This window comes from Bombina bombina, chromosome 3, assembly GCF_027579735.1.
Source record: "Bombina bombina isolate aBomBom1 chromosome 3, aBomBom1.pri, whole genome shotgun sequence".
NCBI classification, from domain to species: domain Eukaryota; kingdom Metazoa; phylum Chordata; class Amphibia; order Anura; family Bombinatoridae; genus Bombina; species Bombina bombina.
This window is the reverse complement of record NC_069501.1, coordinates 407,009,712-407,153,890: the sequence shown is the minus strand read 5'-3', so window position 1 is coordinate 407,153,890 and position 144,179 is coordinate 407,009,712. Positions and strand designations below refer to the sequence as shown.

The 144,179-nt window shown below is 37.9% G+C and overlaps 1 protein-coding gene across 1 annotated transcript; it reads right to left on the bottom strand.

The window, feature by feature from the left end:
- Positions 1 to 47,613: 47,613 nt before the first annotated feature.
- LOC128652366 (polymeric immunoglobulin receptor-like) lies at positions 47,614 to 137,772 on the bottom strand. Its single transcript, XM_053705304.1, has 11 exons — positions 137,757 to 137,772; positions 115,034 to 115,372; positions 113,176 to 113,508; positions 109,114 to 109,440; positions 97,306 to 97,317; positions 85,606 to 85,929; positions 75,707 to 75,920; positions 54,214 to 54,329; positions 53,018 to 53,143; positions 50,953 to 50,975; positions 47,614 to 48,576 (listed from the first exon to the last, which is right to left on the bottom strand). Exons 1-11 carry the CDS (start codon positions 137,770 to 137,772, stop codon positions 48,499 to 48,501), a joined length of 1,908 nt encoding a protein of 635 aa, XP_053561279.1. The 3' UTR covers positions 47,614 to 48,498.
- Positions 137,773 to 144,179: the final 6,407 nt, after the last annotated feature.

The window sequence follows — 144,179 nt, the reverse complement described above, 5'->3', positions numbered from 1 at the left end:
TCATCGTAAAGATCCAAAAGATCTCTCTTTTGGCTAGTAAAAGATCTCTGTCTCCCCCCCTAGGTGGTTTGAATACCTTTTCAATGCAGGTCCAGCGGAAGGTATCTGCACTTTTTCCATGGGTATTAGTGAAATGTTGGACCAAGGGAGTGCTTGCCTTCCCTATTCTAATACTGGATAGGTGCTCCCTAATGCGAGACCTGACCTCCCTTGTAGTGAGGCCTATGTATTGTATTCCACACGTTTCGCAATATGCAAGATAAATGGTGTGTGTTGTTCTACAATTTAGACACATATTTTTGGTAAATACCTCACCAGTGACAAATGAGGCAAATTGATTCCCTGTCTGTGCCTTCTCGCACGCGACACAGTCTCTTTTATGACACTTGAACATCCCCTTTTGAGTAAGCCAAGAGGACTCCAGTGTTTCATTTTTCTTGATTTTAGTCGGCGCTAGTTTATTACCTAGGGTTTTATTCCTTCTGTAGGAGAAGTGACACGACTTCAATGGCAGATCCGCCAAACCCTCATCTGCCTTAAGCAGTGGTAAGTGCTTTTTGATAACATCACAAATGAGAGTATACTGTTCTGAATAATCAGTGACGAAGTATAACTCATCCCTAGAGCTGCCCGCCTTTCTGGTATCTTTAGGCTTAGGGCACAGGAGATCTTTTCTATCCATACCCCTCACTTCCTTGAGGGTCCATTTCACCAAGGTTTCGTGGTAGCCCCTTTTCTGCAATCTCTTAGAGAGTAATGCAGCTTCCTCCTCAAAATCCAAATTTAACGAACAGTTACGTTTCAAACGAGTGAACTGTCCCTTGACAATACCCCTGAATACTCCTTTGGGGTGACTGCTTTTGGAGTGCAGCAATGTATTGCCTGATATTGGCTTTCTATATGCTGTGGTGCGAATTTTTTCACCAATCACTCCCCGCAGGGTGACATCTAGATAATTGATGTGAGTGGACCTGTATTCAAAGGTGAAACCCAAACCTAAATGGACTTGCATTGAAAAGGTATTCAAACCACCTAGGGGGGGAGACAGAGATCTTTTACTAGCCAAAAGACAGATCTTTTTGATCTTTACGATGAAAACAAGACACCCCCATGGTTTGAATTCAATATACGACTTGATTAATTATTGGGAGTGATTGGTGGTCTGATAGATCAGTGATGAGTTATATCTTAATGATATTCATTATTCACTAATACTTGGTATTTTACTAAGGTATTAATAGTAGCTAATAAGCTTTAATCTCCATCACGATGATGCCAGTGACACAAATTAGTTTTGATATAAACATGTGTTAAGTATCTACTATATTTATTGTTTGGATTTACTGATACGCGAATGTTTCAAAAATTGGGTCCTGAGAGATTAGCTATGACACCCCATATTTGTGTTGCTTTCTTTTGAACTGTCTATAATAATTACACTACTGAGGAACCATTAGGGCCTAATTTTAAAAGACTCCCTATGTGACTCACTATATGTGACCTTCGTGGCTATATGTAGTAGTGATTAGTACAATCAATTAGAGACAGCCACAGTCCCTATTTATATAGTTGTTCCAAACATTATAACTTTTATAGATACTATCAATAAGGGATACTTAGTCAGTAGTCACCAGTACACAGGTAGGTAGTTTTACACACATTTGAATTAAACCACTCTAATAAATATCCACCCATGTTAACTTACTATGACTATCATTAAATTTAAGCTCTAAACTTAAACCATTTTACTTGAGAGAGGTTCTAATTATGCTGATAGAAACAAGATTTATAGAGTAAGCTCAGCAAATATAAGTGTATTCTTGTGTTCCTTCTGTGGAAGTGGATCCACATTTAATTTCAATTATGTATAAACATATAACTTAAAATGGTTAATGTGCACAGAAATAGTTAATCAGTGCAATTTATTTTTGTCCAATAGGAGTCAGGTGTTATGTTTTTAAAGGTGGGTATATTCCCACACAGGTTAGCAGCTTTGAGAACGGCATCCAGCCGAAACATGTCAGCTGTGTGAGCTGATTCCTTTTGGACATTACTTCCTGTTACCCTTTTTATCCTTTTTGTTTTAAGGATTCTTCAATAAAGATATATATATATTTTAACTGCCAGTGCTCCTTCCAACTCTTTTTTTTTTCCTTCTATATACACATATAAACACATAAATATATATGTATATAAACATATACATATATATTTATTTTTTGCTGCGCGATTTGCTCCCTACGCTGTGCTAGGTGGTTTGCTGTGGTTGCGGCATTGGAGACTATGGAAGCACTCTCTTCTGAATGCTTGGCTTTTTTTTTTGTACTTATACGTGCACCTCTACACTTGTAATCTGGCCATATGGCCCAGGAATGAGAATTACCCCATCATGGCATACCATGTGCAACCCAGACAACCCAGGCTATTCCAAAAGGGGTATTTGAGTTGTTTTGTGTAGTTAATTTATCATGACCTTAGAGGGCTGGGCTTAATGTAAAAAGAAACAGGACAAGGTCAGGGATCCATGAAGTCAGGAATACAGAATAATAAAATAAAATAAATCTGGAGAACATGCAGGGGGATTTGAAACAAAACTTTAACTCTTTATGGTAGATTCTGATCAGTCTATGATACAGAGGCCGGGTAGAGATCGGCAAGAAGAGCAATAGTAACTATAGTCATTCCTAACTTCTTTTTTATAGCAGACTCTGCACTTTTTCTAGGGTGACTTTTTACAGGCTGTAGGGGGGGTCCTATAGGGAAAAGGCCTGCCGCAAAGTCTATGGACATTTTCTGACTTCTGTGTTATTCCGATACCATTATTAGGAAGTGTATTATATAGTTAAGTTGTAATTGACAGCTGATGTTGATTTTGCTTAGATAATATTTGCTCGTTGGTAGGCATTGACCTTAAGCACAGTGTTTGTTAATTGATTAATTGTTCCCCTAATTTGTGGTTGGTAGGAGACCGGACAGGATCCTAGAAATATAATATATTCGTGTTTTTTTTAAATATATTGGGATAAAAAAAACACATTCTCCATTACACATGGTGTTTCATAGAATCCAAAAACATGTTTTTGTACGCGTTTATTTAATGACACATATATTCACGTATCTTTTTTTTTTCATCCCTCCCCTTATTACAGTATTTTATTTGGCACCTTTACCTCATGGAAAGATACATAGCACAGAGTAAAGGTAATTCCCCAGCCATGCTGCTAAAACACAAAAGAAAAATAGCTAAGTTACAGATACCAATTCAGAGATTTCTCAAGATCAGGTAGAGCTTACATAACAGAGATAGCTTTATAGATAACCAAAATGATTTCTCCACAATTGGATCTACTCAAACATGAGATTAAACAAGAAATGAATTGTCTGACAAATGAAGTAAGACAATTTGCAGCAAGAATAAATGAAGTGGAAACTAGGGTTTCTGATCTGGAGGACAGGTTTTTTTCAATTAGAGCAAGTAAATTCTACACATTATAACAGTATAACTTCCCTACAGGCAAGATTAGAAGACCTAGAAGATCGCTCTAGGCGAAACAATATCAGGATTATTGGTCTACCTGAAAATATTGAGTTTCAAGATTTAATGCACTTTGCTATAGATATCCTACCCAAATTGTTAAATATGCCTTTAACTGGGGTGAAGCAAGCTCTGCATCTGAGCGGTCACCTCTCATCATAGCTCCGGACCATTTATGACCGCTCAGTGCAGCTCAATTTTCTTCTAAGTTGGGGAGTATGTCCTAGGGAGACAACACAAGCACCCTGCAATTTGACCACAGAAGACTACCATAAGTCACCACCACAACGGCAGTCGCAGCAACTATCAGGGATCAGCCATCTTGCTATCCACATGGCACCCTAGCTATACTTAGCAGCGAAACATGGAGGAACTCAATGCAGTTATATTATCTCATCTGGAAGCTTTTGGCGATGAGTCTCAGATTCACTGATCTAATAGGAGTGCTTAGGGACTGCACTACACTGCCAGCATCTTTACCGGAACCAAAGGCGGACCTAAAGTCTCCAACGACCCATCTCTTAATGCCACAGTGTATTGAGCCAGAAACCGCAAAGAACCTTCATGGGCAGAATAATCAACCTAATATAATAGAGATGGAATTGACAAGGAAGACCTTTCCAGACCTGCAGGATACAGCTGGTGTGATCTTACCCCCGACTGCTCTGGATGGGGATGCGGCCGGCCTCCCCGGTGGTGTCGGGGACTTCAATTCTCCACATGCTGAAGTAGATACTTGCCTGCAGGGTCACAAGAATAACAGCCATACCAAAGTCACATCCGCTTTACTCCATAGCACGGGGGAGCTATGGCTCAAGCTGCGAACGGAACGGCTAATTGTTATGCGGTCCATGGGAGAGCCCTCTCTGTGCACAGCATGCAGGTTCGCATTGCAAAGGGTTCGTACCTGACACCTCACCCTCTACACAGTCCTAATACAGGCACTCTATTACCCCCCACTGGGTTAGACTTGTGTCAGAAGTTATGGTACCGCTTTGGGGTAGGTTGAACCAAGGAAGGTGCCCATGGCAGTTGATGGAGTCACTCTCACTGAAAGGAACGTTATATGTTTTAATACACTGTAAGAATGATGTTACTATACTTTTCTTTTTGCAACTGAGGACTCCATGAGGGATTTCATATGGAAACTCGGTTATACTGCTACTTTTCCCATCCTTGACAACCTCACTTTGTAGACTGTGATAGTGTCTACTATATATTTCCTTAAACCATTATCAGCAATTCACAAACTTTCTTTGCCAAAGTTTTTCCTTTTGTTTTCTTTGCTGTTGGGATTACTTTCATATTGACTAAACATCTGTTCTGGTTTCTATTGTTTACTGTGCTTTGTATTTATCTTCTGTTTTACACATTGCACTGCGATATAAGTTTAAATTGAGTAGGAGGTGCACATCCTAAATACTACTCTATTGCACAGCCCAAAGCACCTGCACACAAATTTCATCCCTGAACGTTCATCCTTGAGATTATAGTAATATTTACTCCCTCAGCAATATTTGTTTTAACTTTATATCCTCTACTTTTTCAATCTCAGATTGGGCAGCAAACTGTAATCCTAATGCCTCTCTCATGACAACTCTACTATGGACTCGCATAACCTATAAACAGCTCCATAATCAGTTTGATAGGCCCGTTAAGCATGATAGGATTGATAAGCTTGATAGGCCTTATGGTTAGTTATCACAGGAGATAGGCTGATCACAATACTATCCGCATGTCTGACTCCCCACGTGGAGCAGAGACTATACACTTCCATACTATACCCAAAGAGTCAAATTTGTCTGATGACCCTGACCAACATACCGGATCACTTAGCCCTCAAAAAGTAGCTGCCATATGCTTAGCTGCGCTGCCATAAGACGTCTGGACTTTACTACTGACAAGTGACAACATGTGTCATTTGAGCCCTAACTATACCAGGGGACCCCTATGCCTGTGTGCACTTACTTTTATATACCCGCTGCGCTAAATCAGACAAATAAAGCATAGTTTCTCCAGGCTCTCTAGATTCCTTTTTATATGCCAGACAGAGGGGCTGTGACCTTACATGAGACCTATCCTATGCCAACAGCCATCTTGTTTAATGGCACAGATATAGCAGGTACTAGTTGTTCTTTTTATTAGAATATTGGCCCTATAATCACCTATAGCCTCAGTCCATTAAATCTTTTAGACTTAGTGAGCATTATGTTGTTATTATCACCCATACCCACATAGGCAACACAGTGTTACTGTTTTCACATAGAGTTTACCTGTTAATTTTTACACTATATTAATTGATACAATATTTGCCCGCTATCTCATACCACTATATCCGGACTCATAATATTCCTTCATCCCAAGCGCACTGATCCACACAACATATTGGTCATATGTTTCTGGTCTTTGGTTGATATTGCTAAGCAGTTCCCCTCAGTGGGCTATAACAGAGGCTCCAGAAGCTAGCTTATGGTAGGTCTATATACTTTATTTTAATTTTAGAAAGTTATTTATGTTTGGATCGAGGTCAGTTGTCATTTCTATCATTTTATGCTAATTTTAGATAGTGTGCATAATACTTATTCACCTATATCTCTGACATATTAGATAATAGCTTTAAAGGCAAGATGTGGTTAAAGAGATAACCACCAGGAAAGGGTACACTTATAGCACTCAAGAGCAATTTACAAGTAATTGTATATTTCAATGTGGTGCAGAATTTAAAGAGACAGCATTGATCTCCAAATATACTGAAACTAAACTAAATTAAAACTTAACGTTTATTAATTACACAGTGCTAAAAATTTGCGGAAAACAAGAAAGATTAAAAACACTAACCATGATGGTGCTATGATTGTAATAAAACGGGATAATGTATCAAGGCTAGTAGAATCGTTACAAGGGTCACTTGAGAGTATGTTCCTCCTTGGAGGTCTAAGAGTATAGATGTAATTGTCAAGGGATTAAATAGGCTCTAGGATTAGATAGGATACACAAGTAGTATAGTAAGGTGGTGTACTGCAAATGTCCAAGAATAATTCCTGCAGTATATAATACGTTTTAACAAGTTTAATATCTGAAGCTTGAAGTGTAGTAAATTGAGTATTTCATTTGGATTGTAGCCAAAGATGGTCAGTTATAAGTACAGTATATAGCAATGTATTGCGATCGTGGATTAACTCCGAATAATCAGAGCACACACGTGATATCAGTTTACTCTGTACCTACTGTGGTGGTATACATTATATTGGGGTATATCACAAAAATCATTTACTTTCACTGCTTCTGTGATAATAGTACGATAACTCTATTAGATTACACCACTTTGGTTACCATAATATGGTTAAATCACAATGAATTCAGAGTATATTTGTATATGACTGGAGATTCAGTTGTATGGTTTAACTGCCAGAAACACTTATATAGCTAGGGTTTCATTATGTGACACCACTCATTGGTTAAGAATATAAATGATTACACCACTTTGGTTACCATAATATGGTTACATCACAATGAATTCCATGTATGTTTGTGTATGACTGGTGATTCAGTTGTGTAATTTAACTGCCAGATACACTTATATAGTTAGGGTTTCATTGTGTGACCCAACCCATTGGTTATGAATATAAATATCCAAGTTCAGTTAATACAGTAATACTTGTTACAATTGTTTATTGGTTTCTAATTATTTCAACTGTGTTTGTGTGAACGTTAGTTGTGCTTGAAAGCATAACTCATTTATTAGCTGTGCAGCTTTATAATTTGGCTTTCAAAGAGCCAGATTTTGCATAGATGTTAAAGCTTTGTTTATATATCATCAATTAAAGTTAAACTGTTTGGTTTTTATTCGCCAACAGTTGCAAACATGTTGTCAATTTTAAGCTGTATGGCTGATTTTTCAAAAGAAAAACTGTTGAGAGAGTAAATGCACTCAGTGATGTGCTTTATGCTTGTTATTACTTAAATAGTTAAGTCTGTTATAACAAATAAGTATTTAGATGTCTTAACAAACCATCTTTTAGGTCAAAGCATATCAATTGTCAGTATATTTTGACATATGATTTGTTATCTAATTATTATTATATAATTATAAATATTAGATAATAGGTGTGGGTTTCATATTTCCATTATAACCCAAGGGCTGTTTGCGGTCAATTTGAGGAGTGTTAGCTCTTTTATTGTATAATTAATTGTTCTTAAGTTGAGCCTGACGGGGACCCGTTTACTAAAAAGGCTTGCTACTATAACATTATCAGATCAGCGAATTCCCTAGACATACCCCACCTCTTACTCCCCCCCTTCCCTCCCTCTTAATTTTAGAAGCAGCTTTTGCCTACTGACTAACCCCCCAACTTTGTATTTATTTACTACTACAAGCTATATATATGTTGCCCCTATTAAAAATGAGATATCATTATGCCTAGTTCATTCGCTTGCACAACGATGGAGACATCAGATACCTTACATATATGCATTCCGAAAGACATACAGTATGTATTTAGAGTAACTATTTGTGTTTTTCATTTCTGTCACTGGAAGCTTGCAAACATCATGTATCACTAACTACTTGTTATATCCACCTCTATGTATTATGTTTAATCTTTGCTGTTGTGAATGAATGAGAGCTATGTATTTTGTATTTACCATAAATCTCAATTAAAAGTGTACTTAAAAAAAAATAAAAAGAATATGCCTTTAACTAAACAACCTATCATTATTGAAAGAATACATAGGGTAGGTCCGTTACGTAAAAACCCTGATGGATCATGTAAAAACAGACCTGTTTTTTAAAATTACCAAGACAAAATGAACTATCTAAGGAACTATAGAAAGAACAGCCCATTAATGATAGATCAGAGTAAAGTCATGATATTTCAGGTCTTTTCAGCTGAAACCACAGCTTAAAGGAGAGAAATGTCACCCTTCTGTTCCAAGTTAATGAAAGCTAACTTTGATGTTAGATTAATATACCCGGCCAAACTAGTCCTAAATATTAATGGAGAAAATAAAATCATAAATAATGTGCAAGGCGCAAAAAATGTTTCCACAGATAATGATGTAGAATAGATGGTGTTTTATATGGGAAAATCTCCCAGAATAATGGAATGTTTAAGTTTCAGAATTACTGTTAATATACGCAGCTCTGGGTTAATACTAGGAAATACAGAGTATGTTTATTTAGCAGAATATATTTTGTTTTTAAAGAGGAGGTCTAGATGGGCTTTTGTCGTCCCCCCTATTATATATATATATATATATATATATCCTCCCTCTCTGTCTCTCCCCCTCCCTGCCGCTCTTCCCTCCACCTCTGCCCCCCCTTTTATATGGGACTGCTGGCTATGGATACCAGTTTTTATTGTATAAATGGTAAGAGATTCACTTAGATTACTTTCCTGGAATATTGGGGGGATTACCTCCCCAATTAAAATGAAGGCATTTATTAAACAATTCAATTGGGTAAATATAGGCCTGATATAGTATTACTTCAAGAAACGCACTTGAATGAGCCAGAAATTCTAAAATTAAAGATCAAATGGGTTGGGGAGGTCATACCAGCTCCAGGTAATGCTAGGAAGAAGGGTGTATCTATACTATTAAAGGGACACTGAACCCAATTTTTTTTCTTTCGTGATTTAGATAGAGCAGGCAATTTTAAGCAACTTTCTAATTTACTCCTATTATCAATTTTTCTTCGTTCTCTTGCAATCTTTATTTGAAAAAGAAGGCATCTAGACTTGTTTTGAGTTCAGAACTCTGGACAGCAGTTTTTGATTGGTGGATGAATTTATCCACCAATCTGCAAGGACAACCTAGGTTGTTCACCAAAAATGGGCCGGCATCTAAACTTACATTCTTGCATTTCAAATAAAGATACCAAGAGAATGAAGAAAAATTAATAATAGGAGTAAATTAGAAAGTTGCTTAAAATGTCATGCTCTATCTGAATCACAAAAGAAAAATTTGGGTACAGTGTCCCTTTAAGTAAATCCTTAACTTACAAAATAATAGATACAATAATAGATACAGAAGGCTAATCTTAACGATAGAAATAGATAAAACCATTTTTATTCCATGCAATGTGTACGGTCCTAATTAAATGGATTTAAATTTTTAGGATACTTTATCTTTAAAATTAATTGAATTCAGAGGGGAAAATCTTATAATAGGAGGAGACCTTAATTTAACACCAACTCTCAACCTGGACAGGTTGAAGAAGGCTTTTTTTTATGGTAGAGACAGGAAAACACGTATCTTTCATAGATTTTGTAATAATTTGGGGTCCGAGATATCTGGCATATTAAAAATCCAGACAAAAGCATTTGCATGCATGTCTAAAGGTCATCAGTCCCTTTCACGAATAGACATGTTTTTGGTGTTGGATGTATTGGGGGGGATTGGAGATAGAACCGGATATTAAAGATAGATTGCTGTCCGATCACACAATCATTTCATTAGAATCCATAACCAATAACTTCTATTTTCCCAAATATTTACTACACAATGTCAAATTTCAGAATTGGCTTAAAATTAAATGGCAGGAATTTGCAGAACTTAATCAGAACTACCGAGATAAGGTAGAAATATTTTGGAAAACTGGGAAAGTGGTTTTACGTGGTAGTATCAAAGCTCCCTTATGCGGGCTTAAAAATAAATATAAACAGCGTGAAGTTTAATTATCAAACAGCGTGAAAAATAGTTACAATATCTATCTTGCAAATCAGTCTAAAGATAATTGGGACAGATATGTTAATCTTAAAACACAAAGGGATCTTTTCCGTAAACAGAAAAGGATGCAAGAAGAAATTAGACAAAAAGCGCTATATGGGGGTTTTAAAGGGAGGGCAGCAAAATATCTAGCATGCCTAACAAGCCAAAAATCTAACAATCTCATTGTAGCAATCAAATCCGGACTAAACAGATACACTACTAAATGATAAATTAAGAGGATTTTCTTCGATTTCTTCCAGAAACTATATACAGCTGAGAAATGCAAAGTAGGTATAAAATACAATTTCTGGAAGGCGGTGAAGCTTCCTAAGCTTCCCCTAGATGTAGTTAAACAGCTGAATAGTCCAATAACAGTCCAAGAAATTACAGATGGAATCAAATTTGCAAAAATAAAGCACCTGGCCCTGATGCATTACTCGTGGAATTCTACAGAATATTATGGGAACAAGTTATGGTCATCTTACATAAGTTGTTTAATTCATACTATAACAAAGAAAAATCCTGTTTAGCATATTTTACTACATCAAATATTTCCTTGATAGTTAAAAAAGATAAAGACCCTGAAAATCCAACATCATATAGACCAATATCATTGCTTAAAGGGACACTGAACCCACATTTTTTTCTTTCGTAATTCAGATAGAGCATGGAACTTTAAGCAACTTTCTAATTTACTCCTATTATCAAATTTTCTTCATTTGAAAAGCAAGAATGTAAGTTTAGATGCCGGCCCATTTTGGTGAACAACCTGGGTTGTTCTTGCTGATTGGTGGATAAATTAACCCACCAATAAACAAGTGCTGTCCAGGGTTCTAAACCAAAAATTGGCTGGCTCCTTAGCTTAGATGCCTTCTTTTTCAAATAAAGATAGCAAGAGAATGAAGAAAAATTGATAACAGGAGTAAATTAGAAAGTTGCTTAAAATTGCATGCTCTATCTGAATCACGAAAGAAAAAATTTAGGTTCAGTGTTTCTTTAACTTTGATTATAAGTTATTAGCTTCAATAATTGCAAATTGATTAAAACCACATCTAAACAAAATAATACACAAAAATCAAGCAGGGTTTATCCCTGGACGGAATACGGCTAAAAACATACATAAAACTATGTTAATTCTAGAAACTTTTTGTAATGAATCTAAACATAATAGAGTGCAAAGATTATCAGATGTAGCAACATTAACAGTAGATGTGGAGAAAGCTTTTGATTACATAAACTGGGACCATTTATTTCATACATTAGACAAATTTGGCTTTTTCGGTAATTTCATTAATTCAATTAATTCAATTTATAATAACCCATCTTCGGCAATTATAATTAATGGATCACTTATAGAAAGATGCAAGTTAAGTAGAGGAACTAGGCAAGGCTGCCTCCTCTCTCCACTACTTTTTAACAAGTCATTAGAACCTTAAGCAGTTTTTTTGAGACATACGCCTAGATTTAGAGTTCTGCGTTAGCCGTCCTAACGCTTGTTTTTTACTGCCCGCTGGTATTTAGAGTCAGTCATAAAAGGGTCTAACGCTCACTTTCCAGCCAAGACTTTTCCATACCGCAGATCCCCCTACGCCAATTGCGTATCCTATCTTTTCAATGGGATCTTTCTAACGCTGGTATTTAGAGTCTTGGCTGAAGTGAGCGTTAGAAATCTAACGACAAGACTCCAGCCGCAGAGAAAAGCCAGGAGTTAAGAGCTTTCTGGGCTAACGCCGGTTCATAAAGCTCTTAACTAGTGTGCTCTAAAGTACACTAACACCCATAAACTACCTATGTACCCCTAAACCGAGGCCCCCCCACATCGCCGCCACTCTATTAAAAATTTTTAACCCCTAATCTGCCGACCGCACACCGCCGCCATCTACATTATCCCTATGTACCCCTAATCTGCTGCCCCTAACATCGCCGACCCCTACATAATATTTATTAACCCCTAATCTGCCCCCCCCAACGTCGCCGCTACCTACCTACAACTATTAACCCCTAATCTGCCGACCGGACCTCACCGCTACTATAATAAATGTATTAACCCCTAATCCGCCTCACTCCCGCCTCAAAAACCCTATAATAAATAGTATTAACCCCTAATCTGCCCTCCCTAACATCGCCGACACCTAACTTCAAGTATTAACCCCTAATCTGCCGACCGGACCTCGCCTCTGCTCTAATAAATGTATTAACCCCTAAAGCTAAGTCTAACCCTAACCCTAACACCCCCCTAAATTAAATATAATTTTAATCTAACGAAATAAAATAAATCTTATGAAATAAATTATTCCTATTTAAAGCTAAAAACTTACCTGTAAAATAAACCCTAATATAGCTACAATATAAATAATAATTATATTGTAGCTATTTTAGGATTAATATTTATTTTACAGGCAACTTTGTATTTATTTTAACCAGGTACAATAGCTATTAAATAGTTAATAACTATTTAATAGTTACCTAGTTAAAATAATTACAAAATTACCAGTAAAATAAATCCTAACCTAAGTTACAATTAAACCTAATACTACACTATCAATAAATAAATTAAATAAACTATCTACAATTATCTACAATTATATCAACTAAACTAAATTACAAAAACAAACAAACACTAAATTACAAAAACAAACAAACACTAAATTACAAAAAATAAAAAAAGATTACAAGAATTTTAAACTAATTACACCTACTCTAAGCCCCCTAAAAAAATAACAAAGCCCCCCAAAATAAAAAAATGCCCTACCCTATTCTAAAATAAAAATTGTAAAGCTCTTTTACCTTACCAGCCCTTAAAAGGGCCTTTTGCAGGGCATGCCCCAAAGTAAACAGCTCTTTTGCCTTTAAAAAAAACATACAATACCCCCCCCCAACATTACAACCCACCACCCACATACCCCTAATCTAACCCAAACCACCCTTAAATAAACCTAACACTAAGCCCCTGAAGATCTCCCTACCTTGTCTTCACCACGCCGGGTATCACCGATCCGTCCAGAAGAGGGTCCGAAGTCTTCCTCCTATCCGGGCAGAAGAGGACATCTGGACCGGCAGACATCTTCATCCAGGCGGCATCTTCTATCTTCTTCCATCCGGCGCGAAGCGGGACCATCTTCAAGCAGCCGACGCGGAGCCATCCTTCTTCACCGACGGACTCATGACGAATGAAGGTTCCTTTAAGGGACGTCATCCAAGATGGTGTCCCTCGAATTCCAATTGGCTGATAGGAATCGGATTGGCTTATTTTATTTTAGGGTGTTAGGGTTAGAGTTAGACTTAGCTTTAGGGGTTAATACATTTATTATAGTAGCAGTGAGGTCCGGTCGGCAGATTAGGGGTTAATAATTGTAGGTAGGTGGCGGCGACATTGGGGGCGGCAGATTAGGGGTTAATAAATATAATATAGGGGTCGGCGGTGTTAGGGGCAGCAGATTAGGGGTACATAGGGATAACGTAGGTTGCGGCGGTGTACACAGCGGCAGATTAGGGGTTAAAAATAATATGCAGGGGCCAGCGATAGCGGGGGCAGCAGATTAGGGGTTAATAAGTGTAAGGTTAGGGGTGTTTAGACTCGGGGTTCATGTTAGGGTGTTAGGTGCAGACTTAGGAAGTGTTTCCCCATAGGAAACAATGGGGCTGCGTTAGGAGCTGAACACTGCTTTTTTGCAGGTGTTAGGTTTTTTTTCAGCTCAAACTGCCCCATTGTTTCCTATGGGGAAATCGTGCACGAGCACGTTTTTGAAGCTGGCCGCGTCCGTAAGCACCGCTGGTATTTAGAGTTGAAGTGGCGGTAAATTATGCTCTACGCTCCCTTTTTGGAGCCTAACGCAGCCCTTCAGAGAACTCTAAATACCAGCGGTATTTAAAAGGTGCGGGGGAAAAAATACACGCGTAGCTAACACACCCCTTTGGCCGCAGAACTCTAAATCTAGCCTATAATTTGGAATAATTTGTCTGCCTCTATGCAGACAATTGCTTAGTGTATCTAAGTAACTTGAGAGAATCACTTCTCAAATTATTAAGTGATATTCAGCTATTCGTATCTATTTCAGGTTACCCAATCAATCTAGGGAAATCAGAATTATTATAGTTAAAAAAAATCTGGTAAATTAATTATAAAACATCCATTCCGAGAAGCTCACCAAATAAAATATTTAGGAGTAATATCCCCCCAGTGGGAACGCACCTAGTGGATGAACCTCTGTTATATTGTTTGATTAGACAATGTGTATATAGAATATTGCGTGTGGCCGAAGATATCATTGTGTTATGATGTTGTCTAGAATTCTTTTGAAGGTCTCTTCAAGGTCTCTGTCTATTTTTTTATGGTTGATTAGAATGTGTTAAAATTTCAAGCTTTAGAAAGAAAGACACAAATATGAAAACTAAAGATATTACGGGTTATTTGACCTGGAAAAGTGAGTATGCCATGCTATGTTATAATGGTTAGATTTATGTTCTAATTATGATATAAATATGTGTCGTAATGTAAGGAATGTCATTTTCAAAACTTGAATATTGAAAATTGTATTGCAATTTTGTATCTTTGAAAGATATGAATAATAAAGCTTGTTAAAAAAAAAGGAGTAATCCTAACTAGGATTTTGCAGGAATGGTATGGTTTAAATTTTTCTAAAAATTTTTTAGAATGTAGAAGGATGACCTTGGAATGGATGAACCTACCAAATTCTATTACGGCCCATGTCATGTTAATCAAAATTATCCTCTTTCCCTGGCAGAAGCTGTGGGGGAGCCGCCGGTGTAGATGGAGGATCTTTCTCCCCTTTTTTTCCCCCTCCTTTCTCCTCCCTTCTCTTTCCCTTCCCCTTTCCCTTGAACATCAACCAATTCCTCTGAGAAAATGAGTAAGATTCTTACCGTGCTCCCCTTAACCTGCTGAGAGCATTGACAACTATGATATTTCGGGTACAACACACTACTCTTTTCTCAACCTAGATGCAATTACTTGACTTTCAATACTGTATATTCAGATTATTGAACATACATAGCTTTGTTTTTTTTTTCTTCATTCTGTATACTATCAATTGCTGTATATGAGAACAAAGTTTTGTCTTTTCTATTTATGTTATTGTAACACTGAATGCTATTATTCTTTGTATAACATTTAAAACTTAATAAAAAAATATACATAAAAAAAAATAATTATCCTCTTTCCCAAACTATTATACCTATTATACCGCTTTGTTGCATAGAGGAGATATAATTAAATTTAATAAGATATGTACATCGTTCATCTGGAAAGGGAAAAGGCCACAGATTTCCATAAACAAATTGATGCATACTAAAGATGTTGCAGGATTAGCGTTCCCCAATAATTTAGCTGCTCTAGTTAAATTTACACTAGACTGGATCATGGAAAAGGAATATGTGACGTTTCGATTATGTGAAACTATGATGATAGTGCCATTCGATTGAAAAACTATTCTGCATTGTCCTAAATAAAAGCTTCCAAATGGAGGCCTAGATTACTAGTTGTGCGTTAGGGTTAAAAAGCAGCGTTAAGAGGTCCTAACGCTGCTGTTTAACGCCCGCTGGTATTACGAGTCTTGCAGGTACAGGTGTACCGCTCACTTTTTTGGCCAGACTCAGAAATACTGCAAATCCACTTACGTCAATTGCGTATCCTATATTTTCAATGGGACTTGCATAGCGCCGGTATTATGAGTCTGACCAAAAGTGAGCGGTAGACCCTCTCCTGTCAAGCCTGGTACCGCATTTTAAAGTCAGTAGTTAAGAGTTTTACACTACAGCGCCGTAGCATAAAACTCTTAACTAAAGTGCTAAAAAGTACACTAACACCCATAAACTACCTATTAACCCCTAAACTGAGGCCCCCACATCGTAAACACTAAAATAACAAAATTTATGCTTACCTGATAAATTTATTTCTCTTGTGGTGTATCCAGTCCACGGATCATCCAATACTTGTGGGATATTCTCCTTCCCAACAGGAAGCTGCAAGAGGATCACCCACAGCAGAGCTTTCTATATAGCTCCTCCCCTAACTGCCACCTACCAGTCATTCGACCGAAGACAAGCAAGAGAAAGGAGAAATTATAGGGTGCAGTGGTGACTGTAGTTTAAAAATAAAAACACCTGCCTTAAAATGACAGGGCGGGCCGTGGACTGGATACACCACAAGAGAAATAAATTTATCAGGTAAGCATAAATTTTGTTTTCTCTTGTAAGGTGTATCCAGTCCACGGATCATCCATTACTTGTGGGATACCAATACCAAAGCTATAGGACACGGATGAAGGGAGGGACAAGGCAGGCGCTTAAACGGAAGGCACCAAACACCAACAAACAATGCAGATGTTTGACGAAAATCTTTAGAAGCTTGTAAATAAAACTTTAAAGTGTGAACCACGTCAAGATTGTGTAATAGATGTTCCTTCTTTGAAGAAGGATTAGGACACAGTGACGGAACAATAATCTCCTGATTGATATTTTTATTAGATACCACCTTAGGCAGAAAACCAGGTTTGGTACGTAACACTACCTTATCTGCATGGAAAATGAGATAAGGGGAATCACATTGTAAAGCAGATAACTCCGAAACTCTTCAAGCCGAGGAGATAGCTACTAAAAACAGAACTTTCCAAGATAAGAGCTTAATATCTATGGAATGCAAAGGTTCAAACGGAACCCCTTGAAGAACCTTAAGAACTAAATTTAAACTCCATGGCGGAGCAACAGGTTTAAAAACAGGCTTGATTCTAACCAGAGCCTGACAAAACGCCTGAACATCTGGAACCTCAGCCAGACGTTTGTGCAAAAGAATAAATAGAGCAGAAATCTGTCCCTTTAAGGAACTAGCTGATAAACCCTTCTCCAATCCTTCTTGGAGAAAAGATAATATCCTAGGAATCCTGACTTTACTCCATGAGCAACCCTTGGATTCACACCAACGAAGATATTTACACCATATCTTATGATAGATTTTCCTGGTGACAGGCTTTCGCGCCTTTATTAAGGTATCAATGACCGACTCTGAGAAACCACGCTTTGATAAAATCAAGCGTTCAATCTCCAGGCAGTCAGACGCAGAAAAATTAGATTTGGATGGTTGAAAGGACCCTGAAGTAGAAGGTCCTGTCTCAGAGGCAGAGTCCATGGTGGAGAGGATGACATGTCCACCAGATCTGCATACCAAGTCCTGCGAGGCCACGCAGGTGCTATCAAAATCACCGAAGCTCTCTCCTGTTTGATCTTGGCAATCAGACGAGGGAGCAGAGGAAACAGTGGAAACACATAAGCCAGGTTGAAGGACCAAGGCACTGCTAGAGCATCTATCAGTGCTGCCTTGGGATCCCTGGACCTGGAACCGTAACAAGGAAGCTTGGCGTTCTGACGAGACACCATGAGATCCAGTTCTGGTTTGCCCCAAAGTTGAATCAACTGTGCAAATACCTCCGGATGGAGCTCCCACTCCCCCGGATGAAAAGTCTGTCGACTTAGAAAATCCGCCTCCCAGTTCTCTACTCCTTGGATATGGATAGCTGATAGATGGCAAGAGTGAATCTCTGTCCATCGATTATCTTTGAAACCTCCAACATTGCTAGGGAACTCCTTGTTCCCCCTTGATGGTTGATGTAAGCTACAGTCGTGATGTTGTCCGACTGAAATCTGATGAACCTGACCGCAGCTAGCTGAGGCCAAGCCTGAAGAGCATTGAATATCGCTCTTAGTTCCAGAATGTTTATCGGAAGGAGTGCTGCCTCCTGAGTCCACAATCCCTGAGCCTTCAGGGAGTTCCAGACTGCACCCCAGCCCAGAAGGCTGGCATCTGTTGTTACTATTGTCCAATCTGGCCTGCGGAAGGTCATACCTTTGGACAGATGGACCCGAGATAGCCACCAAAGAAGAGAATCCCTGGTCTCTTGATCCAGATTTAGTAGAGGGGACAAAGCCGTGTAATCCCCATTCCACTGACTGAGCATGCAGAGTTGCAGCGGTCTGAGATGTAGGCGCGCAAATGGCACTATGTCCATTGCCGCTACCATTAAGCCGATTACTTCCATACACTGAGCCACTGAAGGGCGAGAAGTAGAATAAAGAACACGGCAGGAATTTAGAAGTTTTGACAACCTGGCCTCTGTCAGGTAAATCTTCATTTCTACAGAATCTATCAGAGTTCCCAGAAAGGGGATAGAGAACTCTTCTTTTCGTTCACTTTTCACCCATGAGACCTCAGGAATGCCAGAACAATGTCCGTATGGGACTTGGCAATCTGGAAATTCGACGCCTGTATCAGAATGTCGTCTAAGTAAGGGGCTACTGCTATGCCCCACGGCCTTAGGACCGCCAGAAGTGACCCCAGAACCTTCATAAAGATTCTTGGTGCCGTAGCTAACCCAAAGGGAAGAGCCACAAACTGGTAATGCCTGTCTAGGAAGGCGAACCTGAGAAACCGATGATGATCTTTGTGTATCGGAATGTGAAGATAAGCATCCTTTAAGTCCACGGTAGTCATGTTTTGACCCTCCTGGATCATAGGTAGGATGGTTCAAATAGTCTCCATCTTGAAAGATGGGACCCTGAGAAATTTGTTTAGGATCTTGAGATCTAAGATTGGTCTGAAGGTTCCCTCTTTCTTGGGAACCACAAAGAGATTTGAATAGAAGCCTTGCCCCTGTTCCTCCTTTGGAACTGGGTGGATCACTCCCATAACTAGGAGGTCTTGAACACAATGTAAGAATGCCTCTCTCTTTATCTGGTCTGCAGATAATTGTGACAGGTGAAATCTTCCTTTTGGGGAAGCAGCTTTGAAGTCCAGAAGATATCCCTGGGACACAATTTCCAACACCCAGGGATCCTGGACATCTCTTGCCCAAGCCTGGGCGAAGAGAGAAAGTCTGCCCCCTACTAGATCCGTTACCAGTCGGGGGCTGATCTTTCATGCTGTCTTAGAGGCAGCAGCAGGCTTATTGGCCTGCTTACCTTTGTTCCAGGCCTGGTTAGGTCTCCAGAACGGACTGGGCAAAATTTCCCTCTTGTTTTGCATTTGAGGGAGTTGATGCCGCGCTCGTCTTAAAGTTTCGAAAGGCACGAAAATTAATTTGTTTGGTCCTTAATTTATTAGACCTATCCTGAGGAAGGGCATGACCTTTTCCTCCAGTAATATCAGAAATGATCTCCTTCAGTCCAGGCTCGAATAGGGTCTGCCCCTTGAAGGGAATGTTGAGAAGCTTAGACTTTGAAGTAACGTCAGCTGACCAGGATTTAAGCCATAGCGCCCTACGCGCCTGTATAGCAAAACCTGAGTTCTTAGCCGTTAGTTTGGTTAAATGAACAACGGCGTCAGAAACAAATGAATTGGCTAGCTTAAGCGCTTTAAGCTTGTCAAGTATATCATCCAACGGAGTTTCTACCTGTAAGGCCTCTTCCAGAGACTCAAACCAGAAGGCCGCAGCAGCAGTGACTGGGGCAATGCATGTAAGAGGCTGGAGAATAAAACCTTGTTGAATAAACATTTTCTTAAGGTAACCCTCTAACTTTTTATCCATTGGATCTAGGAAAGCACAACTGTCCTCGACGGGAATAGTTGTATGCTTAGCTAGGGTAGAAACTGCTCCCTCCACCTTAGGGACCGTTTGCCATAAGTCCCGTGTAGCGGCATCTATTGGAAACATTTTCTTAAAAATAGGAGGGGGAGAGAACGGTACACTTGGTCTATCCCATTCCTTAGTAATAATTTCTGAAAACCTTTTAGGTATTGGAAAAACATCAGTGTAAACAGGCACTGCATAGTATTTATCCAATCTACACAATTTCTCTGGCACTATAATGGTGTCACAGTCATCCAGAGTAGCTAAAACCTCCCTGAGCAACACGCGGAGGTGTTCAAGCTTAAATTTAAATGTAGACATATCAGAATCAGGTTGAAGCATCTTCCCTGAGTCAGAAAAATCACCCACAGAAAGAAGCTTTCCTGCCTCAGCTTCTGCATATTGTGAGGGGATATCAGACATAGCTACTAAAGCGTCAGAGAGCTCTGTATTTTTTCTAGTCCCAGAGCTGTCTCCCTTTCCTTGTAACCCTGGTAGTTTGGACAATACTGCTGTAAGGGTAGGATCCATAACTGCCGCCATGTCTTGTAAAGTAAACGCCATGGGCGCGCTAGATGTACTTGGCGCCACTTGAGCGGGAGTCAAAGGTTCTGACACGTGGGGCGAGTTAGTCGGCATAACTTCCCCCTTGTCAATTTCCTCTGGTGATAAATCTTTTAAAGACAGAATATGATCTTTATAACTTAAAGTAAAATCAGTACATTTGGTACACATTCTAAGAGGGGGTTCCACAATGGCTTCTAAACATAATGAACAAGGAGTTTCCTCTATGTCAGACATGTTTAAACAGACTATCAATGAGACCAGCAAGCTTGGAAAACACTTTGATAAATGTAAACAAGCAAAAAATAAAAACTGTACTGTGCCTTTAAGAGAAACAAATTTTGTCAGAAATTGAAAAACAGTGATAAAAAGCAGTAAATCTTATGAAATTTTTACAGTGTGTATAATAGACTAACAGAGCATTGCACCCACTTGCAAATGGATGATTCACACCTTAGTTTCAAAACCGGATCAAAAAAACGATATAAACGTTTTTTAACAGTCACAACAAACTGCCACAGCTCTGCTGTGACCCCATACCTCCCAACATTTCAAAATTCAAAAGAGGGACACCCCCCCCCCCCCGGCAAAAAAAATTGAAATGTAGTGGGCAGGGCTTAAAAATCATAAGACCAAAGTAATATAAATAAAATTCTAAATAAAGTCATATATTTTAATACACATAGACCTAGATTTAGGTTTTAGGCTACCGCCGGTATTTGGTTCAAAAATAGGGTCTAACGCTCACTTTTCAGCCGCGACTTTTCCATACCGCAGATCCCCTTACGTCAATTGCGTATCCTATCTTTTCAATGGGATTTTTCTAACTCCGGTATTTAGAGTCGTTTCTGAAGTGAGCGTTAGACATCTAACGACAAAACTCCAGCCGCAGGAAAAAAGTCAGTAGTTAAGAGCTTTCTGGGCTAACGCCGGTTTATAAAGCTCTTAACTACTGTACTCTAAAATACACTAACACCCATAAACTACCTATGTACCCCTAAACCGAGGTCCCCCCACATAGCCGACACTCGAATAATTTTTTTTAACCCCTAATCTGCCGACCGCCACCTACGTTATCCTTATGTACCCCTAATCTGCTCCCCCTAACACCGCCGACCCCTGTATTATATTTTTTAACCCCTAATCTGCCCCCCTCAACGTCGCCTCCATCTGCCTACACTTATTAACCCCTAATCTGCCGACCGCAAAGCGCCGCCACCTACGTTATCCTTATGTACCCCTAATCTGCTGCCCCTAACACCGCCGACCCCTATATTATATTTATTAACCCCTAATCTGCCCCCCTCAACGTCGCCTCCACCTGCCTACACTTTTAACCCCTAATCTGCCGAGCGGACCTGAGCGCTACTATAATAAAGTTATTAACCCCTAATCCGCATCACTAACCCTATAATAAATAGTATTAACCCCTAATCTGCCCTCCCTAACATCGCCGACACCTAACTTCAATTATTAACCCCTAATCTGCCGACTTGAGCTCACTGCTACTCTAATAAATGTATTAACCCCAAAAGCTAAGTCTAACCCTAACACTAACACCCCGCTAAGTTAAATATAATTTACATCTAAGGAAATTAATTAACTCTTATTAAATAAATTATTCCTATTTAAAGATAAATACTTACCTGTAAAATAAATCCTAATATAGCTACAATATAAATTATAATTATATTATAGCTATTTTAGGATTAATATTTATTTTACAGGTAACTTTGTATTTATTTTAACCAGGTACAATAGCTATTAAATAGTTAAGAACTATTTAATAGCTAAAATAGTTAAAATAATTACAAAATTACCTGTAAAATAAATACTAACCTAAGTTACAATTAAACCTAACACTACACTATCAATAAATTAATTAAATAAACTACCTACAATTACCTACAATTAACCTAACACTACACTATCAATAAATTAATTAAATACAATTCCTACAAATAAATACAATTAAATAAACTAGCTAAAGTACAAAAAATAAAAAAGAACTAAGTTACAAAAAATAAAAAAATATTTACAAACATAAGAAAAATATTTCAACAATTTTAAACTAATTACACCTACTCTAAGCCCCCTAATAAAACAACAAAGCCCCCCAAAATAAAAAAATGCCCTACCCTATTCTAAATTACTAAAGTTCAAAGCTCTTTTACCTTACCAGCTCTGAACAGGGCCCTTTGCGGGGCATGCCCCAAGAAGTTCAGCTCTTTTGCCTGTAAAAAAAAACATACAATAACCCCCCCCCAACATTACAACCCACCACCCACATACCCCTAATCTAACCCAAACCCCCCTTAAATAAACCTAACACTAAGCCCCTGAAGATCATCCTACCTTGTCTTCACCTCACCGGGTATCACCGATCCGTCCTGGCTCCGATATCTTCATCCAACCCAAGCGGGGGCTAGACATCCACTGAAGAAGTCCAGAAGAGGGTCCAAAGTCTTCATCCTATCCGGGAAGAAGAGGCGATCTGGACCGGCAACCATCTTGATCCAAGCGGCATCTTCTATCTTCATCCGATGACGACCGGCTCCATCCTGAAGACCTCCACCGCGGGCCCATCTTCTTCCGGCGACGTCCAACTGAAGAATGACGGTTCCTTTAAGGGACGTCATCCAAGATGGCGTCCCTCGAATTCCGATTGGCTGATAGGATTCTATCAACCAATTGGAATTAAGGTAGGAATATTCTGATTGGCTGATGGAATCAGCCAATCAGAATCAAGTTCAATCCGATTGGCTGATCCAATCAGCCAATCAGATTAAGCTCGCATTCTATTGGCTGATCGGAACAGATTGAGCTCGCATTCTATTGGCTGATCGGAACAGCCAATAGAATGCAAGCTCAATCTGATTGGCTGATTGGATCAGCCAATCGGATTGAACTTGATTCTGATTGGCTGATTCCATCAGCCAATCAGAATATTCCTACCTTAATTCCGATTGGCTGATAGAATCCTATCAGCCAATCGGAATTCGAGGGACGCCATCTTCAGGAACCGTCATTCTTCAGTTGGACGTCGCCGGAAGAAGATGGGTCCGCGGTGGAGGTCTTCAGGATGGAGCCGGTCGTCATCGGATGAAGATAGAAGATGCCGCTTGGATCAAGATGGTTGCCGGTCCGGATCGCCTCTTCTTCCCGGATAGGATGAAGACTTTGGAGCCTCTTCTGGACCTCTTCAGCCACCGGATGATGGATCGCCAACCCCCGCTTGGGTTGGATGAAGATTTTGGAGCCAGGAGGGATCGGTGATACCTGGTGAGGTGAAGACAAGGTAGGATGATCTTCAGGGGCTTAGTGTTAGGTTTATTTAAGGGGGGTTTGGGTTAGATTAGGGGTATGTGGGTGGTGGGTTGTAATGTTGGGGGGGGGTATTGTATGTTTTTTTTACAGGCAAAAGAGCTGAACTTCTTGGGGCATGCCCCGCAAAGGGCCCTGTTCAGGGCTGGTAAGGTAAAAGAGCTTTTAACTTTAGTAATTTAGAATAGGGTAGGGCATTTTTTATTTTGGGGGGCTTTGTTGTTTTATTAGGGGGCTTAGAGTAGGTGTAATTAGTTTAAAATTGTTGTAATATTTTTCTTATGTTTGTAGATATTTTTTTATTTTTTGTAACTTAGTTCTTTTTTATTTTTTGTACTTTAGTTAGTTTATTTCATTGCAGTTATTTGTAGATATTGTATTTAATTAATGTATTGATAGTGTAGTGTTAGGTTTAATTGTAGGTAATTGTAGGTATTTTATTTAATTAATTTAATGATAGTATAGTGTTAGGTTTAATTGTAACTTAGGTTAGGATTTATTTTACAGGTAATTTTGTAATTATTTTAACTAGGTAACTATTAAATAGTTCTTAACTATTTAATAGCTATTGTACCTGGTTAAAATAATTACAAAGTTGCCTGTAAAATAAATATTAATCCTAAAATAGCTACAATATAATTATAATTTATATTGTAGCTATATTAGGGTTTATTTTACAGGTAAGTATTTAGCTTTAAATAGGAATAATTTATTTAATAAGAGTTAATTAATTTCGTTAGATTAAAATTATATTTAATTTAGGGGGGTGTTAGTGTTAGGGTTAGACTTAGCTTTAGGGGTTAATCCATTTATTAGAATAGCAGTGAGCTCCGGTCGGCAGATTAGGGGTTAATAATTGAAGTTAGGTGTCGGCGATGTTAGGGAGGGCAGATTAGGGGTTAATACTATTTATTATAGGGTTAGTGAGGCGGATTAGGGGTTAATAACTTTATTATAATAGCGGTGCGGTCCGCTCGGCAGATTAGGGGTTAATAAGTGTAGGCAGGTGGAGGCGACGTTGAGGGGGTCAGATTAGGGATTAATAAATATAATATAGGGGTCGGCGGTGTTAGGGGCAGCAGATTAGGGGTACATAGGGATAATGTAGGTGGCGGGGGTGTACAGAGCGGCAGATTAGGGGTTAATAATAATATGCAGGGGTCAGCGATAGCGAGGCGGCAGATTAGGGGTTAGGGGTGTTTAGACTCGGGGTACATGTTAGAGTGTTATGTGCAGACGTAGGAAGTGTTTCCCCATAGCAAACAATGGGGCTGCGTTAAGAGCTGAACGCAGCTTTTTTGCCGATGTTAGGTTTTTTTTCAGCTCAAACAGCCCCATTGTTTCCTATGGGGGAATCGTGCACGAGCACGTTTTTGAGGCTGGCCGCGTCCGTAAGCAACTCTGGTATTGAGAGTTGAAGCTGCATTAAAAATGCTCTACGCTCCTTTTTTGGAGCCTAACGCAGCCTTTATGTGGACTCTCAATACCAGAGTTATTTTTATGGTGCGGCCAGAAAAAAGCCGGCGTTAGTTTTTCGGGTCGTTACCGACAAAACTCCAAATCTAGCCGATAGGCAGCAAATTAAACACAAGCTCAAACCACTGGTATGGCTATGTGAGCTATGTATTTAATTAGCCTTTGCAAAGACATTGCTAAATATTTTTATCTTAATTGCACATTTAATAATAAATTCTTTAAAACTACTCTCTGCATTCCCCATTAATATTCTAGATTCTGGCCTTTAAAGTCAGCAAAAATGCACAGTAGCACACTACATAGCATACACTTACACATGCAGATACACACACACTACATAGCATACACTTACACATGCAGATACACACACACTACATAGTATACACTTATACATGCAGATACACACACACACACACTACATAGCATACACTTACACATGCAGATACACACACACTACATAGCTTACACTTATACAGGTAGATACACAGACACTACATAGTATACACTTATACATGCAGCATACACTTATACATGCAGACACACACACACTACATAGCATACACTTATACATGCAGATACACACTTATACATGCAGATACAAATACACACACACACACTACATAGCTTACATTTATACATGCAGACACACAAACACTACATAGCATAAACTTATACATACAGACACACACAAACAGTTATGGAAACAGATAGACACACACACTACATCATATATGGGTATCTGTAATTCATTGCATGGGGTCCTGGGGTTGGCAAGCACATTAGCTGGCAGTCTGCGGCTGCCACTGTTCGTTACCCTGGTATTAGCACTGCTGTTGGGGGCTTCATAAGTATAATGTAGGTGTCGGAGGTGTCCGGAGCGGCAGATTAGGGGATAATAATATAATGCAGGTGTCGGCTATGTCGGGGGCGGCAGATTAGGGGTTAATAAGTGTAAGATTAGGGGTGTTTAGACTCAGGGTTCCTGTTAGGGTGTTAGGTGTAGGCATGAAATGTGTTTCCCCATACGAATCAATGGGGCTGCGTTAGGAGCTTTACGCTGCTTTTTTGCAGTTGCAAGGTTTTTTTTCAGCCGGCTCTCCCCCATTGATTCCTATGGGGAAATTGTGCACGAGCACTTTTTACCAGCTCACCGCTAATGTAAGCAGCGCTGGTATTGAGGTGAGATGTGGAGCTAAATTTTGCTCTACGCTCACTTTTTTGCGGCTAACGGCTAACTTTGTTAAAACCCGTAATACCAGCGCTGTCTGCAAGTGAGCGGTGAGCATAAACTGCTCATTAGCACCGCACAGCCTCTAACGCAAAACTCGTAATCTAGACGATAGTGATCACATGGCAAAGATATTGTCTTTAAAAAGATATAAGTCCATTTTGTACAGAGTTCCTAACGATTTTGGGGAACCCTGAATTTACCATAGGTTTCTCTTACACAGTGTTCAAACAATGAGAAAGTAAAGGTTTAACCCAAATTACACAATTATTAATGCCAGACTTATCAGTTAATACTTTTCAAAATATTTCTAACTTGGGATTCCCAAAAAGGATTTTTTTGCCTTTTTGAAGATTAGACATTATATTAACGGTTTACAAAAGACATATATTCCAGACTGGTCATTAGGCCCTTTAAGTAGTAGAATTAATATATAACAGGAGGGAACATATTCTATCTCGTTTATCTATAATTTAATCAATACACATACAAACCTTAAACAGATGGAAGGAATACAGTACAAATGGCAAAAAGATTTTCCAGACATTAGTGTTATAGATATACAGGACAGTCTTAAGGCAATAAATAAAACTTGGGTGCCAACGTCATGGCGAGAATCCTATTTGAAATTGATAAACCATGTATATATTACAGCACATAGTATAAATAAATGGTACAGGAATAGACAGATATGTCCAAAGTGCAGTTTAGAATCAGCAGATATTATACACTATTTTTGGTTGTGTCCCAAAATTTTACAATTATGGACTCAAATTAATTATTGGCTTAGAAAGATAAAAGTAACAGAATTAAAAATACTCCCAAAATACAACATCCTACCAATCGGCAATTAAAAGATTTCTTTAATAAATGGATACTAGTTATCCAATCTTTACCTGAAAATATACAAGTTCAATTAATAAGTCATTTTAAGAATTCTGAGTATGTTTTACAGAACAATAATGCAGGTAATTTTCCAAATTTTGGGGTAGAATGACAGACCAGATTGGTAGGATCTATGTAAATAAGGCAGATGAATTTAAGGATAAGGGATGGGGGGAGCGGAGGAGAGGGGAGGGGGAGGGCTGGAGAGTGGATTATTTTTATTATATTTATTCCCCTTTTTTTTTTTCTACTCACGTCCTCCCCCTCAGTACTTGTAAAATGTTCAGATAAAAGAATTAATACATAGGAATCTTAGAAGTAAATATAAATTAAAATTAAATATAAAATGTTTAAACTTTGCTTGTATAATAGTTGTCCAGCCACAGATACCACACAATTTTGCTGTTTATGCCAACTGAATCTGTCCAGCCAGGTGAATTGAGGTGGCTATATTTTGCCTTAGAAATGCAAAATGCCCATGTATGACCTGTACGGCATTCACACAATTTATAACATTTTATTCCATAGCGTGACTGCTTGGATGGAATATATTGCTTGAAAAGCAGTATTCCCTTAAATTTCATAAGAGATTAATCTATAAAGATGTTTTGGTCAGGTGTGTAATTTTCTGAAAATCTTTTTTTTAGAGAGGTGGTTCAGGGCCCTATCTTGTATAGCATGTCATGCAAGGGGTCACTTCTAGGGGGGCATCAGGCATTATCTTCAAAAGTAAGAAACCACAGCAGCTGTTTGTATCTATCCCTCTTCATAATCCCTGGGAAGAGAGGGGTAGCCGGCATGGGGTTCTGGTTCCAGTAGGAACGTATGCTGGGTTTTTCAATTTCAGATAGGCCAGTGGGGTGCCAGGTATTTTTGTCTAACATATTTCAATTGGGTATTTTCTGACAGATACTGGCTGGCATATAAATTTGTTTGAGCAACTATATTCTCAAACATGTTATCTGTCAGAAACAAGATAAAATAATTAATCAGCTCACAAACTTTAATATTGGCTATGGTGCCAGGTGTTGCTGTAAATGGGGTATATTTTAGGGGCAGTTAGTTTGGGGAAGTATAATTTCACTGGATATTGTTGGACACTTCCTTTTAGTTGGTCGTAGCCCTGGAGCACTATCACTAAATGTGTCACCTTGGGGGCTCTATACCTGATGCTATAAGGTTCGCTATCAGATGAGGCAGATAAGTTTTTACTCACTGAATCTTGCGCAAGAATGGTGTAAGCCTCTTCTGTTGTATAGTGTGATGCCATAGGGGAATTTTTTGCTTTATTTCTAAGATTAGCACTAAATCCATCATCACCTAAATCCACTGTAACACTTTCATTAGGGAACAATATGATTACTTGGGGTAGATTTAACAAGGGACGGATGGCCCTTGTTGCCCTTGTTTCCGCGCGAGCCTTCAGGCTCGCCGTAAACAGCAATTATGAAGCAGCAGTCTAAAGACCGCTGCTCCATAACTTGTCCGCTGCCTCTGAGGCTGTGGTTTTCAATTGGCCCGATCCTATACGATCGTGCTGAATCTGCAGGGGGCGGCATTGCACAAGCAGTTCTGGTGAACTGCTTGTGCAATGATAAATGCTGACAGTGTATGCTGTCCGCATTCAGTGATGTCTGTCGGACATGATACGCTACAACGTATCATGTCGGACAGACATTGGTAAATCTAACCCCTTGTGTGCATTGGAGCATGACCTTGTGAAAGTCCTTCCACCCCCACTGGGTCTCCTGCGCTTACTGCCTCATTGTTTGAGACCGGAGAGTCTAGCACATGTAGTAGTTGACCTCAATAACAAACTGCAGCTTCTGCTCAGCCTCCAGGTCAGTAAGTGGAAAGAGTGCACACCTTCCTGCATAGTATTTATGTAAGAGATTAAATGCTGTATCATCCTGAGTTACTGACTAATAGTAACTATCCTAACAATAACTAGCTAAATAGCAATAACCTGGAATAACATAAATAAACACAAGACACAAGATTGGATATAGGAACCATGGGTCATGTTTATTGTCAAACAATAAGGAAAACCACAAGCCAACTCTAATACTATATAATCAAACAGGTGGTGACAATCAGGGCCTAAGTATAGAACCCTGCACAAGAGATGGTCACAGGCCCACACTGCTGACAACAAGCAGAGCCCAGCTACACGCAAAATTATGTAACTTATTGAGTTACTTGGCCTGGTATCCCCAGGCTCAAGCACCCTCCTGCAATGCCTGTCACTCATCCTCTTAGCCAGCAGCAAGGGCCCTGACCACCCACCTGAGCTAAGGTGCAAGCCAACCAAATCTCCAAACCAGTAAGTCCAGAATGAATGAGTCTCACAGCATGTATAAACTTGGGGAGCCGAAATTACTTTCCTTGGATTTACAGAGATAGCTTGACTAATTCTCCTCATGCCTTGCACATGTTACGAGACCTCTTAAGAAGTAAATAAAAATGATTGCCACCAACTTACGATATAACAACAGGGTAAGGGAGGGTGCAGAAGCTTCCAGGAGTCTACAGGAGCAAAGATGATGTGGAATTACTGTCCTGGACCTATAAAGGGTGAATAAAAATCCTCCTCCCACACTGCAACAATGTTGCCACACACATCCTCAGCACACTCAGTTCCTAAGGACTTTAACCCTTACGTACACTTCTGGCTAAATTTTGCCCCACCCTATCTTTACTACCAGGGAAAGGAATATTGCTGCTCAAATTATGTTTATAAGTCAAGCATCATATCTTATGTTGGTAAATTCTTTTTAAGTTAATAAGGACTGCTAGTATTGCTGGAAACCATAATATAGTATCATAATAATATAGAAGCCACCTGCCCTCCCTTCAGTCTCTAGTTAACCTGTCAGCTCTGCTCTCACTATTTCTGTATTTGGATGGCCACGTGACTGGCTCCTATGCTCCTACAAACTCCGGATTTATGGGTTTATTATCTGTTATGCGCATACTTTTCAGATCCGCGTGTGGGGATGAAGGGGGAAGCTAGACATTCAGGTGGTCCTCAAGGGGTGTGAGTGCTAGTCTGGTAGAGTTACCATACAGTTTGCACTGCCACTATGTTTTCCCCATCCACCAACCAGGAAAACGTTTTGCCACTGAGTTTGATGAAAAACAGAGGTGCACGGGTGCTGAAACTGGTGTGCACAAGTTAACAATTCTTGGGAGTGGCTATTGGTAGTAGTGCTGATAATTGACACCTGAGGATTTCACATACCATAACTAGGTGGATGCCACTGGTTACTATGCTAACTACACAGCAGTCCCTTTAAAAAATACAGCCTTTGCGGTCGACTTATCATTGTGCGAGTGGACATGATCCGATATTGTGGATCATGTCCGCTGCACATTGATAAATGCCGACAGCATACGCTCTCGACATTTATCATTGCACCAGCAATTCTTGTGAACTGCTGGTGCAATGCCGCCCCCTGCAGATTCGCGGCCAATCGGCCACTAGCAGGGGTGTCAATCAACCCAATCGTATTCGATCGGGTTGATTTCTGGCGATGTCTGTCTGCCGCCTCAAAGCAGGCGGACATTTTATGGAGCAGCAGTCTTTAGACCACTGCTTCATAACTTGTGTTTCCGGGAAGCTTGAAGGGTCGCCAGAAACACGGGGCATCAAGCTCCATACGGAGCTTAATAAATATGCCCCTTTGTCTCCGGTACAATTCCTGGGACGAAAGACTCCTGGGACAAAAAGCAAAATACAAGGATTGTCTCAGGAGATTTTGGGCTGTTGGCAACTTTGTTACTGGCAGCTAGTTGTTGATAGGTGGCTACACACATTTGTCTGTTTTCATTGGCTAACTAGTAGTGCATAGCTGCTCTGGAATCGACTTATATTATCTGTTAATCACTTTGCAGAGGTTAAACACATGGTTATGTGCAAGCAATACTGTGATAATAACCTTTCTCTAATATATTTACATACCTTTCAAGCAGGTTAAATCATCAAGCTCCTCATCACCTCCCTTACTCTTAAGCACATAGGGAGTAGAAAGAATTCCTTTATAGCAAGTACCAAAATAAGCAAGCAAGGGTTACATTTTATCCCTTCAGCATCTGTATAGCAGAACACCCCAATGCATCCTACATTATAGATAAACAGCCTGAAATTAGACAGTGATAGTATGACCTCAGTATATTTAATCTGCTATCTGCTGTATTGGGGCTGCTGTAATGAAAAACAATATACGTAGATATGCTGAGGATTTGTTTTTTGTGTTTTACTTTGTCTAAAACATTATTTAAAGTTTCAAAAGTAGGTGGCATTTTTAAAGGTAAAGATTCATTTTAAAGCCCTAGTAAATCTGTATTTTTTGTATGTTCTCTAAATTGCAGTCACAGTACAATCTTAGTCCCCTAATCTAGTTGAGCCAGAACAAGGATAAGAATGTCTATGTGATTCATGATCTTACAAATCTTTCGGCTAGATTACGAGTTTTTGTCGTTAAGGCTTGCGGTGCTAACGAGCCTTTTTTTTCTCACTGCTCACTTAAAACAACGCTGGTATTACAGGTTTTTCTAAAGCCGCAAAAAAAGTGAGCGGAGAGCAAAATTTAGCTCCACATCTCACCTCAATACCAGCGCTGCTTACGGTAGCGGTAAGCTGGCTAAACGTCCTTGTGCACAATTTCCCCATAGGAAACAATGGGGCTGAGCTGGCTGAAAAAAAACCTGACACCTGCAAAAAAGCAGCGTTCAGCTCCTAACGCAGCCCCATTGTTTCCTATGGGAAAATACATTTTACGTCTACACCTAACACCCTAACATAAACCCGAGTCTAAACACCCCTAATCTTACACTTATTAACCCCTAATCTGCCGCTCCGGACACCGCCGCCACCTACATTATACCTATGAACCCCTAATCTGCAGACCCCAACATCGCCGAACCCTACATTATATTTACTAACCCCTACTCTGCCGCCCCCAACGTCGCCGCAACCTAACTACAATTATTAACCCCTAATCTGCCGCCCCCAACGTCACCACCACTATAATAAAGTTATTAACCACTAAACCTAAGTCTAACCCTAACCCTAACACCCCCCCCCAATTTAAATATAATTTTAAATAATCTTAATAAAATTACTACAATTAAATAAATTTATCCTATTTAAAACGAAATACTTACCTATAAAATAAACCCTAAGCTAGCTACAATATAACTAATAGTTACATTTGTATCTATCTTAGGGTTTATTTTTATTTTATAGGCAACTTTGTATTTAATTTAACTAGGTACAATAGTTATTAAATAGTTATTAACTATTTAATAACTACCTAGCTAAAATAAATACAAATTGACCTGTAAAATAAACCCTAACCTAAGTTACAATTACACCTAACACTACACTATAATTAAATAAATTACCTAAACTAACTACAATTAATTACAATTAAATTAAATAAAATAAAGTACGAAAAACAACAAACACTAAATTACAGAAAATAAAAAAATAATTAAATTTTTTTTAAACTAATTACACCTAATCTAATCCCCCTAATAAAATAAAAAAGCCCCCCAAAATAATAAAAATCCCTACACTATACTAAATTACAAATAGCCCTTAAAAGGGCCTTTTGCGGGGCATTGCCCCTAAGTAATCAGCTCTTTTACCTGTAAAAAAAAAATACAATACCCCCCGCAACAATAAAACCCACCACCCACACACCCAACCCTACTCTAAAACCCAATCCCCCCTTAATAAAACCTAACACTAACCACTTGAAGATCACCCTACCTTGAGACGTCTTCACCCAACCGTGCAGAAGTGGTCCTCCAGACGGCCAGAAGTCTTCATCCAATCCGGGCAGAAGAGGACCTCCAGACGGCCAGAAGTCTTCATCCAGGCGGCATCTTCTATCTTCATCCATCCGGAGCGGAGCAGGTCCATCTTCAATCCAGCTGACGTGGAGCATCCTCTTCAAACGAAGTCCAACTGAAGAATGAAGGTTCCTTTAAGTGACGTCATCCAAGATGGCATCCCTTGAATTCCAATTGGCTGATAGAATTCTATCAGCCAATTGGAATTAAGGTAGGAAATATCCTATTGGCTGATGCAATCAGCCCAAAAAATTGAAGTTCAATCCTATTGGCTGATCCAATCAGCCAATAGGATTGAGCACGCATTCTATTGGCTGTTCCAATCAGCCAATAGAATGCAAGCTCAATTCTATTGGCTGATTGCATCAGCCAATAGGATTTTTCCTACCGTAATTCTGATTGGCTGATAGAATTCTATCAGCCAAATGGAATTCAAGGTACGCCATCTTGGATGACGTCACTTAAAGGAACCTTCATTCTTCAGTTGGACTTCATTTGAAGAGGATGCTCCGCGTCGGCTGGATTGAAGATGGACCCGCTCCGCTCCGGATGGATGAAGATAGAAGATGCCGCCTGGATGAAGACTTCTGCCCGTCTGGAGGTCCTCTTCTGCCCAGATCGGATGAAGTCTTCTGGCCATCTGAAATACCACTTCTGCCCGGTTGGATGAAGACGTCTCAAGGTAGGGTGATCTTCAAGGGGTTAGTGTTAAGTTTTATTAAGGGGGGATTGGGTGGGTTTTAGAGTATGGTTGGGTGTGTGGGTGGTGGGTTTTAATGTTGGGGGTATTGTATTTTTTTTACAGGTAAAAGAGCTGATTACTTTGGGGCAATGCCCCACAAAAGTACCTTTTAAGTAATTTGTAATTTGTAATTTAGTATAGGGTAGGGATTTTTATTGTTTTGGGGGGCTTTTTTATTTAATTAGGGGTATTAGATTAGGTGTAATTTGTTTAAAAAAAATTATAATTATTTTTTTATTTTCTGTAATTTAGTGTTTGTTGTTTTTCGTACTTTAGTTTATTTTATTTAATTATATGCAATTGATGTAAGGGGATTTGCGGTATGCTTGAGTCGCGTAAAAAAAGTGTGCGATATACCTGTACCTGCCAGACTCGTAATACCAGCGGGCATTAAAAACCAGCATTGGGACCCCTCAAAGGTGCTTTTTAAGGCTAACGCAAGACTCGTAATCTAGGCGTTTGTTTTTTCTTTTGACCTATCTTTAAACATGCTGATGTCCTTTGTTTACATCTGTACTCATTTGTCCTAACCAAAGTGTAGGAAAAAGGATGGTTTTTATGATTGTACTGCATATGAAACTTGGAGTGGTTAACTAATTCACAAAGCCACACTTCTAATAAATTAATATTACAATGAAAGAAGGCTAAATAATGCAATAGTTCCCTAATGTCACCCCATTTATTTATGTAACATATTATTTTTTCCAGTGCTTTAGAAACTGTATAACGTGTATGCATATTTTGAAGCTTCCTATTATTTTAGGTAACTGCAGATTCCATAAGGGATTAAATGTCCTATTAATTCACAATATGTAACTACAAAAAACCCTTAACCTGACTTAGTTCATATTAACCTAATTTAGCTTAACTTAATTTAACATAGCTAAACTTAACAAAACTTAGATGAACAAATAACACACTGACGTTTGTTTGGGAGAGAAAACCTGTTTGGTCTAATTTATTAAAATCAACACAAAAACATAAGGCCATAAAAGCATTAATTTAAAGGTGGCGGCAGTTGGGCCATAAACTATAGGTATAATTATCAACCCGTGCCTAGATGGTCAGGGCCCAGACAAGCTGACACAGAGCGGGGCCTGGCTTCTACGCCCTCTGATAGAGACAACAATCATTATGAGCTATTCGGCCCATCACATACCCCAGGAGAGACCCTAGGCCCGTCCTAGAGGCGTCATTCACCTTGTTAATGGCCATCACTTACTCACCTCTCTGCCTGCTGAAGCTATCTTCATTTCTTCAAATTGAAGCTATCTTCACCTCTTAAAGGGACAGTCAACACCAAACTTGTTATTGTTTAAAAAGATAGACAACGCCTTTACTACCCATTCCCCAGCTTTGCCCTACCAACATTGATATAGTAATATACCTTATAAAATTTAAACCTCTAAATTTCTGCCTGTTTCTAAGCCACCAAACACAACCTCTTATCACATGTTTTTTATTTGCTTTTCACAACATTAGACTGATAGTTCATGTGGGCCATATAGATAAACATTGCGCTCACGTCCAGTTATTTAAGAGTCAGCACAACACAGCACTAATTGGCTAAAATGCAAGTCAATAGATAATAAATAAAAAGTCATGTGATCAGGGGGCTGTCAGAAGATGCTTAGATACAAAAAATATATTAATATAACTGTATTACTTATGCAAAACTGGGAAATGGGTAATAAAAGGATTATCTATCTTTTAAAACAATAAAAATTCTGGTGTAGGGGGGGCGGAACCAATGCTTGGAGCGGCAGGTCGTGTCTCAACGAAGCTCCTGCTCATATTCCATTAAACTAAGCTTTTATTCCAGCATAATCTCAATTCTTGAGAAGAATTAATGGTTTTCTCTCTATGCTAGAGATGAGGAACAGATATCGACAGGCCTGACCTATGTTCTCTAAGTGCGCAGTGCATAGCCTTGGCTATTTGGGCCTTAGCGGTCCTGTGGACGAGGAACTGTGTGGCTGCGGCTCCTGCACATACCCCCATAGACCTTTGGGTCAAAAAGTAGGCAGATGGGGGCGGAGCCAGCTGCCAAAGCAACAAGACGTGCTTCACTAAGCTCCTGATGGCAGAACTTTAAAATATATATTCCTGGCATTCTAAAAACCAAAATAACTGACATCTTGATCTTGGTATAACGCTAAGACATGGTTTTTATTTTCTGGAGTTCAGAGGAAAACGTGATGGTTATATGACAGACACAAAGATCCCTCAACCAGCTAAAACCATGGCAGGGACTGCGACACTAGAACCGACAGATACTCATTAGACGGACTAGCTCACTCCCCGGCTTCCCACCTAGCTGGGTAACAGTATCTCTCTGATACCCTCAAAATGGAGAAGTGTTCAGTATACCTTATCTCTTTGCTGCAGGGACTAAGTGATAAAGCCGATAGACAATATCAAGGACTACGGTCTGTCATTTCAACTATATGTACCCAAGATGGCGTCTTTCCCTCAACCTCCCATGACGCTTGTGTAAAAAACAAGATAGAAGACTCCTCGCCTGATCTGCATTCTCAACAACGCACACAAGCAGGGCAACCCGGACGAGTCTCAACAAGCATTTCACAAGAGATAGTGAGCTGTGACCCGATGCGGTCACATTATGATGACCTGTCCCATATTGAAGCTGCAATACCAGAGCCAAAGGGAACCTCCACGACCGCGACAAGACACCACCTCCAGATCTTTTTCTCTACCCACCTACGCTCCCAAATAGCGCTAACATCTCAAGCAGACGGTCCCGATGAGAACATGACATACCTCTCGGCACTGCCTTCCTTAAAACCGCCGAATGTGAAAGCAGTGGAGTATGTTGGGGACCCTGTTGCAGAACTGCTTCATTTGTGGGCACCCTCGGCTGGCGGGGGTTCTATCGGATGCTCTGCTGGAATCTATTACAACTGCACATTACCATGCGGGCTCGGCTGTTCCGTGATTCAGGGACAGCTGCGCCTTAGAACCGGAGTGGGCTGAATTTGGCTCTTCCTCAAAGTCAGTTACGGAGAGCTGTGATAAGATCCCTGGTCCGTAGGTAACTGGACATGTAGGTATTGCGGTTTAGGGTTGATATAGGGGTCAGTTACACAAAGACTGGATCTCGCCTGTGGACTATTGTGGATTGAATTTACCTACAAGGTATAGCCTCACAACTGCTTAGAATTATAACATTAGAATCCTGACTCTCCTTAAAAAATCATTAAGTCTCAGTCGTCCATGAAAATTTTACAGTTTGATAACAGACTGAGTATGAACTCCTGGGCATTTCTGAAGATTATATGTTCATTGTGTATTCCTAATGTTATTATAGTAGTTATACTTCTTTGAATACCCACCTACCGACTATTAGGCTTTACTAACATATAGTTATATATATATACATAGATTATAAGTATTTATATCTTTTAATACTTAACATCATGAAGTTGGTTTCTGCCATATTGTTTCTTACTTCTTCTTCCCTTTAAGCAGCACGCTGTTTAGACATAATTATAATACCAGCTGATTTTCCAGTATAGGGGTGTCTATATGTGGTTAGATCTTCAGATTTACTTAATAGGGTATACTTTGCTCATAAGTTTAGGGATGTCTAGGCTATCTACACTCCAAGTGATTTATGCATAAGCAGCTAGATCACAGCTTAAGCTCACTATAAGACATTTATTTACCTAGAAGCTTCCTACCTTAATTTCTGCAATTACTGTTCAAGCATGTGTATATAGCCCATTATCAATATTGGTCCCCTTCTATACTATTTCTTGCAAACCTAGAGCTATGAGTTATAATACAAAGTGAGATCATATATCCCCCATATATAGGCACTTGTGAATACCATCACCCCTGTAGATTTAAACAACAAAGGCACTCAGTCTCCCCATAATATTTAATATATGGTGCGAAGAGTCCATATATATTCGCTGTCATATAAATAACTTCTAAATATGTACGACTACCCCAGTATGCTGAGTAAAGTAATTTTCATGTGTTTTTATGTTAGCAGCTGTGTATATATATTTAATCAGTAGCCATGATTTTTGTTTATACTTTCTCTCGTCTAACTTCTTTGCCTTGTATTGAAATGATGAGAGGCGCAAAACTGGTATTATATACTCCCCCAGATGGGCGCTGAACCAGGGAAGCTTTTATACCGCAATTTCTGTCTCTAGTAGCACTTCAACCCTTCCCATAATAATACTATATATTGTATATAATGAAGGAGACTAAAGTATATATTAGTTATCCCCCACCCCGTGCACACTACTTTGTCGGGGGTTATACACATTCGCTCTATACCTGGTGTGATGAGAGCAGGATGTGATGTCACTAGTATGTGGGCGGGACTTAGGTCCGGTGTCTGTGTCGCAGTTAGTTTAGTACAATCAACCTGACTAGATGTGTATTGTTATGCTCTGCAATAAAATAGAGTTGTACCATCATTGCTGTGTCCTGCATATGTCCTGCATCTCATGACATGGTGTCAGAAGTTCTGGACTGCGCTTCTGTTCCTGATCGATTGCAATGTCAAAGTTTACCCCACCTGAGCCTTTTGACTTTTCTCAGCCTGCAGCTTGGCCCACATGGCGTCAGCGGTTTCAGCGCTTCAGGATTGCATCCAAACTGAACAAGTAGAGTGGTGAAGTACAAGTTAATTCTCTTTTATACTCCATGGGGAAAGATGTAGAGCCAGTGTTCAATGCTTTTACTTTCCAAGAAGCGGAAGAAGTTAACTTTGATATAGTTATGGATAAACTCAGTGCCCACTTTGTGCCCAAAAGAAATGTGATTCATGAGAGAGCTTGTTTTCACAAACGTAATCAGCGTGTGGGAGAATCTGTGGAGTCATTTGTGCGCAGCCTGTATGAATTAGCTGAATTCTGTGAGTTTGGTGTTGCTAAAGAAGAGCAAATCAGAGACAGAATAGTTATTGGAATTGCAGATGCTGAAGTCTCCCTGAAGCTGCAGTTAGAGCCTGATTTAACGCTAGACGGGGCTATTAGGATGGCCCGCCAGAGTGAACTGGTGAAAAAGCAAAGTGCTGATCTGAGGTCTGAGAGTATTGTGGATGAAGTGCAACAGTCTAGGAAAATTACTGGTGAAAGGCACAGTGTGAGCGGTAGATCTAAAGTACTGGAAAGGCCTAGAAGTGGATGGGCGCAACATGGCCGATGCACACGGTGCTACCGGGCTCATGATCAGAGTGCTATATGCCCGGCCAGAGATAAAAGATGCAGAAAATGTAACAGAATAGGCCATTTTGAAGTGGTGTGTAAAACTGAATACATTAAGGAGATGCAGGTGGACAGTGACCAGGAGGGTCAGGAAGTGTCTTTTGTGGGGTCTGTTGTGGAACGGACAAGCTCAGAGGAAGATTGGAAAGTTACTTTTACTGTAATGGGAGCCAAAGTTGATTTTAAGATTGACACAGGAGCAGATATCACTGTAATGTCTTTTGCTGAATTTATGAAACTGCCTCGACAGCCCCAGCTGGCGAAGGTTACTACAAATGTCCATAGTCCTGGTGGCCGCATTGATTGTGTGGGGAAATTTCTTGCCAGCTGTGAGTACAAACAGAGGAAGTTCACCATGTGGGTGCATGTGATCCGAGGTCAGTGTGTTAACAGTTTATTGAGCAGAAAAGCAGCCTGTGACTTGGGCCTCGTGGCCAGAGTGAATGAGATCTCTGAAGATATGTTTGGCGAGTTGGGCCTACTGAACTGCAAACCTGTCCGTATAGCACTTAAAAGTGACGCAGTCCCATACAGTATTTCTACTCCTCGTAGAATTCCGTTCCCGCTCATGCCTCAAGTGGAGAAAGAGCTCATGCGCATGAAGTCTATGGGGGTTATTGAAGAGGTTGTTGAAGCAACTGATTGGTGTGCCCCCATTGTTCCAGTTGCAAAGAAAAACGGAAAGGTGCGCATCTGTGTGGACCTGAAAAGGTTGAATGAGGCAGTGAAGAGGGAGAGATTTGTGCTGCCGACATTGGAAGATATAGCCCCGAAGTTGGCTGGGGCGAAGTTCTTTTCCACATTAGACGCTTCTATCGGCTTTTGGCAGACCCCCCTGGATCCAAAGTGCCGCAAACTGACTACCTTTATCACACCGGTAGGTCGGTTCTGCTTCTGCAGACTCCCCTTTGGGATATGCTCCGCTCCTGAAATCTTTCAAAGGGAAATGAGTTCTCTCCTGAGTGGCCACGTTGGCACAGCGGTCGTCATGGACGACATTCTAGTGTATGGGCATTCCAATGGAGCTGGTGAGTGATAATGGTATGCAGTTCGCTTCTACAGAGTTCAGTGCTTTCAGCAGGGAATATGATTTTGTACATTCCACGTCAAGTCCACATTATCCGCAGGCCAACGGAATGGCTGAAAGGGCAGTTCAAACAACAAAATTCATTCTAAAGCAATCTGAGCCATACCTAGCCCTCTTGTCATACAGGGCGACGCCCATTCAAGCCACCGGGTTTAGCCCGGAACAGCTGATGCTAGGACACCAGATTCGCACCACTTTACCCTCAGTGGGTGTCTTCAAGCCGCCTGGCCCTGTTCCTCGGGACGAAGTCCTTAGGAGGGATGAAGAGGCCAAAAAGGGTTATCATTTCTTCTACGACAGGAGACATTCTGTCAGGCCTTTACAGGAACTGAAAGTGGGCCAAAGTGTCAGAATTAAACTGGATGATGAGAAGAAATGGAAGACGCCTGCTACGGTAGTGGGCCGCTCTCCAGAACCAAGGTCTTACACAGTCCTTACAGAGGGAGGGACGGTTTCACGCCGTAACCGAAGACATCTTCAGTCTGTACCTGAGAGTCTGGAACCGGATACCTCAGTACCACCGCCGGTGGGATCCCCTGTTCTAAGAGAGGTGCCTTCCCCTCAGCAAGATCACAGCAGGGATATATCTTTGCCTCCAGCAGACTCTTGTTCACCATCTTCTGTATCAGAGGACAGTTCATGCAAAGTTACATCAAACGGAAGAGTGGTGAAACTTCCGGCCCGATACAGGGACTGACTTTAGCTAGAACAGTGACCGGAAGTATGGGCAGAATAATCCCATGGTCACTGTGGACTAGGGTAGTCTACCCCGATGTCCAAGTCAGGATGTAATTTATTTGTTCATGTTTTCTAATCTATCTGTTTTTATAATGTTCAAAACAAAAATGTTGTTGTATACCCTGTTGGTGTACCTTGTTATTTATTATATGCAAATGTATGCTTTGCCTTTGAAAAAGGGGAAGATGTGATGAGAGCAGGATGTTATGTCACTAGTATGTGGGCGGGACTTAGGTCCGGTGTCTGTGTCGCAGTTAGTTTAGTACAATCAACCTGACTAGATGTGTATTGTTATGCTCTGCAATAAAATACAGTTGTACCATCATTGCTGTGTCCTGCATATGTCCTGCATCTCATGACACCTGGCAACATAGCCTTTCATAGCTTTAGATTGGTTTATATGCATTGTTAATTCAGTATTCACTGCACATTTTTCTAGTGTGATTACCATACTACCCTAACACATATTGTCATAATTTTACTGCCTTCTCTCCACACCATCCCCCTTTAATCTTAAGCAACTATTCTTAACTTAGCCCCCTCCCCATCTAAATTAAAAAGCTAACACAATTTATAAGGTCTGATTTACAGCAGATTGTTTAATAAAGATAACAATATAGATGCTTAAGTTAATGTTAAAAATGTTTTCCCTTGCTCTCATTGTGCATGTGTATAATAGATTGTTATGTGTTACCTTAGCTAACTAATCTTACTCCGTAGAGCTCGGTTTAGATAACCTATATATACAAGAGGGGAAAAGTGCTTTGGCTGCTATACAGGAATATGCCCTATCTGAGTGGGATTAGACAGGAATTAAGCCTTTTATGTCTATACTAATGCTAGTATGTCTTGGTTTTATATATGTGGCCACTAGTCTCATGCACTATATTTTAACCAGAGGATTTAACCCTGGCTGCCTAGAGCGGTACTACCTTGGCGACTAGCTTTAAACGTGCGCATCTACATATTATATCCAAATGTTCCTCCTATGCAGCCACATAATATGTATATGATATATGCTGAGAGTCGCTAGTTTTACAGCTGGGTGGTTCTTGTGTTTGTTACTTGCATAGTTGTTCTCTATGAGTAGTCTGCTATTGGGGCCTAAGTTGCCTTAAGAGAAGGCCTTTTGAACAGAACATAATACACTACCTAGCTTGTTTTATATATCCCTCATGACATTTGATTCTCATAGGCTTAAGTGCTAATCTCTTTCAGTCTCCTGGACCCCCAGCTCCATACGAGGATACATAGTGATAATAGGCACATTAGATGCATTAGTAGGATATATCACCAGCACATGCTCCACAGTCATGGCATCCTCCTGCCTAACAGCTGTATTCTGGGGCCTTTGACAAGCTCCAACATTATACCTAAAACATTGCCTACCTGTTGTAATGATTGCATTTATATGTTAGCTTTGAGGATATGTATGTTTATGTTTATATGTTCTAGCTCTCACCTCTTCTCGTTATAGCTCATTTTATTAAAAAAGGGAGCTCTTATCCATGATAAGCCTCTCTCCTCCCTTTCCTGCCGGAGCTTATTGCCGGCGGGTCATATCCCCACTCCTTTTTCCAGCTTCGTCTATAGATGACACTCCCCTAGGAGAGGGGCTCATCTGGAGATTCTCTATATCCCGAACATTTTACAGCCCCCCTCTCCACATAATACTACAGAGTGATTAGTAAGGCCCATTACTTCCCATAATAGAGCTCTGGTTTTACCCTGGTCGCATATTCTACGCATTTGTCATTACTTTCTCATTATATAAGCATAACACTATATTTAGATAATTACTTCGCTCTGACGGAGCCATGCTCATCCCAGTAATCATGTAAATAACAGGTCCCCCCTGTGAAGCCCACCCTTATATCCATCCAATAAGTCTTTCCATACCTGCTCTCATGTCCTATTTGGCTCCGCCCCCCCCATTCCCCTCCCCACTACACTTTGAGCGGCTCCTGCCCGCTGCGTCCCTTTATCCCTCTCCCCGCTAAATTGGTCCATAAGTGGCCAAACACAAACCAATCCATGTTTATCTTACTTTTACGAGATTATATAACACTATAAATGCTTTTCATGATAATGTGGAGAATATACTCTATCTCCCCCCTCCCTCTACCCCCAAAAAACCAACCCTCCCTTGCTTTTATATTTTCTAAATTAATATTTTATGGTGTATTTATCCATCACAAGGTGGGGTCACTTCTAGTCTACATATCATATAAAAAAATAAAAACTGAGGTCTCAATCTGGATAGTCCAAACTCTTTACTAATACCTTTAATAAACGGGATTTATATGCCCCTTCTATTTAGATTTATTGCCTAGTAAACCTCCATGCTCCTTCATAACACTAACCAGCTATAGCTTCTCCATTCTTTTACCACTCACCATAGAGTACTACTCTTTAAATCTTTGAATGTATACAATGTTGGCATAACTTGAGTTGTTTACCTGGCAAGATCATGGTATTAGTACTGTACTATTCTCCTTTGTTACTTTTGTTGGACGTTTCATTATTGTTATATTTGTTTATGACTTCAATAAAAAAAACTATTTAAAAAAAAAAAAAAAGTAGGCAGATACTCTTGATTATATACAATAGTTACAGTACAGAGATTTATTTTGGTTTGACTGCTTTTCTGTATAATGGCAAGCGCCGCACAAGTCATTTTGGTGGAGGAGATGGACCGCCTCCTGATCTATCACCTTACAGAATTTTGTACGCAACTTCAGCTGGAATGGGGATCAGTTTGCCATGCCGCTGTTTTTATTGATCGCCAAGTAGCCGGCCCAGATCATCTGAATGCTAAGCAGTACAATGCTAAGGCACCCCTGGGAATGGGATCTCAGGCGGAGGATACCACTTGGCCACCCGAAAATCAGGAGAGTCAGGCTCTACTTACCTATATGATTGACAACATGGCAGGAATAGCTGCGGACCAGCAGGCTGACTTGAACCCCTCACAAAACCCTCAAGGCTCTGATTCACAACACAACTCCTGGGTCGCTGATGTGAGCTTGTTCAAGGGGAAAGATAGCTTGAACTTGGCTGGGGAAATACAAATCTGTTTGGCACGTAAGTTGGAACTCTTGGATCAATTTGATGAACACTGGAGGTCAGTGCTACTATTGTTTGTGGGAAATTTCACTGATGGGTCTCATTTACCTCGACGCTCTGGCATAGGATGATGTTTGTATACTGTACAAGCAATAAAAACATGGGGGTTAATGAAAGTACAGTCTTTTATTGTTTCTTAAGTTGTTTATAGATAACCACTGGGACCGTTTTTGTTTGTTTTTTTCGTTACCTCTACTATGAGAACTCACTACCAAATAGTTAAGTTTGCACTGCTTGTTCATACCTAAAACGTAAGGACTCTAATGACAGCACTAAAGCTTGAGGTTTGGCAGGTTTGGGGACGTTGTATGTTTGGACACAGAAGCATTTATTCCAGTTGAATTTGGGATTTGTATGTGTAAACCCTTTTGTCCAATGTCTGCAGCCAGTGTATTAGATAACGTTTTTATTCAATGTAAAAAGAAACATGGGCACATGTCTTAATTCACTTATACTATTCTAAGTTCAGTAATGTTATATTCTGCCCATGTTCCTTCATCAGACTATGCACATGTTACACCCTCATTTTCTAATTGTTACAAATACGAGCTATATTTTATATCTCAGATAATCCTGTTATTTCTAACTGGAAACATACAAGAAGTCTATTTGTATATTTACTGTATTGCTCCGTATACACTTACAGGTCTCTGACGTATGTATACCACTTTCCTCCACTAGGTGGCAATATAGGAGTAGGTATAGTTCACTGAGAAAATGCATAACGGGATCAGAGACATTTGACATCTGGTGTCCATTATTTTGCTCACATTGGTATAATTTTGTCCTCCTTTTTCTCTTCAAATAAGTTTAGTTTAAATGAAAGGATTCAAAGTTATTAGACTTCCTCCTGCCAGATATCTAGAAATATTTATGTTCAAATACAAGATGATATATTATACTGGACTCAAATATTTGTTATATAATATCTTACAATACAACTAGTATATACTCAATAACTCTGTTCCCAGATACATTATATGGTATACTACAATACCTTGGGTATATATTTATTACTTGTAGTCCAATCAGTTAAATAATATTCGGCAATATTAACCCCAATTACCCCTTTTTTTAAATATTAATGGCCCAAGTGTGGTCATCAATTGTATGGGTAAATAGTAGATTTAAGTATAAAAGAGGCTGGATATTGACCCTATTGCTTATTATTTATAAATAGTGCTGCTGTGCCCTAGATGGTTAAAACTCTCAATTTCCCTGAATCATTTTTTTAGATGCTTTATGGTAATTCCACAACAATACTCCCTCTTCCCCTATAGTTATGGATTACATTTGGTGCTTATTACCCTTTCTGCACAGACCATTTCACCCTGAGTCAATTATACATTTAGACATGTTTTTCTGTGCGGTGGCGTTATATGTTTCCCTTTGAACAATTTTGTGTCATATCCACATTTGATGGTATGCCAATTTGGAAAAGCTTATTATATTGATTGTTTGTACTTGCTCATGAACTGGATAGTATTTTTTACTAAGTTGATAGTTTTGCTCACCTCCTTTCAAATATGTATCTTATAGTTCATAGAGACCCATGAGTGACCTGTTTAGTTTGAGGAGGGCAATCTAACTTGCAATTATATATCAAAAAATGAGGATACTATAGGTATTGAGTGCTAACTAGAGTTTATATTTAACCACATTTATGTAAGTCTAACTCTGTATAAAAAGTATAATATAATTTAGTATTTACGACTTCTGTTGATTACTGTACGTGGTTATACTGTAATATAATTGATTTTGTAGTTATGTATGGACATGTATACTCAATCTGTCATGTAATGATATATATGAGTTGATCTATATGTTACTTATTTGTATTGCACTATATTTGGAGATATTTGTATTGTATATCCTCAATAAAAATTAAAAAAAAAAATTTAAAAAAAAATTGTAATCACAGTCAAAGAAACTGAGAGGCCATATCTGTAGATGAACAGAAATTAGGATGGAACAGAGTTAAAAGAAGAGAAATAGAAAAAGAAAGTAGGAGGTGAGAAGTGAATTCCCATGCACCCTTTTAGAAGGGTTAAAATAATTACTAGCTCTGAAATCCATTTTTTCTTTTACTGTTAACGTATAGAAAGACAATGTTTAAGATATAATTTAACCAGCATACATCATGATGTACATGCATAAGTTAAAAGCAATATATCATTAAAAAAGAGCAATGCAAAGATGAAAAAAATTCTGGTGTAGACTGTCCCTTTAACCACGGTAAGTCTCCATCCTTACACTATTAACAATGTTGCATACACCTCACACATACTTTGCTCTTTAGGTGCGCTTTAGGCTAAAGAGGGCCCTACACTATCTTTTCAGAATTACATATTTTGTGGATTTTAACATAGCATTAGCAAGTGTGGCAAATCAGCAATGTAGATAATAAAGTATAAATATAGAAATAAAGAAACTGCTTTAGGATTCATTCTTTTTAAGGTACGTAGGAATATAAGTTTAAATTAATGATCTATATTCAGTACTATTAGCTTTAGTTTCTGCGTTACACTGCATCATTTTTAAAGAAAACTTTTTTCAAAAAAGGTGGAAACCCAAGCCGCATTTGTTACAACTTTTTTGATAATTCTCACCCAGTAAAAGTAAATATACATTTTTATATCCAAAACAAAAAGCAAAACAATTAATGCTGGTTTAAGCAGAATTTATTGTATTATATTGAAATAAAGTACAAATCTTTCATTAAGAAAGTTTTTTTTTTTTTTTTTTAAATCAACACATGAAAATTCCATCTGTTATGTATTGCATTGTTCTTAAAAAATTATTACCGAAAAGTGTACTGTATAATGCTGATTTGTTAAACTTCATTAACAAAAGCTAATAGAAATGTAAGAACATAACTGCTACATCCTCATTAAAGTATAATTTCATTTCAGGAAGCAGAAACAGCAGATTAGTTATTAAAGTAATTCTCATTTATATTTCCGTTATAAGCTTAAAGGGACATGATACCCAAATGTTGAAGCACTTGAAACAGATGCAGCATAGTTGTGAAAAGGTGACTAGAAAATATCCCCTGAACATCTCTATTTAAAAAAGGACGATATTTTACCTCAAACTTTCCTAAGTAGTCACACCCCACTGTAAAGAGCCAATCAGAATGTCAGTCTCAGGACTTGCAAGGGAGTGTTCATTTGGCATGTGCAGACACAGTCATCCTGTTTTCCTACTTGTTTTAGGAAGTTTATTATGAAATCTCATGAGATCACAACAAAACAATGCATGGCCTCAGCACTGCTGACTGATGCTGATTGGCTATTATTTTTGTGTGTTTTTTTCAACTTCCAGCTGAAGTATAACTGTTCACAGAGTACTTACTCTGGTGAGCTCAAGAAATTGTGAGGTAAAATATCTTCTCTTTTTACATAGAGATGTTTAGATGATATTTTTATGTCAGCTTTTTACAGTTATACTGCATCAGTTTCAAGTGATATAGCATATGACTATTATGTCCGTGTAATAACATAATTCCCACATTGGATGATACAGTAGCCCAACACACCTAAATTGTAGTAGTATCAATCTCGCATGTGCATAAACAAAATGCGGATGCAGATCAATGCGATATTAAGGTAGTAAAAGTCCTCACAAATCTATCTGATTAGATTTTAGTGATATTTAATTTACAAGGCTACAGACATACACATAGGATAATGTTTCAGTGGTTTATTTACACAGTCATTATTTTAATCCCAAAGTTCTATATTTTTTCAACAAAAAGATCCAAATGCTGGGCCAAAATGTTGAATGTGAACTTAAAGTATTTCTAGTTAACACGTTACAAAAAAACTCAAAATACCTTGGTCTTTCTGTATGTATCAATCTGTGCCTGTAAGCAGCATTACTCTAACAATCTCATGTGCATAAATTGTATATGTTTATCAGCATTAGATATGAATCTAGATTTGAGGAAGTCAACAAAATCTAACAGAGCTTTGGATCAAAGCTGAAAGATGGCACGGATGTGGGGGGGTCAGCATTTTTGACTATTGATTTCTACCTTTCTAATTTAAACGGTCATTTTGTCCCCATTTAGCTCCTTGTCCAACTTGAGCAAAGCACATACTAAAAAGAATGTGACATCTATGAAGATATGGGGTGCTACAACAAAGATTAGGGATACACTTTCCAGCATACCTCATAGGGTAATCATCATGTTGTTAGACAGGTTATGGCCATAGAATGAAATGTACTTTAGCAAAAAATGTGCCCTATAAATGTCATTCCTTACAAATTCTGTTATGTCTGATTTAAATTTCCCAGTGTACTAATAGCGGCTAGATGTAATTGATGATTATATGAAATATGTAGAATAGTTTGGATGTAGTAAGTGCAGTGGTTGCGTGATAAAACCGGCGTAGTTTTATGAAATAACTTCCTCATTTGGTTTCCCATTAGCGTGTATCAGGAAACTGGAATAAGCCAAGTCCTCCTTTGATCCCTGTAAAGATAAGTTCATATGAATACATAGTTTATGAAGTAAACATTTCTACATATTTATATTTTACTAGACATGTCCTTTTGTTTTGTTGCGAATGCACATTAATTAGCAAAACACGGATATTTGTCTCGTTTTCATAAAATGAAGATAAGAAAGAATGCAGCACGCAATTTAAAGAAAACAAATAAATAATGAAGAATTTGTCAATATTATTTTTTTTCTTTAAATAATGTAGCATGCTGGAGAGCTGCGCTAATCTCGTCCTCTTCTTAACAGAGCCTCGGCCGTGGCGGCTCCCAGGGCCTGTACTAAAGGAGAAGGTTCTTTAGTGCATGCCATGGGAGCCGCAACACTAAGACTCCTATTAGCGCGTGCCCAGAGGTTTGTGAAGAAGGATCAGGATTAGCACAGCTCTCCAATTAGCTGAAGGTAAGTTAATGCTACAGGATTCTGGGTAATAACATGCAATTAAAATGGACAGTATTTAACCACTATGCTTGAGTCTATTACAAATGTATGTTTTACTGTTTGAACTGGGAGCCACACAGTTGTTGAATGATAATACACATTCCAAATATAAAGCAATTCAAAATATATTAATACAATGCAATAAAATGAAAAATATATATTGTTGAAATATTACTTAATTATGTAGCATGGCTCTTAATTGTATCAGGAGGAATGAGGAGAGGCAAGAGGTCCTTGTACATTCTTCATATCCTTGCAGCAGTTCTGACATGGTGATGCATCATGTCCTGTGTGATAATATCTCATGTATTGAGAAAGCTCTCTTAGATAGAGATGCTTCTTTGTTGCTCATATATAGGGGGGGGGGGCTCTAAGGAATCCATGTATAGCAACTCCATACCACTGAACCCTTTCAAATAATTCTAAGATGTGGAAATTCACCTTAACAATACTGATGATCTGCATCATTGGCTACTAGGGATTTTGATTGAGGGAGCTCTATATAAGTTCATATACACTCTAGAACTTATGGGGACAATGAGCCCCTCATTTGAAAGAGAAGATGGCTCTTTTTAAATGGTGAATCACATATACCCCAAAAAGTTGCAGGTAATCATTGTGAGAAACATTGATCCCCTGTGACACTAGGCAACAGGTTCTCACACTGTAAATATTGAATATACAAAGTGACAAGGTTAGAAATAAAGTCCATAGTTTCAGAAGTCACTGTACACATCACATTTACAAAAACCCATTGTAAAGAGTGTTTTAAAAAGCCCACTTTGCAGACAGTATTTTCAAACACAATGTACACACCATGATTTCCAAATCTCGCTATCATTGCTGCATTACTATAACTGGAAGAAGATTGTGGTTTTAGAACAAACAAGACTGAATAGAACACAAATACAAAAATGCAAATAAGAGATAAAAACAAAGAGCGTGGTTGCTAAACGCCATTTCTTGCAGTCGTGATTTTCATTTTCTTGGGTTTCCTGAAGATCTTGTCAGCCATATGTATCTGTCTATTCAATACATATACATAAATAAATGTCTGCCTGGCCCACTACCGAGGGACTATATAATAATGTTGAATATAGGTTTAATGAATCTAGACCATATATAAATATATACATCTAACTTGTGTATGTTACTGTTTTAGAGTGTATTCTACATGCGTAAGATAATATAATCATTCCAAATCATGTTGCAATACTGTCATCTTTTGTTTGTAGAATATGATGTGTACATTGTGTTGCAAAAATTAAGTACAAAACCTGTGGCCAGGAGGATTGTAATTGCCAAAGCCATTGTTGAAAATGAATTGTATGGGTAATTTTTCAGCTATCTGCTCAGATCGAATTTGAACTTTTCCCAGTATGCAAATAGTGTAACACTTGGATTGTGATAGATCAGAACTAAAAAAAAATTGGACCAGAGGCCGAAAAGCAACTAATAAATTGAATGTGAATGATTGGAATCAGCCCCTTTGTATCTTAACATTCTTTGGATTGATGGGTTCTTAATTTTTTATTATTTGAACCATATAGAGATCAATTTATTATTTGTAATATAATAATTTTGCAGTTTTACTTTTTTTTGTAGAGTTGTCTCTAAATGTGTTAAAATATATAACAAATTCATTTTATGTCCCTTTAATGGCATTTTGTATGCAAGGATAAGCCAACTTCCTCTTTATGCTGTCATGCTATTCAGAATAAAGCACACAGTAAGAGTGTGCTGGTGCATGTGATACAGTATGAGTAGACCACAAATAAAATAAGAAAATGCAGACACAGCAACAGGGTAAATTGGGATATACAAAGACAGACATTTGTAAGCTATATATAAGTCAGTTGCCATATAATATGCATTTGTAACCGTCTACAGAGTTATTTTCCTTTTTACCTTTTTGGTGCTCTTTTTTTCATCTGCAACATCAAATAGCCACAAGGTTAATATAAGGGAAAAAAGACAATAATTATTAATTTCATTAATGGAAACACAACATAATGAATAAGGATAACATATTATATTATAAAGCAATTACAACTTCAGTTATGCTCTTAAAGGGACATTAAACACTAAATAAATCATTGCTTGAATGATGTATTCAGAGTAAAGTTTAGCCTGAGAATAATGTGTATGTGTATTTTTAAACATAATATAGATATTAGTTGTTTAAATATTGAAAAGATAAGGGTAAAAGTTAATGTCCATTAAGCAGTGGGCGCCACCATATTGTAACTTAGGTTACCTTTTCTGCTGAGGCCAATTAGGAATGGTAAAACATGGTTGCTAGAATGTGCAACCAATTACTGTGTGGAATATAGCTGTGTCTGATCTTCCATGTTTAGCATGAATTGGAAAGTCCACAATATTCAGCATAAGTTTACAGGAAAGGATAACAAAATAAATAACGAAAGTATACTGCAAAGTTGTTTAACTAATTAAACAATTTATATTAATATATTGAGATGTTTAATGTCCCTTTAATTAGTACCGCTGACTTCTTTGTCAGCCTGTGTTCAGATAACATAGTCAGAGATCAGAACAGTGTTAACATAGGGTAGATGAGGTTGAAAAAAAGATAGAAATCCATCAAGTTCAGATAACATTTTATAAATATATTAATAAAAATATCTATAATGTTAAGTGACTATAGACTTGATCTTGACTTGTTAATTAAAAAAGCTATTAAGAGTGCCAATAACTTTGCCAATATATATTTATTTATGTATTTATTGCTTCGGCTTATCATATTAATTCAGTAAAGACCTCCATAAAATTATAAAATTAATTCTATTAGTTCTCAAAAAAAGTAAAACTCATAATTTCATAATTCATTAAAGTCATAATAGATATACTTCTGGCCATGATAATCAAAAGTGCTGCAATGCAGCAATATATATTCAAAAGGGATCTGTCCCAATGTTGAGCAAGCCAGGGAAATATTTCAAGATGCCAACATCATTGTTTAAAGGCAGCATCGCCGAGGGGCGTTTTACTATACATCTTAATGGGTGGCGATGCTGGCCAAATATTCCAACCAGTATCACCATCGAAGTTGGCAATGTAAAGTAAAGAATCGCTTTGAAATATATCACAGAACCTAAAAAAATGTACTTATTTACCCCCTAAACCAACATAATGCCACTGCAATCACCTCTACTCTAATTATTCCCTACACTACCAACACCCCACCACAATCACCCATACACTACTTAACCCCTACACCACCAATACCCCACTGCAATTACCGCTATGCTACTTAACATCTACACCACTAATACCACACCGCAATAAACTCCCCACTCTTCTTAACCCCATACACTGCCACAACCCCCCACCGTAAACTACCCCTACACTACTTAACCCCCTTTTTTCAGAATAGGGATTTTTTTTTAATTCATATTCTGGGCAAAAGAGCTATATCACTTTATGGCAATGCCTTACCAAATGCTCTTCTCAGGACAATGTTTTTAGGATAGGGTTCTTTAAGGGTAGTTTTTTTTTAGATTAGGGCTTTTTAATAAGGTGAAATAGCTATATCACTTCCTTCCTTTCTTCTTTCCTTCCTTTTTTTCCTCTCTTCCTTCCTTTCTCATGAAATAGAAAATAAAATATTAAGGGCTTAAAAATCACATCATGCAAAATATTGGGTTTTTTAGCACTATAATGTACTGTAGGTGTTTCGCCTTCACATTCAGAACCCAGTATAGCAAGATTAACAACTCTCAAGCTAAAATTTGACTACTACATTTTTTGAGGGAGCTTGCTAAAGAGACTTCTTAAATTTCGTCAGAACAGAGAGATTTTGAGATTCGGGTCCTTAATTCGAACAGAACATTTTAAATAACTATTACAGCACACATACATATTCTTATTGAATTTAGATTATTGACGTTGAGAACTGATTATGATATTAGCAATAATTCCCTTGCTTATTTGAATTATAAAATTGACCATTTACCTTGGGAGGAGCCTAAGTCTGTCTCCTGAGCATTATCCACCACTGGATTATCCTTGCCAATGTATGGACCAGTTTCCAGTTCTGTCATACTTATGTTGGTTCTGTAGCTTCCAACAGACACCAGATCTGTGGCAAAAGTGAGACAACATGTTATCCACAGTCACATAAATGGAGGAACAGAGTTGTACAACCATTTCACATAAGGTCCATATGTTTTTTTGTTTTGTTTGTTTGTTTGTTTCACTTTGAGTACTGGTAAGCAAAAATACTTTTACTCTGAATTAAAAAATACCATATTTTTATAGATAAATCTTTTTTTAAAAAAATTGCAATGTTTCAGACAGATGAGTACCTATGCTTTGTATACCCAATTTTATGTATCCTCTTTTTACTTTGGAAATGTCATGATCTTCACCAATACATATTTGTTCTTGAAATGCTGTTTGAGAGGAAAGCGCTATTAAATATCTCTCTAAATAAAACACAAATATTCCGTTTTGGGGAAGTAGAAGGCCAGATAAAATGCATTAGAGGGTATTGGTAACACTTTAAGCCCAAGTCTTTAGACTGGACAAGAGTGATTTATATGTGTAAGAGGTAGAGGTATTAGATTCAAGCAGTGCATTCTGGGAGAGAAGGGACTGACCAATTTCGTAAAATAATGTGTTGTTAAAGGTACATGAAACCCAACATTTTTCTTTTATACAATTTTACAATGTACTTTAATTATTACATTTGCTTCATTCTTTTGGTATCCTTTTTTAAAAGAGCAGCAATGCACTACTGGGAACAAGCTGAACACTTTGGGTGAGTTAATGACAAAAAGCATATAGGTGCAGCCACCAAACAGCAGTTAGTCCCCAATAGTGCATTGCTGTTCCATAGAGGATACACAGAGAAAAAAAGTAAATTATATAATAGAAATAAAATAGAAAGTTGTTTAAATTTGTATGCTCTATCCCAATCATGAAAGAAAAAAATGGGTTGCATGTCCCTTTAAATCAACCAATAATAACTTATCTTACAAGTTAATTTGATTCTCAAACTATGAAAATAGACTTTTTAATTACAATTTACATGCACTCGTGTATATATATATATAAATATACCAAAGAGATAAAAAACAACAACATAATTTTGGGTTATTGGCAGTATTTGTACAAGGTTTTAGCTGAGATATAGCATTTCACACATACCTGAATTCTTCTTCTGCCTCAATTTAACAAAAAGGAAAACAGCTGCGACCACTAAAACAGCTGCAATGACTGACAAGCTGATAGCAAGAGCGTTGCTGTTACTGGATCCTTCAGAGCTGGAAAGAGACAATTTCCCCCAGATGTTATTACAATGCACACTTTATTCACCCTTGCAGTGTTTAGGTCACAGTAATATTACTTTTTTCAACTTGACAATTGTATATTATGAGTTTTGCGTTATGAGCTGCTCAGAGTTAACTTGCAAGTTATTGTCACCGCTCACCTCCCTCTAGCGCTGCTATTACAGGTTTGCAAAAACCCTGCGTTAAGCAGGCAATATTGCAGCGTAAAGCAAAATTGAGCTCCATACTGCACCAATGTCGCCGTCAACTACCTACACTTGTTAACCACTAATCTGCCGCCCCCAATGTCGCCGCCACCTACATTACAGTTATTAACCCCTAATCTGCCGCCCCCGACATCGCCGCAACCTATCTACACTTATTAACCCCTAATCTGCTGCCTGACACCGCCGCCACTTACATTACAGTTATTAACCCCTAATCTACCGCCCCCAATGTTGCCGCCACCTACCTACACTTATTAACCCCTAATCTCCTGACCCCAATGTCGCCGCCACCTACATTACAGTTATTAACCCCTAATCTGCCGCCCCCGACATCGCCGCCACCTATCTACAATTATTAACCATTAACCCCTAATCTGCCACCCCCCACCGCCGCCACCTACTTTACAAGTATTAACCCCTAATCTGCAGCCCCCAATGTTGCCGCCACCTACCTACACTTATTAACCCCTAATCTGCCGCCCCCAATGTCGCCGCCACCTACATTACAGTTATTAACCCCTAATCTGCCGCCTCCGACATCGCTGCCACCTACCTACACTTATTAACCCCTAATCTGCCACTCCCAATGTCGCTGCCACATACCTACACTTATTAACCCCTAATATGCTGCCTCCAACTTCGCTGCCACTATACTAAACCTATTAACCCCTAAACCTAACCCTAACCCTAACACCCACTAACTTTAATGTAATTAAAATAAATATAAATAAAACCTACTATTAATAACTAAATAATTCCTATTTAAAACTAAATACTTACCTTTAAAATAAACCCTAAGCTAGCTACAATATAACTAATAGTTACAATGTACCTATCTTAGGTTTTATTTTTATTTCACAGGCAAGTTTGTATTTATTTTAACTAGGTAGAATAGTTAGTAAATAGTTATTAACTATTTACTAGCTACCAAGCTAAAATAAATACAAATCTACCTGTAAAATAAAACCTAACCTGTCTTACACTAACACCTAACATCACACTACAATTAAATAAATTACATTAATTAAATACAATTAACTAAATTACAAAAAAAAACCACTAAAAAAACACTAAATTACACAAAATAAAAAAGAAATAATCAAATATTTAAACTAACTAAATATTTACACCTAATCTAATAGTCCTATCAAAATAAAGAAGCACCCCCAAAATAAAACAAAAAACCCTAGCCTAAACTAAAATGCCTATAGCCCTTAAAAGGGCCTTTTGCGGGGCATTGCCCCAAAGAAATCAGCTCTTTTACCTGTAAAAAAAAATACAAACAACCCCCCAACAGTAAAACCCACCACCCACACAACCAACCCCCCCAAATAAAAACCTATCTAAAAAACTTAAGCTCCCCATTGCCCTGAAAAGGGCATTTGGATGGGCATTTCCCTTAAAAGGGCATTTAGCTCTTTTTCCGCCCAAACCCTAATCTAAAAATAAAACCCACCCAATAAACCCTTAATAAAACCTAACACTAACCCCCGAAGATCCACTTACAGTTTTTGAAAACCGGACATCCATCCTCAACGAAGCGGCAGAAGTCTTCATCCACGCGGCAAGAAGTCCTCAATGAAGCCGGGAGAAGTCTTCATCCAAGCCGGCAGTTGTCTTCATCCAGACAGCATCTTCTACCTTATCCATCCGACGTGGAGCGGCTCCATCTTCAAGCCATCCGGCGCGGTGCATCCTCTTCTTACGACGGCAACTGAAGAATGAAGGTTCCTTTAAGGGACGTCATCCAAGATGGCGTCCCTTGAAATCTGATTGGCTGATAGAATTCTATCAGCCAATCGGATTGAGCTTGAATTCTATTGGCCGTTCCAATCAGCCAATAGAATGCAAGATGGATGAAGATAGAAGATGCCGTCTGGATGAAGACTTCTGCCGGCTTGGATGAAGACTTCGGTCCGCTTGGATGAAGACCTCTCCCAGCTTTGTTGAGGACTTCTTGCCGCTTGGATGAAGACTTCTCCCGCTTCGTTGAGGATGGATGTCGGGTCTTCAAAAACTGTAAGTGGATCTTTAGGGGTTAGTGTTCAAGGGTTTATTGGGTGGGTTTTATTTTTAGATTAGGGTTTGGGCGGAAAAAGAGAGTAAGGTGTAATTAGTTTAAATATTTGATAATTTCTTTTTTATTTTGTGCAATTTAGTGTTTGTTTTTTTTTGTAATTTATTTATTTATTTATTTTTTAATTTAAATTTTTTTATTGAGAACAACAAAATGTACATTCATATAATATACGGTACAATCTACATATCACATCATCATTGCAACCTTCATATGTACCCTCTAGATCAAAGTCCTCATAATTTTCTCCCCATTATAAATTGATACAGATCTCTCTTGGACCCTTAGTATAAGGATATTATGCGACTTGGGGTAACATTAAACATGTGTAAGAAAATACAAATGAAGAGATTACATCTGCATAAGAGTATGCTTAAATCATGTAGTAATAAAGCTGCAGTTGCCTATTTATATCAACAGGAAAATTTAAAATAAGGTGTATTATTAGTGAGGATGGTTGGCTTTTGATGATATATAAGCATGACTGGAGTTATATCCGACAGGACCTCATAGGGAAATTATCATAGAGGACTATAGGGGGCTTATGCCTGTATTAAAGGGCAGGTTTATAGTCTGGGAACATAAGACAAAATTATTATATCCTGCAGTATCCCAATTGTATATCCTGTGATTAAATTCACTGCAGCAAGCGGTAAGCAAAGCATAAAGCTGTCTAATGAGGAGGGGAGGCCAGGGCTCTAAATATAGCTGGGGGTTTGATGCTGAGGCATACAAATTCCCATCATGACTATTAAGCAGTGGCAGCTCATATAAATAACTATGTGTAGAGATCCTCACCCGCGACCGCGGCTGCCAGCCACACATGAGGCTCTGAGACGTGTGATCAACCTGGGCGCCATTAACGTAAATAAGGCATTGTTCAACAATTATACAATAAAGCTGACAGTCTCCTCTTACTACTCGAACGCCCCTAATGTCAGAGGGTAATATCAACAATAAGATCAGATTGTGTTCTCCTATATTACAATAGAAGCCTCTGCATATTATACCTATATGTTACATAAGTGCATATACAAAATCATCCCTTAACTTTGCCATATGATAATGTCAGAACATCAAACAGCAAACAAACAGCGGAACTCGTGAACAAATCTTGCATGCAGTGCACTACGTTATATAATATAAAAGGTTGGTACTTTTCATTCAGCAGTCCCCTCATCCTGTATCAAAACACATGTGTGTCTGAGTCAACACCGCCATAGAGCGAGGAAAGTGCCGTGTATTTTTTGTAATTGGGAAAGTATCTCCCAGACACACATGTAAGTAATCCGGTGGCTATAAGTCTCTCATCAGGTGATTTTATGCCCCCACCGGTCGCCTGATATGCAGAATATAATAGAGTCAATGAGTCTGTGTCCCCAGCGGTCTGCAATGAGGGGTGCAATTGTTTTTTTTCCCATATTAGTCAGCAAGGCCACATGGTGCGGTGGTGAATCTGCCATATAAGTCAGATTAGTGAACAAAGAAACCGGACAATCGGGTTGTTGGCATTGCAGATCAGCCTTATAGAGAGCGGCTCCCGGTCTTTGAGATTAGCTGGGGGAGTATATGTGTAAGGGAGCACTTTATTTGGAGAGGGTTGCAGAAATTGATATTCCTTACTAAACAGGTCGCTGGTGTTTTCTTTGTTATAGACAGATTGTAGAGTTTCGACACTAGCTGCAGCACCTGGACTGGAGCGTTGTTTTGTGTTCAGCTCCGCTGAGGTAGTTGCAGGCTCCTCAATCTGATGCCCTGTGTCCTCCTTTGCCATTTGTAGTCGGTGTATCAGATAGTCGTAAGGTGCAGACTCTATGAGCCTGTACATAAGGGATGCAAGTTTTACCGGGATGTCCTCCAAGAGCTTTAGGCAGTTCTCTCCCGCCATGAATTGTTTCTTCACCCTTCCAGAGGGCCCGTCAGAGTAGAATATTGCTAAATAACTTGTCAGCTCTCAGTCCAGCTAGTGGTATGGATCGTAGAGACTAAGTAAGTCAGGTTGCTCTGACAGCACTGATCACCCGGCTCTACCCGGGGGGGGAGGTGTTTGCCTAGGAATAGTAGGCCGCCGCCATAGGCCTTTAAGCTCCGATCTGACCCCCAGTGTCATGAAAACAGCTAAAAATAGAAAAATATAGAGCCACAATAGCCAATACTGTGGGGTGTTTATATGATATGTTCTTATTCTTGCTGATTAAAGTTAATAACCGGCGGATTATTAAAGATTCCTCTGGAGCCCACAGAAAATGCATCCTATCCAGAACACAGTTCAGACACGCCCCCCTTTTTTGTAATTTATTTAATTGTATTTAATTAATGTAATTTATTTAATTGTAGTGTATGGTTAGGTGTTAGTGTTAGACAGGTTAGGTTTTATTTTACAGGTAAATTTGTATTTATTTTAGCTAGGTAGTTATTAAATAGTTAATAACTATTTAGTAACTATTCTACCTAATTAAATTAAATAAAAACTTGCCTGTGAAATACAAATAAACCCTAAGCTAGATACAATGTAACTATTAGTTATATTGTAGCTAGCTTAGGGTTTATTTTACAGGTAAGTATTTAGTTTTAAATAGGAATAATTTAGGTATTAATAGTAGGTTTTATTTAGATTTATTTTACTTACATTAAAGTTAGGGGGTGTTATGGTTAGACTATGAGGCCCATTTATCAAGCTCCGTATGGAGCTTGTGGGCCCGTGTTTCTGGTGAGTCTTCAGACTCGCCAGAAACAGCAGTTATGAAGCAGCGGTCTAAAGACCGCTGCTCCATAACCCTGTCCGCCTGCTCTGAGGAGGCGGACAGGAATTACTGCAATTCAACCCGATCGAGTACGATCGGGTTGATTGACACCTCCCTGCTGCCGTCTGCAGGGGGCGACGTTGCACCAGCAGCTCTTGTGAGCTGCTGGTGCAATGCTGAATACGGAGAGCTTGTCGGATTTGGTCCGCAAGACCTATGATAAATAAGTCTCTTAGGGTTAGGTTTAGGGGTTAATAACTTTAGTATAGTGGCAGCGATTTTGGGGGCAGCAGATTAGGGGTTAATAACAGTAATGTAGGTTGCGGCGATGTTAGGGAGAGCAGATTAGGGGTTAATAATATTTAACTAGTGTTTGCAATACGGGAGTGCGGCGGTTTAGTGGTTGATATGTTTATTCTAGTAGCGGTGATGTCCGGAACGGCAGATTAGGGGTTAATATTTTTATTATAGTGTTTGCGATGTGGGAGGGCCTCGGTTTAGGGGTTAATATGTAGTTTATGGGTGTTAGTTTACTTTTTAGCACTTTAGTTATGAGTTTTATGTTACGGCGTTGTAGCATAAAACCCATAACTACTGACTTTCAGTTTACGGTATGGATCTTGACGGTATAGGCTGTACCGCTCACTTTTTGGCCTCCCAGGCAAACTCGTAATACCGGCGCAAAGGAAGTCCCATTGAAAAAGGACTTTTTGAAAGCTATGGTAGTTACGTTGCGTTCCGGCCAAAAAAGTGTGCGGTGCAGCTAAACCTGCAAGACTCGTAATACCAGCGGTAGTGAAAAAGAGCCATAACGCTGCTTTTTCACTCATACTGCAAAACTCGTAATCTAGCCGATAATCAAATACCTTTTAATTTATCTCCACAGGTTTTAGGGGATTTTTTTTTTTTTGTCAGCAGCTTAGAGAGCCACTAAAATCAAAATGTAAGTTTAAAGCATACAATTTAGCATACAATTTAGGAAAAAAATATCCATTATATTTCCATTATCAAAATGTGCTCTTTCTTTTTATATTCACACTTTCTGAGGCCCCAGTTCCTACTGAACATGTGCAAAAGTATATATACGTAAATGTATTTTGTGATTGGCTGCTAGCTGTCACGTGATAAAAGAGGAGGAAAAATTGGATTAACTTTGTCATTTGCGTCAAGATATTCTAATGCTCATTTCAAAATCAAAGTAAGTGCTACTGCATTGTCTTTTTATTGTGTGTTTGACAATAATTATATTGTATTTAGTGGTTCTTTAAGATGTAGTTGTCTACATTTTCAAATAAGGGGCCATTTTTTTCACATTTTCAAGACTGGTTGATATTTTTTTATTACATAATAAAAAATTATATTATTGAATAAACATTAAAACACATAAAAAAGAGCACTATCTATCAGAAACAGTTCTGTGGGGTTGCACATGGGTGGAAAAAAACAGCAACAATCTACTTTGCTGTAATCCAAGCCGCACCCCACACGCAAGGGTGGAACTACCATTGGTGCAGCAGATGCAGTGGCAACAAGTTCTGAGGGGGGCATAGCAGCCTGTCTATAGATAGGCATGTACAGAATGTGTACAATCCTAATGCATGGGAGCCATTTATTAGTGCAGTTTCCATATCTGTCTCCCAAAATCATTATACAGAGCAGCAGGTATGTTATTAATATTGCTTACTACTGAGTTACCTTTGAGGGAGCCCAAAACATTTTTGCAAGAGAGCCCTCTGAGTCGGTCCGCTACTGCAAACTAACACTCTCTAGTGTCTTATTGAAGTAGATGTTTATTTCAAAGACATGACTAATGTTTCAGGATTTTACCCCATTGTCAGACAAATACAGCATTTTATACATTGTTATTTTTTTATTGCTTTTGTATAATTCTTAGTTGCTTGTATAACCCTTTAATGACCAATAACATAATTATTCCATCTTGGAATAATTGAGCAAGTTGAAGCTGTGTCCTTGAGTGGCTAAGATGTGTCTGCTCTGAACAGTGCACTTATATATATATATATATATATATATATATATATTATTATTTTTGCTTTTCAATTACAATTAATAATGTTATATCACATTTTTAATAATTGTTTTAAATACATTTAAATATAGTAAGTAAAAGTTATATATATTTTTTTTAAATCTATTTATTATAGGTGTATGGTTTCACTCCTAGGCCATGCATTCAACTATATTTATTAAGATATAAAACATAAATAAATATTTCTCTATATATGTGATGATTTTTGGACTGATATATCTATTTATATAGTGAGATATGCATATATATATATATATATATATATATATATATATCTAGATATCTCGTGATCTACATTCATCTCTTTGCATTATCTCCATAGTTAAACATATGTCTATACAGATATAAATCCATGTTTTTCTATGTATGTGTACGTATGTCAAGGTAACACCCTATATTTGAGCCCTTATTAATTTTGTGTGCAATATTTTTTTTTAAATAATTTTTATTAGACAGTGTTAATATGAGTGTAACTGTACTTTGTAATGCATTTTTGAAGTGTTTCGTGAAGCATTTATGTTTCGCAAAACTGTTAAATACAGCTCTTTGAGAGTGGAAAGGATTTTTTTGTAAAAGGCGAATGTGCACGCAATTGTGATTTTTCAATACTTGTAATAGCTGCGCAATTTGTAATTGTTGTAATAAAGGAACCACATATTTATTCAGTTAGCGTATGCTCCTTTACAGTTTAGCTAAAATATAGCTGACATGATGTTAAACAATTTCTTTGAAATATTTAATAAGAAATACATCTCTAAATAAACTAATAAAACTCTCAAAAAGGTAACTATGGACACATATTTTCTAGTTTTACTGCTTTTTACTCTGATGTCTCCATAAGGCAGTTTAATAATTGAAAATGGAAATTAAGACTTGCATAATATTATTATTATTATTATTATTATTATTATTATTATTAGTAGTAGTAGTAGTAGTAGTAGTAATAATAGTATTAATAATAATAATACATTTGGGTGGGGCTATTTAGAGAGGCACTCCCTCATTTCCACATTCGGCCAGCAACCACTGAAGAAAATTATAATGCAAAGAGATTAAATAAAACAAAATAGAAGATGGGGGAAAAACAAAAATATTTAAGTGAGTAGAAGCAAAACTTGATGAAAGTACCAAAGAGACAAAAAAGCAAAAAGGGAAAATATTCAATTTAATTAACCTATGTAATAATCATCATAATAATAATTATTAGCAGTAGTAGTGTTACTAAATAGTATAATTTAAAAAATGAAATTGTACTTGTTTCAAGGTTGCTGATTATAAAACAAAACTTACAAAGTATAAAAGGCACGGAGGATGGAGATTCAGCCCACAATACTTTAGTTTAAAAACCAATTAAATATTGCATTTTATAAAATATTCCAATAAATCTGTTTGTTACAGCTGGAAGGAAATCAGTGCACAGGAAGTACATAATGACTGCACATCCTTGATTAGAGGCACTTCATTAATTACAGGTCATGATTGTTTCTTAGAAAGAGCTTAATGGCTTTAAAGACTGACCTTTGAGGGAAGTTACTATCCACATCTTGATTTCTCCCGCTCCTTTTATCTGAACCAGTCTTAGGTGCTTCATTATCTGCAATGACATCTTAAGTAATGGAAACATGAATTATTAGATCTGTTTATGGCCTAACTCTAATGAAATTAGCTCTACTGTATACCACTTATTGGTCTTATAATTAAATACATTATCCTTAATTTGTACTTATTATACTCTTAATGAAAAGAAAAGAAAGTGGTCACTCTAATAAGGCTTTAATCATTTCTAACCATAGCTCATACTTTTTGGGTTACCCTAAGAAGACTAATTGAAAACTCGCTTTATAAATAGGGTTTCCTGGTGTCCGGTATTTAACCGTACAGTCCAGAATTTTAGAAGGCAGTCTAGTAAAATCTTCAAAAAAATACTGGACACTTAAATGTCCATTTAAAAAAATAAAAAAACACTGAGTGCTAGCTACATGCTAAAGGTCTCCTATACCTCAATGCATTACAAATATGTAGCAAATAGAAGAGAGGGACAGCCAAGGGGTGAATCACTACTGCTTACATTACTTGCAATCAAAGAGGTAAAATTATTTTTCCTCTTTGATAAAAAAATTTTCACTATCCCTTTAAGAAAAGACAGATATACACTTATGTAAACTTATGTAGGGTTGCCAGCTGCCCCCCACACAAATACTGGACAATCTGTAGGTGACTAGTCACAATGATAGGTGGAGTCACACAATGCTCTGCAAAAGTCCACACTCTTGATCCCACCATGTATATTTCTCACAACCGAGCAGTTATTGTACCCTTAGATGTTAAGGTTTTTACTTTTTTTTTTTTACTCAAGTTAAATCAATAGCCCTATGGTTCTTGCTCTTATTACAAGTTGTAAGTAAAATGGTAGCACTCAAGTAAAAAACTTAGGGAAGCTAACATCTGGAAGTCAGATGAAGTGGCCACACTAAATCCCTCACCTCATAGACTTCTGAGGGGTAAAACTCTGTTCTGGCTTTTGCTAGAGAGTCAACCCTTAGGGGTGCTAAGCCTAAGTATGCTAAGACTAAGATGCTCTACAAAACAGTTAAAATAGTTTTGTCCTTCACTCAGTACAAAATGTTACATATATATATATATATATATATATATATATATATATTCTCCCAAAAATAGTGCACTCTCAGGATTTTTCAAAAGCAAGGTCAACTTTATTGGATGACGTTTCAGCAAGTCCTTTTCATCAGATCAGAAAAAATTGAACATATGTGGTATACAATCCCACACTATATAGTGACAACCTAACAAACACATACCTCTCAAATCACACAAATTGCGCCAAACAGTGATTGGAACGCATCCTTGCGTTCCACCCAGCCCCAACTGGAAGTGCACAGAATATCCACATCCGGTTTCGCCGGACTATTAAAGGGACATGCCACCCACATTTTTTCTTTTATGATTTAGAAAGAGAATGCAATTTTAAACATCTTTCTAATTTACTTATATTATCTAATTTGTTTTATTCTCTTGATATTCTTTGATGAAAAGCATATCTAGATATGCTCACTAGCTGCTGATTGGTTGCTGCACATAGAAGCATCGTGTGATTGGCTCACCATGTGCATTGCTTTTTCTTCAACTAAGGATATTTAAAAAATGAAGCAAAATAAATAATGGAAGTAAATTGTAATGTTGTTTAAATTTCTATTCTCTATCTGAATCATGAAAGAAATATTTTGGGTTTAGTGGCCCTTTAAATATTCATAATACATAACAAATTAATGCCTCCATCATTTCGCCTGTATTGGGCATACACACACTACCTTATGTGAAAGCAAATAATATATGTGGATGCATATTAACAAAAAATACATCAATATCAAAAAACGGCAAAACGGAAGTTGTCATAATTTCACTTCGGGTTCTGCGGAAGGTGCAAATGATGTGTTATTAAATACAACATATCATGAAGGTACTTAACCCTAGTGATAGACACTCATTAAAGGTGCTGCCACCCTCTTATTGGTATGTAATGTGATGACTAAAACAACCTTGCAAATTAATGCAGATGTCAAAAAACTCACATTCATTTAGAAATAAAATACATTTCAAACATAGATATTTCAGGTTATCAGGCTTAGCATAGGTGTAATATTAAACAATCCTGTCTATTATGTGAGCCTGTGAAAATACACTGAAGAAACAAGTGTGCAGCAAATTAAAAATAAACAAATGAACATATTAACATTATGGCCTCTAGTTATCAAGCCGTCAACCTCAAATACGCTGGAATTCCGCAGCGTATTTGTGGCAAGGCTGATTCGCCTAAGTTATCAAGCCCTACAGACCGGCAAAAGTAGAATATAGTGACGTAAGCTTCGATCCGCTGGATACAGTCCGACACAGATCGATTCTTACGTCACTCCAGATGTTCCGAACGCAAGTTCGGCACAATCTGACTACTTTTGGAAGTTATCAAATGACTACCAGGTACGCTTGGCACTTTTCTGGCCCAGCGTACCTGGTTTTCAATAGGAATCAATGGGAGTCTGACCATAGCGAAAGTTCATGTTCGCTGCTTCACCACATCCCGTTGATTCCTATGGGAGATGTCTGCACCTAACACCCTAACATGTACCCCGAGTCTAAACACCCCTAATCTGCCCCCCTACACCGCCGCCACCTATATTAAACATGTTAACCCCTAAACCGCCGCTCCCGGAGCCCACCGCCACTCTAATAAACTTATTAACCCCTAAACCGCCGCTCCCGGACCCCGCCGCAACTATAATAATTATATTAACCCCTAAACCGCCGCTCCCGGACCCCTCCGCCACCTACATAATACCTATTAACCCCTATCCTGCCCCCCCTATACCGCCACCACGATAATAAATTTATTAACCCCTATCCTGCGGATCCCGGACCCCGCCGCAACTAAATAAATTGTTTAACCCCTAAACCGCTGCTCCCTTATTCCGCCGCCACCTACATTAAACTTATTATCCTCTAATTCCCCCCCCTACACCGTCGCCACCTATATTACATTTATCAACCCCTATCCTGCCCCCCCTACACAGCCGCAACCTATAATAAAATTAATAACCCCTAAACCTAAGTCTAACACTAACCCTAACACCCCCTATCTTAAATATTAATTAAATAAATCTAAATAAATATTACTCTTATTAGATTAATTATTCCTATTTAAAACTAAATACTTACCTATAAAATAAATCCTAATATAGCTACAATATTACTAATAATTATATTTTAGCTATTTTAGGATTTATTTTTATTTTACAGGCAAATTTGTCTTTATTTTAACTAGGTACAATAGCTATTAAATAGTTATTAACTATTTAATAACTACCTAGCTAAAATAAAGACAAATTTACCTGTAAAATAAATCCTAACCTAAGTTACAATTAAACCTAACACTACACTATCATTAAATAAATTAAATTAATTAACTACAAATACCTACAATTAAATACAATTAAATAAACTAACTAAAGTACAAAAAATAAAAAAAACTAAGTTACAAAAAATAAAAAAAACTAAGTTACAAAAAATAAAAAGATATTACAAGATTTTTAAGCTAATTACACCTAATCTAAGCCCCCTAATAAAATAACAAAGCCCCCCCAAATAAAAAAATGCCCTACACTATTCTAAATTACAAAAGTTAACAGCTCTATTACCAGCCCTTAAAAGGGCCTTTTGTGGGGCATGCCCCAACGTAATCAGCTCTTTTGCCTGTAAAAAAAAAAATACAACCCCCCCACCCAACATTAAAACCCACCACCCACATACCCCTACTCTAACCCACCCAAACCCCCCTTAAATAAACCTAACACTACCCCCCTGAAGATCTCCCTACCTTGAGTCATGTTCACCCAGCCGGGCCGAAGTCATCATCCAAGGGGCGCTGAAGATGTATTCCATCAGGAAGAAGTCTTCATCCAAGGGACGCTGAAGAGGTCTTCCATCCGATAGAAGTCTTCATCCAGGCGGCGTCTTCAATCTTCATCCATCCGGAGTGGAGCCTTCTTCAAACGAGCCGTCGCGGAGCCATCCTCTTCCAACGACGCCTACCCGACGAATGGATATTCCTTTAAGTGACATCATCCAAGATGGCGTCCCTCGAATTCCGATTGGCTGATAGGATTCTATCAGCCAATCGGAATTAAGGTAGGAAAAATCTGATTGGCTGATGCAATCAGCCAATCAGATTGAGCTTGCATTCTATTGGCTGATCGGAACAGCCAATAGAATGTGAGCTCAATCTGATTGGCTGATTGGATCAGCCAATCGGATTGAACTTGAATCTGATTGGCTGATTGCATCAGCCAATCAGATTTTTCCTACCTTAATTCCGATTGGCTGAAAGAATCCTATCAGCCAATCGGAATTTGAGGGACGCCATCTTGGATGACGTCACTTAAAGGAATATCCATTCATCTGGTAGGTGTCATTGGAAGAGGATGGCTCAGCGTCGGCTCGTTTGAAGAAGGCTCCGCTCCGCTCTGGATGGATGAAGATTGAAGACGCCACCTGAATGAAGACTTCTATCGGATGGAAGACCTCTTCAGCGCCCCTTGGATGAAGACTTCTATCGGATGGAACACATCTTCAGCACCCCTTGGATGGTGACTTCGGCCCGGCTGGGTGAACACGACTCAAGGTAGGGAGATCTTCAGGGGGGTAGTGTTAGGTTTATTTAAGGGGGGTTTGGGTGGGTTAGAGTAGGGGTATGTGGGTGGTAGGTTTTAATGTTGGGGGTTGTATTTTTTTACAGGCAAAAGAGCTGATTACTTTGGGGAATGCCCTTTTAAGGGCTGGTAATAGAGCTGTTAACTTTTGTAATTTAGAATAGGGTAGGGCATTTTTTTTATTTTGGGGGCATTTGTTATTTTATTAGGGTGCTTAGATTAGGTGTAATTAAATTAAAAATCTTGTAATATTTTTTTATTTTTTGTACTTTAGTTAGTTTATTTAATTGTATTTAATTGTAGGTATTTGTAGTTAATTAATTTAATTTATTTAATGATAGTGTAGTGTTAGGATTTATTTTACAGGTAAATTTGTCTTTATTTTAGCTAGGTAGTTAATAAATAGTTATTAACTATATAATAACTATTCTACCTAGTTAAAATAAATACAAAGTTACCTGTAAAATAAAAATAAATCCTAAAATAGCTACAATGTAATCATTAATTACATTGTAGCTATCTTAGGGTTTATTTTACAGGTAAGTATTTAGTTTTAAATAGGAATAATTTAGTTAATGATAGTGTAGTGTTAGGTGTAATTGTAACTTAGGTTAGTTTTTATTTTACAGGTAAATTTGTCATTTTTTTAACTAGGTAGCTATTAAATAGGTAATAACAATTTAATAGCTATTGTACCTAGTTAAAATAAATTGAAATTTGCCTGTAAAATAAAAATAAATCCTAAAATAGCTCAAATATAATTATTAGTTAGATTGTAGCTATATTAGGGTTTATTTTAAAGGTAAGTATTTAGTTTTAACTAGGAATATTTTAGTTAATAATAGTAATTTTATTTAAATTTATTTAATTAATATTTAAGTTAGGGGGGTGTTATGGTTAGGGTTAGACTTAGGTTTAGGGGTTAATTAATTTAATATAGGTGGCGACGGTGTAGGGGGGGCAGATTAGGGGTTAATAAGTTTAATATAGGTGGCAGCGGGGTCCGGGAGCGGCGATTTAGGGGTTAAACAATTTATTTAGTTGCGGCGTGGTCCGGGATCCGCAGGATAAGGGGTTAATAAATTTATTATGGGTGGCGGCGGTATAGGGGGGGCAGATTAGGGGTTAATAGGTATAATGTAGGTGGTGGCGGGGTCCGGTAGTGGCGGTTTAGGGGTTAATACATTTATTATAGTTGCCGCGGGGTATAGGAGCAGCGGTTTAGGGGTTAATAAATGTATTATAGTTGCAGCGGGGTCTAGGAGCAGCAGTTTAGGGGTTAATAACTTTATTTAGTTGCGGGGGGCTCCGGGGGCGCCGGTATAGGGGGTAGAACAGTATAGTATAGTGTGAGTGCTTAGTGACAGGGGTATTAACCCCTTAATGACTACAATGTACCCTGTATGTCACTGGTCGTTAAGGGTTTTTTCAGGACATAATAGCACAAGTCTAGCAAGAACACGCTATTAATGCACTCCCTCCAGCAGGCTTTGTGGAATAGAGCAGTCTCAACGCTGGTGGCAAGACCGCGCTATAAAACAATCAAGTCCCAAAAAAAGGCCAGTGACATACAGGGTACGTCGCTGGTCCTTAAGGGGTTAATAAAGCTGTAGAAAAGCCGAAGAGCAGCGAGATCGATGTGTGATAACTATCACAGTCCGCTGCTCATCGCCCCGTACTTGGTGCGCGGCTTTTGGACAGCTTTTTTAATAACTTTGGCGAGCACATTCAGGTCCGCGGCGGCGATGTGAGGTGAGCTTAGGCGGGCCTATTGGGGCCGGCGATGGCAGGTACGTATGGAGCTTGATAACTAGAGGCCCATAAATGCAGCTTGTTGGCATTTCATCCATATGTTTAGGAACCCCAATTCAGGATCCCCATAACGTATTTTGCATACAATGTATTGCAATGTTGAGTATCAACTTTAAGTTGTGTGGCTATCCATTATCCATTAAAGGATACAGAATAAAGAAAATAAAAATGTACAGAGAGCACTATATCTCCTCTATTGAAATAAATTCCTATGTTTAAAAGGCACATAGAATACATGAATTTCAACTGATGGAATATTTCATATATAATGACATAATGTTCCTTCAGAAACGTCCATTTGAGAGGGAAAAAATAGAGCCACTCTCTTATATACCCTTCTGTATGATGGCATACCTCTCAGATTTCAGCAATATTGGTATCCTCTGTTATGCAGGTGATATAATATCATAGATATTGTGGGCACTACCGAGTTCCCCAACAGCTCATACCCTCCACCGGATCAGGGTCCTCATATGATAACCCTAGTGAACAGACCGCAACCCAAGATGCTCCCGGCCCACTACTATCATATCGCACCATTCTACATATTCGCACCCCAGGTATGTGTCAGATCATATTAACCCCTTGAAATTCGGTACAGAGTTCAATCCTCCTGGGAAGATAAACAATTTTAGGTGAATGATTGTGGATGATTGTTTAAGGGTATAATCAAGCCACAAATGGTCAGAACCATCCGTAATAACACACAGCACAGTCGGGGGGTCTCCCATTTGGAGGAAACTAGGAGTAAGTTTCTTCAAAGAGGATATAAACCGATAACGGTTGGACACATTCTTGATACAGTACAACTATCCACGCAAGATGAACTGATAAATAAATGCAAAGAGAACCAAGAGCACAATAGGATGATTATGGTTACCACGTTTACCCCTTGTACCATTAACACAGGTAAAATCCTAAGAAGACATTGGCCGATCCTCTCATCATGGTGGGGTTTAGGAGGAGCACTAATCTTAATGACCTGTTGGTACGTACGGACCCCAAACAATGCTATCAGAAGAAGCAAAAGATAAACATCAAGGGTAGTTACAGTTGTGTGGGCTGCATGACATGTAATGGTCTTATTTCAACAAAGAAATTCCATCATCCCCACACTAACACAATGTATACTATCAGAAACTCGATCACTTGTACCACCACACATGTGGTCTATCTACTGGTGTGTCCATGCTCCAAGTTTTATGTTGGTAAAACAAAGGGTACCCTGAGAGAGCGGATGGCTAATCATAGGCTGGCTATACGCCAGGCATTGCTGAAGGGCTCATCAGATCAACCAGTGGCATGGCACTGTGCAGAGCAGAGACATTCAGTAGCATCAATCAGATATACTCTGATTGACCATGTACCGAGCTGGACCGGGGAGGAGACCGGGATAAACTCCTACTCTCTAGAGAAGCCCAGTGGATTTACAGGTTGAGGACTATCTTCCCAGGAGGATTGAACTCTGTACCAGATCAAGGGGTTAATATGATCTGACACATACCTGGGGTGTGGATATGTAGAGTGGTGTGATATTATAGTAGTGGGCCGGCAGCATCTTGGGATGCTGTCTGTTCACTAGGGTTATCATATGAGGACCCTGATCCGGTGTAGGGTATCCGCTGGTGGGGAACTCGGTAGTGCCCACAATATCTATGATTTAATGTCACCCGCATAACAGATGATACCAATATTGATGAAATCTGGGAGGTATGCCATCATACAGAAGGGGATATAAGAGGGTGGCTCTATTTTCCCCCTCTCAAATGGACGTTTCTGAAGGAACATTATGTCATTATATATGAAATATTCGATCAGTTGAAATTCATTCTATGGCCTCTAGTTATCAAGCCGTCAACCGCAAATACGCTGGAATTCCGCAGCGTATTTGTGGCGAGGCTGATTCGCCTTAGTTATCAAGCCCTACTGCCCGTCAAAAGTAGAATCTAGTGACGTAAGCTTCAATCCGCCGGACTCAGTCTGACACAGATCGATGCTAACATCACTACAGATGTTCCGAACGCAAGTTCGGCACAATCTGACTACTTTTGGTAGTTATTAAACTACTACCAGGTGCGCTCGCCACTATTCCGGGCCAGCGTACCTGGATTTCAATCCCATTGATTCCTATGGGAAATGTCTACACCTAACACCCTAACATGTACCCCAAGTCTAAACACCCCTAATCTGCCCCCCTACCCTGCTGCAACTAAATAAAGTTATTACCCCCCAAACTGCCGCTCCCGGACCCCGCCGCAACTATAATAAATATGTTAACCCCTAAACCGCCGCTCCCGGACCCCGCCGCCACCTACATAATACCTATTAACCCCTATCCTGCCCCCCCTATACCGCTGCCACCTATAATACATTTATTAACCCCTATCCTGCCTCCACTACACCGCCACCACTATAATTAAATTATTAACCCCTAAACCTAAGTCTAACACTAACCCTAACACCCCCCTAACTTAAATATTAATTAAATAAATCTAAATAATATTACTCTTATTAACTAAATTAATCCTATTTAAAACTAAATACTTACCTATAAAATAAACCCTAATATAGCTACAATATAACTAATAGTTACATTGTAGCTATTTTAGGATATATATTTATTTTACAGGCAAGTTTGTATTTATTTTAACTAGGTACAATAGCTATTAAATAATTATTAACTATTTAATAGCTACCTAGTTAAAATAAAGACAAATTTACCTGTAAAATAAAAACTAACCTAAGTTACAATTACACCTAACACTACAATATAATTAAATAAATTATTCCTATTTAAAACTAAATACTTACCTGTAAAATAAACCCTAAGATAGCTACAATTTAATTAATAATTACATTGTAGCTATTTTAGGATATATTTTTATTTTACAGGTAACTTTGTATTTATTTTAACTAGGTACAATAGTTATTAAATAGTTATTAACTATTTAATAACTACCTAGCTAAAATAAATACAAAATTACCTGTAAAATAAATCCTAACCTAAGTTACAATTACACCTAACACTACATTATCATTAAATTAATTAAATAAATTACCTACAAATACCTACAATTAAATACAATTAAATAAACTAAACTAAATTACAAAAAAAAAACACTAAATTACTGAAATTAAAAATAATTACAAGAATTTTAAACTAATTACACCTAATCTAAGCCCCCTAATAAAATTAAAAAAAACTAAATAATAAAAGTCCCTACCCTATTCTACATTACAAAGTAATCAGCTCTTTTACCAGCCCTTAAAAGGGCTTTTTGCGGGGCATTGCCCCAAAGTAATCAGCTCTTTTACCTGTATAAAAAATACAACCCCCCCAACATTAAAACCCACCACCCACATACCCCTACTCTAACCCACCCAAACCCCGCTTAAAAAAACCTAACACTTACCCCTTGAAGATCTCCCTACCTTGAGTCGTCTTCACCCAGCCGGGCCGAAGTCTTCATCCGATGGGGCATAAGAGGACATCCAGACCGGCAGAAGTCTTCATCCTATCTGGGCAGAAGAGGACATCCGGACCGGCAGACATCTTCATCCAAGCGGCATCTTCTATCTTCATCCATCCGACGAGGAGCAGCTCCATCTTCAAGACCTCTGGCGCGGAGCATCCTTCCTGGCCAAAGGACTAACAACGAATGACGGTTCCTTTAAATGACGTCATCCAAGATGGCATCCCTCGAATTCCGATTGGCTGCTAGGATTCTATCAGCCAATCGGAATTAAGGTAGGAAAAATCTGATTGGCTGATTCAATCAGCCAATCAGATTGAAGTTCTATCCGATTGGCTGATCGGATCAGCCAATCAGATTGAACTTCAATCTGATTAGCTGATTGAATCAGCCAATCAGATTTTTCCTACCTTGTTGTATTTGATAACACATCATTTGCACCTTCAGCAGAACTGTAAGTGGAATTATGACAACTTCCCTTTTTGCCGTTTTTTGATATTGATGTATTTTTTGTTAATGTACGTCCACATATATTATTTGCTTTCACAAAAGGTAGTGTGTGCATGCCCAATACAGGCGAAATGATGGAGGCATTAATTTGTTATGTATTATGAATATTTAATAGCCCGGCGAAACCGGATGTGGATATTCCGTGCACTTCCGGTTGGGGCTTGGTTGAATGCAGGGATGCGTTCCAATCACTGTTTGGCACAATTTGTGTGATTTGAGAGGTATGTGTTTGTTAGGTTGTCACTATATAGTGTGGGATTGTATACCACATATGTTCACTTTTTTCTGATCTGATGAAAAGGACTTGAGCTCCCTGAAATGTCATGCAATAAAGTTGACCATGCTTTTGAAAAATCCTGAGAGTGCACTATTTTTGGGAGAGTATTATCTGCTTTATTTGCACCCAGGTGGCTGAAATTAGAGGGAGGATTCGTTTTTCTTGATATATATATATATATATATATATATATAGTGTAGCAGAGAAGTGCACTCTCACTTAAACGTCAACTACCAGGGTGCTAGTGAATAGTCATAAACAGCATACAAAAAAGCGTTGTACTCGCTGGATTTTCCAAAAGCAAATTTACAGTGACCGTGTAACGTTTTGGGGATAATGTATCCCCTTCCTCAGAGGTCTGAGGAAAATCATGCTGTTTATATATATATATATATATATATATATATATATATATATATATATATATATATATACATGAAAAACAAAAACATGCACTCTCAGGATTTTCAATGCAAAAAGGGTCAAAATGTATTATTATTAATAAAATTTTGACCCTTTTTGCATTGAAAATCCTGACAGTGCATGTTTTTGTTTTTCCTATGGTATTCCAATATTGCACACAGGTGGTTGTCTGACGATGGGCATAAACAACTAAGTGGATATATATATATATATATATATATATATTCTTTGTTAAAAAAATTTTATTTATTCATTTATTTTTTTAAAGTGAAGGTCAATTTTCATGTGAAAGTGCCCGGTTTTTAAAAAAACTATTAAAAACAAGGGCACTTTCATTCATGAAAATTGACATTTCAGCCGTTTTTTTAAAATATACTTACCTTTTCTTCTTGAAGCCGCTCCAGTGCTTCACCAGCCCGTCGCAAGCCTCTTCATACGTAAGCAATGACGATTCAGGCATCCTCCAATCAGGGCTTCACCCCGGGGTAATCATTGCCTGAGGCAACGCCGTGATTGGAGGAAGCCGGTTTCGTCATTGCTGGGTAAGTAAACCAGGAAGAAGCAGGCGGAGCATTGTTTCAGAATGGCGATCCGGCGTTTCAGAAGAACAAGGTAAGTATTCTTAAAATACGGTGCTATGTCAATTTTCATGAATGAAAGTGCCCCTGTTTTTAATAGTTTTTTTAAAAATCTGGCACTTTCACATGAAAATTGACCTTCACTTTAAATCTCTCTTTCTATATCTGGACATGATGGTCAAAAACTCACCAACATAGATTGAAATCACACAAAATCTTTGAGTTTTTTTTTTTTTTTGTTGGGGGGGGGTTGAGCATTTTAATGCAACGCTATATAGGGCTAGATTTACAAGTGGTAAGGTGTGTTATGTATTAATTAAATACAAAATATTGAAAGATGTTAATAATTAATGTAAATAGTTATTATAGAAGTTCTAACAAATTCAAAAAAATAATTTGAATATATATATATATTTTAACTATAATTATCAATAATTATTGTTAATATTTTTCAATATTTAAAATTTACATAACATGCCTTAATATAACTAATTCTTCATGTGTGCTAACCCAAAATCTAATTAGACCTACAGCGCGAAACCCGAAGTGTGTTATGCATATTTTATATGCCAATGTTCTTCACATAGAAGAAAATGTTATTTTTATATACATATATATATATATATATATATATATATATATATATATATATATATATATATATATATATAGGAATATCTATTTAAAAATACATTGAAGAACATTGGAATGTAAATATATTTACAGTATATACACATTAATACAAATTATGAAATAATACAATTGAATAAAAAAGATTTTTTTGTGTTTAAAGGTATTTAAATGGAAAGGGCTCCAAAGTGTATATCCCATGCGACCACTTTATTAGGCACAGCTACCTAGTAGCGTGTTGAGCCTCCTTTAGCCTTCAAAACAGCCTTAATTTGTCTAGGCATGGATTAAACAAGATGCTGAAAACGTTGTGGTGGTATTGTGTACCATGCAGACATGAGTGTGTCACGCAACTCCTGGAGATTCAACAGGTGTAGGTCCACAGTAAATAGCATTTTCCAACTCATCCCAAAAATGTTCAATAGGATTGAGATCCAGGGACTGAGCGGGCCACTGCAGCAAACAAAAGTCATTGTCATGTTCCAGGAACCATCGCATAGTGATGCGGGCTTTGTGCACCAGCACATTATCCTGCTGGAAGTAACCATCTGCCTGAAGATAAACTGTTAACATGAAATGATGCACTTAATCAGCAACAATGTTTACATACACAGTGGTATTCAGACGTGAATCTAGGGGTATCAATGAACCCAACGTGTGCCAGGAAAATATTCCCCACACCATAACACCGCCCACCACCTTGCACAATTTTCATCAGACATGACGGGTCCATGTATTCATGCTGTTTTCGTCAAATTTGGAGCCTGCCATCAACATCACACACCAGGAACTACAACTCGTCAGACCAAGTGACCTATTTCCAGTCTTCGATGGTACAGTGCTGGTATTGTTGTGCCCACAGAAGGCGTGTGCTCTTGTTCTTCTCTGATAACAACGGCACCCAATGTAGCCGCCGGCTGTTGTGTCCCATCCGTGACAAGGTGCGCCTAGAGGTGCGTTGCAAAAAAAATTCTACACACCAAGAGGGAATTCTGATGCGATTCACAAAATTGTGGCCTGACTGTTTGCTTGCACAAGTCTAGCCATCCTCCTCTGACCTCTCTCATCAACAAGAATTTTTCATCCACAGGACTGCCGCTGACTGGATGTTTTTGATCATTGCACCATTTATGATACACACTTGAAACTGTGGTACTGTTGTTTCATATACACTTTGTCGTGCACATCTTGCACCTACTATCATGCTAAGTTCAAAGTCCATTAGATCACTTTATATATGTATATATGAGAGTAACTATTTATTTTAATGTATTTATTTTCTGTTTGGTGCACCTATTTTTTTTTTTTTTTTTAAGTCTTGGCCTTTACATGAGGTCTTCAGTCACGCTAGCCCGACTTCACTTCAATTGCCCTTGAGCGAACACGTTTAAGTTCAACTTGTAATAAGCGTGCAAGTAAATGCAGGTGTGATATTGCTATATCTCACACAATCTTTAATTTGCTACTTGTAATCAAGCACATATCAGGCTACAATATGCCTTTCTAAAATTACTTAAGGGACTTTGCCACACTGACAAGACGTTTTAGATGATCTCGCCACAATGGAGAGATTTAGATCATCAGGCCCCCTGATTTAAAACTATATGGTATATTACTAGGTGTTGTACTGGGAATGGCTCAAAGGTATATATATATATATATATATATATTTATAATTATATATACATATATATATATATATATATATATATATATATATGTGTGTGTGAGGGGAATTGTATGTATATATGTTTATGTATGTGTACATTTGTGTGTGCATACATACATGCACATATATACATACACACACACACATATATATATATATATATATATACAGTCATGGCCAAAAATATTGGCACCCTGCATTTCTGTCAGATAATGCTCCACTTTGCCCAGAAAATTGTTGCAATTACAAATGTCAGGTGGAGGATGTGGAAGCATGTTGAGGTGATGGCATTGATTTGTCAGTTCATGGAGAGTGAGGAGTCCAGGATGAAGTCTAGATTTTGAGTGTGGTTGGTTGGTTGGGGTTGGAGGGTGACCGAGGGCTGTGGGCCACCAGGAGTCATCCCATGCGGATTTATTGGGTCCGAGGAGGAGGACTTCAGTTTTATCTGTGTTCAGTTTGAGCTGGTTGTCACTCATCCAGGCGGCGACTGCTGTCAGGCCTTCGAGGACATTCTTTTTGGTGGTGGTGGGATCTTGGGTGAGTGAGATGATTAACTGGGTGTCGTCGGCATGGAGACGATGTTGAGGTTGTGACGTCGGACGATGGCTGCGAGAGGGGCCATGTAGATTTTGAAGAGGGTGGGGCTCAGCGAAGAGCCTTGCGGTACCCCACAGTTAACTAGTGTGGGTTTGGAGGAGAAGGGTGGGAGTCTGACTTTCTGGGTCCTGCCCGTGAGGAAGGAGGTGATCCATTCCAGGGCTTTGCTGTGTATGCCGACGTCGTGTAGGCGGGTGCGGAGGGCGTTGTGGTCGACAGTATCAAAGGCTGCTGAGAGGTCTAGGAGGATGAGGGCGGCGGTTTCTCCTCGGTCGAGCATGCCGCGGATGTCATCTGTGGCGGCAAGGAGGGCAGTCTCGGTGCTGTAGTTGCTTCTGAAACCGGATTGGGAGTGGTCCAGGGTGTGGTTGGCCTCAATTTGGTTAATAAGTTGCAAGTTGATGGATTTCTCTATGACTTTGGCCGGGAAGGGGAGTAGAGAGATGGGGCGGTAGTTTTTCCAGACATCCGGGAAGGTGCCGGTTTTGATGGAGCAGTTGATGGTGCGGCGGAGTTCAGGGGCGATGGTGTCACTTGCTTTGTTGAATATGTCATGGGTGCATGGGTCTAAGGGTGCGCCAGAGTGGATGGATTTCTTGATTCTGAGGGTATCCTCTGTGGTGAGGGGGCTCCAGATAGGCTGTGTGTGGTGTGGGGGGCAAATTTGGGAGGGGAGTCATTGGGTGTAGGGGATTGGGTAGTGGAGGTTGAGTTATGAGGTGTGAAACTGTCATAGATGTTGAGGATCTTGCGGTGGAAGTTTGCAGCGAGGGTATTGCAGAGGTCCTGGGAGGGTGGGATGTTGGTGGTGTCACTGTTGGGTTTAGAGAATTCCTTGATGACTGAGAACAACTCCTTGCTGTTGTGAGCGTTAGAGTTGATTCTGTCTTGGATGGCTGTTTTTTTTTGGTGGTTTTTATGTGGTGGTGGTGGGTGGTGATTGCTTCCTTAATGGCAGCTTTTTCCAGAAAGGTCTTGCTGGATCTCCAGGTTCTTTCCAATTGTCTGCAGTGGCATTTGGAGTCCTGAAGGGCTGGGGTGAACCAGCTAGCCTTGTTGGTGGTTTGGCGGCTGGACAGTTTTTTGAGGGGGTGAGGGTGTTGGAGCAGTCTGTAATCCAGAGGTTGAGGTTGCGGGTCTGCGAGGAGTTGGCATCTGTGGAGGTAGGTGGGGAGGATTGCAGTGTAGTTGGTCTTGGGTGATGTTGTTCCAGTTTCTGCAGGATGGGTGGTACTGTCAGAGGTGGGTGGTGGGTTTGTTGAAGGAGAAGTGTATGCAGTGGTGGTCAGTCCAGAGGAGTTTGGTGATGTTATTGACTGAGATGTGGTTGCCTGGGGAGAAGATCGGGTCGAGGGTGTGGCCGGCTGCGTGGGTTGGGTAGTTTACGAGTTGCTTCAGTCCAATGATTCTGAGGTTTTCCAGGAGGGTGGAGGTGTTGTGATCGTTGGGGTTATCAAGATGGAAGTTGAGGTCACCAAGGAGGATGTAGTCCATTGAGGCAAGGGCATGGGGTGCAATGTGGTCGATGATGGAGTCACAGAAGGTGGGATGAGGTCTGGGAGGTCTGTAGATGAGGGTGCCATAGAGGGTGGTGTTGGGGTTGACCTGGATCTTGAAGTGTAGTGTTCTAGGCCTGGTGAGTGGTCATCGGATCTGGTTGCTGCGGTCTTTGTGGCAGATCACGGGTATTGCAGTGGCGATGTCCAATGCTGATGTGGGGTTAAGCCAGGTCTCGGTGAGGAAGGCAGCGTTTGGGGAGGTGGAGTCTAGCAGGTTCCTGATTTCGAGGCCATGCTTGTGGATGGAGTGGGTATTGAGGAGGATGCAGTTGAGGTAATTGCAGCTGATTTTGGGTGGGTTAGTTGGTTGGGTTGTGGTCCGGAGGGAAGGAGCAGTTGAGGCAGGTAAAAGGTTCGAAGGTGTTGGTCAGGGATGCGTGGTGGCAGGCAGACGATCTACCAGTGTTGAGCATGTGAAGGGTGCTGGCTTTGTAGTAGTGGCAGTTTCTGGAGCCAAGGTTCATGGCATTGGGTGCGGTCGGGGCGCAGACGGGCGCTCTTCTTTCACCAACTGCTCCAACTGGTCTCTCAGATTGGAAGGGTTCCTTTGCCCAACTGCTGTTATGAGATCTCTCCACAGGTGCTCTATGGGATTGAGATCTGGATTCATTGCTGGCAAGTTCAGTACTCTCCAGTGCTTTGTCTTAAACCATCTCTGGGTGCTTTTTGACGTGTGCTTTGGGTCAATGTCCTGCTGTAAGACCCATGACCTCTGACGGAGACCTAACTTACTGACACTGGGCCCTACATTGCACCACATAATTCTTTGGTAGTCTTCAGATTTCATTATGCCATGCACACAGTCAAGACATCCAGTGCCTGAAGCAGCAAAGCAACCTAAAAACATCAGTGAACCTCCACTATGTTTTGAGATCTCTCCACGGGTTCTCTATGGGATTGAGATCTGGATTAATTGCTGGCTAGTTCAGTACTCTCCAGCGCTTTGTCTTAAACCATCTCTGGGTGCTTTTTGATGTGCGCTTTGGGTCATTGTCCTGCTGTAAGACCCATGACCTCTGACGGAGACCTAACTTTCTGACACTGGGCCCTACATTGCACCCCGAATTCTTTGGTAGTCTTCAGATTTAATTATGCCATGTACACAGTCAAGACATCCAGTGCCTGAAGCAGCAAAGCAACCTCAAAACATCAGTGAACCTCCACCATGTTTGACTGTAGGGACTGTATTCTTTTCTTTAAAAACCTAATTTCTTTTTTTGAAAACAGTAGAATGATGGGCTTTACCAAAAAGCTGTAATTTTGTTTTGTCTGTCCAGAGCCCATTCTCCCAAAAGGATTTTGGCTTCCTCAGATAAGTTTTGGCAAACTCCAATCTGGTTTTTTTATGTTTCTGTGTAAGCAGTAGGGTCCTTCTGGTTCTTCTCCTATAGCGTCCCTTTTCATTCAGATGGCGCCGTATAGTGCGAGCTGACACATTTGTACCCTGTGCCTGAAGGTCAGCTTGAATTTGTCTGGAAATTGATTGAGGTTCTTTATCCACCATTCGAACAATCCTTTGTTGCAATCTTTGATACATTTTTCTCTTTTGTCCACATCCAGGGAGATTATCTACAATGCCAGGGGCTGTAAATTTCTTGACAATGTTGCATACAGTGGACACAGGAACATTAAGATCTCTGGAGATGGACTTGTAACCTTGAGATTGTCCATACTTTTCCACAATTTTTTTCTGAAATCCTCAGACAATTCTTTGCTGCTCTCTCTCTCTTCTCTATGCTCAGTGTGGCACATAGAGACACACAACAGAAAGGTTGAGTCTATTTTTCACCATTTTAACTGGTTGCCGGTGTGATTTCTATATTGTCAGCACCTATTAATTGATACAGGTGAGTTTAATTACAAATTACAGGAGCATCACAAACTTGGAATGCAATTATTTCTTACAATTTTGAGAAGGTGACAATAATTTTGTCCAGTCCATTTTTGGAGTTTTGCGTGGAATGTGTCAGATTTGGCTTTTTTTTCTCCACTTTTTTGTCTCACATCAATACTAACAAAATAAATACACATGAGAATGCCTAAATATTTGTAATTGCAACAATTTTCTGGGCAAAGTTGTGCATTATCGGACAGAAATGCAGGGGTGCCAATATTTTTGGTCATGACTGTATGTATATATATATATATATATATATATATATATATATATATATATATATATATATATCATAATTTATGTAAGAACTTACCTGATAAATTCATTTCTTTCATATTAGCAAGAGTCCATGAGCTAGTGACGTATGGGATATACATTCCTACCAGGAGGGGCAAAGTTTCCCAAACCTTAAAATGCCTATAAATACACCCCTCACCACACCCACAATTCAGTTTAACGAATAGCCAAGAAGTGGGGTGATAAGAAAGGAGCGAAAGCATCAAAAAATAAGGAATTGGAATAATTGTGCTTTATACCAAAAATCATAACCACCACAAAAAGGGTGGGCCTCATGGACTCTTGCTAATATGAAAGAAATGAATTTATCAGGCAAGTTCTTACATAAATTATGTTTTCTTTCATGTAATTAGCAAGAGTCCATGAGCTAGTGACGTATGGGATAATAAATACCCAAGATGTGGAACTTCCACGCAAGAGTCACTAGAGAGGGAGGGATAAAATAAAGACAGCCAATTCCGCTGAAAAATTAATCCACTACCCAAATCAAAAAAGTTTCAATTTTTATAATGAAAAAAACTGAAAATATAAGTAGAAGAATCAAACTGAAACAGCTGCCTGAAGTACCATTCTACCAAAACTGCTTCTAAAGAAGAGAAAACATCAAAATGGTAGAACATAGTAAAAGTATGCAAAGAAGACCAAGTCATTGCTTTGCAAATCTGATCAACAGAAGCTTCATTCTTAAAAAGCCCAGGAAGCAGAAACTTACCTAGTAGAATGAGCCGTAATCCTCCGAGGCGGGAATCCACCCGACTCCAAATAAGCATGATGAATCAAAAGTTTAAGCAAGATGACAAATAAATGGCAGAAGCCTTTTGACCTTCCTAACACCAGAAAAGATAACAAATAGACTAGAAGACTATCTGAAATCTGAATAGCTTCAACATAAGATTTCAAAACTCTTACCATATCCAAAGAATGTAAGAATCTTACCAAAGAAGTCTTAGGAAAAGACAATAATTCCTCCCTAATGTTGATTTAAATCACAACTTTAGGTAAGAATTGAAATGAGGATAGCAAAAACCACCTAATCCTGATGAAAAAATCAGAAAAAGGAGACTCACAAGAAAGAACAGATAATTCAAAAATTGTTCTAGCTGAAGAGATGTCTAAAAAGAACAATACTTTCCATGAAAGTAATAATGTCTAGAGAAAACATATGCTCAAATAGAAGAGCCTGTAAAGCCTTTAGAACCAAATTAAAACTTCAAGGAGGAGAAATTGGCTTAATGACAGGTTTGATAAGAACCAAAGCCTGAACAAAATAATGAATAACAGGAAGGAACACTGCCTTACCCTGATGAAAAATCAGAAAAGGAGATCCACAGAAAAGAGCAGAAAACTCAGAAACTCTTCTAGCAGAAGAGATAACCAAAAGGAACAATACTTTCCAAGAAAGTAATTTTAGTGTCCAGAGAACGCAAAGGTTCAAACGGAGGAGCCTGTAAAGCCCTCAGTACCAAATTGAGACTCCAAGGAGGAGATATTGACTTAATGACAGGCTTGATACAAACCAAAGCCTGTACAAAACAATGAATATCAGAATGAATAGCAATCTTTCTGTGAAAAAGAACAGAAAGAGTAGAGATTTGTCCTTTCAAAGAACTTGCAGACAAAACCTTATCTAAACCAACCTGAAAAATTGTAAAATTCTAGGAATTCTAAAAGAATGCCAAAAGAATTTATGAGAAGAACACCAAGAAATGTAAGTCTTCCAAACTCGATAATAAATCTTTCTAGAGACAGATTTATAAACCTGTAACATAGTATTAATCACTGAGTCAGAGAAACCTCTATGACTAAGAATCAAACGTCCAATCTCCATACTTTCAAATTAAATGATTTGAGATCCTGATGGAAAAATGGGCCTTGAGATAGAAGATCTGGTCTTAACGGAAATGTCCAAGGTTGGCAACTGGCCATCCGAATGAGATCAGCATACCAAAACCTGTGAGGCCATGCTGGAACCACCAGCAGTACAAACGAACGCTCCATTAGAATTATGGAAGAACTAGAGGCGGAAGATATAGACAGAATGATAATTCCAAGGAAGTGTCAATGCATACGCTACTTCCGCCTGAGGATCCCCGGACCTGAAATAGGCCCCTGGGAAGTTCCTTGATAAGACGAGAGGCCAACAGATCTATTTCTGGAAGCCCTCACATCTGAAAAATTGAAAAACATATCTGGGTAAAGACCATTCTCCCGGATGTAAATCTTGATTAAGAGAGATAATCCGCTTCCCAAACGTCTATACCTGGGAAAAGGACCCCAGAATTTAGATAGGAGCTGGATTTAGCCCAAGCAAATATCCAATATACTTTTGTCACAGTCTAAAGACTGATAGTCACACCCTGATGATTGACATACACCACAGATGTGATAATGTCTGAAAAAAACAATAAACGTCTCTTCTTCAAAAGAAACCAACTGAAGAACTCTGGGAGTTCCAAAATATCAAATGGTAATCTCGCCTCCTGAGATCTCCAAACCCCTTGGCTGACAGAGAACCTCAGACAGCCTCCCAACCTAAAAGACTCGCATCTATAGAGATCATGGTCCAGGTTGAAAGAATCGAAGAGACCTGTAGAACTAAATGATGGTGATCTTAACCACCGAATCAAAGATAGATAAACATAGAATTCGAAGATTTAAAAAGTGAAATCCTAGAATCCCTGCACCATTATTCAGCATAAAAAACTGGAAAGGTTTTCTATGAAAATGAACAAAGGGAATTAAATCCAATGCTGCAGCCATAAGACCTAAATTTCCATGCATATATAGCAACTGAAGGAAATAATTGAATCTAGCACAAACTTACTTCACCACCTCCACGGGAGGCAAAGTTTGTAAAACTGAATTGTGGGTGTGGTGAGGGGTGTATTTATAGGCATTTTAAGGTTTGGGAAACTTTGCCCCTCCTGGTAGGAATGTATATCCCATACGTCACTAGCTCATGGACTCTTGCTAATTACATGAAAGAAATATATATATATATATATATTTAAAATTCTGGGGAGGCAAAAAGTGAGTTTAAAATCCTCCACTAAGCACAAAATATAGTGAAAATAACTCATTGTGTAATTCCTTAACAAATCTAGACAAACCAGATTTCTCACAGAAAACCTTTGAATACATTGATTCCAATGCAGCAAAGGATTCTGGGTAAGATATGCAAATGAGGTTCACAATGACTCCCTTTTTTACTTCAAGCCTGCTTGTTAGGCAGACTTTCCTTTACGCCATAGCAATGCTGTATACACAGCTTAATATATATATATATATATATATATATATATATATAGTGAGTTACAAAGTCCGCAATAAGCCAGCACTCACTGTTCCTCAATGCCAAGCCGAGGTGCTTCCCACTGTGTAGTATACAAAAGAATCCAAAGAGAGGACTCGCCGTGATTCAAACAGTGTTTTAATCCATCAGGTAAACGTTTTCGGGGAGTAACCCCGTCATCAGACAGGTTATTGTTTTGTTCACCTGTCTGATGAGGGGGTTACTCCCAGAAAACGTTTACCTGATGGATTAAAACAGTGTTTGAATCACGGCGAGTGCTCTCTTTGGATTCTTTTATATATATATATATATTAAAATGAAAAAAAGGCTACAGCACTCCAAGTAAACTTCTGTGGATTTATCCCAAAGCAAACAGACATAGGCATAGTCCTTTCTCAAACCAAAATATATATTTATATATATATATAAAAATAAGTGTAATACTTTATTTAAATATGTTTTACTTGTGCACTTTTATTCTAGCCCTACACTTTGCTTCAGGTCTCCAGTCAAGCACAACACATAGCTTACAACTTGTAACAAGAAAAATGATAAGTGTGGTAGTGATAACAATTGAAAGTATAGGGAGCGCTAAATAGATGTTGGCCATGCTAAACATTCTCTGGTAATTATTTTTAACCATTAACTTTTAATACCAGATTGTGTGCTATTTAAAGTGCAGGCCAGTAATATTGATAGCTCACTTGCGCTGTCTCCACTTGTGATCTGGAACTTAATGTGCTATGTTTACAAAATTATTGACTAATAGATGCAAAATAGAGGTTAAAGTACCATATTGCAGATATTACTTCAAGACTTCTTTATTCTTTAATTAAAAATGTACTTGCCTTGATATGTTTTAAAGAATTAGTTTATGACTCCTTGTGTTGCCTGTAACTGTGTTTTGTATTTTGAACATCATTGTTACACTCACCGTCCTTTTCTGCCTCTCCAATAATCAGGTGAACCGGGAGCGTCTCTCCATATTTCCCATCTTTTTTTACCCCACACCAGTACCACCCTTCATCCTTCTGGGTAACGGCACTGAAGTTAAGAACCAATTCCCTGGTTTCACAGGACACGCTCAGCCCAATCTGGTCTGCATCTACAAAGGTTACAGGCACACAACCGTAATTGTTCCATTTACACCAATACTTCTCATATGAGGTGTACCTACAAGGGTAGGAGCAAGGAATTCTGGCTGGTTTTCCAACAGATACGTAGACAGTTTGTTCACCTGCAAGTCCTTTAGGTTTATCTGCACGCAGTGAGAAAGACAAAAACAAGATTATCTATATGTATAAAGTATTCCTTTTTCATTAAAGTTTAATTTCTTGTTTTCAGCTCACCAATAATAAAGGCAAATATTTTATAATTTTTACAAACATAAATGTTAAAAAAATATTATATTGGCACCAAGTTACAGAGATCAGTCTTCATAATTTAAAAAAAAAAAACACTGAGATTTTAAAAAGTTACAAATATAGATGTTTTAGCTAAAATCAAAGATCTGAACATCTTGCCAAATTTTTATGTTTTTTATTTCCATTCTAACTCTTCAAAAAGTTTTATTTTACATCAAATGGCATTTAGGTTTCATCCAACTGCATAATATTATTTATTTTCTTTACATGATTTTGATAAATACAAAACGTTAAAAAGTATGCTACAAAAATACAAGGATAAATGGGGTTTGTCATTCAGCATCTGAGTCATACTCATAAATTCCATCAATGGTACTTATTTAATTTCTGTAAAGATAAATATGTTAAAAGTCATAAATAAGTAACATTTATATTATTTGTAGGCACTTAAAAAGTCAAGACTCTTGCAAGAAATGTAGACACCAATCAGTAAGCACTACCAAGGTGCTGAACCAAAAAATGTCTGGCTTCTAAGCTTACATTCTTGCTTTTTCAAATAAAGATCCCAAGAGAATGAAGAAAAATTGATAATAGGAGTAAATTAGAAAGTTGCTTAACATTGCATGATCTATCTGAATCATGAAAGTTTAGTTTTGACTAGACTATCCGTTTAATTAACAAGCCTTTCTTAAATTTATGAAATTTCAGTTATATCCACACCCATACATATTTAAATAGTTTTATGCTTTTTCTAGTATTATTAAAATTATAGTAAAAAAAAAAACAGTCATATATCTGCAATGCTATGGCAATAGTTAAATGATTACAGAGTATTCAAATAATATTTGAAAAAGACTTTTGAATAAGTAATAGAAGGCACTGCCCATGGGTTACCATTTGTTGTATGCAATATTATGCACCAGGGTTTACAGGACAGGAGGGCTCATGAGGTTTTATATTAAAGGATGTAAATGGGGAAAATGTATATATTAATTAACAAAATATGATTTTGTTGACTGTTGACTTTATGCATCTCTAAACAGATGTGTTTTTTATGAAGTCTTCAGGTATGTTGTGTTTTTTTAAGAAGATAATTGTATGTTTAGCCAAGGATTTAATTTAAGAAGTTTTTATTCAAATGTAGTAGACATGAGTGAATGACATGATGGTGTTGTCAACAATAATCAGAATTTTTAGAATTAGGATAGTGAATGAAATAGGGAAGACTTGGAGCTCAGTTTTGGAAGTCTTTAGATGCTGAGATGACATGCAGGAAGATACAGTCTAGAATAGCAGCACTCACCAAATGTCAAAAAGTTGCAAGTTTATTGGGACACCAAAGTCAAGAGAGACAACGTTTCGGACCTCTAGTCCTTAGTCATGTCAATACACATAGTGCAAAAAAGCACCCTTAGAAAGGGGCAGGTATACAAAGCTCCACCCCTTAAATAACCCTTCCTAATCACAACAGTTAAACAATGCAATACAATGAAATGGGTTGATGGAGTATTGCACCATCTAGTGGCAATACATTTAATAACACACATAATTCCAAAATGTATAATTATATACATAATTTACAAAAAATAAAATACAAAAAATACCTAAAGGATACAGAATACATTCCAGAATCAACTCATTGGGAAAACAAGATATTAGAAACCTATAGTTAATAATTAATTATAGGTAAATTGATAAATCAAATTCCCTGTTTATACCCATAGAACTACAGGGTTCTAATTTATTAATCCAGAATGCCTCCTCTTGTTTCAGATATCATTTTCTATCTCCTCCCCAACTAGGAACAGCAATGTGATCAATAATCTGGAATCTCATTTGGCAGAAAGTATGGCCTGCCTGAACAAAATGCTCAGCAACTGAATTTTTTTTTTTATCTCAATATCAGACCTGTGTTCACACATCCTCTCACGGACCATTCTGGTTGTCTTACCAATATAACTACCCACAAGTGCATTTGATCATATAAATTGCAAAACTGGTGGTACATGTGAACAAACCTCTGATACTAAATCTTTTCCCTGTCCTGGGATGAAAAAAATGTCTGCCTTTGATCATACTATTGCAACTTGAACACCCCAAAAAATATAAAAAAAAACCCTGTCATTATAGCTTAGCTGCCCCTACAAAAGGTCTATCCCAGTCCTTAAGAAGTTTAAAATACAAAAAAAAAAGGGGAGCGCCTATGAAAGTCAGCTATAAAATATAAGCTGTCCTTGTGAGCTCTGACTGAAAAAACTGACAGCCAAAAATGGGAAGAAATAGTATTGCTGACTTTGCCGGCAATCCGTTCTCACCATTGGCCAGTCCACTTTCACATGACCGGAGCTCACAAGTACAGAGTTTGTACAGACTAAGGTAAACACTGTGAGTCTGGTAAGGAGCTGCAGAGGGTAAGATTGGTGAAGAGGAAGTTTTCTTCGTATTTCAGTGAGTCAAATGGTTTAGACCTGGGCTGTAAAGATCAATACTAAAAGATGTATTCTCACATTCTTTGGCATCTACATTTTACCAGAATATTTTAACAGATAACAGCAAAGTACACTATAGGTACTAACAGTCCAACACTTGCCATTAACATTGGACTGAGCTTTCCTAAATATTAGCCATTAACTCAGGGCTCAGCTTTTCCTGTTTACGTAACCATAAATATCGGACTGATTACTAAAGGGACATTCTCTGCACTCATATAGGCTAGATTGCCTCATGCCAGAAATATCAGTAGTAAATCTAGTTAATATAAGGGACATTTTAAAATGTGTGCACTTTAATAAGAACAACTAGGCATTCAAAACTGTGTATATATCTTTAAGAGCTCCCATTTGTTTAGATAGCCATAAGATGATTAGTATAGCCATCTTTGGTTAGCTTGTTTTTAGATTTCATTGATAGGAACCACCGGTGGTTTATTAATATTACATTTGATTGTTATATAATACATGTTTTAATAAATTTAGGACTGATTTTTAGCATATGTGTTTGTAATATACATTTTATTATAACATTGTAACTCTGAACACTTATATTTTATAGCTGACTTTTTTTAGGCGCTTCCCCTTTTTTTCTTTTTGTAACTTGAACATTCCAGGCAAGGATAGCAGCCTACGTTCTTTTCTGTAATATATGTTTGTACATTTAATTTCTTAAGGCCTATTTCTGTCACGCAGATTACTACTTCTTTTGTACGCTGGCATAAAATTAGACTAAAATGCCTTAACTGAATTGTGACAGGTGCTCAAAATATGCCAATGTTTCCTGAGTATATAGTTAATCTTATTGCTGAGAGTAAAGTACTGTGTGACAAAAACCAAACAATCTTGATTAGTTTTAAGCTTAACCTTAGGTTTGGAAAAATCCAACAAATTATCTCCTTTTGTGGATGCTATTTCACCCATCTCATCAAGCCTATTTTTAACCATTGACTCATCCGACACAATCCTCCTGACCCTTAGCAGTTGGCTGTGGGGTAATGATCTCTTTAATGTCTAAGGGTGAAAACTCTCAAAATGCAACAAACTATTTTTATTTGTTGATTTTACAAGTAAATCAGTTTTAAAGAAATGGCCAGACTTGTAAACCTTAGTGTCAAGGAATTCAATCCTCTCTTTGCTATGTGTCAAACTGAATTTAATATGGGTTGTTGAACTGTTCAACTGATCTTCAAATTCTAGTAGGGAACCAATGTCGCTCAACCAAACACCAAAAATATCATCTATGTAGCGCCACCAAGTGGCACCTCATAAAATGAAGAGAGAATTCTCAAACACAAATTTCTCCTCAAAGATGTTCATGAAGATATGAGCGACATTGGAACCCATGGCTGTTCCTTGTAACTGAAGGTAATAATCATCTTTAAATAAGAAATAATTGCATATGAATACAATCTCTAAAATCTTAAGAATAAATAAAATCTGACAACTACTGAAAGAGCTGAATTGTTGTAAAACTTTCTTAACAGCTCCCATCCCAGAAGTGTAAGTAATTTATGTGTACAAGCTAGCTACATTGAAAGTATATAAGTCCCTTAATTTGATTTAAAAAAAAATCACTGGTATCCTTAATATAGGAACTAGATAATCGCACAAATGGTGTCAAAATGTGGTCTAAGTATTTAGAGATATTTGAACATACTGATCCTACACTGGACACAATAGGATGACCAGGAGGAGCATGTAAACTCTTGTGAACCTTTGGCAAGGTATATAGAACAGGTGTTTTTGCATGTTCACAAACAAGGAAAGATACCTCTTTCTTGCCAATTATTCCATTCTTAAAGGCACACAAGACTTTACTTTTGATTTCTTTTTGGATAATAAAAATGTGATTGTAAGATAAATGGCAATATAAATATTTATCAGATAATTGAGATATAATCTCATTAACATAATACTCAGTTTTAGAATAATCTCTTTATTATCTTTTAAAGATTTTATGGCCTTAACCGTTTGGCTATCTAAACAACCTTACCTTCATTTTTTGTACTCATAATATCCCTTTTCCTTGTAATAACAGTTTAGAAAAAATGTCTATACTTTGATAATAGCTTTGGGGCATGAATTTACTTTTATTTCTTAATCCCAAAGTGTTGTGATGCAGTTTATCTGTATTACCTATACATTCTATGGATTTATTTAACATAACCTTTATTTGAAAACATAGACTTCAATTTTAATCTACTAAAAAAAAACAAAATAGAACTTTGTGGATTTAAAAAAAAAAAAATCACATTTGGAATATGGGCAAAAAGTGAGTCCCTGTTGCAAAAGAGAAGCCTTATTTTCTGTAATCTGTACCTTCGATAAATTCAGCACTAGTTATTAATCCTGGCCCTTGCTCCCCATCTGTTCCTGTTGCTGCGGCGTGGTGCTAAGTTTGTGTTTCCTGCTGCCACGCCGGTTCCTGCTTCTGTTTCTAAGTCCCCCATTGAAGACCCAGATCCCAGGCTAAAATTTGATGTGTTGTCATTCTGGTGTTGTGTGTATCTGTGTCGTCGAAAATCAGATGTGCCCCAGATGTCACTTCCGGTGCAGACGGCTTTCCAGCGGTACACTGTGCCCATCTAATAATCTTCCTCATCGCATAAGAACTTCTTGCACTTCCGGGCTTCCAAGACACTGTGAAGCTCTGCTACTGCTTTGGTGGTCAATTCCAGCAGCTTAAGTCAATGGTTAAAAATAGGCTTGCTGAGATCGGAGATAAGTTCAAATCTAGAGGATATCCAGCTGAACTTATTGACAAGGAAATATCAGAAATACCATCCACAAAAAGAGAGAATTTGTTGGATTTGTCCAAATCTTAGGTTAAGCTTAAAACTAATCAAGATCATTTGTTTTTTGTCACACAGTACAATAATCTCAGCAATAAGATTAACTATATACTCAGGAAACATTGGCACATTTTGAGTACCTGTAACCCCTCAGTTAAGGCATTTCAGTCAAATTGTATGCCAGCATACAAAAGAAGTAGTAATCTGCGTGACAGATTAATTAAGGCTGATATAAGCCCCAAGAAATTAAATGTACAAACATATATTACAGAAAAGAACGTAGGCTGCTATCCTTGCCTGGGGTGTTCAAGATGCAATAGTATGAGCAAAGGCAGACATTTTTTTCATCCCAGGACAGGGAAAAGATTTAGTATCAGAGGTTTGTTCACATGTACCACCAGTTTCCAATTTCTGAGCATTTTGTTCAGGCAGGACATAATGTCTGCCAAATGAGATTCCAGATTATTGATCACTTTGCTGTTCCTAGGAGTGGAGGAGATAAAGAATTATATCTGAAACAAAAGGAGGCATTCTGGATTAGAACCCTGTAGTTCTATGGCTATGAACAAGGAATTTGATTTATCCATTTACCTATAATTAATAACTCTTGGTTTCTAATATCTTGTTTTCCCAATGAGTTGATTCTGGAATATATCCTGTATCCTTTAGGTATTTTTTGTATTTTATTTTTTGTAAATTATGTACAGTGTATATAATTATACATTTTGGAATTATGTGTGTTATTGAATGTATCGCCACTAGATTGGCAATACTCCATCAACCTATTTAATTGAATTGAATTGTTTCACTGTTGCAATTAGAAAGGATTAATTAAGGGTGGAGCTTTGTATACCTGCCCCTTTATAAGGGTGCTTTTTTGCATTATGTGTATTGACATGACTAAGGACTAGCGGTCTGAAACATTGTCTCTCTTGACTTTGATGTCCCAATAAACTTGCAACTTTTTGACATTTGGTGAGTGTTGCTATTTTGGATTGTATTTTTTCTCTGAGGGTTTTGTGTGGAGCCCTTGTTAGATTTGCACCACCACTGTTTGTTATTGTGCTTTACCTCACTGGACATGAAGGAAGATAACAAGTATTGTCAGGGTGACTGTCTCTTTAAGGGCTACAATATCCTCTTCCCTCAGCACTATTTATTCTACACACACCCCTTCTCAGGTGCCTAGTAATTTGTGTGTTTCCTGTGAACACATCTGAGCTCACTAGCTCAGCACCTGTTACCGGATCAGCATACACAGAGAGGAAGGCTTCCTAGAGCTAATATCAAAGCCTACGCTACTTATCCAGAGTTTTTCCTTCCTGCAGCAGGTTGCAGCTTCCTATGTTGCAGCTATCCATAGTTTGAGTTTTTAAGGACTCCAGCTTACCTCTTTCGAAGACTAGACCTCACTTGAGCAATCAGCTTTCACTTCTGAGAATACCGGACCGAGTCCAAACACCAACAGATTTAACTGGGACTCTCCGGTCTGTATCTTTCTGATCCATTGATCACTTATATATGTATTTGGAACTGTTGTTATTCCTGCAATATACAGGCTGTAGTGAACTTTATTAAAAGAGACTTTATTTAGTTCCGATCTAACAAGGTTACAGTGACCAAGCCCACTAGCGTGTCGTCACAGAGATACCGGTACATATTTCAAAACAACTCCTGTCACAAGAGTACTGATACTTGTCTACATTGCTAAGTATCTATTTACCTCCGCTGACATACTAACACACTTTACAGGGCAAGTACATTTAATGTTGTTCTGCAGTTGTGATCCTCTAATCTTGTTGTGAAAAACTTAAAGATATTGATACTCTTACATATTATTAGGCCCCTTTTATGGATCCAGCAGAATTTCCACAAGTGGTATATGCCCTCTCACAAAGAGTCGACCAGCTCTCACAGAGGCTCAGAGAATTACAAGTGCAAAATGAAAATCTCTGTGGTATAATTAAAGATACTATGACTAACAAGTTAAACTCATCAGAGAATGCACCTGAACCACAAGTTTCTATGCCAGAAAAATTCTCAGGTGACAGAACCACATTCAGACAGTTTAAAAACGCCTGTAATTTATTGTTTTCACTTAAACCTAAGACTTACAATACTGAGCAAGTTAAAGCCCTAACAGTAATATCCTACCTCAAAGGGGAACCTAGGATTTGGGCTGATTCCTTTTTTGAGCATAATCACCCAATTCTCGCATCTCTTGAAGACTTCTTTAAAGAAATGGGATTATTATACGAAGATACCAACAAGCAGCTTACTGCAGAATCCAACATGAGGTCTCTCAAACAGGGAAAGAGACATGTAAAAGAATATCTCACAGAGTTTAAACAGTATGCAATAGATACTGAATGGACTGACATAGCATTAAGGAATCAGTACCGTTTAGGACTCTCAGACTCTATAAAAGACAAATTAGCCTGCATAGATTTACCCAAAACCTTAGAAATGAATCTCAGTATACAGATAGACCGTAGATTAAGGGAAAGGAGATTGGAGAAGCAAAGGGATAGGCACTCCGGGAAAAGGAGCTTCCTACTATCCTAGAACTACAGCTAATACCACAGCAGAGCCTATGGACATAGGCTTCACAAAGGGACCATTACATCCAGAAGAGAGACATCAACGCAGAATAAAAAATCTCTGTATGTATTGTGCATCTTCCTGTCACTCAGTTAAGGAGTGTCCTATCCTGCAGAGACAAAGGAAGAGTAAGTTCTCATATAAAAATTCCTGTTTAACTGCAAAAATCACGAATAATGCTAATTGTACTTTGTCTCTCTCTCTCTACAGTGGGATCATGACCAACTCCACAGTGAAGCAATCATAGACTCGAGAGCTTATGCATGTTTCATAGATTCCTCACTTGTAAATAAAAATAAAATCCCAGTTATTCAAAAACCTAACCCAGTCTCCATTAGAGTTATTGATGGATCATTGATAAATACTGCTCCTATTACCCACCAAACTGTACCCTTAAAGGTAACTACTAAGTCTGCTCATGTAGAAATTATTTATTTTGATATTATCACTTCTCCCATGTTTCCAATAGTACTAGGTCTCCATTGGCTACAAACACACCAACCTATGATCCACTGGGATATTTTGGATGTCCAATTCACTTCAGATTACTGTCTAAAAACATGTTTTCCACACGCAAGTATACTTCAAGTCTCGGATTTCACCTTACCTACTGAATATAGTGACTTCAAAGACATCTTCAGCAAAAAAGAGGCAGAATCCCTGCCCCCTTATCGGATGTACAACTGTCCGATTCAACTGATTCCAGGAGCATCCATTCCTTACGTTCACATCTACCCTCTTTCCCAACCCGAATTAGACCATTTAAAAGATTACATAGCTGAAAATGTACATAAAGGTTTCATAAGACCTTCAACCTCCCCAGCAGGGGCTGGAATATTTTTCGTTAAGAACAAGGATAATTCCCTCAAACCTATCATAGACTACAGGGAACTCAATAAAAAGGACAATAAAAAATCGGTATCCACTACCGTTGATTCCAGAACTCATAGAACGTCTCAGTCAAGCTTGCATTTACACCAAATTAGACCTAAGGGGAGCGTATAATTTAGTGCGAATAAGAGAAGGGGACGAATGGTTCACAGCTTTTAGGACTCGCTACAGGTTGTACAAGTATACTGTGATGCCATTCAGACTCTGCAACGCACCCGCCACTTTTCAGTATCTAATTAACGATATCTTCAGGGATTTGCTTGATATCTGCATAGTAGTCTATCTAGATGATATACTTATATACTCGAATAACCTGGAAGATCACAAGAAACACGTCAGATGGGTCCTCTCACATTTGTGAGAACATCAACTTTACACAAAATCAAGAAATGTCTTTTTCATTCCTCCGAAATTTATTTTTTAGGTTATCATATCACTCCAAAAGGAATTGAAATGGACAGTGCCAAAGTTGATGCCATCACGAATTGGCCAGAACTAACTTCTAAGAAAGAACTACAGAGGTTTCTGGGATTCACAAATTACTACCGAAACTTCATAAAAGGCTTTTCTTCTATCACGAAAACCCCTGACAACACTTACCAGTAATACCATACCTTTCCAATGGAACTCCAAGGCCCAGGACAGTTTTAATTTCCTAAAGAAATCCTTCACAGAAGCCCCAATCTTACAAATCCCTGATCCAGAGTTACAATTTATTCTGGAGGTGGATGCTTCAGATTATGCCCTAGGTTCTGTGTTATCACAATGCAAGACTCCTCAAGATCCCCTGCATCCTGGAGCATACTATTCCAGAGTAATGTCTACAGCAGAACTAAACTATCCTATAGGAGAAAAAGAACTGCTTGTCATAAAAGCTTCTCTGGCACACTGGCGACATTTATTAGAGGGTACCAAGGTCCCCATTCAGATCTACACAGACCACAAAAATATAGAATATCTACAAACCAGTAAAACTTTGTCTGCCAGACAAATCAGGTAGAGCCTGTTCTTTTCCTGGTTCTCTTACCATATCACTTACAGGCCAGTGAGTAAAAATGGTAAAGCTGATGCCTTATCCAGGAGAGATAAAGGACCAAATCCTAAGAACAATACCAACCACTGTCATACCAAAGTAATGTTTTTTAGGATTATCACCCAGTTTTCCCCAATTGCTTCAAGATAGCCAAAAAGAAGAGACACAACTGCCAGACAATCTACATCTTGAAGCAGATGGGTTCTTTTACTTCGAAAATAAACTTTATGTCCCTCCATCTCTTCGGCTTTCTGTAATGAAGGCTTATCATGAGTCCCCTATGGCAGGACATCTGGGTTTTAATAAGACCGAAGAGTTGATCAAAATAACTTTCTGGTGGCCACATATTCAACAAACTGTAAGGGATTTCATCCTCTCCTGTCCCATATGTTCAGTATCCAAGACAGAAAAGAACCATCCCTACGGGCACTTAATACCACTTCCAATTACGGAGAGGCCATGGCAAATCATTGGCATGGACTTCGTAGTAGATTTTCCCTTTTCAAACAAACATAATACTATTCTAGTTGTAGTAGATCTACTAATGAAAATGGCCCACTTCCTACCTTACCATAAGCTACCAACTTCTGCGGAAGCAGCTCAACTTTTTCTCAACAATATTGTTAAGCTTCATGGTTTACCACAGACAATCATCTCTGATAGAGGCACCCAGTTCACCTCCCTTTTTTTGAGACAATTTTGTGACAACATGCAGGTTCAACACTGATACAGCACATCTTTCCATCCTCAGACCAACGGTCAAACAGAGAGGGTGAATCAATGGCTGTAGCAGTATCTAAGATGCTACTGCTCACATCAACAAAATCACATCAACAAAATCTGAATACCACCACTACCATGTCTCCTTTTTATGCAAACTATGGCTTCCATCCCGCATTTCAACTCTACCCTCAACCAAACACTATTTGTCCCCAAGTAGACGATACTACTAACTCCCTGATGGAATTGTTTCAGCAGCTTAAAAGTAACATAGAACTAACCAAAAATGCTATTATGATTCTAAACGACGACCCTCACCTACTTATAAACCAGGAGACAAGGTATGGCTAGCCACTAAGTACATCAAACTAAAAACCCCATGCAAGAAACATAGTGACTTATTTATTGGTCCTTTTGAGATATCCAAGGTTGTGAATCAGAATGCCATGACTCTCAAACTACCGTCATTATATAGTATCCACCCAACCTTTCATGTTTCACTTCTCAAACCTTACCATCCAATTATATGTAACCCTGATCCTATTCCCCCCACTGAGTTGGGTGTCAATGACCAAGAGTACGAGGTTGAATGGATTCTTGACTCCCGATTGGTGAATGGAGTATTGGAATACCTTATTCGTTGGAAGGAATATACACCTGAAGAGGATTCCTGGGAACCTTCTACTAATATTCATGCACCTCATCTGATTTCATATTTCCATAGGCGACATTCGGACCAACCATGATTTCCAGCTGCAGGGCATCTGCCTTGAGAGGGGGAGTCTGTCAGGGTGACTGTCTCTTTAAGGGCTACAATATCCTCTTTCCTCAGCACTATTATTTTACACACACTCCTTCTCAGGTGCCTAGTAATTTGTGTGTTTTCTGTGAACACATCTGAACTCACTAGCTCAGCATCTGTTACCGGCTCAGCATACACAGAGAGGAACGCTTCCTAGAGCTAATATCTAAGCCTACGCTACTTATCCAGAGTTTTTCCTTCCTGCAGCAGGTTACAGCTTCCTATGTTGCAGCTATCTATAGTTCGAGTTTTTAAGGACTCTAGCTTACCTCTTTTGAAGACTAGACCTCACCTGAGCAATCAGCTTTTACTTCTGAAAATACCGGACCGAGTTCAAACACCAACGGACTTACCTGGGAATCTCCGGTCTGTATCTTTCTGATCCATTGATCACTTATATATGTATTTGGAACTGTTGTTATTCCTACAATATACAGGCTGTAGTGAACTTTACTAAAAGAGACCTTATTTAGTTCTGATCAAACAAGTTTACAGTGACTACGCCCACTAGTGTATCGTCACAGAGATACCGGTACATATTTCAAAACAACTCCTGTCACAAGAGTACTGATACTTTGTCTACATTTCTAAGTATCTATTTACCTCCGCTGACATACAAACACACGTTACAGGGCAAGTATATTTAATGTTGTTCTGCAGTTGTGATCCTCTAATCTTGTTATGAAACATTTTAAGATATTTATACTCTTACAAGTATAGTGCACAGAAGTAGATTTGGTGACCATCCCATGGTACTTATTATTGACCCTACAGAGCATCAGTAGACGGAAAATAGTAGAGGACCTATAAATGAGTCTTTTGGTGCTTCAAAATAGAGTGATAAAAGGGTTGAATGAGTACTGGAGAAGGATAAACTGAAAGTATAGTTATAAACATATGAATAAAACCACAATAGATTAACTGATGTCATAGAATTGGAAGGTTTGGAGCAGGTGACAGTAGTCAACAGTGTGAAAAGCTTAAGAAAGATACATAACATTTTGCAGCTTGAAATAGTTTTTAGTCCTGGCTGTAAGAAGTTTATGTGTTACCTCATTGTTTTGTACTTCAAGTTCTCTTCTTGACCTGCTGCAATCTTAGAATAAAAGCCAGATTGTAGAGAGAAAGAGAAGAGAATCTGATGAACAAATGTGAAAAGTACATGTATAGAAGCCTTTCAGGAAGTTGTAAGCTGTGACAAAATAGGAAGTTGTGCAGTAGTTTGAGAATGAGCCTGGATCAAGCAAAGGCATAAGGGATGATGGAGAAATACTGATTGTATACTTGTTTTAAGGTAGATAATTTGTATAATGATTGGTGTTAGATTAATTGTAAGATGAGGACAGGATTTGTAAGGAAATAGGATCCATGAGAAAAATAGGAAGAAGATAAGAGGATAAAATTGCCTATTTGTGAATCTTGGTTGTTGGTGATCAGCTGTGACATGAGGATATTATTGGTATGTTGACAGATTTGTTTGTGCCAATTTAGCATTGAAGTAATAGGCAAAGTCTTGTACTAATAAGCATGTGGTAATGGGAGGTGAGAGTGAAAAAAGACTATTAAGAGCACATGTGCAGCTGCCCTGGTAATGTATCAAATATTATATGCCCTGCTTAGGAGGCTGTGTTTAAATGTGTGACTGGAGAACAAAATGTCACTGTTCTCTCATTTTCTCTCCTCACTTTCTCCTCTTTTCCCTACTCTTCTCTCTCTCTCTTTCTCTCTCTCTCCGGTTTCGCGAGTAAGGTTTTGAAGCTCAAACAAAGCCCAACAATTGGTTCCACTCTCCTTCTTTAAAAGCCCTTTAGGCTTTAGCCATTACCAGTCTTGAAAAAGGTCTTACTAAAGACTGAAATGTGTAGACTTTCTGGTTAATGGCTCAGGTTCACACTTTGGTAAGTGTAATACCTATTTTTATCATTTTTTGTTAGCCTTATTGCACCATGTCATTTATCTTTTTTAGGATATCGTTCAGTAGCACAAACCGCATTGAAGATTGTCTTGCATAAAGGGCTAATTCCATAGAGATTGATACCCTCTGCTCCACATATTATTGGATATATCATTGGATAAATTATCATATTTTCTTTCATGTAATTAGCAAGAGTCCATGAGCTAGTGACGTATGGGATATACATTCCTACCAGGAGGGGCAAAGTTTCCCAAACCTCAAATGCCTATAAATACACCCCTCAACCACACCCACAATTCAGTTTTACAAACTTTGCCTCCGATGGAGGTGGTGAAGTAAGTTTGTGCTAGATTCTACGTTGATATGCGCTCCGCAGCAAGTTGGAGCCCGGTTTTCCTCTCAGCGTGCAGTGAATGTCAGAGGGATGTGAGGAGAGTATTGCCTATTTGAATGCAGTGATCTCCTTCTACGGGGTCTATTTCATAGGTTCTCTGTTATCGGTCGTAGAGATTCATCTCTTACCTCCCTTTTTCAGATCGACGATATACACTCTTATATATACCATTACCTCTGCTGATTTCTCGTTTCAGTACTGGTTTGGCTTTCTACAAACATGTAGATGAGTGTCCTGGGGTAAGTAAATCTTATTTTCTGTGACACTCTAAGCTATGGTTGGGCACTTTTGTTTATAAAGTTCTAAATATATGTATTCAAACATTTATTTGCCTTGACTCAGAATGTTCAACTTTCCTTATTTTTCAGACAGTCAGTTTCATATTTGGGATAATGCATTTGATTTAATCATTTTTTTTCTTACCTTCAAAAATTTGACTCTTTTTCCCTGTTGGGCTGTTAGGCTCGCGGGGGGCTGAAAATGCATCATTTTATTGCGTCATTCTTGGCGCGGACTTTTTTGGCGCAAAAATTCTTTTCCGTTTCCGGCGTCATACGTGTCGCCGGAAGTTGCGTCATTTTTTGACGTTATTTTGCGCCAAAAATGTCGGCGTTCCGGATGTGGCGTCATTTTTGGGGCCAAAAGCATTTAGACGCCAAATAATGTGGGCGTCTTATTTGGCGCTAAAAAATATGGGCGTCGCTTTTGTCTCCACATTATTTAAGTCTCATTTTTCATTGCTTCTGGTTGCTAGAAGCTTGTTCTTTGGCAATTTTTTCCCATTCCTGAAACTGTCATTTAAGGAATTTGATCAATTTTGCTTTATATGTTGTTTTTTCTCTTACATATTGCAAGATGTCTCACGTTGCATCTGAGTCAGAAGATACTACAGGAAAATCGCTGTCTAGTGCTGGATCTACCAAAGTTAAGTGTATCTGCTGTAAACTTTTGGTAGCTATTCCTCCAGCTGTTGTTTGTATTGATTGTCATGACAAACTTGTTAATGCAGATAATATTTCCTTTAGTAAAGTACCATTGCCTGTTGCAGTTCCTTCAACATCTAATGTGCAGAATGTTCCTGATAACATAAGAGATTTTGTTTCTGAATCCATAAAGAAGGCTATGTCTGTTATTTCTCCTTCTAGTAAACGTAAAAAATCTTTTAAAACTTCTCTCCCTACAGATGAATTTTTAAATGAACATCATCATTCTGATTCTGATGACTCTTCTGGTTCAGAGGATTCTGTCTCAGAGGTTGATGCTGATAAATCTTCATATTTATTTAAAATGGAATTTATTCGTTCTTTACTTAAATAAGTTCTAATTGCTTTAGAAATAGAGGATTCTGGTCCTCTTGATACTAATTCTAAACGTTTGGATAAGGTATTTAAATCTCCTGTGGTTATTCCAGAAGTTTTTCCTGTTCCTAATGCTATTTCTGCAGTAATTTCCAAAGAATGGGATAAATTGGGTAATTCATTTACTCCTTCTAAACGTTTTAAGCAATTATATCCTGTGCCGTCTGACAGATTAGAATTTTGGGACAAAATCCCTAAAGTTGATGGGGCTATTTCTACCCTTGCTAAACGTACTACTATTCCTACGTCAGATGGTACTTCGTTTAAGGATCCTTTAGATAGGAAAATTGAATCCTTTCTAAGAAAAGCTTATCTGTGTTCAGGTAATCTTCTTAGACCTGCTATATCTTTGGCTGATGTTGCTGCAGCTTCAACTTTTTGGTTGGAAACTTTAGCGCAACAAGTAACACATCATGATTCTCATGATATTATTATTCTTCTTCAGCATGCTAATAATTTTATCTGTGATGCTATCTTTGATATTATCAGAGTTGATGTCAGGTTTATGTCTCTAGCTATTTTAGCTAGAAGAGCTTTATGGCTTAAGACTTGGAATGCTGATATGGCTTCTAAATCAACTCTACTTTCCATTTCTTTCCAGGGTAACAAATTATTTGGTTCTCAGTTGGATTCTATTATTTCAACTGTTACTGGTGGGAAAGGAACTTTTTTACCACAGGATAAAAAATCTAAAGGTAAAAACAGGGCTAATAATCGTTTTCGTTCCTTTCGTTTCAACAAAGAACAAAAGTCTGATCCTTCATCCTCAGGAGCAGTATCAGTTTGGAAACCATCTCCAATCTGGAATAAATCCAAGCCAGCCAGAAAGGCAAAGCCTGCTTCTAAGTCCACATGAAGGTGCGGCCCTCATTCCAGCTCAGCTGGTAGGGGGCAGGTTACGTTTTTTCAAAGAAATTTGGATCAATTCTGTTCACAATCTTTGGATTCAGAACATTGTTTCAGAAGGGTACAGAATTGGTTTCAAGATGAGACCTCCTGCAAAGAGATTTTTTCTTTCCCGTGTCCCAGTAAATCCAGTAAAAGCTCAAGCATTTCTGAATTGTGTTTCAGATCTAGAGTTGACTGGAGTAATTATGCCAGTTCCAGTTCAGGAACAGGGGATGGGGTTTTATTCAAATCTCTTCATTGTACCAAAGAAGGAGAATTCCTTCAGACCAGTTCTGAATCTAAAAATATTGAATCGTTATGTAAGGATACCAACGTTCAAGATGGTAACTGTAAGGACTATCTTGCCTTTTGTTCAGCAAGGGAATTATATGTCCACAATAGATTTACAGGATGCATATCTGCATATTCCGATTCATCCAGATCATTATCAGTTCCTGAGATTCTCTTTTCTGGACAAGCAATACCAGTTTGTGGCTCTGCCGTTTGGCCTAGCTACAGCTCCAAGAATTTTTACAAAGGTTCTCGGTGCCCTTCTATCTGTAATCAGAGAACAGGGTATTGTGGTATTTCCTTATTTGGACGATATCTTGGTACTTGCTCAGTCTTTACATTTAGCAGAATTTCATACGAATCGACTTGTGTTGTTTCTTCAAGATCATGGTTGGAGGATCAATTTACCAAAAAGTTCATTGATTCCTCAGACAAGGGTAACCTTTCTGGATTTCCAGATAGATTCAGTGTCCATGACTCTGTCTTTAAAAGACAAGAGACGTCTAAAACTGATTGCAGCTTGTCGAAACCTTAAGTCACAATCATTCCCTTCGGTAGCCTTATGCATGGAAATTCTAGGTCTTATGACTGCTGCATCGGACGCGATCCCCTTTGCTCGTTTTCACATGCGACCTCTTCAGCTTTGTATGCTGAATCAATGGTGCAAGGATTACACAAAGATATCTCAATTAATATCTTTAAAACCGATTGTTCGACACTCTCTAACGTGGTGGACAGATCACCATCGTTTAATTCAGGGGGCTTCTTTTGTGCTTCCGACCTGGACTGTAATTTCAACAGATGCAAGTCTCACAGGTTGGGGAGCTGTGTGGGATCTCTGACAGCACAAGGAGTTTGGGAATCTCTGGAGGTGAGATGACCGATCAATATTTTGGAACTCCGTGCAATTTTCAGAGCTCTTCAGTTTTGGCCTCTTCTGAAGAGAGAATCGTTCATTTGTTTTCAGACAGACAATGTCACAACTGTGGCATACATCAATCATCAAGGAGGAACTCATAGTCCTCTGGCTATGAAAGAAGTATCTCGAATTTTGGTTTGGGCGGAATCCAGCTCCTGTCTAATCTCTGCGGTTCATATCCCAGGTGTAGACAATTGGGAAGCGGATTATCTCAGTCGCCAAACGTTGCATCCGGGGGAATGGTCTCTTCAACCAGAGGTATTTCTTCAGATTGTTCAAATGTGGGAACTTCCAGAAATAGATTTGATGGCGTCCCATCTAAACAAGAAACTTCCCAGGTATCCTGTCCAGATCCCGGGATCCTCAGGCGGAGGCAGTGGATGCTTTATCACTTCCCTTGGAAGTATCATCCTGCCTATATCTTTCCGCCTCTAGTTCTTCTTCCAAGAGTAATCTCCAAGATTCTGAAGGAATGCTCGTTTGTTCTGCTGGTAGCTCCGGCATGGGCCTCACAGGTTTAGGTATGCGGATCTTGTCCGGATGGCCTCTTGCCAACCGTGGACTCTTCCGTTAAGACCAGACCTTCTGTCACAAGGTCCTTTTTTCAATCAGGATCTGAAATCCTTAAATTTAAAGGTATGGAGATTGAACGCTTGATTCTTCGTCAAAGAGGTTTCTCTGACTCTGTGATTAATACTATGTTACAGGCTCGTAAATCTGTATCTAGAGAGATATATTATACAGTCTGGAAGACTTATATTTCTTGGTGTATTTTCTCATCATTTTTCTTGGCATTCTTTAGATTACCGAGAATTTTACAGTTTCTTCAGGATGGTTTTAGATAAAGGTTTGTCCCGCAAGTTCCTTGAAAGGACACATCTCTGCTCTTTCTGTTCTTTTTCACAGAAAGATTGCTATTCTTCCTGATATTCATTGTTTTGTACAAGCTTTGGTTCGTATAAAACCTGTCATTCAGTCAATTTCATCCTCCTTGGAGTTTGAATTTGGTTCTGGGGGCTCTTCAAGCTCCTCCGTTTGAACCTATGCATTCATTGGACATTAAATTACTTTCTTGGAAAGTTTTGTTCCTTTTGGCCATCTCTTCTGCCAGAAGAGTTTCTGAATTATCTGCTCTTTCTTGTGAGTCTCCTTTTCTGATTTTTCATCAGGATAAGGCGGTGTTGCGAACTTCTTTTGAATTTTTACCTAAAGTTGTGAATTCCAACAACATTAGTAGAGAAATTGTGGTTCCTTCATTATGTCCTAATCCTAAGAATTCTAAGGAGAAATCGTTGCATTCTTTGGATGTTGTTAGAGCTTTGAAATATTATGTTGAAGCTACTAAATCTTTCCGAAAGACTTCTAGTCTATTTGTTATCTTTTCCGGTTCTAGAAAAGCCAGAAAGCTTCTGCCATTTCTTTGGCATCTTGGGTTGAAATCTTTAATTCATCTTGCCTATGTTGAGTCGGGTAAAACTCCGCCTCAGAGAATTACAGCTCATTCTACTAGGTCAGTTTCTACTTCCTGGGCGTTTAGGAATGAAGCTTCGGTTGATCAGATTTGCAAAGCAGCAACTTGGTCCCTCTTTGCATACTTTTACTAAATTCTACATTTTTGATGTATTTTTCTTCTTCTGAAGCAGTTTTTGGTAGAAAAGTACTTCAGGCAGCTGTTTCAGTTTGAATCTTCTGCTTATGTTTTTCGTTAAACTTTATTTTTGGGTGTGATTATTTTCAGCAGGAATTGGCTGTCTTTATTTTATCCCTCCCTCTCTAGTGACTCTTGTGTGGAAAGATCCACATCTTGGGTAATCATTATCCCATACGTTCACTAGCTCATGGACTCTTGCTAATTACATGAAAGAAAACATAATTTATGTAGAACTTACCTGATAAATTCATTTCTTTCATATTAGCAAGAGTCCATGAGGCCCGCCCTTTTTTTGTGGTGGTTATGATTTTGTATAAAGCACAATTATTCCAATTCCTTATTTTATATGCTTTCGCACTTTTTTATCACCCCACTTCTTGGCTATTCGTTAAACTGAATTGTGGGTGTGGTGAGGGGTGTATTTATAGACATTTTGAGGTTTTGGGAAACTTTGCCCCTCCTGGTAGGAATGTATATCCCATACGTCACTAGCTCATGGACTCTTGCTAATATGAAAGAAATGATTTATCAGGTAAGTTCTTACATAAATTATGTTTTTTCACATACTTTTTCACATATAAGTTTTAACGCTTTTATTAAATGTTTTTTTCAGAATGTTTTCACGTTATTATTAATTTTTGGTGTAAACCACTTTTTTCCACTTTTTTTTATTTTTCAATTTTTAGTATTTGGACACATACTCTACACATATTTTTGACTCCCCTTTTTCGGATAGAGATTTGGATATTGTAACACAGCCTTTGGGAACATATGTATTTCCTAGAGTACTCTTGCTTTTTGGATTATTTTTGGAAATACAACCCCATTTTCTTTCTAATACATCAACACTTTGAACTTATTTGGACTATGTGGATACTCTCATATATATAGTATTTTTTGCATTTCTGTATATGCCCTGGTAATGTATCAAATATTATATGCCCTGCTTAGGAGGCTGTGTTTAAATGTGTGACTGGAGAACAAAATGTCACTGTTCTCTCATTTTCTCGTCCTCACTTTCTCCTCTTTTCCCTACTCTTCTCTCTCTCTCTTTCTCTCTCTCTCCGGTTTCGCGAGTAAGGTTTTGAAGCTCAAACAAAGCCCAACAATTGGTTCCACTCTCCTTCTTTTAAAAGCCCTTTAGACTTTAGCCATTACCAGTCTTGAAAAAGGTCTTACTAAAGACTGAAATGTGTAGACTTTCTGGTTAACGGCTCAGGTTCACACTTTGGTAAGTGTAATACCTATTTTTATCATTGTTTGTTAGCCTTATTGCACCATGTCATTTATCTTTTTTAGGATATCGTTCAGTACACAAACCGCATTGAAGATTGTCTTGCATAAAGGGCTAATTCCATAGAGATTGATACCCTCTGCTCCACATATTATTTGATATATCATTGGATAAATTATCATATTTTTTCACATACTTTTTCACATATAAGTTTTAAACGGCTTTTATTAAATGTTTTTTTCAGAATGTTTTCACGTTATTAATTTTTGGTGTAAACCACTTTTTTCCACTTTTTTTTATTTTTCAATTTTTAGTATTTGGGACACATACTCTACACATATTTTTGAACCCCCCTTTTTCGGATAGAGATTTGGATATTGTAACACAGCCTTTGGGAAACATATGTATTTCCTAGAGTACTCTTGCTTTTGGATTATTTTTGGAATACAAACCCCATTTTTCTAATACATCAACACTTTTGAACTTATTTGGACTCTTGAACTTATTTTGACTATGTGGATACTCTCATATATATAGTATTTTTTGCATTTCTGTATATGTATCTTTGCACATCTGTATTTGCATCTCTGCATTTTTGTATAATTTATCTTAAAATATGTACCATTTATAGTAGATATTTTTGGCTTAGTTGTACATAAAAGCATAATTTATACTTTTTTAACCCTTTTTTAACCTTTTAATAATCTTTAAAGATATCCTGAATAATATTTGGAACCCTTATATATCCTACTTTTAGCATTTTAGCATCACAGCTTTCTTAGCGCTCCCCGCATTGCTTACTTTTTAGGGACTAGATGTCTGATCAGAGGTTTGATGATTGACAGGGGGGCTGCAGAGACACCTGCTTGATGTGGGTAAATAGTTGTTGGAGGCGCTGCAGAGCAAGGTTTCTGATCAGAGATATGATGTTGTTATGGAACAAATGAGCTGCAGGTCAGTGGCCTGACGTTGCTTCCGTTTGTTTATTTTTTTAAACATGAAATACAAAATATGAATGTTTCATTATACGAGTCAATCTGTCGTACTTACCCCCTGGGCCAAAAATTGCCAGTCCTCACTGTGTGAAATCAAAATTTTAAGTAATTTTAACTTTTATGTTTTTTTATTGTTATATTATTTAATTATTACTTATTTTCTGCTTAAAGAACAATATAGTGTTCAAGCTATAATATTATTTCATAATGATCAATTGCTAATTTGTTTTGAAATACATAGATTTGAATGTGAAACTTTGGCATTTTGAAATTATACATTTATGCCAAATGACTCTATAGCCATAGTTTAACATGAAAATTAAAAAAAAATTAAAATTACAGTCATCACCCCCCCCCCCCCCCCTAATCTCTGTGGCATATTTTTGTAATTTATGGTTACATATTGAAACAAAAGTTACTTTCTAAAAGTGATGGATTTGTTGAGAAATGTTGTTTGTGTGGGTAACTCTCTGCAATCTGTGTTTCTATGCAGTGAGTAATTAGGGATGGGCGAATGTGTTTATATTCAAATTCGAATGTTAGAACGAATGTTATTGTAGAAATTCGATTTACATAATAGAATGTTGATAAGAACAAATATTTTAAAAAGTTCTATTTTGAATGTCACTTTCTAATTCGAATGTCACCTTCAAATTTGAAAATATTACATTTATAAAACAGTATTAGACTAGAAATACTATTTCGAATGTCACATTCGAATTCAAATGTCACATTCAAATTCAAATACAGGTGGCCCTCGTTTTTCAACGGTTCAATTTACACCGTTTCAGAATAACAACCTTTTTTTCCAGTCATTTGACTGCTATTGAAAAGTATTGAGAAGCAGTGCATTTATTAAAATAAATAGTAGGTGGAGCTGTCCCCTTGTGTTGCAGCAAAGCCAAGCAAGCTGAAATTAATCAGTTTAACCAGACCTGAGCTATCAAGCAGATTTCAAAGGAACAAGATCTTCCTGTCTATAACTCAGTCCAGATTGGAATGCATAGAAAGAACTGTTTGCAGAAAAATGCAAGTGAAGTCTGTGTTGTGTGATTATTTTATTGGGTTTATAATACTGTTTAGCAAATGTTTTTGTTAATTTAACTTAGTTTAATTATATATTTTGTGTTGTGTGATTATTTTATTAGGTTTATAATGCTGTCTAGCATTTAAAATCTTCATTTCAAAGCTTTTAAAATAATGTATTAGGTGTTACTTATGACAATTTTGAGAGGGGCCTGGAACCTATTTCCCTCACTTCCCATTGACTTACATTATAAACTGGGCTTCAATTTACAACGGTTTTGATTTACAACCATTCCTTCTGGAACCTAACCCCGGCGTAAACTGAGGGTTACCTGTATTACATTTATAAAACACAGTATTAGACTAGAAATACTATTTCGAATTTGAATGTGACATTCGAATTTGAATGTAGCATTCAAATTTGAATATTACATTTATTAAACACAGTTGAAGACTAGAAATACTATTTTGAATTTGAATGGGACATTCGAATTCGAATGTCACATTCAAATTCGAATATTGCATTTAAAAAACACAGTATTAGACTAGAAATACTATTTTGAATTCGAATGTGACATTCGAATTCGAATGTCACATTCGAATTTGAATATTACATTTCGAAATTGAATGAATACATAGCTAAATATTCTAATATTCGAACAAATATTTTTAAATTTTATTGAAAAAATTGAAAATGAAAATTCGAAAATAGAATGTTCGCCCATCCCTAGTGAGTATTAAAGAATAAAGCTTCAGATAAGCGTTAAAAATAGCTCAGCATTGAAGGGATTAAAAAGCTAAAAAGTATAACGTATATTTCATTAGAATGCCCTTTCCCAGAATGTCTACCTGTAGTGCAAACACTGTACTGAAGAAATCTTTATAGATACAGGTATCATATATATAGGTCATGCATATATATATATATATAGGTCATGAGCCTTTGTATGTAAACGTGCACCACAATTAATCATTTTACTCAAATATGATATAAACTATAATCCAAGTAAGGAATCCACAGTTGACTGTGTTAAGCATATCAAAATGTAAATGATAAAAAATGATAAAATTCTCACCTTCAGCAATTTTCACTTGCATAGTAAAAGTTTGATCACTGCCACCATTAGTCATCACACACCAGTACCAGCCTTCATCTTCCTTGGTTATTCCATTCATTAGGATCTGAAATGTGCCATTTACTGGGTTATCATGAATGACTACTCTTCCCTCATAGGAGTCCTTGACAAAGCCATCAGTCATGATGATCGGATTGCAACTCTGATCTTTCAATCTGCACCAAAACTTAAGGTTATAGTTCTTTTTTGGGTTGTAGTGACACAAACCGGACACAGATCCTCCCGGGTAAGTGGTGAGTAAACGAGATCCCTGATGTATATCTGTCTCTGAAGCAAATAAACAAATAAATAAAAATTAAAATCATGCGACCGTTCATTCGATTGCCTGATTTCATTGATGGGATTGGGTCAGGTGGAGTGCCTATGATGCTAGGCACACCCTCCAGCCCACGATCCCATTTAGAAAGCTGCAGAGGCTTTAGGATAGCCAAACGGCTAGGACGTTCCATACCGTCCTAAGGGCACTAAAGCCCAGAACAATTAGGACGACATGGAACGTCCTAAAGGCAGGAAGGGGTTACGTTAAAGCTGTTACTTTTTTTAAACAGAATGTAAATGCTAGTGCAAAATTCATCCTTGAAGGCTGACTTCTAAATGGCTGATATAAACAATGGTGAACCGGGAACACCTGACAAGCATAATAGCAAAGGTATTATTTTCCCTGTACAGGAACATATGTTTAAAAAATAATGATAATAATAATAAAAATTAAAAAAAGCTTGTATAACAAAATTTCAATGTAAAATTCTAATCTTCAATAAGTTCCTTTAATGATTCATTGTACCTGCTTAGCGGTCAGATTACGAGTTTTGCGTTATGAGCGACTCGGTACTAACTTGCTAGTTATTGCCACTGCTCACCTCCCTATAGCGCTGCTATTACAGGTTTGCAAAAACCTGGCGTTAGCAGGCAATATGTGAGTGTTGAGCAAAATTGAGCTCCATACCGCACTCAAATACCAGCGCTGCTTTGAGCTGGTTTTACTTGCTCGTGCACGATTTCCCCATAGACATCAATGGGGAGAGCCGGCTAAAAAAAGCCTAACACCTGCAGTAAAGGAGCATAAAACTCCATAACGCAGCCCCATTGATTCCTATGGGGAAAGAAAATGTATGTTTACACCTTACACCCTTACATAAATCCTGGGTCTAAACACCCCTAATCTGCCGCCCCCAACACCGCCGCCACCTACCTACACTTATTAACCCCTAATCTGCTGCCTCAATGTTGTCGCTACCTACATTACACTTATTAACCCCTAATCTGCCGCCCCCAATGTCATCGCTACCTACCTACAATTATTAACCCCTAATCTGCCGCCCCCAATGTTGTTGCTACCTACCTACACTTATTAACCCCTAATCTGCCGCCCCCAATGTCGCCGCCACTATACTAAAGTTATTAACCCCTAAACCTAACATTAAGTCTAACCCTAACCCTAACACTCACTAACTTTAATATAATTAAAATAAATCTAAATAAAAATTACTATCATTAACTAAATAATTCCTATTTAAAACTAAATACCTGTAAAATAAACCCTAAGCTAGCTACAATATAACTAATAGTTACATTGTATCTAGCTTAGGTTTTATTTTTATTTCACAGCTAAGTTTGTATTTATTTTAACTAGGTAGACTAGTTAGTAAATAGTTATTAACTATTTACTAGCTACCTAGTTAAAATAAATAAAAAATTACCTGTAAAATAAAACCTAACCTGAGTTACACTAACACCTACCTAACCTTACACTACAATTAAATCAATTACATTAATTAAATACAATTAACTAAATTACAAAAAAAACAAAACACTAAATTACACAAAATAAAAATAAATTATCAAATGATTAAACTAATTACACCTAATCTAATAGCCCTATCAAAATAAAAAAGCCCCCCCAAAATAAAAAAAAAACCCTAGACTAAACTAAACTGCCAATAGCCCTTAAAAGGGCCTTTTGCGTGGCATTGTCCCAAAGAAATCAGCTCTTTTACCTGTAATAAAATAATACAAACAACCCCCCAACAGTAAAACCCACCACCTACACAACCAACCCACAAAATAAAATCCTATCTAAAAAACCTAAGCTCCCCATTGCCCTGAAAAGGGCATTTGGATGGGCATTGCCCTTAAAAGGGCATTTAGCTCTTTTTCTGTGCCCAAAACCCTAAGCTAAAAATAAAACCCACCCAATAAACCCTTAAAAAAACCTAACACTAACCCCCGAAGATCCACTTACAGTTTTTGAAGACCGGACATCCATCCTCAACGAAGCGGCAAAAGTCCTCATCGAAGCTGGCAGAAGTCTTCTTCCAAGCGGGCCGAAGTCTTCATCCAAGCCGGCAGAAGTCTTTATCCAGGCGGTATCTTCTATCTTCATCCATCCGGCACGGAGCGGCTCCATCTTCAAGACATCCGGCGCGGATCATCCTCTTCTGACGACGGCTAACGAAGAATGAAGGTTCCTTTAAGGGACGTCATCCAAAATAGCGTCCCTTGAATTCTGATTGGCTGATAGAATTCTATCAGCCAATCGGAATTAAAGGAGAAAAAATTCTATTGGCTGATGCAATCAGCCAATAGGATTGAGCTTCAATACTTTTTATCACTTTAGTTATGAGTTTTATGCTACAGCTTCGTAACATAAAAGCCATAACTACTGACTTTCATTTTACGGTATGGATCTTGACGGTATAGGCTGTACTGCTCACTTTTTGGCGGATAAACATTAACAATTTTGGTGTTGACTGTCCTTTTAAGTAACTTTCCAATTTACTTATATCATTGCATTTGCTTAATTTATCATGTTCTCCTTTGATAAACCGTTTGCTATAGAGAAGGCAAACATACTTCTGGGAGCTAGCTGAACCCATCTGGTGAGCTAATAACATGAGGCATAAATGTATGTGTATAGGAAAACACAGTTCACTATAGGTAAAACTTCACTTTTATTGTAGTCATCCAAGTAAAAACAAGGTAAATAGCACACAGGGGACCATCACAGAATGAAGGAGTGTAAGCCTGTGTGCTATTTACCTTGTTTTTACTTGGATGACTACAATAAAAGGGAAGTTTTACCTATAGCTACCTGTGTTTTCCTATGGATTCCTTGTACCCGTATATCGCTCTGGGTTACCGTGATTCTACATTGGACTACAACGAACACGTCCCCTCCTATCATGTATCCACACACAAGTGTCAGTAGGAGAACAGCATTAGAAGTGCATAGCATCAAAGGTCTACATGGGTGCAGATCCGCTATAGATGTAGATTGTGGAGTTCGGTAAGCAGAGCCTGGATTGGGTAAGAGGTCAATTGTAAATCCTTCCTGGCTGGAGCAGCACCGTGAGTACCTGGCTATGATTTATGTTTAATGTACATTGGACGGGTTGTGGATCAGAGGGTGAGCATTTGTACCTTACTATTTGTGCTTGTGCCGCTGATTGAATTGTTTTTTACATAGCTAATTCCTTGAACTCTAAGACTACTGTTACTCTATTTGATTGCTTTATATATGTATGTGTAGCCACCAATCACCAGCTAGCTTTCAATAGAGTATTAGTGTTCCTGGGCCTACCTAAGTATGGAATTCAACAAAAGGTACTAAGAAAACAAAATGTATTTGATAATAAAAGTAAATTAAAAAGTGTCTTAAAATTGCATGCTCTTTCTGCACCTTTCTGTACCATGGAAGTTTAATTTTGAATTTCAGGTCCCTTTGACTTTATTTTGTCATTTGAAATAGCTACGTTTGAAACTTCCAATTATATTGAAAAGGAGGCTATAAAAAGCTATATCACACTAAACAGCAGCAGAAATAAAGCCTCAAGTGGGGGTGAGAGAGACTGACCAGCCTATTTAAAAAATGTTCCTGCAGCTGCTTTGAATACAATTAACTCATTTTAGCTGCTTGCCTTAGTACATTGTCCCTTTAAATCAGTGAAATAGATAACACTGGGGTTTTTTTTACTCTCACCATTGAACTGTTTTCATTCTCACCTTCATTGATCCTTAAATCAAAGTCGTTGGATTCTCCCTCTCCTCCATTTTCTCCCACACCACAGGTATAGATCCCAGCATCTTCTTTTCTTAGCTGAATAAGCTTAACTTTAAATGTTCCTGGTTTTTCTCCATCAGCAAGCAAAATTCTTCCTTCATATCCAGGATCTACCATTCCTTTACTGTCGATTATAGTCTTACAATTACTTTGTTTTACTGACTTACACAGGTATTTTCTCAAGTTAGAAAACTTAGTGTCGAACTCACACAGGAAGTTCAAAGAGCTCCGTATCTGACCATATAAAAGTTCTGCCTCTTTTGGGACAGGGGAATCTGGTGGAAAAAAATGTTTTATTAGTACAAATTTCATAAAATCTGCCAATTAATTGACATATAGAAGCATTTTGTGTGCATAAAGGAGATTTAAGGATCAGTAAATATTTATTTTAAGATTATTATTTTTTCACTGCTAATCTAGAAAATGTTGTACTACAATGTATTCTTTGTCCTAGGGAGAGGTAGTTCATGCAAATGTAGATTATAGATATTAGACAGTGCATAGCTTTTACTTTATGTATGTATTTGTAAATACTTGTACATAATCTTAAAGGGACATTAAACTGCTGGGTACAACCGCTATACATTGGGTTTTATTTGTCATACTATTGTATTTCCTGTTGTGGCTGCAGCTCTCTTCAAAGCTATTCTCTTGTTTTAACCCTTTATATGTGCTGATTAGTGAAACTATATAACTTCACACTGAGAGCTGCCATCTTAAAGTTTAAGTTTCCTCACACCCTGTGACAGTAGAAGTGCACAATCACAGATCAGCAATATGGTTGTCTTATTGACAAACTTTATTGTAAACTTCTGTTTACAATGCACAGTACAGAATCAGAGCTGTATATTTATGCAGTGGCTGCATTACTTTATTTGATTTCTATATTTTTTATGTAGCTTTTAAATGGTCTATAAAATGGAAATAAAGCGTGTGCTTTCTATTGTGCAAGCTAAGCCAAAGTGCAAGGTACAGCTGATAAAAAAAAGCCAGCAATGCCAATTATCTGGGAATGTGAACTGCGTCTGTCATAGGAAACAACAATACATATGTGCATAACAAGATGTCAGCACCCAGTATAAATATAAAGAGTTTTACCTAAATAATGTCCCTTTAGAGAAACATGTATGACAATGAGACCCAATCATAGAGCCAACACCCGGTTGAATTCCCAAGATGGGAACATACCCACCAGTAATTCCTTCTCTTGAGTTGTCCAATTCTACCCAAAGTTATTTAAAAAGTTACAGGGTACGATCATGTCAGGTTCAATATGAAGACAGGTAGAAACCTAAATATTGCTCATATACATCATACAATATATTCAAACTACCACACAAAAAAAACATGGAACACAATGGTCTGTAAAATAAGCAAGCCACCCTTAAATGGCCATTATAATAAAAAAATTGCATGCTCTAATCTATTAGAGCATGTCATTTTAAGTGTATCAACCCTGCAGTACTGTGTGTTTAACCCCTGCACTACTCAGATATGCAACTAGCACTGCTGATTAGATCAGAGGTGAGTTCTGCTCGGGACCAGCAGTGCACCTCAAGTCTCAATTGGTATTTCTACTTTGTATTTAAACATTTTGCAGGTGTAAAACACACAGTACTGCAGTGTTGATACACTTAAAATGACAATAGATGTAATAGATTAATCTATTAGATGTAGTGGATTAGAGCATGCAATTTTTCGATTATAATGTCTCTTTAAATGATATATTATACACACAATGGTAAAATATAGGTTAAAATGTAAATTTTCTCTTGCAAAAAAAACGTTTGAGACTATTACCTTCAATCACAGCCACGTTGACCACTGACATCAAGCCGTAGTTAGTTTTTCCAATTCCACATCTATAGGTACCTTTATCTTTCTCATTTAGATGTGACAGCTCTACAATAAAGTAACCCTCTTCTGGGTAGTCTATAAGAGAGGCACGTGTCTTGAAGCTATCCATCACAAAATTCGTAGTGGATACAACAGTGTTACATTGGCGGCGGCCATTTTCCACACAGAAGTATTTTCGATCATACTTATTAGCCTTTATGATTGTAGAGTACATACATTTAATACTGACAGATCCATCCACTACACCTGTAACCTGCTTTGGTCCAACCAGTTCTGCCGACTCTGCAATAAAAAAAAAGATATAAGATGAAGGTCAATGATCATTTAGAAGTAGCTTTAAGTAAATTAGGAAATGGCTGTAATAAGGGTTGGACAAATGTTACACTTGTTTAAAACAACCTATCAAGTCCAAATGTGTTCATTCTAAAGGAAAGTTGAATGTTTAGGAAATATTCTACATTATTTTTCCTATGTTTGGAATACTGAATTTGCTGTTGCAAATGAAACATTTAGTTAAAGGGAGCTAAAAGCATTTTTATTGAAATGTATCAGCTTTTTATTGGCCGTGGGACAGTAATTTATGAGACCTTGTATTTGCAGGGCTGAGGATATAACTGCAGATAGATGGACTTTTGGTGTTTTTTTTTTTCTTTTTTGCTTTTAATTTAAAGTTCTACCAGTAAAATATCTTTCTGAGGCCATATCCCTTGTTCTAATAGATAGGTGTTTTTAGTAATGAAAGAAAATCGCATTATAAAATAGAGTAGTTTATGAAATTATTATTATTATTATTATTATTATTATATATTTGTGTAGCGCCGCAAAATTCTGTAGCTTTGAGTACAGAGATAGGGGTATACAATGACAAGGATTTGTTATAAGATACAAAACATAACATAATGAACATAGCTGGTACAGGAGGAGGAAGCCCCTGCTTCAGAGTGCTTACATTCTACAGGTTGAGGGTGCAGAGACATAAGGTTTTGGGTAGTTTGTCACATGGATTGTAGTTGCAGCAGTGAGTCAAGGCTGTTTATTTGGTTAGGATGAAAAACAGAGGAGAGATGGTAAGCCTTTAGGAATAGGTGAGTTTTTAAGGAGCATCTGAAGCTATACAATTTGGAGACAGTCTTATGGAGCAGGGTAGAGAGTTCCAGAGGACAGGAGCAGCACGTGAGAAGTCTTGGAGACGGGAGTGGGACGCAGAGATAATAATAGTGGAGAGACGCAGGTCAGAGGTTGATCGAAGAGGTCAGGTTAGGGAATATTTGGAGATGAGAGAGCAAATATAGTTGGGAGGGAGGCTGTTGAGTGCTTTGTAAGTTAGGGTTAATACTTTAAATTGTTTTCTGGAGTGTATGGGGAGCCAGTGTAGAGACTGGCAGAGTGGAGCAGCTGATGTAGATCGGCGACTTAGGTGGATGAGTATAGCTGGAGCATTCATAATAGATTGGAGGTAGGAGAGGTGGTGTTTTGGAAGGCCATTTAGAAGTAAATTGCAATAGTAAATGCGTGACAAAATGAGGGAATGAATTAGTATTTTTGTCATTTTTTGAGTAAGGAAAGGACGAATTTTGGAAATGTTGCATAGGTGTGCTTGACAGGATTTGGTAACTGCTCATATGTGTGGACTAAAGGTAACTTCTGAGTCAAGTGTGAAGCCAAGACAGCAGACCTAGGGGGAGGTGTTGAGAATAGAGTCTCCAACTGTCAAAGAAATTCCAGGTGTTGGACATATCTAAGAAGGGGGAAAAAGAAGCAGCTCTGTTTTGGACAGATTGAGTTGCAGGTAGTGTGAGGACATCCAAGAGGGAATTGCAGAGAGAAAGTTGGTAATCTGTTTGAGTAAAGAGGGGGAGATATCAGAAGAGGAAAGATACATTTGGGTATCATCAGCATATAAGTGTTACTAGAAACCCAAAGGAATATATATGTTTTCCAAGGGAGGATGTATAAAGAGAGAAAAGCAAAGGACCCAAGACAGAGCCTTGTGGTACTACACCTGAGAGAGGCAAAGGATCAGAGGATATGCTGTTAAAGGAAACTGAAAACAAGCGGTTTGAGAGATATGAAGCAAACCAGGTGGAGCCAGCCCCCTGAAGCAATGTCATTAATGAATAATGGGACCAGAGTGGCCCAAAATACAAAGTCAAACAATTAGACATTAAAAAACTTAAGGCAACAGAGCCAGGGTGATACCATTTCATGTACCAAATGTAAAAAATATGTAAGTGTGCTGTTAAAAATGGGCATTAAAATAAAATGATCTTAGAAGCCTATTTGTTGACTGCCTGCTAAAAACGTAAAATAAATGGAAAGATATCCCTTGTCAGGCATCATAAACATAAGATAGTACAAGAGGACTCTGATCCACTTTTTAGAACATGGTCCAATATGTCAGACAACACAAGGGATGACTATACTCTACCATGTAAGCATCTCCATGTAAGTCAAACAATGCTAAATACATTATAGCCAGAATTAGAAATCTGTAAAAATACTACCAACATCCCAAGACAAACATGATTACTTTAGAGACCATCCTGGAGTCATCTGATGATCAGTCATTTGCACATAATCAGACATCATAAGGCTTGTAAAGTCATCAGCTAACGTACAACATTACAACATTCTCGGTGATGACTTCAGAATGATTAACAGATTACCTTACTGACTGTAACATTATTCTTACCTTTAGTGTGTTGGAGAGGTTCAATAACCTGCTCCTCTTCTTCACAGATCCCAGGCCGCACTAATAGGAGGCTTAGCACGGCAGCTTCAAGGGCCTACACTAAAGGACCTTAAAGGGACATTCCAACCAAAATTGGAATCCATATGAATGCATTTCAGTTTACATTCAAATATGTAAGTCATCTATGTGCATTTATATTTTGACAGGAATGTCCCCTTAAGCCTCCTATTAGAGTGGCTGGGGTTCTGTGAAGAAGAGGAACAGAGTAGTGTGGCTCTTCAGTGTGCTAAAGGTATTTAACCCCTTAAAGATAATGTAAAGAAAACTAATGAGTACTGATGAATTTTGTTAGTATTTTTTCAGTTTCTTTAAATTTGGTTGGTGCTTTAATTTGGATATTTGTTTTGTTAAAAAAAAAAAAACTTTTTTGTTACAAATTTGTATTTGTAACAAACAAATGCACATCTCTAGTAAATACAATGTACATCACAAAAACATTATAACATGTTATAGGTATTTCCCTTTGTCAATCATATAGTTATAACAATATTTGGAACTTTTTAAATCAAAATCAATCCTTTATAGCACATTTGACTTTTATAGATTTAAAAAAAAAAATCTTTAGAGTACAAATTTGAAATTATGTTCTTCAAACAGCTTTCTAAAGATGTTTGTCAAAACAAACAGAAAACACAAACAACGTAGTCCTAGATTACAAGCGGAGCGCAATCATTACTGAGAGAAGTGCAAACAAGCAATATTTTTACTGCTAGAACCGTATTACAAGTTGTCCATGAAAAAATATTACAAGTTTGCAGTAACTAATGCTCCCTATACTTTCTATGATGAATGCAAAATGGAAACTCACGCTGGTATTACAAGTTTATGGCTAATAACATTAAAGAGATAGTATACACCAAAAATGTTATTGTTTAAAAAGAAAGATAATCCCTTTATTACCCATTCCCCAGTTTTGGAATACTTTTTACCTATGTAATTACCTTGTATTTAAGTTTCTGCTGACTGCCTCCTTATCTCAGATCTTTTCACAGACTTGCATTTCAGGCAATTAGTGCTGACTCTTAAATAACTTTACCTGCATGTTTACATTCATTTAAACTGGGGCATTATGGGTATACAGTGCATGTGTATTAAATGCATAATTTAAATGCATGCTGTAAAATTGTTAATCATACATTTTTTCAAGGTTTTTTTATTGTAAAAAAATGCATTTTTGTGTGTCTTTAGTTTAGAAACCAGATTATCAGTGGCCGTGGCTTTTCGTAGTCACAAGGTTTGAAACATTTCTCAGGCTGTAAAACATTTTTTAAAAAAGCTAAAATTAAAAAACGTTTTTTTTTTTTTTTACAATAAACAAAATTAGAGAAATTAATAATGAACACTTTTACAATATAATCCATATAAATTACACATTGTATACACATGTACTGTATACACATAATGCCCCAGCTCAAATGTATTCATTTACAAATTTTGCTATTCTTTTGGAAGGTTAATTTCGCTTATGTAAATTAGAGATGTGCAACCGTAAAACATTTGGTTCGTCTGAATCTTTTGTAATGAATATTTGGGGAAATTTGTTTCCCCGAATATTCTTTGGCTGCACTATTCAGTATTTGTTTCATTAAAAAAAAATGAATACTGAATATTTGTTAAACATTTTTTTTTCATCAAATGTATGTAAATGTTAAAAAGCTACAAGTGAAAATAGTTAACCTTTAGCTTCATACTTATCTTTTTGCTTGCTGGAGAGCAAGCTTACCTGCTCCTTTTCTTCACAGAACCCCTGCCGCGGTAATAGGAAGCTTATCACGGCCGACTCACAGGGCCTACACTAAAGGACCTTAAAGGGACATTCCAACCAAAATTGGAATCCATATGAATGCATTTCAGTTTACATTCAAATATGTAAGTCATCTATGTGCATTTATATTTTGACAGGAATGTCCCCTTAAGCCTCCTATTAGAGTGGCTGGGGTTCTGTGAAGAAGAGGAACAGAGTAGTGTGGCTCTTCAGTGTGCTAAAGGTATTTAACCCCTTAAAGATAATGTAAAGAAAACTAATGAGTACTGATGAATTTTGTTAGTATTTTTTCAGTTTCTTTAAATTTGGTTGGTGCTTTAATTTGGATATTTGTTTTGTTAAAAAAAAAAAAACTTTTTTGTTACAAATTTGTATTTGTAACAAACAAATGCACATCTCTAGTAAATACAATGTACATCACAAAAACATTATAACATGTTATAGGTATTTCCCTTTGTCAATCATATAGTTATAACAATATTTGGAACTTTTTAAATCAAAATCAATCCTTTATAGCACATTTGACTTTTATAGATTTAAAAAAAAAAATCTTTAGAGTACAAATTTGAAATTATGTTCTTCAAACAGCTTTCTAAAGATGTTTGTCAAAACAAACAGAAAACACAAACAACGTAGTCCTAGATTACAAGCGGAGCGCAATCATTACTGAGAGAAGTGCAAACAAGCAATATTTTTACTGCTAGAACCGTATTACAAGTTGTCCATGAAAAAATATTACAAGTTTGCAGTAACTAATGCTCCCTATACTTTCTATGATGAATGCAAAATGGAAACTCACGCTGGTATTACAAGTTTATGGCTAATAACATTAAAGAGATAGTATACACCAAAAATGTTATTGTTTAAAAAGAAAGATAATCCCTTTATTACCCATTCCCCAGTTTTGGAATACTTTTTACCTATGTAATTACCTTGTATTTAAGTTTCTGCTGACTGCCTCCTTATCTCAGATCTTTTCACAGACTTGCATTTCAGGCAATTAGTGCTGACTCTTAAATAACTTTACCTGCATGTTTACATTCATTTAAACTGGGGCATTATGGGTATACAGTGCATGTGTATTAAATGCATAATTTAAATGCATGCTGTAAAATTGTTAATCATACATTTTTTCAAGGTTTTTTTATTGTAAAAAAATGCATTTTTGTGTGTCTTTAGTTTAGAAACCAGATTATCAGTGGCCGTGGCTTTTCGTAGTCACAAGGTTTGAAACATTTCTCAGGCTGTAAAACATTTTTTAAAAAAGCTAAAATTAAAAAACGTTTTTTTTTTTTTTTTACAATAAACAAAATTAGAGAAATTAATAATGAACACTTTTACAATATAATCCATATAAATTACACATTGTATACACATGTACTGTATACACATAATGCCCCAGCTCAAATGTATTCATTTACAAATTTTGCTATTCTTTTGGAAGGTTAATTTCGCTTATGTAAATTAGAGATGTGCAACCGTAAAACATTTGGTTCGTCTGAATCTTTTGTAATGAATATTTGGGGAAATTTGTTTCCCCGAATATTCTTTGGCTGCACTATTCAGTATTTGTTTCATTAAAAAAAAATGAATACTGAATATTTGTTAAACATTTTTTTTTCATCAAATGTATGTAAATGTTAAAAAGCTACAAGTGAAAATAGTTAACCTTTAGCTTCATACTTATCTTTTTGCTTGCTGGAGAGCAAGCTTACCTGCTCCTTTTCTTCACAGAACCCCTGCCGCGGTAATAGGAAGCTTATCACGGCCGACTCACAGGGCCTGCACTAAAGACCTTCTCATTTAATGCAGGCCCTGGGAGTTGCCTCACTGAGGCCTCAATGTTTAAAGCATCAGGTTATTCAAAGAAAAGGTGCGTGTCCAATCAATTCCGGGGAGTGGAGCTGTGTCTCTCATAGAAGTCAATGGGAGAGTAACATCACAGTTTGTCTGCATTTTGCTGCAAAAGGGGGGGCGCTATTTGAAGTGTGCCTACATGGCACAGACAGTGCGCCCACTGAAACTAAAATTAGTTTCCGTGTAGGCACACTTCAAATATTGCCGTGGGGACCTAAGTTTATTTACACCTACACTAACTAGCTAAGGTGATGTAGTCTCGGCAGCTGATAGCTTGCGAGACAAATCATGGCCGCTACCTTCCTCGCAACCTGCAATTTGCTGCTTTGAACATATCGATCTTATATATCGATGTGTCCGAAGCAAAGTGTAGGCTACTCCCTCTAGCACACCTTCTGAACTCCCCCTGAACACTTATAACGATGTCACGCCAATGCGTCACCCCCTGCTCTGCCTCGCTACCTCCCACTAAATGCCTGCACCTACATCACAGCTAACCTACACTCCCGCTGCACCACCCAGCTAACTCTCCCTGACCGCCTACACCTATGTCACGCCTAAGCTATATACCCCTGGAATGCCCAGCTATTTCCCTAATACTGCCTACACTGACGTAATGTCTAACCTACACTACTCTGGAACACCCAGCTAACTCCCTACTGTCAAAAAATAACTATAATAAACTATACTATAAATAATAAACCTCCCCATTATAACTATGAAGCTATGTTAATAAAGTTATCATCAATGTTTAAATATTGTGTCACAGCAAAACCTCTCCGACATATCTGTGCTCCTGTAACTCAGCAGCCAATCTGAATTAAATGGTACCCCTATATGTTGGGGTTCTGTGCTTCCGTCATTTCAGTGTGCGGTGGCAACCTAATAAAGAGCAGGGCGCACTGAAGAGACCAGAAGATTGCGGAGGCGGTAGAAGATGCCACGGAAGTCCACCTCCGTGAAGATGGGTCTCCAGCGCCTGGAGCCTGGATGAAGAGGGCCCAACATCAGATCAAGAGGAGCTGGATTCCCTATCAACTGTGAGTAACACTTTTGGGGCTAGTTTTTTATTTTAACTTTTCTTTTCTAGCCTAGGTTTTTTTAGTTAGATTTTTTATTTTCGGGGGTGGGGGGTTACTTTATTGTTGATGGGGATTTTGTACAATTTTTTTTTTCCAAAGAGCTAAAATCACTTTAGGGCAATGCCCTACAAAAGGTCCTTTTAAGGGCTATTGTTATTTATTTTAGTGTTAGGGTTTAGGGTTTTTTTTGTTTTGGGTGGGTGGATTTTTATTTTATTTTATGGGGCATGTAGTTTAGTGTTGGGTATAATGGTTTTTGTTTTGGATACTGTAGTTTATTATTTTTTGTAACTTAGCCTTTTTTTATTTTTGGGGGGTTAGTGTAGAGGGGGTTTAAATTAGAGTGGGGGTTAGGTGTTAGGTATAGTAGTGTTAGATTGCATTTGGGGTTTGGCGGTTTAGGTTTATTTATTTTTAATTTCTTCTTAGATTTTCTTTTCCCCCCCTTCTAACTTAGGGGGTTTAAAGTGAATGTCAATTTTGATGCTAAAGTGCCCAGTTTTTAATAATTCAATTAAAAACAGGGGCAAAAAGAGAAAAAAACTTACCTTTTAATCTTCACAGCAGCGCCAGCTTCCTCTGCCCGTCGCAAAGCCTCTTCTAAAATGAGGAATCCGGCTTCCTCCAATCACGGTGTTGAATCAGACACTGATTTCCCGGAGGGGAAGCCGTGATTGGAGGATGACCTATCCATCATTACTTAATACAGTGTACATTTTTTAAAACCTTTGTGTTGTTGCACAGTGCTGAAGTAGATTGTGATGCAATTACAGGATTTTACATACACTCAAAAAATATAATTTAAAATATAATGTTGGCATTTTAATACATATATGTGTCTTAAAATATATATATATATAAAAAAAACGCCTTTTCAATTATATTCTTTATTTTATTCATAACCATGACTAGAATAGAAAATTTGTTTTTATTATTTGTTTGAAACTTTAATTTTAATAAATATAAATCTTGAAAAGATTAAAGAGTATATAGTTATTTCCGACATCTCAGGCGACGATCTAGGTTGATGTAAAAAAGAATGAAGTAGTTCACACCACATAAGTGTCTACGTACCCATGAAAGGAACAAAAAATGAGAAAATGTTCCTCTCACAGGGACCCCGATGATCATAAGTGCTCCGAGGCGGCTATACATTCAAAAGGGATTCAAAGCGATGTTGAGAATGTCAGCAAAATATTTAAAAGTGCCGATATTACTGTTTACAGGCAGCATCACTGAGAGGTGTTTTACTAAATGTCGCAATGGATGGGGCCAACATTGTGCGTTTGTGATAGTAGTTGGACTGAAAGTAAGGGGGGGGGAATAATGCACACCTTATAAAACTTTATCCCAATGTTTTATAGAAATTGGCTGAGGTGATGGTAGGTGGCGCAAATCAATGCTGATTCCCTGTAGTGAAGTGTTACTATCTCAATGTTATTATTATTAGTTACGTGAGTTCCGTGGTGAATTCTATTTGCTTCTTTTAAATTGCTAATAGTATCAATTTCTATTAATATTATAGATTTCTATTAATAATATACTCCTTATATAAATAAAAAGCCTTTAGGTTGGTAAATATAAAAACAATTTATTCTCACAATATGTAAAAATGTATACACTTTATGTACTACTGACACCGGTGTCTAAGTTACTATAAAAGATACTATAAAATAGACAAACATAAAATACAATTTCAAGTTAAAATGATATAATTTCAAGTTTAAAATGATACTAATACGTTGAGTGTTAGTGTTACACTTTACTTATTTCCACAGTAAGGCCTAATTTCAAGGGTATGTTGCAATATTATTGACATTCATATACTTTAGCAATAAACTGCTATTAGTCTTGGTTTTTTAACGTTAAGACCTTACAGTTTTGGCCGAGTATATGTGATAATACACTATATTCTAATAGTGCTGGTTGTGCTGTTTTAACAGTGCTCTAAAGTACCTTGAAGTGTATCCGTCTGTTGATACTGTATCCGTTGGGGAATATTGCGGTTAAATATATGCCGCTGCTTGATTCCCTTTAGTGTGTCCGTCTAATGACACGTTTTAAGTTTGAGAATACTGCGGTTAAATAAATGCCGCTGTTTGATTTTCTTAAGTGACTGGGTTTGCTGGAAGAGTTGTGATGTTAGATCTCTCAGGCGGTTAAATATATGCCGCTGCGGTGACTTTGTTGCAGTTTAAGTTCAACCCAGCTACAGCTGTACAGGAAGTACATTTACTTCCTGTACAGCTGTAGCTGGGTTGAACTTAAACTGCAACAAAGTCACCGCAGCGGCATATATTTAACCGCCTGAGAGATCTAACATCACAACTCTTCCAGCAAACCCAGTCACTTAAGAAAATCAAACAGCGGCATTTATTTAACCGCAGTATTCTCAAACTTAAAACGTGTCATTAGACGGACACACTAAAGGGAATCAAGCAGCGGCATATATTTAACCGCAATATTCCCCAACGGATACAGTATCAACAGACGGATACACTTCAAGGTACTTTAGAGCACTGTTAAAACAGCACAACCAGCACTATTAGAATATAGTGTATTATCACATATACTCGGCCAAAACTGTAAGGTCTTAACGTTAAAAAACCAAGACTAATAGCAGTTTATTGCTAAAGTATATGAATGTCAATAATATTGCAACATACCCTTGAAATTAGGCCTTACTGTGGAAATAAGTAAAGTGTAACACTAACACTCAACGTATTAGTATCATTTTAAACTTGAAATTATATCATTTTAACTTGAAATTGTATTTTATGTTTGTCTATTTTATAGTATCTTTTATAGTAACTTAGACACCGGTGTCAGTAGTACATAAAGTGTATACATTTTTACATATTGTGAGAATAAATTGTTTTTATATTTACCAACCTAAAGGCTTTTTATTTATATAAGGAGTATATTATTAATAGAAATCTATAATATTAATAGAAATTGATACTATTAGCAATTTAAAAGAAGCAAATAGAATTCACCACGGAACTCACGTAACTAATAATAATAACATTGAGATAGTAACACTTCACTACAGGGAATCAGCATTGATTTGCGCCACCTACCATCACCTCAGCCAATGGGGCCAACATTGGCCATGTAAAGAAAAGAATCCCTTTGAAATATATACCACCGAGCCTAATAAATATACCTATGTACCCCTAAACCGACATAACCCATCACTGCAAACTAACCATACACTAAGTAACCCTTAAACCACCAATAACCCACCGAAATAAACTTCCTAACCTTTTATCCCCTATACTGCCAACAGCCCACCGCAATAAACTTCCTTAGCTATTAACCCCTATACCACCAATAGCCCACCGCAATAAACTTCCTAACCTATTATCCCCTATACCGCCCATGGCCCACTGCAATAAACTTCCTTATCTAATAACCCCTATACCACCAATAGCCCACTGCAATAAACTTCCTTAGCTATTAACCCCTATACCACCAATAGCCCAGCACAATAAACTTCCTAACCTATTATCCCCTATACCGCCCATGGCCCACTGCAATAAACTTCCTTATCTAATAACCCCTATAACACCAATAGCCAACCACAATAAACTTCCTAACGTATTAACCCCTATACCGCCCATGGCCCACTGCAATAAACTTCCTTATCTAATAACCCCTATAACACCAATAGCCAACCACAATAAACTTCCTTAGCTATTAACCCCTATACCACCAATAGCCCACCGCAATAAACTTCCTTAGCTATTAACCCCTATACCACCAATAGCCCACCGCAATAAACTTCCTAACCTATTATCCCCTATACCGCCCATGGCCCACTGCAATAAACTTCCTTATCTAATAACCCCTATAACACCAATAGCCAACCACAATAAACTTCCTAACGTATTAACCCCTATACCACCAATAGCCCACTGCAATAAACTTCCTTAGCTATTAACCCCTATACCACCAATAGCCCACTGCAATAAACTTCCTTAGCTATTAACCCCTATATCACCAATAGCCCACCGCAATAAACTTCCTTAGCTATTAACCCCTATACCACCAATAGCCCACCGCAATAAACTTCCTAACCTATTATCCCCTATACCGCCCATGGCCCACTGCAATAAACTTCCTTATCTAATAACCCCTATACCACCAATAGCCCACCACAATAAACTTCCTAACCTATTATCCCCTATACCGCCCATGGCCCACTGCAATAAACTTCCTTATCTAATAACCCCTATAACACCAATAGCCAACCACAATAAACTTCCTAACCTATTATCCCCTATACCGCCCATGGCCCACTGCAATAAACTTCCTTATCTAATAACCCCTATAACACCAATAGCCCACCACAATAAACTTCCTAACGTATTAACCCCTATACCGCCCATGGCCCACTGCAATAAACTTCCTTATCTAATAACCCCTATAACACCAATAGCCCACCACAATAAACTTCCTAACGTATTAACCCCTATACTGCCAATAGCCCACCACAATAAACTTCCTAACGTATTAACCCCTATACTGCCAATAGCCCACCGCAATAAACTTCCTAACCTATTAACCCTTATACCATTAATAACCTACTCCAATAAACTTCCTAACTATTAACCCCTATACTGCCATAACCCCCCACCGCAAACACCCCCTTATATATTAACCCACAAAAAAATAAAAAACTCTATACTAACACTAAAACCTACTCTAACATTACCCTGAAAATTGCATTTTGTAGGGCATTGCCCTAAAGTGATTTAGCTCTTTTTCTTTGCAAAATTCTAAAACAAAAATATCCCCCCCCCCCCATTAAATAACGTGTTATATGTGTTTTAATATGTTTTCTTTTCATTTATTGGACAGGAAGTTATGATCCATCTTGGTTTGTGTGGAACATGTGCGCTACAACATCATTGAAAGATTACAACAAATGCACACGTTATTCCATAACTGACTACATACATGCTTGCAAGAAAATGTAATGTTAATTCCCAGAGTAAAGTGTCATTCTCTTTGACCATTGATTGATTTCTATTGAGCATATGCAATAGTTTAAACTTAAATACATACTTAAAAAACTTAGTATAGTATAGTGAGTTAATTTGAAATGCCAGAATGTTTTGGAAAAGACAAAACAAAACATGAAAGTGTTAACTTATTGAGGCCCCGTTTAAGGTCGCACGTTAAATAACCAGTCATTACAAGTAGCTGGTTAATGCTCCTGCGAGCTCGCTGTTTTACCTTGCAATTAGGGCAATTAACCAGAGGTCAGACCTCTGATTAATGAAAAAAAAAAAATCCCCAAATGTCCCCCAAAATAAAGTGGACAGTTCTTTGACATAAATAAAAAATATAAGCATTTTTCTTTTTTTAATAAAAAACTACACAAAGCAGTTATAAGGGGTTAAAGTAAGGTGATGTGGGGTGTTTGAAAGAAAAAGAAATTAATGTAAAAATGGTACTGTTAAAACTGTAAAAAATATATGTATATGATTATATACATTTATGTTAATATACACATATAAACACAAATACACATATATTTTTATTTTGCTGCCCAATGCGGCATGAATTATCCCCTGCGCAAGGTGTTTTGACGTGTGTGACCGAATTAGAACAAGGCTCACAGGAATTGCGCACAACTTGTAATTCCAGTGCACATTTACATGCGCTGGTATTACTGAGTGGAACGTAAAATTGCCCTCCACTAAGCCTAATTGAGGTATTTGTGTTGAATTTATTAATTTATTATCCTATTTATTTATCTATTTTACATATAGGTTATTCATTCACATATTTTCTATTTTATGGTATCATTTTCATAAAGTCTGCACCTATATATTAAGGATGAGGTCAAAATTCTGTGAGATTATTCTCATGAGAATTTACTTCTGTCATCTTAGACATTCTATTCGTCCTTGATAGTTATTAACTTCATATATAGCTCATTAATTCTTATCTTGCACATTTACACAATTTCTAAGATAGACCACTCAATACTATTGTATTTAGTTATCACATTTAAATATACAATAATTAGTACTAACTCATTGTCCTACAAGTCACAGGTTACACACTTGAATTTTTATTTTTTATTTCCTTTGTTTACAATCTTTTGTTTACATTACAGCAATTCATCACATGGTGTTCTTTGATTGGCCTAATCGCCTGAGATTTTTGGTAAGCTCTGCCTCAGTGGGTTGGAGTATTTGGTTTGCCACGTGGCAACTCTGGATAGGCAGATCCACCTGTGACATTTTAGTAGACAGGACTGTCTTTGTTTATGTTTATGCACGTTTCTGTTTTAGCGGTAATAAGGTAGTTAAACCTAAAATTTTTCATTAAAGGGACAGTTAACACCAGAATTTTTGTTGTTTTAAAAGATAGATAATCTCTTTGTTACCCATTCCCCAGTTTTGCATAACCAACACTGTTATATTAATATACTTTTACCTCTTTGATTAACTTGTATCTAAGCATCTTCTGACAGCCCCCTGATCACATCGCATGACATTTTATTTATTATCTATTGATAGGCTGACCATATTGCTGCTTTAAAAGGGACACATATAAAAAAATACATATGTCAGGGCTGTTTTCAGGGCTGTTTAAAGAAATGTTTTGTATAAGAACCCTGACATATGTATTTTTCATATGTGTTCCTTCTTAAAGCGGCAATATGGTCAGCCTATCTATTGACTTTCATTTTAGCCAATTAGTGCACTGTCTGCCACAATCCACAGGCATGATCGCAATGTTATCTATATGGTTTACATGAACTAGCTCTCCCCTGTTGTAAAAGGCAAATAAAAAAGCATGTGACAAGAGGCGGCCTTCAAGGACTTAGAAATTATCATATGAGCCTTCCTAGGTTTAGCTTTCAACTAAGAATACCAAGAGAACAAAGCTAAATTGGTGATAAAAGTAAATTGGAAAGTTGTTTAAAATTGCATGCCCTATTTGAACCATGAAAGTTTTTTTTTTTTTTTTTTTTTTACTTAACTGTCCCTTTAATGATTTAAATAGAGAATATCATTTTAAACAACTTTCCAATTTACTACTATTATCTAATTTACTTAATTCTCTTTATATCCTTTGTTGAAGAAGCTAAATTGGATTACTGGTAGCTAACTGAATTCATTAGGTAAGTCAATAACATGAAGCTCCTGGCCCTTTCCTAGGTATATTTTTTCAACAAAGGATACCAAAAGAACAAATAAATTAGATAATACAAGTAAATTGTAAAGTTGTTTAAATTCACATGCTCTATCTGAATCATGGAATAAAAAATGTGGGCTTTACATTTGAATCAGGCATCTGTGCTTTGTTCTCACTTCTTTAGGGAGTGGGGTAGTATTCTGACCTATTATTTTCACATTTTCTTTGAAGTATTAATGCAGGTGCACTATTTTAATAGAGGTGGTTTCTTAGCTCACGATTCGCCTTTCTGATCCGCACAAATGACAAAGTCCTAATTCTGTTAGTGTATATTTTTCATTGTAATCACATTTTCTATAGAGAGTCACAAGTAATCCATTATAATTTTTTATTATTTATAAATATTGTCTTCTCTTGTGTGTGCATTGATGCTTTAATATGCAATTAGATTATTTTTATATATATCTGTGATTTATTTTAGAGGTTCGTAAGGGAGTAACGTACCTTGGTTGGGGGGGGGGGGAGTGGATTCCGGTCTCAGGGCACTACACAAATATAACAAATTTTGTAATTAAAGATTGCTTATGCAGGATATATAAGTAGCCTTGTGAAACAGCCTGAAGGCTGAGAAACACTTGTTTTTATCCCATTAATAAATAACGGTTTTATTGATACATACCTTGCTACTGTTTGGTTATTTTTACTGCTAAGCTTTGTTTGCAATATTCAAGCAAGGATTGGGACTACTGACTCCTAGTTCCTGTGGCCATGGGGAGACCAGTCAGCTGGGTGACTGTGAAGTCCCAGTTTGTGCATTGAGTACTTGTGTGTGCTTCATTAAACATGAGTGCAATGAGATCTCAGGCTCAGACCAATCTGATCTATAAATCACTGGTAAGATTAGAGTTATTTTTAGCCCGGTAGTCCTAAGAGTTAGATCGGCTGTTAAATAAAAGATGCAAGTGTTATTGATTCCTGACTCTGGCTGCAACTTTTTAAATTAACACATAGGCCATCTTAAGTAGCATTACACAGCAATGATTAAAGGGGTTGGATGGACCCGCCTAAGAGTTAGTGCAGCCGTTGTTCAGTGAGCATAGTTTGAGCTAAATGATTCTATCCTGGGTGCAACTTATTGGCAGTCTTAAGTAGTGCAATATCGCTGATTGAAGGGCTGGATGGAATGCGGGTCCCCCCAGACTATGGGCCCTCGGTCAGTGACCTATTGCCCAATGGATTAGTCTGCCCCTGTATCATAGCACATTTCTGATTACCAAAATTTTTTTTATTTTTCTGAATTTTTAAAAGCAAAACAATAATCTAAGTTTGAAAAGAGCATTGGGCAAAGTGAGGAATGGATAAAGAAGAAAGGAATATGCAAGTAAGAAAATGGACAAAATGGTAGGGAATAGATATAGAATTGTTAAAGCATATGGTGTTGGTCATAATTTCAAAAATTGCTTAAAGCAGCAGAAGAATCCAGAATAGAGAAACACCTTTAACCTAGGAATACATTTCTTGTGTTAATGTTCTCACTGTGTAGTTTCTTGCAGTTTTGAAACGCTTACGCTTACCAGAGGTATGAAGAATGAACAAACACACGAGCCCAAAGAAAATCATTTTGATTGGTGGTCAATAACCACAAAACCAAAAAGAAGTCACAAAAAATATTCTTTTCTTGTTTCGTTGTGGTTTCTGCAGAAGAGAAAAAGTGAACAGAATTAATTTGCAAGAATGTACACTTTAAAATCATAGAAAAATAGTTTTGAAATAAATTAAATAAGAACAATGCAAAGAGTTACATTTAACTAGACATGAAAACCTTAAAAACTATTATGAATAGAAAAAACAGTTTATAAGTATTATGAAACATTGTATTCACATTTTAAAGTGTATCTGTACATTCCATTTTGTTCAGACAATACATTTCCTGACTGATTTAATTTTTAATCCCACCAAAGTAGCTGGAGTTTAAGATCTCAAAACTGTCACAAAGTGAGTTTTTTTTTTATAAAAGGATCACATTTATTAATATCATTGAGATTTAGCTCACTAAACAGTCAAACTAATAGCTCCTTAAATGGCCATTAAACACATTGCTTAAGCGCTCCCATGTGCATGATGAGAACGGGTCGCCATGCAGATCTCCTGTGAGCACATCACAAACCATTGTCATTGTGAAGAGGGATTGCCATTCTAATGCTGTTATCGGTGATCCCCCTCGCTGCAGGCCATTATTCATGGTGGTATAGTTGGAGGCACACCCAAGGCTACATGGGAGTGTCAATGAGGTCATCACAAATGTGTGTGGTGACATATAGGGGGCAGGACCAGCAATTGTCAGGCAGTAAAGGGAACTGGATAAAATGGATGGGTTTTCAACCCCTCATTCTTAGACCCTTAGTAGTCACAGACCTCCAAGACCTCTAGTTTGTAAGATAATCCCCTGCTCTTTTAAATGGTCTTGGAAAGCCACAAGCCTTAAACATTTTTTTAAAATAATTATATTATTATTTATTATAATAATAACAATTTGTCATGTCTTTAGACCCCTAATAATTTTATAGCTGACAAGACCCTTTATTAAATAAATATAAGAATTGTATTTGTATAGCCAGGTAATCACTGAGGTAACAGTGATCACCTTGCAAGAAAAAAAGTTATTTTAATTTTTTACTGGCACAAAGGGACCCCTCTCGCATGTGGCTACCCTTAATTACAATTTAGTAAGGTGATTACAGTAACAACTATGGTCACCTGAACATTTTCAATGTTATCTAACAAAATCTAACTGCTAGATTACGAGTCTTGCATTATGAGTAAAAAGCAGCGTTAAGGCTCATAACGCTGGATTTTTACTAGCGCTGCTATTACGAGTCTTGCAGATTTAGGGGCACTGCACACTTTTTTGGCCTTACTGCAAATCAACTTATGCAGTTTGCGTATAGTTTATGTTCAATGGGACTTCCATATTACAAGCTTGTCCTGGGAGGCCAAAAAGTGAGCGGTACACCCTATCCCGTCAAGATTCGTAACGCATTCTCAGTCAGTAGTTATGAGTTTTACACTACAACGCTGTAGCATAAAACTCATAACTAAAGTGCTAAAAAGTACACTAACACCCATAAACTAATTATTAACCCCAAAAACGAGGCCCTCCCGCATCGCAAACACTAAAATAAAAATATTAACCCCTAATCTGTCGCTCCCGACATCGCCGCCACTATAATAAACATATTAACCCCTAAACCGCCGCACTCACGCCTCGCAAACACTAGTTAAATATTATTCATCAGCCAATTGGAATTAAAGGTGAAAAAATCCGCCAATAGGATTGAGCTCGCATTCTATTGGCTGTTCCAATGCCCTGCAAAAGCCCCTTTTAAGGGCTATTGGTAATTTAGTTTAGGCTAGGTTTTTTTTATTTTGGGTAGGCTTTTTTATTTTGATAGGGCTATTAGATTAGGTGTATTTAGTTTAAAGATCTTGTCATTTGTTTTTTTAATACAACAAAAGAAAAGGGGGCGCCCTTGAGAGTATCTATAAATGGTAATATGTAGTATATGAGGTAGCTTATATGTTACCAATAGAAATGCACTTTTCAGTATAAATGATGATACACTGATTCAGTAGTAACTAGTATATATGTTGTGGACAGAGTAAATAGATGTTAACCTATACAATTTGATAATCACAATGTTAATAGGACAGTTGTATCTCACTCAAAACTAGTATATACGTTGTGAACAGAGTAAATAGATGTTAGCCTAAACAATTTGATAATCACAATGTTAATAGGATAGTTATATCTCACTCAAAGATAGTGGTTAATGGGTGACAATGATCACTATATTGTCCTTTATAAAGGTCTTGATAGTAGAATACCAAGGCAGCAATCTGTAGTGGTCCAGACCAGGATCCAATTAAGCAATCTAAAATATCAAACAGAGACAGATGCGCCACATGGCCCAATATTGTAGTTTCCAAATTTATGTAGATTTTACTATATAGTTGAACTCACATGTATTGGAGCACCTCAATTGGTGCAAATGACACAGTCTGGGATCTATAACAGTCACCCAGCAGACCGGCCTCTCGAGTTGTTCAGGGTCTGTGTAAAATAGAAAACACAAAAAAGCCTATATGGCCTAGTATTGTATGACTAGAGTGATTTCACACCAGATAGTAGTATAAGATTTTGAACTCACATTTGGTGAAGCATCCCCAATGATGCTATAGAGACAAGCTGGGATTAATTCAGTCACCCAACAGACTTAGCTCGTGGCATACAGCATGCAATAGTCCTCTCAGTGGTCTTTAGGTCAGTGATATCCTCAGATAAAAACCAGTTCATAGGCAGCAAGTGTTTATAGTAAAAGTTAAAATCACTTTAATAAAATAATATTAAATTGCGACGCGTTTCTCAGTCTCAGACTGTTTCCTCATGCCTGAGGAAACAGTCTGAGACTGAGAAACGCGTCGCAATTTAATATTATTTTATTAAAGTGATTTTAACTTTTACTATAAACACTTGCTGCCTATGAACTGGTTTTTATCTGAGGATATCACTGACCTAAAGACCACTGAGAGGACTATTGCATGCTGTATGCCACGAGCTAAGTCTGTTGGGTGACTGAATTAATCCCAGCTTGTCTCTATAGCATCATTGGGGATGCTTCACCAAATGTGAGTTCAAAATCTTATACTACTATCTGGTGTGAAATCACTCTAGTCATACAATACTAGGCCATATAGGCTTTTTTGTGTTTTCTATTTTACACAGACCCTGAACAACTCGAGAGGCCGGTCTGCTGGGTGACTGTTATAGATCCCAGACTGTGTCATTTGCACCAATTGAGGTGCTCCAATACATGTGAGTTCAACTATATAGTAAAATCTACATAAATTTGGAAACTACAATATTGGGCCATGTGGCGCATCTGTCTCTGTTTGATATTTTAATTTGTTTTTTTATTTTCTGTAATTTAGTGGGGGGGTTTTGTAATTAAGCTAATTGTATTTAATTTAGGGAATTGTATTTAATTTAGGGAATTTATTTAATTGTAGGATTAGGTTAGGTGTAAGACAGGTTAGGTTTTATTTTACAGGTCAATTTGTATTTATTTTAGCTAGGTAGTTAGTAAATAGTTAATAACTATTTAGTAACTATTCTACCTAGTTAAAATAAATACAAACTTGCCTGTAAAATAAAAATTAAACCTAAGCTAGATACAAATGTAACTATTAGTTACATTGTAGCTAGCTTAGGGTTTATTTTACAGGTAAGTATTTAGTTTTAAATATGAATTATTTAGTTATTAATTGTAGGTTTTCTTTAGATTTATTTGAAATATATTTAAGTTAGGGGGGTTAGGGTTAGGGTTAGACTTAGGGTTAGGGGTTAATAACTTTAGTATAGTGGCGGCGACGTTGGAGGCGGCAGATTAGGGGTTAATAATATTTAACTAGTGTTTGCGATGTGGGAGTGCAGCGGTTTAGGTGTTAATATGTTTATTATAGTGGCTGCGATGTCCAGAGCAGCAGATTACGGGTTAATAAGTATAATGTAGGTGTCGGCGATGTTGGGGCGGCAGATTAGGGGTTAATAAATATAATGTAGGTGTCGGCGATGTCGGGGGCGGCAGATTAGGGGTTAATAAGTGTAAGATTAGGGGTGTTTAGACTCAGGGTTCATGTTAGGGTGTTAGGTGTAAACATAAAATGTGTTTCCCCATAGGAATCAATGGGGCTGCGCTACTGAGCTTTACGCTACTTTTTTGCAGGTGTGAGACTTTTTCTCAGCCTGCTCTCCCTATTGATGTCTATGGGGAAATTGTGCACGAGCACGTACAACCAGCTCACCGCTGACTTAACCCCTTAATGACAACTGACGTACCAGGTACGTCATGCATTAACAAGTAGTTAATGACAATGGACGTACCTGGTACGTCAGTTGTCTAGGAGAGTGCTGGAAGCGATCGCAATCGCTTCCAGCAGCTCTCAGGGTATTGCAGTGATGCCTCCATATGGAGGCATCCTGCAATACCTTTTTAGAAGACTCCGATGCAGAGAGGGCCACTCTGTGGCCCTCTCTGCACCGGTAGTTCGTTGGTGGGTGGGAGCGCAACAGGGAGGTGGGTGGGCGGCCCATCGCTACCCGGCATCCGGTTCCTAGAAGTGCAATGTGCACGCCGGGTGCCGGGAGCGTGCGGGGGGCGCGCGTGCGCGCGCATTAGCTGGCCACTGACACCAATGAGGGAAGAGGGGGGGGGGAAAGATTTTTTTTTTTAAATCATATAAAAGGATCTGGGAGGGGGAGGGGAATAGGGGTATTGTGGGGGGCTGCTACACTACAGAAAACCCCCCAAAAAAGAAAAAAAGCAAAAAATACTTTTGTTTTTGTGCAAATTGGGTACTGGCAGACAGCTGCCAGTACCCAAGATGGCCGCAATTAGATAGGGGAGAGGGTTAGAGAGCTGGGGGGGGGGATCATGGAGGTTGGGGCTAAGGCAGGAGTCCATCACAGCTAAAATATTTTATTTTTTTTATAAAAAAAAAAACTCCTTTTATTTAGTACTGGCAGACTTTCTGCCAGTACTTAAGATGGCGGGGACATTTGTGGGGTGGGGGAGGGAAGAGAGCTGTTTGGGAGGGATCAGGGGGTGGGATGTGTCAGGTGGGAGGCTGATCTCTACCCTAAAGCTAAAATTAACCCTGCAAGCTCCCTACAACCTACCTAATTAACCCCTTCACTGCTGGGCATAATTTACGTGTGGTGCGCAGCAGCATTTAGCGGCCTTCTAATTACAAAAAAGCAATGCCAAAGCCATATAAGTCTGCTATTTCTGAACAAAGGGGATCCCAAAGAAGCTTTTACAACAATTTGTGCCATAATAGCACAAGCTGTTTGTAAATAATTTCAGTGAGAAACCTAAAATTGTGAAAAATGTAAAGTTTTTTTTTTATTTGCTCGCATTTGGCGGTGAAATGGTGGAATAAAATATACCAAAATGTGCCTAGATCAATACTTTGGGTTGTCTTCTAACAAAAAATATATACATGTCAAGGGATATTCAGGTATTCCTGACAGATATCAGGGTTCCAATGTAACTAGCGCTAATTTTGAAAAAAAGTGGTTTGGAAATAGCAAAGTGCTACTTGTATTTATGGCCCTATAACTTGCAAAAAAAGCTAAGAACATGTAAACATTGGGTATTTCTAAATTCAGGACAAAATTTAGAAACTATTTAGCATGGGTGTTTTTTGGTGATTGTAGATGTGTAACAGATTTTGGGGGTCAAAGTTAGAAAAAGTGTGTTTTTTTCCATTTTTTCCTCATATTTTATTATTTTTTTTTAGTAAATTATAAGATATGATGAAAATAATGGTATCTTTAGAAAGTCCATTTAATGGCGAGAAAAACGGTATATAATATGTGTGGGTACAGTAAATGAGTAAGAGGAAAATTACAGCTAAACACAAACGCTGCAGAAATGTAAAAATAGCCATTGTCATTAAGGGTAAGAAAATTGAAAAATGGTCCGGTCATTAAGGGGTTAAGCAGCACTGGTATTGGAGTGCGGTATGGAGCACAATTTTGCTCTACGTTCACTTCTTGCCTTTAAACGCCAGGTTTGTAAAAGCCTGTAATACCAGCGCTGTAGGAAAGTGAGCAGTGACAATAACGTGCAAGTTAGCAACGCACCCCTCATAACGCAAAACTCGTAATCTAGCCATTAGATTTTTATTTAATTATATTTTGGTTGCAGCTCTGGTGGGTTTGTTGAAATATATATAATTTGTGTTGATTACACAGAGCATCATGGCTTACAATATCATTAAAATGTAAGCAGCAGATTACTGGATGGAAGCAAGTGCTGGGAGCTCTGCATGTTTGAGCTACAAATAACGCTTATTCACCATTTTACACCGCCATCCAGACCCCCACGTTATGTGTCTTGCTAGGAGACTTTGAAACTGTCATCGCTAGCCGACTTTTTGAAAGTGAAGGGCATCACATCGGCCCTAGCCCCCAGGAGCAATTTACGATACCCTTGTGGTCCGCCATATTGGCGCATCAGCTAAGTTATCTTGTGCGTTGTTAAAATTGATTAACACCTGACTAGAACCCTGCTTCATGTTGTTGGAGTGACTGCACCCCCTACCAGCATAATAACACCTAATCAGTAGACGGGAGAACATTACCCACGTGGCAATGACTTCAGGAAGAGACCTTGCCGAGACGCTACTAGCAACTTTTGCAACTAAATTTGACCACCTACTTAACAGCTGTGAGAAACTAATACAAATGGCCCATATCGCTGGCCGACAATGTTTTCCAGAGCCAGAACACCAAGCAAAATGCCCTGCACTAGAACCGCAAGCTCTGGATAGCGCTAGTTGCTTCATGATTGTCCGGCATCCTGACCAGGTGGAAAACCGCGGCGACGCAACTCCCGAGCCTACTAATGCCCGCGCTGCTCTACATGCGCTGGGTGGAGATGACAGTCTCATAACTTCCGCTGCACAGGGGAGCAGACAAGTAACGGCCATTCTTACCCCACTACAGGAAACCGCTTTGCAGAGGGCCCCGAGGTCGGTCCCAAGAGGCGACAGCTACTCTGCTGTTGTACTACTACACTTACTGCAGGTTACAGGGCAGACCTCCTTTCATCTACAGAAAAGCTGCATCCTTCTCAGGCGTGGGTGCCACATTCCATCCCGGGCTGGAGTCGGGTGATCTGCTTATATTCACAGTTCGCTGTTCCAGCTGACTGAATAGCGATGTGGCTGCATGAATGGATATCTACATCTAGCTGCGGCACAATTGTGGAACCCCACGGCTATGTACCAGCAAAGGTCTAGTTTAAATACAAGTGAACTTTCGTATACACTACACACCTTTCTTCCAATCAAACCTGCACTATTTATTTTGCCTAACCTCACGAAACTGGCTGAAAATTATCAATATCTAATGTCACAGTCAGTGTTTTGAGAACTCTGGAAGGCTTTCGAATGGAGACTGATCACTGTCGGTTCTAGCCCTGTTGGCTTTTATGACTTGTTTACTTGTCTGGTTTATTTACCACAGTTATGTACCAGCAAAGGTCTAGTTTAAATACGTGTAAACTCACATATTTTGCATACTCTACAAATCACTTTTCCAATAATACCTACATTATTTATTCTGCCTAACCTCACAAAGCTGATTAAAAAACTCCCAGAAATGCACATTCAGTATCCACTTACTTGTTAACCCTTGACAGGCTACATATGAATCAAATTCTTTTTATATATTCACACCAAAATTAGAGCAGCTACATATCATGCTTGTTTTTGTTCTGTTTTCTATAATGTTCACTGAGACTGCCCCCTTAAAGATCCAACTAAGCTTACTATCCTCAGGCTTGCCATAAACATAAACATTCTCATGCAAGTATAGCCACACACGCAAAGGCATACAGATAAAGAGTTCTCACTGTCAGTTAACTTAGCGTAGTGGGTTCAGAATCAGCTCTACTTATACCTATAGCTATCATGTTTTATAAACTATTACTCTGCTGGGTTAAACCTCTAGGGAATATATTTAGCAGGTAGCATTATGATCATTATGATTTTGTGAGGAAAAGCCTTTAAACTACATCTGCCAACTCTTAGATTGTCCCTGCAAACTGTTCCCTCTATGCTTGTCTGTACATGCCACATCAGCCTGTAAGATCTGGACACTCGCATACACCTTACATGCTTTTGGTCAGCGACTGGGTGACTGCACACATTCTTAAACCTACACTATCTATTTTGCCCAACCTCACGAAACTGGCTGACAATTATCAGTATCTAATGTCACAGTCAGTGTTTTCAGAACTCTGGAAGGCTTTCGAATAGAGTCTGATCACTGTCGGTTCTAGCCCTGTTGGCTTTTATGACTTGTTTACTTGTCTGGTTTATTTACCACAGTTATGTACCAGCAGAGGTCTAGTTTAAATACGTGTAAACTCACATATTTTGAATACTCTACAACTCACTTTTCCAATAATACCTGCATTATTTATTCTGCCTAACCTCACAAAGCTGATTAAAAAACTCCCAGAAATGCACATTCAGTATCCACTTATTTGTTAACCCTTGGCAGGCTCCATATGAATCAAACTCTTTTTATATATTCACACCAAAATTAAAGCAGCTACATATCATGCTTGTTTTTGTTCTGTCTTCTATAGTGTTCATTGAGATTGCCCCCTTAAGGATCCAACTAAGCTTACTATCCTCAGGCTTGTCATAAACATAAACATTCTCATGCAAGTATAGCCATACACTCAAAGGCATACAGATAAAGAGTTCTCACTGCCAGTTAGCTCATCGTAGTGGGTTCAGAGTCAGCTCTACTTATACCTATAGATATCATGTTTTATATACTATTACTCTAATGGGTTAAACCTTAATGAATATATTTAGCAGGTAGCATTATGATCATTATGATTCTGTGAGGAATAGCCTTTAAACTACATCTGCCAACTCTTAGAATGTCCCTGCAAACTGTTGCCTCTATGCTTGTCTGTACATGCCACGTCAGCCTGTAAGATCTAAGATCTGGACACTCGCATACACCATACATGCTTTTTGTCAGCGACTGGGTGACTGCACACATTCTCTTATCAGGGGAGCCAGGTTTGAACTCTTGAGCTACATAACTCAGTAGTTACTAAGATGTCCTCCCTACTCTCTATTGCCCTATCAGATAGACCCTATTAAGTAACATGCCTCTGACAGCATATAGAGTCCAACCTTTATACCTTATATATTCTCTTGACCATACCACTTATACTCGATTACGAATTGCACAGCTATGATCCTATTCCGCCACAGTGCCAAGGCACTCACTCTTACTCTCAAATCTATGGGGACGATGGTGTGTTTAGTTTAGTGTAGTTTACTGTCATGTCTAGTTCAGTCCCAGCAATGTATACAAGTATCTCAGAAAGGTTGACCCAAGTCTCCCTTATTGAAATTTGACAACTCTTTATTAATATAAGTGATCCAACGATATTACTAGCTGCTTATTGTATTGTACTCATGCCGCACTAACTCATAGATTATTCTGGGGAATGGGCAGAAATGGTATGTATAGGTATGTATACACTTGTTGTGTCCCCCCCAACCCTCCCACTCTATCCCTCCCTCTTCCCCGGCTTCCCCTCCTTCGCCTCCCCTTACCTCCCCCGTTTTATGTTATGTGTCTGTTTATTCCCCCACCCCTTTCCATTCTACCTGTCCCTCTCCCCAGTTCCCCCCTCCCCCTCTGCTCCCCCCCCTGTTACATATCTGTTTGTTTGTTAATAATGCTAAAAACCCCAATGTGGTGGTGCAGATCCATATCTACTAGAGCAGTGGTTAACTGCTGAAAATTCTCGAAGTTATATGTATGTTATTGTATGAAATCGCAGCTGCTTGTATTGTCTTACCTACCTTTTTGACTCACCCTGCGAGGTGGGCTGGAGGGGCATCTTGTAACTTTGCACCCCATATTGGTTATAAATAAAAGTTAAAAAAAAAAAATGTAAGCAGCAAAAAAAAGCAGCTACGGGTTTAATGTTTCTGACTAAAACAAGGGTACTTTCATTTTTTTATTTTGCCCTCTTTTAAGTCTGAAAATGAAGTTTTCCAGTTCTGTGAATTGGAAATACATATGGCATTATTCAAAACCCCTCTTGCCTGACTGTGTTTAACTAGTCTTAGCAGAGTTAATCAGATAACAAACTGCCAGTTCAGTTTTTTTTTCCACTAAATGACTGTGGCCATGCTTTTCTACTCCAGGAAAATCCAAGAAATAATTTCAGAAAACAAGGTGTTAATCTAGTCTAAAAAACGTCACATACTGTTGCTATAATAATCCATTGCTAGTCAACAGAAAAGTCTTGTAGTTACCAGTTGTTTAAAGATCAAACTAACCTACCCATTAAAGCTGATGGCAGCTTTAATACAATAGGCATTGCTGTCTTAATGATGCTAGTTGCTAGTATTATTGTGATTGAGATGTTAATACAGCTCTGGTACTGGGGTTCCGGTTGCTAGGGGTGGGGGGAGGTTAAAGTTAGTATTAGTTGTGACAGGGTTACAAGAGGTTTGGGTTTTCAAAAGATCTCCCTAAAATAGTAAGATGACCAATATCTCACTATTTTAATCTGTGGACATACCCCCCCCCCCCCCCATTTATCAAGCTATGTATGAAGCTCTAGGGGCTGATCACACAGACCGCAGCTTCCTAAGCAGTACGCCAGATATAAGCTGGCAGATTAAATCACCCTGGCTAGATTTGCACCGGGGTGATTGCCAATCCCCTACTTGCGCAATTGGGCTAGCAAGAGCAAACGCATGTGCAATGTTAACAAATAATGGAATTTATGAAAGGCGCTATTACAGCTGAGGGCAATTGCTTCTTTTGATATTAAAATTTATAAAAAGGTATTAATTACCATGTATCACATATATAAACTTCTATGGGTTATGTTAAATACTTTAAATGTATGATAAATCACAATCTGCAAGTTAAAACATTTAAATGAATATTTAATTAATGTATGGTACAATAAAAAATAAAAAACGAATAGCAAGTTGTGGCCACAACTATATTACGCTTATATAAAAACATTAACCATTTTTAGATAAAAAGACAATGCTGATCTAAATGCTGAATCTAAACGTTGTATCTATTAGTGACTGACGTAATTTCAAAAGTGCAATGTGCAATATAGAATTTATACAATTAAATTTCCCTCTGTTGTACAGAACAATAAGAATAAGGATCGTTTGTTACAAAAAAAAAATATTTTTGATTCTAAAATGAAGCAATAAGTTTCAAAATGTCCGTGTATATATTTAATCCTGACAAGCAAACAGTTCACAGTTCCGATGCAAGGAAAGGCAGGGAGAGATATCGATAATTAAAATTAACAGACTTCAGCTGACGCGTTTCCTGCCTTATTGGCAGTTCATCAGTTCTCTGATGAACTGCCAATAAGGCAGGAAACGCGTCAGCCGAAGTCTGTTTGTTTGCTGTGCCTTGTCAACATTTTTAATGCAAGTATAATAAATATATTTTATTTTAATTATCGATATCTCTCCCTGCCTTTCCCTGTATCGGAACTGTGAACTGTTTGCTTGTTTTCATAATTCAATTTGAATCTTACGGGTTCTGGAGAGCCCCAGCAGCGCCGGAGCTTGGAGCAGTCTCACACCTTGCACTAAACAGGTGTGTTACAGAGGCGGCACGGTGAAGTCCACTACACACTGAGAATTGCTTCACAGATTATATGCTATTTGCAAGAATTTGAATTTGGACTGCGAGCATTGGTATTTATACCTTTACGGTGGGCTTCGGAAGAGTGTGGTGGGTCCTTTGTTCTTTCTTAATTGGATGTTACACGTATTTTCATGCTTGATTGGTGTTATCCGCAACTGTGGGGTTCCTGTTTGGAATTGTTTACACCATTAGACAACTAACTATACTGTTATTTACGGATACTGGTAAAGAACGAATTTTCCACAAACTCTTGTTGATGTTTCTTGATATATTTAATCCTGGTTCATATCGATATTTGAGATGTAACCATGCAAATTTTTAATCATCAATGTTGATATAAATAAAGATAATCTCCGGAATAGGTGTAGTCAAATATCAAGGTATGAAAAAGTTCATAAAGTGCAATTCTTAGACCCGTGAAAATAAGTAGGTGAATATCCTGTAAAGTGTGCAATGTACAGCTACGTTAATAGTAGCTTCTTTGCTAGTGTTGTGATCCAGTTATAGTGGTGACTTCCTTATGAGTTCCTAAATGTTCAGTGTTAGATGAAAACTTCAGCTGATAGACAGACTTACCTGGCTGTGATCCCTGGCCAACGTTATGCTGTATGCGGCAGAAGTACTCACAGTTGCTTCACTTTCTGTTGTAGCTAAGGTCCTTCTGTTTGCCGCTTGGCTTGTATGTTGGCGGAGCAGACCGCAAGATCCTTACTGTCCTTCGTCCTCCTGGATTCTATCGATAGAAGCTGGTCAGCAGGTGATAATCGGATAACTCCACAGATTACTTTTTCTACGCGTTTCAGCACTAAATGTGCCTTTATCAAGATGATTTCCATGGAGTAAGGTTATACCTTTTAAATGATTCTCAGTGCCCGTATGTATGACCCATATGTAGAAATTGGGTCCTAAAGGTAGTCCGCTATGATCATTGGTATACTGATTTTCTCAAAGGCATTGAGTAAAGGAAATGCATGGTAATGGATGATATATACAAAAACAGAGAATGAATCAATGTATCTATTATACTAGTATGATACGCTAATATTTTATTGGGATAGTTATATACTAAATTTATTATACATATATATATATATTAGTAAAGATGATACATGAGTAATTAATAACTTATTTCAAAAATTGTTTCAAAAAATTATGATAATGATCCCACTATATTT

Excerpts from the sequence above, each read along its gene's own strand:
- LOC128652366 (XM_053705304.1), bottom strand. Across the intron at positions 54,330-75,706 it reads GTTGAATCTCCAGGAGTTGC|CTCTGAAGGATCCAGTAACA; the intron begins GTGACACACTCA and ends GTCTCTTTCCAG. Across the intron at positions 50,976-53,017 it reads AGACTTAGGCTCCTCCCAAG|ATGAAAAAAAGAGCACCAAA; the intron begins GTAAATGGTCAA and ends TTGATGTTGCAG.